General features: G+C 39.8%; 7 protein-coding genes and 1 long non-coding RNA gene across 10 annotated transcripts; 4 read left to right on the forward strand and 4 right to left on the reverse strand.

Moving 5' to 3' along the window:
* Positions 1-29,258: 29,258 nt before the first annotated feature.
* On the reverse strand, positions 29,259-30,299 carry rps29 (ribosomal protein S29). The gene is made up of 3 exons (XM_084954329.1): positions 30,179-30,299; positions 29,609-29,708; positions 29,259-29,365 (listed from the first exon to the last, which is right to left on the reverse strand). The coding sequence occupies exons 1-3, from the start codon at positions 30,238-30,240 to the stop codon at positions 29,357-29,359; spliced, it is 171 nt and encodes a 56-aa protein (XP_084810455.1). The 5' UTR covers positions 30,241-30,299; the 3' UTR covers positions 29,259-29,356.
* Positions 30,300-32,683: 2,384 nt separating this feature from the next.
* On the forward strand, positions 32,684-38,530 carry mgat2 (alpha-1,6-mannosyl-glycoprotein 2-beta-N-acetylglucosaminyltransferase). The gene is made up of 2 exons (XM_084953134.1): positions 32,684-32,840; positions 35,232-38,530. The coding sequence occupies exon 2, from the start codon at positions 35,484-35,486 to the stop codon at positions 36,891-36,893; it is 1,410 nt and encodes a 469-aa protein (XP_084809260.1). The 5' UTR covers positions 32,684-32,840; positions 35,232-35,483; the 3' UTR covers positions 36,894-38,530.
* Positions 38,531-41,418: 2,888 nt separating this feature from the next.
* On the reverse strand, positions 41,419-50,279 carry wdr20b (WD repeat domain 20b). The gene is made up of 4 exons (XM_084953133.1): positions 49,987-50,279; positions 47,234-47,416; positions 43,691-45,097; positions 41,419-43,247 (listed from the first exon to the last, which is right to left on the reverse strand). Exons 1-4 carry the CDS (start codon positions 50,233-50,235, stop codon positions 43,191-43,193), a joined length of 1,896 nt encoding a protein of 631 aa, XP_084809259.1. The 5' UTR covers positions 50,236-50,279; the 3' UTR covers positions 41,419-43,190.
* Positions 50,280-52,437: 2,158 nt separating this feature from the next.
* On the forward strand, positions 52,438-57,015 carry hsp90aa1.1 (heat shock protein 90, alpha (cytosolic), class A member 1, tandem duplicate 1). Its single transcript, XM_084953373.1, has 11 exons — positions 52,438-52,677; positions 53,627-53,776; positions 53,891-54,257; positions 54,345-54,478; positions 54,597-54,902; positions 54,999-55,164; positions 55,286-55,476; positions 55,593-55,740; positions 55,834-56,102; positions 56,218-56,551; positions 56,649-57,015. The coding sequence occupies exons 2-11, from the start codon at positions 53,627-53,629 to the stop codon at positions 56,756-56,758; spliced, it is 2,175 nt and encodes a 724-aa protein (XP_084809499.1). The 5' UTR covers positions 52,438-52,677; the 3' UTR covers positions 56,759-57,015.
* Positions 57,016-57,396: 381 nt separating this feature from the next.
* Positions 57,397-63,771, forward strand: LOC146371487 (heat shock protein HSP 90-alpha). Its single transcript, XM_084953369.1, has 11 exons — positions 57,397-57,577; positions 58,625-58,774; positions 58,937-59,303; positions 59,394-59,527; positions 61,136-61,453; positions 61,587-61,752; positions 61,866-62,056; positions 62,271-62,418; positions 62,529-62,797; positions 62,889-63,222; positions 63,322-63,771. The coding sequence occupies exons 2-11, from the start codon at positions 58,625-58,627 to the stop codon at positions 63,432-63,434; spliced, it is 2,190 nt and encodes a 729-aa protein (XP_084809495.1). The 5' UTR covers positions 57,397-57,577; the 3' UTR covers positions 63,435-63,771.
* A 2,463-nt stretch (positions 63,772-66,234) lies between these two features.
* On the forward strand, positions 66,235-95,770 carry ppp2r5cb (protein phosphatase 2, regulatory subunit B', gamma b). Of its 3 annotated transcripts, none has more exons than XM_084953370.1 (16): positions 66,235-66,345; positions 66,860-66,919; positions 70,657-70,822; positions 83,620-83,819; positions 86,650-86,760; positions 86,852-86,944; positions 87,530-87,660; positions 87,774-87,833; positions 88,815-88,923; positions 89,408-89,461; positions 89,837-90,007; positions 90,116-90,243; positions 90,358-90,459; positions 90,746-90,818; positions 91,196-91,312; positions 92,770-95,770. In XM_084953370.1, the coding sequence occupies exons 1-16, from the start codon at positions 66,319-66,321 to the stop codon at positions 92,902-92,904; spliced, it is 1,737 nt and encodes a 578-aa protein (XP_084809496.1). In that variant the 5' UTR covers positions 66,235-66,318; the 3' UTR covers positions 92,905-95,770. The 3 variants fall into 3 exon arrangements, with proteins under 3 accessions (XP_084809496.1, XP_084809497.1, XP_084809498.1); XM_084953371.1 differs by having other exon boundaries at positions 70,660-70,822; XM_084953372.1 differs by lacking the exons at positions 66,235-66,345; positions 66,860-66,919; positions 70,657-70,822 and adding an exon at positions 78,937-79,189.
* Positions 95,771-97,950: 2,180 nt separating this feature from the next.
* Positions 97,951-98,744, reverse strand: LOC146371489 (uncharacterized). Its single transcript, XR_014802810.1, has 2 exons — positions 98,390-98,744; positions 97,951-98,223 (listed from the first exon to the last, which is right to left on the reverse strand). It is a non-coding gene; the product is annotated as an uncharacterized LOC146371489 (long non-coding RNA).
* A 20,582-nt stretch (positions 98,745-119,326) lies between these two features.
* LOC146371490 (thyroxine 5-deiodinase-like) lies at positions 119,327-120,825 on the reverse strand. The gene has a single exon (XM_084953798.1). It carries the CDS (start codon positions 120,706-120,708, stop codon positions 119,902-119,904), a length of 807 nt encoding a protein of 268 aa, XP_084809924.1. The 5' UTR covers positions 120,709-120,825; the 3' UTR covers positions 119,327-119,901.
* Positions 120,826-144,179: the final 23,354 nt, after the last annotated feature.

The following is a 144,179-nucleotide window of genomic DNA, read 5'->3' on the forward strand; positions in this document are numbered from 1 at the left end:
TTCAGTCAAAGCATGCTAATGCTAAATCGTTATGTGATAGCATTTGGTATTGTAGCTCAAGTGTTTTAATATGTTTAGAAGCCGAGGGACGCTCTGAAAGGGAGGGAGAGAGAGGTTTCTACCCGGATGGACCCTGCTGTTTTCTCACCCCTGACTGTCTTCACTACTGGTGAACTAACTGCTAACTGCCCGTTTCTGATTGCCCCACTAACAAACTCATTGGACTCGTGAGTACTAACTGGAACTAAAGTGCACATATTTTGTTTATTGCTCAGTTTGAGTGAAGCGGCCAACAGTTTTAGGCCTCACCGCACCCGAACTTCGAATCAGGCCTGCAACAAGCACCGTGCGACAGGTGTAGTGTGGACAGGTTAAAGTGTGTGTGTGTGTGTGTGTGTGTGTGGGCCCACTGTTACAAATTTGGTTTAAATTGAGTAAGTGTGTAGTTTTAATCAAAGTTATTTTCAAAGGTCGAAATTCATCCCTTTGAAAGGTGTGAGCTGTTGTAACTGAAATAACAGTTGGCTCATAAGAAAGAGTTATTTTGTTTTGATAATCTTTTATTTATAATCCATGTAGTCACATTTACAGTATTTTTGTTTGTTTATTTCAATTCAATTCATTTTATAAAAGTAACTGTTTATTTTATTCATTTCTTTTTGTCTAAATAAATACCCGGTGAGGGATTTAATTTGTGTAAACTACAGTTGTGGTGGTCCTTATTAATTCAATTAGAGGGTATCAAGTATCATTATTAGTAGCACTACGAACCCAGGCCCAGTCTCATTGTACTATATACTCTAGCTTTACCATAGCTACGTGGGACCTGGGTTACACTGATATAATCTCCATAAAGTTTCCAACCTCAAGTTCTCTACAAAGTGCTTATCACCTAAAGCCAATCCTAACCCTAATGACCCAATTTATATATGTTCAGGTAAAATGTGAAAACAGACCTTATCCCCCCCCCCATCCCACTGCCTTCCATGGCCTTTCATTTCACAAACCCATGAACCTCTTTTATCACTTCACTCCTTTCTGCCGCTCTCCCTCTTTCTGTGTAAACTGGGAATGCTTGTCATGCTTCATTAAGGCTGGCAGTGAGTTTCCATTTAAATCCATTATTTTATAAGGCTCAGTGATACACAGTGGCGATGATGTTCTCATAACCCCATTTAAGATTTCATTGCTGCTAAAATGAGCTTTGGTGTAATTCATAAATAATAATGACATCTGAACCGCCATCGCTACAGCTTTGTGCCTCTTCTCATGTTCTCCTGTGTTTTGCCTGGCGATTTCCAGAAAGATGCTTCACCGATGCCTATTGAGAAGCACCGCTGTTAATTCAGGATGACATCGGCACTGTAAAACAATGCCCGTGCAACATTTTGCCCATCTGGTGCTGAGAAAAACGCTCATAAAAGCAGCACTAACTTCTAGAAATGAGCTGTATGTGATAATTCTCCGATCTTTCTCGGGCACAACTGATGTCGAGTCCATTTGGACGACTGAAGACCCTCACCCCTCCCCACCTCTTCTTCCCTTCTTCTAGAGCTTTCAGGGGAGGTAGCCATAGCATTTATTAACACTGATAAACCTCTTACCTGTACATTCCCATCCCCTTTACCTCTTAATAAGCTCAGTTCATCTGAATTTCATTTGGCCACAATCAGCCACAGTGATTTCTCTCCCTCTCTCAAGGCTAAATTACGCCTCGTACATCATCATTTCCTTGAGCCTAAGCAGATGCTCCGAGCAGAATGGGGTTGGGAAGGGTGTATCGAATTAATCTAAATAATTGGTCTTAGCCTGTTTGAGCGGGCTCCCACACTGGTTTCAGACGGCATAATGAAGTTGCGACCTCCCCTAGAATGAGGCTGGCCAGCAGGCCGCCGATCATGTTTAGCACGTGTCATACGCATAGTTAAGTCGTTACATCCAAAGTGAGGGGAGATTCAATGACACTGCCCCCCCACCCACCACCACCTGACCCCAGTGATCATAAATCATAAACTCCATGCCTTCACCCTATTTTAAATATATCACGGTTAGGTCCGCAGGTGCTGAATTATTCATATTTTGCTAATAGAGGCATTTAAAGATATTCTGTGTTGTCTTATATCTAAAATGTGAACATTTACCCGGCATGAATATCTCTTGGGACGTGCGCAGACAGGCATTAGCGAAAGCTAACAAAGTGCTTCTGTTTTAAAAGAGCAGGGAACAGCAAGGTCTGTTGTCAGGGGAAAAGAGCATGGTGCTCAGTGTTTAAGGTTTTTTTTTTTATTTTTTTTTTTTTACTTTTTACAATGTCTATGTATATATGTTTATTACCACCTGCTAAAGCTACATGTCTTTTATTTGTGTGGTGGTCAATTCTGTTTAATTATGTATGCAGAAACAATATCATTAGCAACTGAAAGAGTTCAACCTTACATTTACCACTAACACAATATTAAATTTATATTTTAAGAGGCAGCATGTACTCGCTGGCTGCTTCATTAGTCTGACCTTGCTAGTACTGGATCTCCTTTAACCTTCAGAACTGCCTTATTTCTTCATGCCATAGATTCAACAAGGTGCTAGAAACACTTCCTGAGAGATTTTTGTCCATATTGACATGATAGCTTCACACATTTGCTGCAGATTTGTCTGTTACACTTTCATCTCCTGCTCCACCACATCCCAAAGGTGCTCTATTGGACTGAGATCTGATGACTGTGTTGGCCATATTCAAGAAACCAGTTTGAGATGGTTTGAGGCATGTAACATGGTGTGTTGGAAGCAGCCATCCGAAGATGAGTACAGCGTGGTCATAAAAGAAATGGAACAGGTCAGCAACAATACTCAGATGGGCTTTGGTGTTTAAATAGTGCTCAATTGGTTCTAGGGGTCCAAAATGTGTGAAAGAAATTCTCCACATCATTATACCACCAGCAGCCTGAACTGTTGCTACAAAGCAGGATGGAGGCATGCTTTCATGTAGGGATGGGTACCGGTATCCGGTGCCATTATGGCACCGGTTCTGACATAAACGGTAGTAACCAGACCGAAAAGCAGCGCACATTTCGGTGCTTTATTTCGGTGCTTTTTTATCCTGAGATGTCATACACTTCAGATTCTAGCCAATCATTTTACCTTTCCAAGGATAGTAGACGGGCCCAGGTACGTACGTTCTTTTAGAGCAGAGCTACAGATTAAAAATGCCCAAGGCGAAGCGGTCAAAAGTCTGGCTGTACTTCACAGCAAAAGATGCAAACTCAGCAGCCTGCAACAAGTGCTTTAAGCTGATACTGTGCAAAGGAGGTAACGCCTCGAATCTGATGAAACACCTGGTGACACCTAGCGTTTTTTTTTTAAAGCCGAGAAATGCACCGTACCTACTACTGGTGTGGTGCCTGTTATCGGACCCGGAGTTAGCAACATCCCCCAAGAACCTGAAGACGAGAGTCCTGGCCCCTAGCCTTGCCAGTGTAGCAGAAATGATGACGGATGATGATGGCAGCAGCAGCCGTTCTTCTCTGCGTGAGTAGCTTAATATTGTCCGTGTGTAATTTACGTTGAGTACGCTAACCACATTATTACATTAATGCATGTAAGGTGAACTAGCAAACATCATCATAGCTACATGCGGCTGTCTTCTTGTTTGATGGCAGATACTCCCTTCACCCTGGCCAAAAAGGCTGAAATGACCAAAGAAAAATTGGAAAACAGTTAAATATGAGAGGTTTTTGGACAAAGTTTGTGTTTTTTCCATTGTTTAAGCACTGCTTCCAGCCAAGAGTGATACCATATATGCCCTATAGCTGCAGAAAAGGCTAACATTGTTATTTTTCACAAAAAAACAGCTAAACATAAGAGGTTTTTGGACAAAGTTTGTGTTCTCCATTCTTTAAGCAGCGGTTCGTGCACCGTTTAAGCACCGGCACCATTTCAAAAGTACCGGTTTGGCACCGGTATCAGATAAAACCTAAACGATACCCTTCCCTACTTTCGTGTTGTTTATGCCCAATTCTGGGCCTACCAGCTTAGGTCATGATTTCTGCTGGGACACTATCAGACCAGGCAACATTTTTGCGATCTTCTGTTGTCCAATTTTGTTGAACTTATGCAAACTGTAGCCATAGCTTCCTGTTTTTAGCTTCTTTTTTTTCTTTTTTCTTTTTTTTTACCTGTCCCGTTTGGTTCTTTTGCCATCAGAGTTATTGTCTAAAGGCCAAGAAAGATGCCCAAGGGATTTACCATCCCGGCCTTGCTGTCCCACATAGCAAAATTGGTATGGCCCCGATCTGGCCCACACAATGTGCTTACACATGGCCCACATACCGCAAAGAATGACGGCCCTTTGGTGGCCCAGATCAGGTTTGCCAGAGGTGGCCCACACATGGGCCAGCACAAGGACAGTTGCAGACACACTAGTGGTCCTGTGCTGGCCAATGTGTACTATGGCGGCAAATCTCCGTTAGCGAGTTAGCGTTAACACCATAATGCTGTTATGGTGTTAACGTCATTTTAACGGGATTAACACTGACAGCACTAGTTGTGCTGTGAGGTATCGTCCTAGTTCTAATGGCTGTGCTGTTTAGAGTTGGGCACTTTATAAACCGGGTTTGGTACAACCATTCACACCAGTCCAAAGACAGGTGTGAAGATATGTGTGGCACATCTGTTACGTGTGTACCTGACATACGTTGCTATTTGGCTGGAATTAGAAAAGTATAAGGCAGCTCTAACTAATTTGCTAATACATCAAAGCTTGAGGCTGGCAGGTCTCCACTTCATGTGATGGCATTTGGTCAGGGAGTGGAACAAAACTCCTTACCTCAACTAGAGCTCTCCATGGGAGTAGGATTAATGTAGATTGTTTCAAGCAGGAAAACAAGACGCCCCCGTTAGGTTTGGATCTATGTAAGAAATCAAACCCTAGCCTCTGCTGAGGTTTTGTGCTTTTTTTTTTTTTGCTTTTTTTTGCCCTGAAGCTGCTTTGATGAAGTGTATATAAAATAACGATTGATATGGAAAGGCTAAAGCAGGGAGAGAGAGAGGTGAGGACAAACTCAGATGATCAAAGAGACATGGAATGGAGAGGGAAAATGGGCCCTGCGTGGGATGTTTCCCTTCATAACAACTTTTTTTTTTTTTTTAACTATTTCAGCTCATAAATAACAGATTCACAAGTGTTTTAATGGTACACTGACTTGTAACAGGGACAATGTTGCCACTGTGCTCAAAAATTGCAAAAATGGCCATTTGTATCTTGGGTTGATTGAGACTTGTGAGAAAAAATTTGAAATCTTTAAGGATGAGGAAGACAGAGGAAGGTAGGTAGGGTTTGAATATATGACAGTGCTGTAAAAGTGAATTACCTTCCAGAACTGCACAGTGTTTTTAAAAAAAAAAAAAAAAAAAAAGATCTTGGGTTAATAGTATGAGTATGACATCAGTTCTGTCTCTTTGTTAGATTTTCAAGATTTCGGGTTTGGGTCAAATACACACAAACTGTGAAAATCAGTAAGAATGTTATATCTTACTTATATCACTTAGAGCTTATATCACCTCTGAGGGTAACTGGTGGTAAACGAGGGCAGATGAGCAGCAGGTGTGTCCTAAAGGAGAAGGCAGGGGCAGAGAGAGACAAGGGGAGGGGCAGGAAAGAAGGAGGAGGAGAGGGAGAAGACAACACCACGCCCACACACTCCCACAGCCTCACAGGATGTAACAAATACCTACAACTTTTTATAGATGATCTTCAAACTCCACAACAATATGCTAGGCCTTGGGGACATGAGTATCTAGGTTGGCTTAGCATTAGACCTTGACCTTTGTTATTAGCGTCCAAGGTCAAAGTTAACCTTGAAAAAAAAAAAACAGGCTAACGTCATATCATGAAAGTTTTAGTAAAGCCATTGCTTTCTGAGAAGTTGTGCTCTCTGAGTGCTCTTGTTTTAAATGGGCTTTAAACGGCTTTTGGATAGATGGATGGATGATAAAAAGATCTTTTTTTGTAATTTTTACATCTATTCTGACATACATGAATCAAGATAAAGACAGCAGAATATAAGCCTGTTGGAAGGGTTTTAAGATTTCCTCTAAATTATCACATACAGGAGCTGTTGGCATTACAGTTCCTGTAATACCAACAGTAAACAAAACCATAATCTATTTCAAGACCAAATAGTTGTGGTGTTTAGCCCAAAAATGAGTAAACATGAAATAAAATAGGAAGGGAAAAAGAACTAACAAGTGATTAATTACATAATGAAAATAAGTGCAAAGAACAAAGCTCCCACAGGGGACACAAACCCGGGCCTTCTGACAGTATTGGGTTTAATGCAACTGTCATGGGAATGAGTAAATTACCCAGGACTGCAGTTCATATCTTGTCTCGCTGTTTTATTTTGTTCTCTGTTTGGCTCAATTTAAAGCACCAGAAATAGTGTTTGGTGAGAATGAGGAAAAGATCAAGGTTTGTGATAAAAATCAACCCTGCATGTTGGAAATTATGCTAAATTGTACCCACAGCATTCAAAATTAACACTAAGTGGTTCTGAACAAGCGTCCCATGTGTGACGAGTTGGGAATGAGACCAAGCTCATAACGCATAAAAGTTCCATAATGTGAGCACATTCAAAGAGACAAACGCTCACATATGCACCCCTGATTTGCTGTTTTCCATTGGTATAAAGTATAGACAGTCACATGCACCATGATATAACATCAGCTGCTCTAAATGAGGCCACTAAATGCTGTGTACTAGATGCATAATAAAAAACATGCAACTGTGGATTCAATAAAAGTGTCCTATTTTCCTGTACTGTGGAGCTTGAGACAGTGTATGGATTAATGGGGGGAGCTCATGGTGTTCTTTTAACAGAAGCATAGAGGCATGCTGAGTGTTACTGTGATTTGCTATGACAGCCGTGCCCCAGTGCAACATTCATTTAAAGCACAAAGTAAGCTTTGTCCATTTGTTTCCTCTGGTTTGTGTGTGTCAGAGTGGGTGTGTACTGGGCAGGGCTTGGGGTAGATGAATGCAGAACAGTGTGTGCATTTCCCAGCCAGGTGGAATCAGACAGTCTCTTCTTCAAATGACAGATGAGCTGCAAGACCATCTATATACATCATGTTGTGCTAGACTGATCAGGAGAAAGACTGATGGCAAGGCAGAGAAATCCCTACAGGATTTTTTTTTTTTTTTTTGGACTTAATAATTTCATGACAGGCTGAACACTGTGAGAATTACACCAGACAGGCAAGAGAAGCTGCTTATTTTCAGCACCAGTTGGGTGATATTTTTGCTCAGGCTCCCTGACTGCTTTTTCTGTTAAAATGCATTGCTAGGTCAGACACACAAGCACCGCGCTGTTCCCTCCATTTTGTCCCATCTGTTTAACATGGAGCATTACTAACACAATCAGCAGATCCCAGTACAGTCTGTGCCAGTGTGCCATGGTAGTAGAACAACTACCATAGACAAAAAAAGAAATCGCACATTTTCTTTCATTTCACTGCTGTGTCAAAAAGTAACCTGCAAACTCATTTCTGGTATGTTTTTATGTTACAAATACACCTCTCAAGTTAAGGTTCTGAATTTCTCAAGCTATTTATACATCCAGGCTAAGTTATAAAGTAAGCCCTTATTAAATAGAGACTGGAGGTGTGTATCAGATCTCTGCCTTTTGGGGCCAGATTTGTTAAGCGTGTGTGCAAAGAGTGCTGACAGGTGTCAAAATAGCATGCCCATTCTGCCAAGAGACCCGCAATTTAGAGCAAGGCTGCAAACCAAGAGATGATATTCAGCTGCACGCAATTTACTAACAGGGCAAGCGCAGCTTGTTAATTGTAATCAGAAAAGCACATAAATAAAGGTCATACACATGTATGTTAAATGTAGCCCTATGGTAGCCAGTGTAGGACTGTAAGCCATGCAACAATATTTTCACATCGAGTTCTGTAGCAGTCTTGTATTAAGACAACGTGCATCACTTCAAGGGATAAAACAAACCAGAAGTGTCTGATTGCCTGTTAGTGTTAAAAATACAACTACAACTTTTTATGCTGGATTAAAAAAAAAAAAGATGTTGTATGTGTGCATTTATACAATATCTATATCTCACGTACTGTCAAACTGCATGCAGCTGAATTAATGCAGGTTCACCTCTAAAACAGATCATCTGCGCGCTGTCCATGGTGCTGACACGTTCAACTAGCACAGTGATTCCCAAAGTCTGGGCTGAGGCCCCCTAGTGGGACATGAGGATACTGCATGCAGGCTGCGATAATAACAGAAATTCAGTTTGAAATTACTCGTAAGTATGTAGAGTTACATATTCATATAAATTTGGTTAAAAGTGAATTTAAACTCATAATAGGAGGTGTTTAGTTAGTTATATTACTTATATTACTCTGACCTTAAATCACTGCTTTTGTATTGAAGTTTGTGTCCCAATGGCAGGTGGGTGCACACATTGACCTTAACACTTTGCATATGACTGGGTAGTGTTAGCAATTGATAGCCAACAGCCTGCTTTCTTTATGTTTTTTGAATACACTTTTTCAAGAAAATGCATCGCTTTCTTTATTAGGGTGAAGATTTCAGCTTGTCTTCAGCTTGAATGTAATTGAGATAAAAATGTGTTTTTAAAGTTTATTACAGTATAGGGATTGCAAAAATTGAGACATGCGTTTTTTTAAGTGTTGAATATCGGGGCAATTAGCAGTAAACTGCATGTGGCAAACATTAAACATTACTAAATCAGTTTACATGCTTGATTTAAATATTCCATTATTTTTCACTTTGAAAATGCAACTCCCACAAATGCATATACTAGGGTCAAAACTCTCTGAGTTCCCACCTATTACACACAATCTTCTCACTGTGCTGTCTTTCTAAAATATTGACAGTGTTATTTTTTATTTTTTAAAACATAGTTTGTTCTGGCACCACGCCTCAGTAAATCTGGCAGCTTGGAGGCTGCCTGGAGGAAGCAGGTGGAGGCTGTGTGGATAACTCTATGTGGTCATCAAAAATGGATGGAAGGCAACACATAGGCTCCCATGCACCTTCCCATGTTGAAATACATGTACAGGTACAGGGTACAGATTTTCCAAGGGGGGGAATAAAAGCCTAATGTGTCGTAACTTCCTGCAGAAAAAAATGGAGATGGAGAAAAATTAAGAAAGAGAGAACAAAATGAGAAACAGACCATTCTGGAAGATCATTAAAGGTTCTAACACTTGTTAAATCAGACAGTGGGTCTGGTGATGATGAGCTGCTGAAGTTCAAGTTGTCTCACAACAAAATGAATAATAACGTCTGTTATTAGAAGCCTTTGTGCGATTAGGTCACAGGTAACAAATGCAGACCGTGGATCTAGGATTTTTAATAATTCAGAACTATCTAATGTCATGAGCCGAGCACGCCTAAGTCCAGCTGAGGCAGCTGAAGCAGCAGAGTGGAGCGCTATGTCTGCTCTCATCCTATTGCACCCCAAATCAAAATGTATTCTTCTTAGCAAAAAAAAAAGCTATAACACAGCTACAACACGCTAACTGTTGGCTGTGTTGTCTTATGCATGTAGCTAGCAACTTCTCAATAATTAAAAAGAAAATGCAAATCTTGAAAAACAAAGGCTATACTCACAAATTGAAAAGCACTGGCTTTACTACGCTTATTGACTACTCAAAGCACTTAGCCCCATTAACCCATATATTGATACAACACTTTGTCCAATACACTTTCTCTCATTTTGAGATCAATTAAAATGACATGCATGTCTGTGGACTTTTGGAGGACGCTGAAGAAACCAGCACAGCTAGAAGGCGCATACTCCACACACAAGCCCAGTATTTTTAACTTAATCAAGCTAAAATTAGTGAATTGGCATCATACAAACATAATGTCAGAATTTTATTGTGGTTATTGATTGGTTAAAGACATGCTCCATTATATTCTCATTTTAAATCTCGAACAGATTTAAGCACATTAAATTTATACCAGAGATATAAAACCTTCTCTGCTCCAAACACCACTTTACATAAACTACCCTTTCCCTTTGTTATTGTTGTTATGTTGTTGTTTTTCAGATGAAGAGGGAGATATCAGTCTATCTAGATGCCTTCCTCTTACACCTCTATGAACCAGCCTGCTCTGGTGTAAATCAATTGCAAGAAAAAATCTATAGAGCCATCCAGTCTGAAGCAATCTGAATCAACAAAAGGTCAACGTAACATTACATGCTGTAGCATAATTTCCAAAAATAACCGTTTTAGTGGGCATAACAATGTGCAGTATTCTCTAGAGAGCCATCTGAAGTTCCCACTGCACAGTTACAGCTGCCCTGAGGCCATACATTCTCCTGGTCACAGAGGGCACCAAAAATATCACACTAGTGAAACTGACAGTGCTGTGGGAGGATCGCATGGAGGAAGTGCAAATAAAAAGAAAAAGGTCCTCGGATGAATAACTGGTCATCGTCTGCCAGTAGCAGGGTAAGTGTCAGGATGCATGCCCATTAAAGTTGGATGCAGAGGAGGATTTCTGGGGCATTCTCTTCAAGGCCCTGAGCTAACTCAGTTTCACGGAACTGTCAAGGAGCTGAACTATCAAGAATATCAGCGAGGCATCTGGGATTCAGAGAGGAGACCCAACCTGAAGTCAAGCTGTGGCCCAGTCAGCCACAGCTGAGTCACCGGTGAGAGGATGTGTGAAGACCTGAAACACGTGACCACCCCAGAATACTCCAATAATAATGTTTACAGTTGCATCCAAGGATGTGTTTTAAACTTAAAGCAGAAAGTGTTAATGCAAGTGGTGTCTAAGGAGAGATCCAATGAACACTGTGTTTTACTGAAAATGGTTTATTGACACAAAGAGGTTTTGATCAGAGACTGACTGCAACATATTCATGATTCAGGAAATTGTGTCAGCCAGGGGGCTTGAGAACCCTGGGAGAGAGGAAATGTGCATTAGTCCAGTAAGGCTACTGTGGAGCGATGGTACAGAATTGATTCTGAGGAGATTTTGGCTTGGAAGAGTTTGGCTTACTTAGAGAGGTGGGGCAGGCTATACTAAGGATCAAGGGACATGAGTTTGTTTCCTGAAGCCACTGGGGGACATTGGGGGCTATTTTCCACCAAAAAGGACGAACTCAACTGGAACAGGTGAGCAAATCTGGTTGGAAGATTGTCCATCACCCATAGAAGAACACAAACGTAAACACCGGGGAAAGCACTAGAATGCAGAGAAGCTCTCTCTGAGCCTGATTACCACTCTCTCAGGAGGTTTGGAAATCTATTAAGGAATGGAAACTCAAGCAGCTCAGGATATAAACTGGTCCTGATGAGGAAGTGGGAATCAGGCTGAAAGACAGGAAGACTAAATCTACCACCCAAGGGCGGAGACAGAACCTGCCCAACCCAATCGAGAACTCTAGAGACCATAGATAGAGGAGCACACCAGTGCAGGACTATGACAAGAAGCAGTCTATGCAAGTTTGTCACAATTTGGCTGCTTTATTTAAACAACAAGAAGCAAAATCATTAAGTCGGTAGAGTAGTGCTTAGGTAGGTGTGGGAAGACGTGCATGCATGTGGCAAAATAAAAAAAGAAAGCGATTCTATACTCTAGAATAGGGTGGGTAGTTAAGCTTCCATGAGGCCCTATGAGAATCAAGGACTGTTGTGGAGGGAGGCACCAATGAGCTTGTAAAGAGATCAAATTAATATTGAGCAGAACTGGTAATATTAATTGCTCACCCCTGCCTAGACCAGCCGTTTCTCAAGTAATTTCCACTTCCACTCGGATAAACCTGCAGGCTATGTGTCATATGTATTTCTATTTATGGTTAATAGATACTCTGCTGAAAAAGAAAAAAGACTTTTATTACTCTCACTCAATATTTTTTCTGTTTCTGTTTGATTTTTTAAATTTCACTTTATTATTCCCAAGCTGTTGTCTTTTTAAATGTTTTGTGACTGATGCAAATTATTTTGTGTTTAGTGGGGGGTTTTGGCGTGTGTGTGTGCGTGTGTGTGTGTGTGTGTGTGTGTGTGTGTGTGTGTGTGTGTGTGTGTGTGCGCCATGTGAATTCCTCAACCTTTCTATCTCTCACGGCACTGGCCATGTCCGTGGCACTGAGATCCATTTGTTATGCAGGTTCATGAGATCAAGTGGGTGTTTGTCATTCCAGAGCACACTCCTTCACAGTGGTTGGCCGCCTGCCTCTCTGTGATACCACAGTGAGGAGAAAACAGCATGACACAGGCCACGGTCGTCTGCCTCACAGAGGAGGAATGTACAGAGGCCACTTCTCATATGTTGCTCTGATTTGCTCCAATGTTACATTGATTTGCCAGCGAGATGGTCAGGCAGACGGTATTTGCTAGACTGGTTTGATTCTGCTGTCAGTCATGCAGCAGCTCTTCATGCTCTACCAGTGATAAGAAAGATGCACGCTTGGAAAATAGGACTCCCTCGCTCTCGCTCTCTCACATTCACACACACACACACACACGCTGACACATCAGCAGCCACAGCAGGCGTGAGTGTGACCCCGCAAACAGTGATGAGGTCATTACAGGCGACACAGCTAGGGCTGGAGACTGGAGCCTGGAGGCTATGCAGCAGTAAAACAGAAGAGAGTACAGCGTGTTCCTTAGCAAGGCGAGAGGTCAGGATGTGCTAGTCGCCAAGCTTGTCCTCAGTGCGGGATACAGAGGACGGGGGAGCCAGTGACATCACACAGGGCCACTCGTAGTGACTCACTGACACTAATTATGGTTTCAACCTCCTGCTCTCGCTCTGTTTGACTCCTCTTCACCTCACTGCTGACTTTTCTACCCGCGACATTTTGACAATCTCTCTCAAATCTCTCATTTCTCTCTCTCTCTCTCTCCCTCTCTTTCATTTTAACTTTGTCCTCTCACCTTTCTCTCATTCCCTTTTTCTCTTTCTTTCTGTGGCACACAGGCACAAACAAAATTTCAGAATTTAAATTCCCATATTTAGTGTATGCCACCCTTTTTCTGTGTCTTACACAATCACTTCCTCCCTCCTCCACGCAGGATCATTTTTAGCTTCTGTAAGAGCAGAGAAGAGGTTGCAGAGTGAAAAATGACTTCTCTGCTCTGTCACTTCACTTTAAGACACACACACACACACACACACACACACACACACACACACACACACACACACACACACACACTTGTGTTTTCATATCTTAGTGGGGACATCTTATTGACATACTGTTTTCCCTAAGCGCTTACTCTAACTCTAACCATCAAAAGTAAGTCACTAACCCTAACCCTTAGCCTTAACCTAGCCATAACTTAATTGTAACGCTGACCCTAAAACCACATTTTGAGCCTCAAAAATGCCTTCAAACTCGTGGACACTGGCATTTTGTCCCCATAAAGGCTGTTGGTCCCCACAAGTATAGTGAAATTCCAATTTCTGGCCCCCACAAAGATAGATAAACATGGTACAAACGTACAAACACACAGGCTGGTGTAGAGCTGTTTGGTCAAGTCTGTTGATATCCTGTTAAAGGATGATTCACTTCATATCCATTCCAAGACAGGTGAACAGAGAGTGGCGGAGTGGTTACAGACTAAAAGGCAAGCTGGGAAAGGATGAGGCAGGAAAAGTAGCTAAACTCTGAGAAAAAGAGATTTATATATAGGATGAGGTAATAGAGAGGGTTTTGGTTTGCAGCAGCAGTGGGTGGGTTTGTGTTTGTGCTCCCGGTTAGCTCTCAGCTGGCTGATATGAAGGAGCCTTGGCAGAACAGTCAGCCAGCAGCCAGCACACCTGAGGAGTAAACATGACAGATGCTGATAGACCCTGACGCAGACTGATAAGCTCTCTCCCACAATCCCCCAGTGCTGTCCACAGTGGTGCAGAAACCTTATCGTGTATTGCGCCACGCCAAGCCTTTCCCCTCCTCATCGCCACCATCGTAAGTCTGCGTGCGGCCACCCTCAATAGGCAGGCGTCACTGCACGATCCCTCCCAGTGTATGACAGAGGTTGCACGAAGCTCAACCTGGCGGGGCTCGAAATAATACTCGACTCCTGCAATTATTCATTTCATCTTGGCAGTAATTTATGAACATCCCAAGGCTTGATTGAGTACCACGTTAAATCTAAGTGTAATGATGTAGAGCAAGCTATCAAAGAAAGGGAAGATGAATGATGAGATGCCAACGTTACACTGGTAACATGCAAATTTTCAAAGGGATGCACCAAAAAAAATAACTAAAAAATGTTTAACAACCAAAATAACATCAGCAGTCTAAATAATTATTTCAACATTGAATCTGCGTCAGATTTTTTATTTCCTCTTTTTGTGCCAGAGGAACATGTGACACAACAATATACACCCACTACTTATATTATCTATCACTACTTATATTATCTGTTGATATATCATTGAAATGACTGGTATATGGGTGCATCCCTTAAGATGGGATAAAGCTGTTGTTCAATTCATCTCAATTCAATTTTATTCATACAGCGCCAAATCACAACAGCAGTGGCCTTAAGGCATTGTGTAGGCTATGATAAAATAATGAAACCAGATTCTGTTTTCACTTAAGTAGCAAAAGCCACAGTTATTTGTGAATAATCACTGATGATGAGAGCTGGGTCTTTGGGTATGACCAGAGAAAAAAAACACAATCTTCAGTGGCCAAGCATGGAAGACGGACATACACAGTCAGGAGTGTGCTTCTTCTTTTTTTTTTTTGCATGTCCATGGGTCTGTATGCCCTGAATTTGTCCTCTATGCTATGCCAACACTGTCAGTGCTGTGAAACTTAATATCCTGTGCATGCTCAGAGAGAAAATCTACAAAAAGTATCCTAAACTCTGGCAGATGCCATTGTTCACCACCTTAAAGCATACTTAAAAGGCTGGAATCTTTTGGCCATGCCTACACAAAATTATTTACCTCATGTCTGCTATCCAAATTGACATTATTAATAATATTTGACAGAGATAACCTGTGTAAATACATAATTTTTTAATTGATTATTTCACTTATTAAAGGAAAAAAGCTATCCAAACTACCTGGCCCAAAGCAAAAAGGTAACTGCCTCCTATAGCTAATCGATTGTGCCATCCTTGGTAGGAAGATCTGCACTCAAGTGTTTGTAATAACTGGCAAAGAGTCTTTCACATCTCTCTGAAGGAATTATAGCCCACTGTTCTTTTCAGAATTGTTTTCGTTCAGCCACACTGGGGAGTTTAAGGTCATGCAAAAGAAGCTCAATATAATTCATGTTCAGGCTTTGACTCGGCCTCTCTAAAACCTTCATTTTCTTTTCTTTTCTTTTTTCTTTTTTTTAAACATTCATTGGTGTGTTTTGAATCATTGTTCTGCAGCATACCCCAAATGTGCTTGAGCTTCAGGGCACAAACTGACTGGCCAGACATTCTCCTTCAGGATTTTCTGTTAGAGAGCAGAATTCATGGTCCCATCATTTATAGCAAGTCATCCATGTCATGAAGCAGCAAAGCAGTCCAAGACCATCACTCTACCACCACCATGTTTGACTGTTGGTATGATGATCTTTTTATCAAATGCTCTTAGTTTTATGCCAGATGTAACAAGACTCAAACCTTCCAGAAATATTACCTGTTGTCTCGTCCACAGAATATTTTTTATAGAATTTTACAGTCAGAACTGTAAGTTTATATCCAACTTTAGATTCATGAAGGACTCGGAGTTGAGTCACTGCTCATCCAAACGAGTTGGGAATAACAGCTAAGTTGAGGTGATTCGGGCACCTGATTAGGATGCCTCCTGGGCACCTCCTAGGTGAGATATTTCTGGCATCTCTCAGTGGGAGGAGTCCCTGAGGCTGGTACAGGACAGACTGGGGATGATCGTGTTCCTCTGCTCGCTTAGGAAGAGCTCCCAGAAGAATTAGAGGGGGGGTATCAGACTGCAGACCGCATGACTGAGACCTGGATAAGCAGCAGAAAATGAATGGATAGATGGATGGCACTGAAAAGGCAAATGCAAATGTGTAATTATTATTTGCGTTATTAACTGAAACATTGGTGACACTAGCTGTTTTTAACTGCTACTTACATAATGCTTAAGTAAGGCCACTGCATTAATCCAGTGCACCTCTTGACTCCTGGTACCGCTCACCGATGTTCATTCAGATACTTATGATTTCTACTGACCTGTCTTCATTGATTTCTCTACCTGTTTGTAAACACACCTAATCAGCTGCAACCTGGATCTGACTGATCACCATCATTTTCAATTACTCAAACCGGAGTTCAGGCCTGCAGTACTCTCTGGCCTCTGAATATGTGGACTCTGCATCATGTTAACTAGCATCGGATCCTCTGGTGGGTGGACAGGCTGGAATCAATAAATCCTGAGAGATCCCTGCACAGCAGTAGCAGAGAGCCAAGAGTGGGCAGGTCATGCTGCTGCAGGCAAACAGACAGCGAATCCACAGGGAGGGACATATCTTAGCGCCAAACAGCAATGCACTATGCTATCCTTTTCTGTGTGACTCCTTAATCCTACACTTGTCATTGCTATGGGCAAGAAAATATTTTGCTGTAACCGAGCCAGTTAACCTCTTGAGACTGCTGAAGTTACAGAGAATATGTGTACCACAGAGTGTTATGGTGTGGAATGATAATTCGAATTTACCTGGTTTATTATCTAAAGCATTTTCCTTTACAAGAACATGTCATTTCTACTGAATCCGCTCTGTTGGACAGACTATTGCAGAGGCATCCTCTCAGTGCAAGTATCCCTAACTTTAAGGAACATAATTAGTAGCAAGTTCTGACAGGTCAAAATGGTAGCGTGATATTGCAAATTTGGTATCGATCAGATGCCAAGTAAATACAGGGCCAGTATTGCCAATACCAATATCGATACCAATACTTTTACCCCACCAAGGCACCTTATGTACTGGAGAGCAGTGTGTCATGACTTATGAAATGAATCATCACCAATTTGCAAATTCTAAACACATTTTGATGACCACTACATCATTTTGACTCCCCAAAACCATTAGCTTTTGCAACAAACCTTTCAGTTTTTCATGGATTTTGAAACTTTTTTTGTAGACCTAGAAAGTAAAGACTTTTGGTTCATTGCATGTTAAATGTGCTGTAGGCTATAAATGAAATAGATGTAACAATCAACACAAAAATGCTCTGACATTTTTCACTGTGTATTTTTTATGTAAATTTTTCATTGCCAAAGAAACATTATAGATAGAAACATCAATCAACAACAGTATTCATCTGATGCCAAAAGAAGCGCTGGTGTCGGTATTTGGGTTGATCCACTCACTTCTACAGAATGGCCATTTGATGGCAGAGACAGTACAGGTTGGGCAACATCACCAAAACAAATGCTTGTTGATGTGCATTTCAAATGTAGCCTTGAGTGGCTACTGAGTCATTAAAAGAATGCTTAACCACACAAAACAACAGTGATCAGCCTGATGAAAGGCTTCATCCTGCTGCATGTATGCATGAGGAAAAGCAGCAGTTTGTTGTGGTTCTCGAATGCAAATGCAGGTGGGAGCCTGTGGAAGTTATATGACTCAAACACCGCATTAGGCCTGTTTGTCGTGAAAAAAGAAAAAGAAAAAAAATCCGCTCTGCACCATCCTCCATTTCACTCAAGAGGAAAATGGCCCTCTCTGCAATGATGGCATAAGGACCGTGTGTCATATTTAATGCCAGTCATTTTCTGGCATGTTGGTCGGTCTGGGGGGATCTTGTGCGTAATAGCCAGAGGGATAATGGTTATGGTAGGAGTGGGGTTAATAAAAAAATAAGTACGAATGGCTGGAAGTGGAGTGAGCGAGGAAAGTCTGCTCTATGTGCCTCCGTCTGAACTGCTGGGTTTTATGGCGCTTTCTCTGATTCTCCCTGGGCTGCATCATTTCTACATTCATCTTGAAAAATGGAGTTGCATCTGTCACATTTTCGCTCTGTGAATTTGGCCTCCATTTGAATTACCACTTTCAAATATTGAAAAAAAAGTCTTGCCTGCCCATTACTCCAAACCCAGCCGGTGGAGGTGTTGTCACGGAAACCAGCAGCCACTTTTAACAATCAAACATGTGTGACAGTTCATTTTCTCTCCTGGATTAGAAGTGCTAGCGTTGACGTGTGAGCAGAGAGACAGCGAGCCTGAGCCGTAGCACAGTGTGACAATTGGGTGGCAAAGATACAGACACTTCCCAACTAGAGACGCAGCACAAAGAATTAGCAGCTACTAATAAGATCAGTGGCTGGCAGCTGTTCATCATCTTGAACATCTGCTTATCATATCAAACAAGTTGGGGAATTCACAGTAACTCTGTAGGAACAATTCAGCAGCGACCCGTGACCAGTGCTTACTTGCTGCTACTGGAAAAGAGCAGAGGGATCAATATCAATGCGAGTACTGATATTGGATCGATACTAGCGCAATAGTTTGTTTCTATCATCTGAGTTTAGTATGTAGCCCACTGTTAAATAATTAGTATTAGGTTATATTATATTTTATATTATGTATATACCTAAAAACCTAATATTATATGTGGTTTATATTAGGTTAAAAGTATCAGTATCTGTGTTGGTATCAGTAATACAGGTTATATAAGTATCACACAGAACTATTGCAAAAATGGACGTCGCACATGAACTTGCCCCTTTGTTTTTCTTTGTTTTTATTCTTCTCTACCTGCACGGACTGCTCCTTTAATATGCACTGCAGTGTAATTTTATATGCAAATCTTCTAAACTATTCAATTCCACGCAGTCTCTGCTGGCGATTTATAAATGTGAGGAATGAAAAATGTTAGCATTGGTCATGTTCATGCCGGGCACTGAAAATTCAAAGGTTAACATCCAAACTGGTGTAAAAAAGAGATTGACAGACACGGTTATGAGTGGGTATTTCCATACTGCATAAAGGCTTGTGGTCATATCTCCTCATTTACAGGCAAAAGCTGTGAATATATTCACACCACTAGGTGGGTGAATATATATGGTGTATGTGCATGGCTGTAATAGGGGAATTATAGCAGTAAAATAAAGTATTTGGAGCCACTGACCTGCGTGAGAAATATTTCAATTCTGACAGAACATCACATCCTTCTAGCCTGAGGAGATATGACAGATGAGTCTCCTCTGTGACACCATTTCTCTGCAGACTTTCAAATGCCAATATGTGATCTTTTCCATTTATGAGTAATATTTTTTTTCCACTGCCCCTGAGCACTCCGGTCTATTGAGCTACCAATGGCAGGCCAGTCAAACACCGAAACAGCCGCTGACCTCCATCGCCGTATTATGTTTCCTGAGAGCAGAGTTTGATATCGTTTAACCTGCTTTAACACAGAGCTGTGACTAATACTTCCATCGCTATTTTCCATGCATTTTCAAATCAGGCCTGAAGTGATGAGCTTAGTGACAAAGTGGCGCAGTCTCCTTCACCTTTTACTTATTCCCCAAATTACATTTGTTGAGATTTACTGCCTCTCTGCCACTGCAGGTACTAACAGCACATACGTAAAGACAGTGCATGATGTTGGACACAGAGAAAAGATCTGGGCTGTCTGCTTGAACATTTCATGTGTTTACTCTTTGATTTGTCTTTTTTTGTTTGTTTGGTGAGTGCTTCTCTCCCGCTGTGCCTGCCCTACTCTGGCTTCTCTTTTCTGCTCAAGCCGTACTCTCCACTTCAAATGGCATGCTGTATTCAATTAGGTATAACCCAAGCTGACAGCCTGATCAAGGTTGCTTCTAAACATTCTGCATCGCTCTCTCTCTGGTTTTGTTAGTTTGTTTTTTTTCCTCTGCTGTGACTGGAGAGATCTTCCCAAGAGAGATGCACAGCACCTCCTGTCACCCCACCTTTCACTGCTCTGTGCCTGCTCTGACTGGCACTTCCAGTCTCAGCTGCGGGGCAGCACTGCCCCCACAGGCATATTTAAAATGTGCAGCATCTTTTCCCTGAACTGTGGGAAGCAGACAGTGTTTTGCACATTATGTTATATCTTATTGGTTTTTAGCACAGTTCTAGAAGATTTACTCTAGAATGTAATGGTTTAGCTAACAGGATTTGGGACATTACAACAAACCCATTCACATTTGAGCCATAGATTGTATACAACAGGTGACATCACTTACTGGCTTCAATTATAGCTGTCATGGATTTGTTATATTAGGAGCCAGAAGTGACCATACTTGGATGGGTGTGGAGTGCTCAAGTCATCAGCTAACAGTAGCAAGCCTGGTTAACGAGGAACTACCAAAAGACCTTAGAAACACATTGCACCAGTTAGCAGGTTTATGTTTCTGTGCAAAGTGACATAGAAATAAAATAAGTGAATCTCACTTACCAAAATTGAAGAACAGACCTACTGGATAGAAAACTTGACATTTCAAGTTTTTATCAAAATGTTCCTAAGTGCTTTTTGGATAGAGCAAGGGATTTTCAGTGTAACATTTCTAAACATACTAGTTTTCTTTAGAAACCACAAATATTTTTTTGTTTTTGCACACAATAACATAATAATTTCAGTAAAACAGCCAATATTAACAGGGTCAATGTTATTTTTGCCCTGAAAAACTGACCTTTTCATTCTATCTCACAATAAAGAAATTAGTGACAGATATGTCTAAAGATTCTAGAACAACTGCTAAGCCAAACAAGTTAGCCAAGTTGGAAATTATAGTCTCAAAGAAGACAATAACTATAACTAAGGGACGGACTGCTTTCACACTTCACACTTTCAGATCAGGAGCTAATAACTCTGTCCTTATATTAGAGGGGTTAAGCCATATACAGGGTGGGGGAGATGACCCTTTTAGGAGCAGGAAGTCACACAAACGCACCCCCATTCTCACACACACACACTCACGTGCACATGCATACACATACACACACATGCACATACACACACACACCTAGTGCCTTATCTTTTATAACCATAAGGGGGTTTTACAATGGGTGTTTGTGTAAACTGTGTGTCACAGAATAAAAGGCTGCAGGGGAAGTTGGTTCTTCGAAGTGGTCTGACACCGAGGGCAGAAGGGCTGCTCTGAGATCCTTCCCTTGCTAGCATGTGAAAACCGGTTGAGCTGTTCGTCTTGCTTTGTTAACGGGAATAAGTTTCTGAAGCAGCGGGGCCTGTGGAAGTGCAGACCCAACACCTAACATTTGTTATGTTTATTTATTTATTGAGTCATTTACACTCTGTCTGATTCTGCTAGGATCAGCTGGTTATGTGTCCGTGGTTTCCCAAACACGTGTGTTTATCAGTCATTATAAATACTGATACCAATAGCTAATATCGACCTACCGATAAATCAGTAGGGCTCTAACAACCATATCTGTTTGAAATTTGGCCAATCAGAGTCATCTTTTTTCATGCAGTACTAGATTTCATAGATGCTAATTTTTTACATCCCTCTTTAGGTCACAGATGTTAAACTTGCATGGAAAGAAATCTGAATTGACCCTGTTTCCACTGAAACATGCTGACGTGTCTGAGGGATGATATTCATGCATACTAGCTTCAAGTGAAATTCTTGTTGAATGGTCAGCACTGTGACACACTGCCAAAACACCAGTGCAAGTGGACAGAATGGGACTTCCACACTGAAATCTAAATTTAGCAGTCATCCTGAAAGAGCTTGAGAGCTGCACGAGAGGATGACCATTCAGATAAAATCACATTATGTTTTTTTATATTTATTGGTGGAAACCTAACAGTAAATTTTAAAGAATTAAAAGGAAAAAAAGGAAAAGGTTCCACATCCATATCTTCAAAAAGACAGATCCTCTTATGACCTTCACTGTGGACCGACTCTCCACAGATGTTTGATGAATCCCATGGGATGCATGTATAGTGTAATTCATTAAATGCAGCATTGTGCCAGCCAATACAGTACAGACTGAATACCGACAAACCTTTTCCAGACCGTCTTTTGTATTTGTCATATTTGGTAAGCAACACATTTTTCATGTCTGGCTCTGTATTTCAGCTCTGAAATTACAGAGTGAGTAAAAAAAGTTAGTGCTGATCATACACCTACCTTTGCAGAGAGGTGACATATATTCTTGACCCTGGTTATTAATATTCAGCCAACCTATTTTTATGTTGTTTCACATTTTCTGTAACTGGCATTACAACAACAGGCTTTAGGTGAATGTACCTATTTTCCCATGACTGAATTTTGGTCTTGTTTATTATGCTCGAGATTCTACAGTGTGTTTTTAACTGGACAACCCCCTTCATGTTTTCATTAGTGATTATAATTGATTACAACTGGTAGTTTCTCTTTGCTAGTCTTAAAGGATTTGTTTGATTGCACTCATTGGACTGACCGATACTTAGAACAAAGCAAAAGGCCATGGAACTCAGTGAAGATATAAAAAATGAGAATCATAGATTTATATGATTCTCATTTTTTATATTGGAGACATTTTTAAACAACTGCATATTTCAGGATCATTACTTCAAATAACTGTAGGTAAGTACAAGTTATTCAGATGTGTCACCACTTTGCCAATATCTGGAGAAGACCCAAACTGTCACTTAGAGGAAATTGGTTAGGATGTTCAGGAACAACCCAGGAACCATCAAACCTCAAGCCTTAGACTATTGAAAATTTGTGGACTGTCTTTAAAAGCCAAGTCTCTGCCAAGAAACTAACCAATTTAAATGAACTCTACCGATTCTGCCAAGTAGAGTGGTCCAGCTGGAATTATGCCAGAAGCTTGTTGACAGCTACCAAAAGTGTTGACATGCAACTTGCTAGGGGACATTTAACCAAATGTTCATAGGGTGTATGTATATATATCTGAGCCTGTTTGGTTAGAGCAAATCGGGTGCACCCAATTCCTCCTTCTCCAACTCTCCAACTCCTTCTTCCCCACTGTTATCAGACTCCTGAACAGCTGACCTACCTCAACTGCAATTTGCACACTAAGTTCATTTCGCACATTAAGCTCCTTTGTACATCCTTTTACATTGACCACTGCATACCTCATTTGTCTTCATTTACTTATTTTTGTACTTATTTATCTTTCATTATTTTTATCATTATTTTTTACCATATTTATCTTAACATCCTGTCTTATTTTTATCCTTATTTATCTTGTTCCTTCAACCCTACCTAACTTTGCATTTGTGTATGGACAGCAAAGGAAGAATTTCATTGCACAGAGAAATGCTATTTCTTCTGTACACATGACAATAAACACTTTGAATCTTGAATCTTTGAATCTTGAATTCCTTTTTAATAAAGTCATTAAAGATGTGTGCTGTATAATCATTTCACCCCGAAAAAGAAATAGTTCTAAAAAAAAAAAAAAAAAAATTAAAAGCTCAAGATTAACATAGGATTCATACCCATGAGTGTATATGAACTTCTGATCATTCAGCTTGGAAATATCAGTTTCCTGAAGATTTTGGATTTTCATTATCTTTATAGAAACGCTCATGTAATTGGATTAAGTTTGGCTAGTTTGAGCTGCGCTCCATCGGCAAACGCACCATTCGGTGCTCCCACTCTGACATGTCAGTGCATCTCTGCCTGCTGTTTGAACCCCTCCGCCAACTGAATATCCACCGCTATATCATGTTTGAAGTGAGCAGTGAGCTCAGAGGATAGTCACAAAACTTTGACATATCAGTCGTTTCAAATACGAATTGTCTTATTTTCTCAACGTATTTCATTACAGGCCAACTTGCTCTTCTTCTCTCCTCTCAACAGCACGTTTGAGTTGTCATTGGGAAAGCGCAGGTGTTACGATCGTTCCTTTCTATAACAGTGAGCTGTGCTGTGAACGGGCATGGCTGCAGTGTTCACTGACTTCTAATTAGGAATTTGTGTTGTCCAGCTTTTCATAGAAATACTGAAATTCAAAAGTGAAAATATATATATATTATTTTAAGCACCATCTTCTTTCATGATGTGTCGTGTGGATCTTGCCCACCTCCGGAGACGCAATGAAAACAAAGCGAATATCTATCAGCCTCCTCTGGCCTAGCAAAAACACCATAATTGATCTCTTTCACAGCGGCGCTCACGACGGCTTTGTTCATTTAAATGTCCCACTAAGCAACAGCTCTGAGCCAGACTGCAGCAGGATTCTGGCAATACAGCATTTAAATGGATGACGGCCATTAATAATTACACCTGCGCATTTCCTGTGGTGACTTGTCAGCCATGGGCATAGTATGCGATTTCCTTTTAGCCTTGGAGACTTTCACAGCCAGCTGATGTTACTTTTTGGTTTTATTTAATATCTGCCCGACGTTATAGGCTGCACATATCTCTGTAAGTCTAATATTGGCCACACAGCTGACTTTAGGTAAACAAAGTCTGCATTGCTGAGGCAATTCCCTTGAAATTTATGGAGAAATTAATGTTTGCTGAAGTCATCTAAGCCTAAATTGGGGCTTTGCAGCACGCTTATTCCATGGAGGCTGGAGAATTAGCTTCTGTTTGACTGGAGCGATTGAGTCAGCCAGGTGCTCCGTACTGGACTGTAATAAAGCTCAGTGAAGTGCGCAGCTCACGTCTCAAGGGAGTACACTGAAACAGAAAAATGTCTGAGATAATAATGTAGTCAGGTGATGTTTGTGGGTAAATATATTGCTGTTTTATAGCAACTGTGGAAAATAATAACAAATATGTTTTATCTTCAGTCCTCCAGCTTACTATAACATAAAGAAAATGAGAATATCAGGAACAAAACATCCTGTAATTATCAGCTATTATTCTTAGGGCGTCTTACACAATAGCCTGTTAATCATTGCATAATTTCACACGTTCTGCTTTTACTATTGCTTCTTTCTTCATTTAATCTATTTTTTTCTTTATGTCTCTGGCTGCTGCTCTTTTCTTCATATTTTTCATTTGCCATCCCTCAGTCAACATCTATCCCACTCTGTGGAAACTGGGAGAGGGGGAGCATGAATGAGTTGCATGTTTGCCCACAGCCGTTTGGAGGAACCTTGCAGAGAGAAGTGCCTCTTGGTCTAGCAATCAAAAGCAGGTAAACCCAGAGGAATGTTTCCATGCCAACAGTGTGCTGTAACGTTTTCCATTCACCTATTTTTCGCTATAATCTAGGAGATGGATGGCAGACCTCTGCAATGTATCTGGCAGTCAGTCACAGTAGCTCAGAGACTTTGGGTCCCAAGCCATCACACCAACAGCTCCCTTCTGGTTTGTTCAAACTAGTGTTCCATTCAGGTTTGCTTTCAGCGTTAAGATCTGGCTGTGACCACAAAGTGCACACAATAACATATTTATGTGTGTGTACAAGCATGGCACACATGAGCGATCACAGAGTCTTTTATAGCCACAAACAGTCGATTTTACCAGCACGTACATCACTTAGGGATAATAAAATTAACTGCTACTCCCAGTAAACCGTCGACCAGCCCCTCCATGTACAGATGCAATTATCTCATCAGGTCACTAAAATAAAAGAGACTTCACAAATTTATTTGCAACATTGCTTCTAATAAAACCCGTAACTCATTCAGTTTAGTTGTATTAACAATATATCAAAAGAAAACGTATCATTACCCCCTAAGTAAACAGTTAACTGACCTTATTGTCATATTTTAGTTATATTGGTTTTATAGTTGATAACTTTGCTGAGTAGATTTTTTTAAATAATTTATAATGGGGAACCCCTAGAAAGAAGAAAAGAAGTCAGTGATTATGAGCTACTAAAGATCCAGTTAAATATGTTATCCATCCATCCATTCAGTTTCAGTGGATTCAGATTTTCCATTATTATTTAAATCTATGTGAAAGATGATCATAGCTTTGATGTTGCCAACACCACTGATTTGAGAAGTCTAAGTTTGAGCATTGACAATAAATGGATTGGATTTATATAGCGCTTTTCAAGGCACCCAAAGCGCTTTACAATTCCATTATTCATTCACTCTCGCATTCACACACTGGTAGAGGCAAGCTACGGTTGTAGCCACAGCTGCCCTGGGGCAGACTGACAGAAGCGAGGCTGCCATATCGTGCCATCGGCCCCTCTGGCCAAATGTGTGAAACAGAGGGACACTGCATCCTCATACAGTAGCAAGGTGCAAGTCCCAAGGTAGGTATGTACCCTGCTTTACCATTTATTTTGTCCAAAATGGGAGCATAATAATAACCATTGTGCTTATTCAGGATTCTCTCCCTGCCAGCTACAGGAAATGAATGCAGCTTTAAGGCACGTCTGCATGGGCTTCCCTTTTCAGACCAGGAAACCAGGTCCATTTTTTAAACACTGTCTATGTTAAATATGCCTCTGTGGTTCTCCTCCCTTTACAAAATGCAAGACTAAAGTTGAAGCAGTAGCCCAAAAGGAAAAGTGAACTGCTGTATGTGCTAAACCATTACTGTCTGATAATAAATGCGTACATTTAGATATCTACCTAGTTACTGCTACTCACTGTGTCACCAAAACTGCATATTTCTCTGGGGAAACTCCAGCTCTTCACACATTTGGACAAAGAGTCGACCAACAATAGGTTTCCACTAAGTTGGTTTGTTACAAATTTTAACAACAAAGGACTGATAGTCAAAGTTAAAATGTGGATCGTCATGCCAAAACAGCATTTCTGGTAACAATATTTCAGATTTGATAAGATTTAAGGTTTACTTCCTGGATCATTAACTTTTATAACTAAAATAAAAATGTGAAAAATAAGTAAAAACTATAATTATTTAAGGACATGGAGGCAATTTCTTAACAACTCTATTTTCACTTAAGTCAATTGCCCAAATTCTTTTTTACCTCAGAAAACGATTGTCTGATTCACAAGCCACTGTGTACTGAGGACAAAGGACTTAAACAGAGCTATTTTCCAAACACATGTGAACCTAACTTTAAGTAGGCTACATATATAAAAATAGCACAGTGTAAGGCAGAAAGTGGAGCTGGAGCAAACTGTGTGACCACACAAAGCCAGTGAACAGTAACAACGATGGGAGACTTTTTGAAAAAGATTCAGGTTGGATGAAACTGATTTTTCACTCAGTCAGTTGTCGTGGAAGTTGTGTACTGAGGAGACAGCACAGCGAGAACATTGATGCGGTGCAAAGAAGAAAAAAAGGCAGTCGAACTGAACATCAAAGACAACACCTTCCACCCGCCAACATGGTGCAGTGATGCAACAAGGAGCGCTTGTGTGTTCAGCTCCAAACTGGCCTGCCCGTTCCTGCACACAGGCTCCTTTTATGCATAACTTATTGGCCTACTTTTAAAATACCTACAGATCTGAGGTAGACATCAATACACCCCATAAAATACGCCTTAGCCTTGCAGAATGTTTTGCACACGCTGTGCTTCCATTTCTAAAGTTCAGTCAGACAATTATGGCCACATTTGTTTAAAGTAGCTATATCGCATATATTTACTGCATTTGGCAGGAAGTACCTTTTATTTATTTCCTTCATTTAAAAAGTTTCACTTGTCCATTTTGTGCATGTACTGGACTTCCGAAGACTCATTATAATGAGGGCTGCTGCTCTAATTTTAAACATCTCTATCACTATTCATTCATCCTTTTATTTCTAAGCAGTTTGTTGTGTTGCTAGAATTATAGGTTTGAGTGTTTGTGTCAATTTCATTTTTATGTCATTTTGTTTCTTTTTTACAATTTCCCCAATGGGAGCATTAAAGTTTCATCTTATTCCTGCTGAACAAAAACAGATTTATTATTTGTGGTACGCTAGCATTTCCCAACCATATTTTAGTTATTGCCTTGGATTAAACAGATTAAAATCTGAACCTCGAGCATAAAGGAGTGGATTTACCATGCTTTTTAAAAAGTCTAAGTAGCTGCACAACTACAATGTATTTTTAGTTTTTTACCCTTTTCAATCTGCCACAAACATCACTTTTAACTGCCCACTTTAGACCCCATGAAGCTTCTCTAGTACCTGATGGCAAAAGGTATATAATTATGATGAATGAAAGTTGTTTTTTTTTTTTGTTTTTTCTGTTTTTTATTTTTTTTTTGGGGGGGGGGGGGGGCGCGCAGCATAAATAGCATTACCAGCAGTCAGTGGCATCATCAATGGCACTGAGCATGACGTGCTGCTGCCATCTAGTGCCTAACACTTCACACTATTTTTTTAAAGGTGAGAACAATAATGACAAATATTTTATAGTAAATCCTGGCAAAAAAAAAAAATAAATAAATAAATAAAAAAACAGAAAAACAACTCAATATCAGATTGCACAGAATCCCATCTACCTGGGAACAGCCTTAAACAAATAGCTTCACTTTGGTAGCTTCAGTCACGAGGCGCTAAGCAATTAGGCACACTACAGGGGACTTATCAAATTTCATTAACTTTGAGCAAGACTATTATCTCAGCATGTTAGCAGTCCTTGGATGAGCGCTGGGGGTATGTTGTTTTACGTGAAGGCACGCTGAATTAAAAATTAATCAGCTGCACTTTACGCCGCTGCCATGATGCACAACTGTGAGGATTAATTGCACTACTTGACTTCTTGCAAAATAGCTCAGCGGATGTCCCATTAAAGGTTATTAACAAAGAAATGTGACCACTCAACCACAATGCAACCTTAAAATTGAGTTTCCACCTGAAATATTTTACTTCCATGCAGCCTGGTTTGTTTTCAAACGACAGGCACGGCCGCCCTGTCTGAAAGTTTCCCCACCCCATATCAAGGCTATTCCATTCCTATTGTGTTTTCTTCCCATCAGTCTTTCCCCACGCACCAGTTTCTATGGATACAAACCATTTCTCTGCAGTTATCTACCTATTACAAGGATGTCTACATTTCACCTATGTTAAAAAAAAAAAAAAAAAAAAAAAAGAAAGAAAGAAAAGCTACAAGGCTTGCAACTCAATGTTCATGGTTTACTACACAATTATAATCTAATGACATGAAGTCACTAAATACTGCTGAGTAGCCATAACCCGTTAATATCGATCAAGTTTCAGTTTTACTCATATTTAAAACCTCTTGCTATATAAAACCTGTTCGCTTAACTCTTAATGAACAGCAACTCAAAGTAGGTGACCAACTAAGTTATTTTATTTAAAATGGAAACATCTTTAACTGCCTGACCAACATGACTTTGCTGCTGAGCAAAACCAAAGGTCATTAATAGTGTTTGGTCGCTCATCTAAAAGTCCTTTTTATCCATTGTGGGAAAAAAATATCAAATTCATGCCAATTAATAACCACGCAAAAATCAATCAAATTGGACAAAAAACAATTTATTTGCAATGATGAATTATGTCCCATCATGGCCAGACTTCTGACAACTTGACCCATCCGAGGACGTCAGCACAAGACATCTTAGTCCAGCTGTAAGAACACAAAACAGGTGTTAGTTATTGTAAAGAGACGGGCATATAGCATGCTTGTAAGGAGCAAAAAGCAAAACAGCATGAAACTCATGCAAGATTAAAACAACATTTAATTCATGGGCTTCATCCTCAAATCAGTAAAGCCAGTCCTAATGAAACTTTATACAGTGGGAAATTCAGTTGATGTTCTGTGATGTAAAGTTATGATCAATTTGAGAGGCAACAGAAAAATACAACTTACCTTAACGAAGCCGATGTCTTTAGCGTACTGCCTGAAGCACTGGCGGCACATGTTGATCCCGTATTTACGGATCAAGCCATGTCTGTTAGAGCACACTCGGCTGCAACAACATCAGAGTAGGATTAATCATATATACGCTTTTATGTACCAGTTATACAAAACCCTGGCGCCGATTGTCGTAAACTATGAGCCGGTGTGCATTCGGTGTGCTCTTCTGAACACCGGGGCTAACTTTTAACAGCCCTGTAATAATGCTACTCTCAATAACGTTAAACATTTGTTAAATTTCTTCCGATCAAGCGACGGAAGAAATTACACGCCTAACTCATATGCATTAAGGGCTTTCGGTAACTCTAGCCGTTATAAAACCAAATCCGGTCAAAAGACACACACGGCTGATGCTAATAGGGAAGGAGGGAGTATTCGCCTCCGCCATATTAGCTCAGGTTCAGGGCACATGCGGTGCACGTTTGGTAGCATTTTTTTTAAAGATGGGGAGCCAGAAACACCTTATATCACCTCAGCTTGATCACGTTAACCGACAAACAACGCAACAAAGTAGACACTGACCAGGAGCGGGATCCCTGTCCGAATTTTCTGGGGTGACTCCAATAGAGCTGCTGATGGCCCATCTTGTCTCTTTTCGCTCGAGTGTCGGAAAGGAAGAAGAACGGGCGCGCGTGCGCAAATAGGCTTTCTGGTGCTCTATTTCCGGCTTCGGGTTGTTGTGTACCGCCTCCTAGCGGCTGTTTGCATCAAATCTAAACTAAATTTGAAATACTATTTTTTTTGTACATCGCCAAAACGAATCACTTTGAATTAATAAATCTCACAGCCCAATGGGTAAGCGTGACATCATTTAACCTTCTTACAGCTCTAAGCCCTGCATTTAAATAAAACCATGTTATATTAAACTATTCAGTCTTCATCTCAGAAACAATTGTCTGTTGACCATAAGCACTTAAAACAGCAAAGTGCTTGCTCTTTCTGTTTAGCGTGAGCACCTGGTTGCACACATAATCCTTCAAATTAACTCGTGACATGTACAAATGTACTGCAATAAAAAATCATGCAAACCACAAATGCCTGAAATTGTTCATTGATTACCCACAAAATGCAGTCTAATCTTCATTTAAGATTATAACCAAACGCAGTCAGACTAAACAAATAATGTATTTAACTCCAGTTTCTCAAAAAGCTACTCACAACCAGATACATAGTTATTGTATATTCTAAAAAAGAAAAGAAAGAAAGAAAGAAATATACTGCAAATACAAACTTTAAATAATTCAATTATATATAAATCTTCCAAGTAATTTCGTGACATAGGTACAACGTCAACTTTAAATTAAAACATTGATTGGTACATTGAGCTTGCATGATTCATTCTTTGAATAATTCAGCCTTTGATTTTATATATTTCAGTTGCATTTTACTCAGAATTATTGTGTCATTTTTATCAGGTCAAATAAATTTTTTTTTCTTTTTTTTAATAGTATGTTTCAAATTTGCAGAAGATCCCCTGCTGTTTCATAACATCTTTGGCATCATCTTTTATTCTCAATAAAGGAGACAAATACTGAACTACTGAAGAAGAAGGAAACAACCAGGTCTATAAGGAAAATGCACTGCATCTTAGTACCAAAACCCCATGTCCTCACTGAGGGAACAATGCATAAGTCTGTCAGGAAAATTTAACAAGAGATTATTATGGCAGCTGTCCATGACCTATCTTGGGAGAGGTTAGGTGATGGGACAATAGCTACACAAAGGCCCAAAGTGCACAGGTAATTCTTCAGCAGAATAGCTGGGAAATAAGAAACTGTTTTTTGAATGGCAAAGTCAGGATATGTTCACCTTAAACCAATTGAGATGCTGTGGGATGACTCAAAGAGGGATGTTCAATCAAGATCTATTGTGGGAACAGTTTGTAGGGAGGATTGATCCAAAATTCCTCTTCTATGTTGTACACATCTTACATGGAGCTACATGTAACATCTGATGGAGGTTGGTATTGCTGAAATAGGTTCCACGAGTTAACAAAATTCAACACTTCCCTTTTTTGGGTCTGCACTGCGAGTGATCAGCAGAGAAGAAAAAAACAAAAACAAAAAAGTAGCAATTAAGGCAGTCTGTGTAGATTTGCAACACATTGTATAAATAATCAAGAAATCCCAGTGTTGTGCCAAAAAGTGATTTCTGGTATTTGCCAACAAATAATTGCCAGCATTTAAAATGTAGATGAGTTGTTGGCCTGCAATCCGTCAAACATAGCTATTATTAGTAGTGATTATTAAACTCGGACCCTCTTTCACAGTGCGCCTTTTGGTCTCCCTCCCCTCAACCCCAGGAGGTTGTGTCAGATGGCAGCCTCTCCCTGGTCCTACCAGAGGTTTCCTCCTGCTAAAAGGGAGTTTTTCCTTTCCACTGTTGCCAAGTGCTTGCTCATCATCTGACTGCTGGAATTCTCTCTCTATTATTGTAGGGACTTTACAATATAGAGTGCCCCGAGGACACTGTTGTTAAGACTTGGTACTAAATACACTGAATTTAATTCAACTGAACTTAATTGTAAATGATATCAAGTTATTTAGAGCTAGAAAGATCATTCTAGTCTGCAACTTAAAAACAACAACAACTTTGATATAGCCTTTCCAGGTAAAAAATGACACTGACATTAAAAATTTTTATAAAGTCTATAAAGCCAAAAATGACTGGTTTGAATATAATGTAGGTATAATAATGCAAGGTAATAAACAAAGAAACAAAAAACAAGTAATTTCTTTATTTTATATATAACCCCTTCGTAAATCTTGTTTACCACAGACTATTTACCCCCCAACAAGAACAGATTTTAGACATCAAAAAAAGCAAATCACACATAAAAACATGGGAAATTACTTTTGGGGGGGTCAATCACATTTTAGGATGACACCGGTAATTCAAACAGGCCCAATAACTTTTCCTAGCCACTCAAACCTCATCATAAGGTCAGTTTAGATAGCAGAGTATCTGCAGCAGCAGGAGCAGCAGCGGGGATTCAAGATATTTCGGGTATCTCTGGTGCCCCCCGCTGGCCCGTTGCATTGTGGGACAGCGACAGGCAGTGTTTTCACACAGCTAGTCGACAGTTGCGTTTGCCGTGCATTTTGCAGAACGGTATGGAGGAGAATGGGAAGCCACCGTACTGACTCTTCACAGTGAAAGCTCCGCACGGATTCTGCGGTTTTAGGTAAACTACTGTGAGCGTGGTTGTTGTGGTTCGACACGGTGTTGACGGTGGTTCGGTCCGGGCGGGTTACTTGCAAGTTGCTAGCTGACGCCGTTGCTAACTTGCTATTAGCATTTCCGTGATGCTGGCTGTCATAAAAGAGCGAAGCCGAGGCACCCGCCGTTGTTTTCGGCTGCTTTCTGTGGGTTTTGTGTCAGTCGGCGAAATGATAAAAACTGTATCTCGTGGTTTAAAAAAAATCGATTGAAGCCGCCGCTGGCTCGGTGTTGTCCAACGGCGGCCAATTTAGGACAGAAAAAACTGATGGGGTTTGTGCTGTAGGCTCCAAGACGAAACTGCACATTTACACGATAGGCGCTTGTACTGCTAGTATAAACCGGTTTAGGTCACGATAAAAGAAATTAAGTGGATTAAAATGGGAAATACTTTAAGCTGTAGACCAAATATTTGAGTTGATTTGGCAGGATGCGTGTGGAAAGCATTTAGCACGGAAAAGCCGAATGTAGGCATGCAAATTGCAATAATTTGAAGAATGTGGGTTAGAGAGCTGTATCGTTTTACTCCTGCATTTAGCTGCTTTCCTTAAAGTACACATCACATATTAATACATTTCTGTGCACATTTGCTAATAGCATTTGGGGCTTACTTTAATGTATATGTCTGTGTGGGGCAGCTACAGGGAATGTGTTTACTTCTGTTATCACAGACTCTAGTAGGTATCAGATACCTTTCTCAGGCAGTGTCGGTGACACACTGCAGTCTGGACTGGATGCTACCATTAAGTAGAGTTTTCAGGCAGCCAGAAAACAGAATAAATGGTCAGGTAGTCAGCCTGAGAGACTACTAATTTAATAACGAATAAAGTATGGAGGTTTGCTCAGCAGAAATGAGCGATCAATATTGATAATGCAGTTAAGGAGGAAAATAAATGGAGGGCAAATTAGAAGCATTGAGCTTTAACCAACATTAACGATATAAGCGAAGATGAAGTATGGGGTAAGGGTGAGGATTGGATGAAATCACAATTGTGGCGTTTGTGATACTCTTCGTAGGGGCTGGCTGGCAGCCAGTTGCATGTATATTTCTGATAAAGCTCGGTGATTATCATTTATTGAATGTCTGTGAAACCATAATATATACTTTTATATTGTCATCAGACAAAATGCATTTTATTGGATATGTTAACTGTACTCTGCAGATAAGGGAAGATAAGTAAACTGGAGGTGCTTTCAGGTATTAGCTCAATGCAAAGTACAGTAAATATACAGAAATCTGTATTTGATATGGTCAATGTTCTGCCTGTAAAAAGCAGCAGTTATGTTGACAGTTTTTAGTGGCACTTGGCAGGTAGCTTGTTTTAAGCACTTTGTAAAATCTTCTTCTTTTTCATTTGAATTTTGTCTTCCTTGATTGTAGCCCCTGTCTAATAATCTAATCTGATTAATTCTAACTAAACTGATCTCAAAGCTATATGATAAACAAGTGTCTCTGTACCAAGTACAACATTTTCAAGAAGGATAGGCTCTGTTGCATTTAACTTTCTCCTGAGTGATCATTTTACTTGTAATTATAAGAAAAAAAAATTCAGCTTGGTTGTTATGCGATGTGTATGTTAAATTTGTCCATTGTGATTATAGAATGAGACGCTCCTAGGGAATAGTTCCTAAACAGGAATTTTTTTCCTGGCATCTCCTACCCTGATAACATTATTTTGTGAGTATTGCTTTACATTTGGTTTGGAAGTCAGATGTCAGAGCTGAGAGTGAAATCACTCCATAGTTAGTGGGTTCTGGCAGTAAATTTGGAAAAACAAGAAAAAAAACCAAGATATTTTTGGTTCACAGCCAGGTAAAGCCATTCAAGTATCACTAACAATACAGCACAATGCTTTTCTTTTATGTGCACGTCAAAACTCAGCTGCAGCACTTTAACAGATAGACTGGTCAGTGTTCTGCATGAAGTACCTAAAACTTTCATAGTACTGCACTGTATGTTTGAATAGAATAAGTTCAAACCGATTGACATAGTAACTTAAACAGCAGGTCTGATTATTAGCCATTTACAGAGATTGATGCTGTTTCCTACAGTTATCACCATATTAGGTTTGCGCATTTGTCGTGTAGGTGGTTCAGTTGTTACCAAGTGACCTACCTTATGTGTGTGGGATGGCAAAAGCTAATGAGTGTTGATTACTGCACCGAGTTTGGTCTTGCGTAATGTGCAACAGTTGAGTATGCTTAAACATCAGTTGATCTCTTTTTCCACGTTGCAGCATGGCAATGTGCTTTATATACTGTGGAAACAAATTTCTGTCAAGATTTCCGCAACATTGCCAAACCCCCACGTGTCACAATGCACTTAATTTTATTTTCTGGTTTATTTTTCATTCAGGTGGTGCACGCACACTGCCACTCTGCTGCCTCTCAGAAACCGTCATGCCTTATGGAATATTCATTCAGCACCAGTGACATTCCAGTGGGATCCATGTTTACAACAACAGTTAATTTTGCCAACACTTAGCCTCATAGCACTTTCTTTTTAAATCGCTCCTGTTCTCAGTGCAAAGCGTAAGCCCCCCATACAGCTGCATCTTGAGTCCCGATTATCAACTTCTCTCCCTTTACAAGAGGATAACCCTCTATCATGAGATTCCGAATCTACAAGAGGAAGGTGGTGTTACTGACTCTGGTGGTTGTCATATGTGGCCTGGCTTTCTGGAGCAGTGGAAGGCAGAAGAAGAACGACAGTGGATCGTTACCCAGGGAAGTGGAGGCGGTGCGGAGGAGCAACATTATCAGCAGCAGCAGCAGTAATAGCGTCAACAGTCATAACCAGGAACAAGCAACGCCAGCGGTCAGTCGGGCACCTGTCCCAGCACCTGTTATACAAGCAAATGACACACACCAAGAAAAAGAAAAGGACAAACCCAAAATATCCAAGCCAGATGTGGATAATACCACTTTAGTCTACCGTGGCATTGTCTTCCAGCTAAACTTTGATCAGACGATAAGAAATGAAGAGAAATTTAAGACGACTCGAAAGAAGGACGATTTGGTTGTAGTAGTTCAGGTCCATAACCGACCAGACTATCTAAAGCTATTGGTAGACAGTTTACGAAAGGCCAGAGGTGTGGATAGCATACTGCTGATATTCAGCCATGACTACTGGTCCCCTGAGATTAACAAAGTGGTTGCCTCTGTTGACTTCTGCCAAGTCCTCCAGATTTTCTTCCCCTTCAGCATCCAGCTGTACCCACAGGAGTTCCCTGGAAATGACCCCAGGGACTGCCCCAGAGACATCCCCAAAAAAGACGCCTTAAAACTGGGTTGCATTAACGCAGAGTACCCTGACTCGTTTGGACACTACCGGGAGGCCAAGTTTTCCCAGACCAAGCACCACTGGTGGTGGAAGCTTCACTTTGTATGGGACAGAGTTCGAGTTCTCAAAGACCATAAGGGTCTTGTTCTCCTGATCGAAGAGGACCACTACTTGTCTCCGGACTTTATCCATCTCTTAAAGCAAATGACTGCTCTGAAAAGGGAGCAGTGCACAGACTGCGATATCCTCTCACTGGGGAGCTACAGCCACATCGGCTACTCCAGCAAAGCAAATAAAGTGGAGGTGAAAGCCTGGAAGTCCACCGAGCACAACATGGGGATGGCTCTGAGTAGAGAGACGTACCAGAAACTCATCCAATGCACCGACACCTTTTGCACTTATGATGACTACAACTGGGATTGGTCTTTACAACACTTGACTGTGTCATGCCTGCCCTCCTACTGGAAGGTAATGGTGAGCGAGGCACCACGGATTTTCCATGCCGGAGACTGCGGCATGCACCACAAGAAGGCTTCTTGCATGCCCATTAACCAGAAAACCAAGATAGAAAACATCCTACAGAGCAGTGGGAACCAGCTGTTCCCAAAAAACCTCCTGATCACAAAGAGATTGCCAGCCAACGGGGCAGGAGGAGTGGCCCCACATGTGAAAAATGGGGGCTGGGGAGACATCAGGGATCATGAACTCTGCAAGAGCTATGTTCGATTACAGTGACCTTAATTGCTACTATTATATATTATTGTCTCTTTTGCATCCTATATAAAGAAAAAGTAAATCTTTATGGACTATTCTTAATATTGCCTGTTTTATTGGCTTGTTCCAAATAAAGACGAATGTTGGATTTTTGGCTTCTTTAACACAAATATGTCTTTACATTGAATTATTTAAGTAATTCCTAACAAGTCTGCAATGTTTTGTATCATTGATATACTAAACAATATATATTGCTGTGTTTTCTATAAGAAGATTTTAAGATTATTATATGCATCATTTGATATTCAAAGTCTAAAAACATACTGATGGGAAACAAATTAAAGGTAATGTCAACAAAACTTAAGCCACTGGTTTCCACTGACCTGTTGCCATTGCTCAGTCTGCACACATACACTGGAAAAAAGGTCAGAACATTGCCTAAAGGTTGCCGTGAGTTTCTTATGACAGAAAGAACCACAAATTTTTCCTACGCAGCTTATAGGTCCGTTTACAAAATGCACCAAAGCGAAACTAGGACCAGCACTACCCTGTGCTCCTTTTCCACAGATCAATGGCCAGTTTCTAACTCATAAACGTCTGTTGCTAGTGCCAAAAACTGGTGTCAGTGGGTATGGAAGGAGCTATCACAAGAAATATACCAGTGATTGGACTGAAAGGCAGCCCACGGATTCTATCCGCCCTAATTTTCCATCCAAGGAAATGATCCCAACATCTTATAGTACACACTAAGAAATGATAACTTCAAACCTATGAAAATCTGGCCTACAAAAGGCGCCAAGGAAGAACTGGGTCCAAATTAACAGTAGCTTAAAAATGTCTGAAATCTGGCTTAGGAATTTGAGTTGAAGCCTGGTGACTGCCCACCGTTATCTCTCCGGTCAAAATTTTTTTTGTCAAACCCTAAATACTCTGAAGAAACCCTAACTTCTCACATCCTGTGCTTTTGACCACTCAATTTCTGCTCATTAGGGTGGAAATGTTTGTGGAATAAAGGTGACTGCTCAGAACAACGTTTTATTGATGAGTAGGGATCTCTTCCTCTTAAGTTGACCGGTGACCCTTGCAGCATAACTGAGCTACAGCATCCCCTCACTATAGCACTTATGCATTCAGGTGTTCCCGTAATTTGTCACCCATCTGTATCTCAGTAGGTGGTAAATTGGGAAGAGCAGGCAAGTGCTCACTGGTGCAGTCACGAGTTTGGCAAAACTATGGACTCAGAGGTCCCGCTGTGCTCACATAATTAGTTTGAAGGTATTTATATCTCACAAATTTGCTGAGATCAAAGTAGATCCGTTGAGACACCTCATTCTATTTAAATAATTTTCCATTTAGCTTCAACAGGTTATTAGAGAACACCAGAAGACTCGATATTAAAGTGACTGCAGCAGTTCGGAATTCAATTCCATCAGTGCTTTCAGTAACGGGGGCGCGCAGAGCTACAGTTTTCATCGTGTTATATTTGACAGAAGTGATGGTGATGCACTGCAGCTAAATAAAACTGCAGGCCATTGTTTTGTTGCAATGCATCACTGCCCCTACCCAATGTAGTATAACGTTGTGCTACTGTATCTGCAGAGATTCTCACAGAGAAATAAACGCGATGCACCTGGAGAGCTCCCAAGGCTCTGACACTACTTTCTGTTTTCTGTTGTTCCTATTGAAGATGCATTTACATTTTAAGTGCTTAGGCCACAGCTCAGTATTGATAGTTTCCGCTGAGGCCCGAGCTCACTGGCTTCTCTGGCTGCATTGATCCCCTACTCCCTTTCCATCACTCCATCCCTCAACCATCCTCCTGGCAGTGTTCAACAATCAGTTCTACATACTTTTCAAAATCTGGAATAAGTTATCAGTGACTGAACTCTTCAAACAGTTCACATTTAAGGCCTCCTCTGGTAGACTCTGCCGGTGGCCTTTCAGTGATACAACTCCCAGCATAAAGCACCACATGAATTAAAGATGAAATACTTTAATGTATGTAGAGGAAGTTGTTTCCTTAGTGTGAATTTTTCTATTTAGATTGACACAAAGCCTCTCAAATGTTCCTCTTTGGTACAAAAACAAAACAATGCTATCTCTGCAGGGTAAGCAGTTCCTGTTAATTTCTTATTAGTAAACTTCAATTCATAATGCAGTGTGAAGACATGCAGTCATACTACTGCTGCTGCTTCTCTGAGGTCATGCAACTGGCAAATTGTGCAGCTGTTCCCATGGTGCATACTCAATAATTGGGCCTGTACCACAAGGGAAGCATGGCTTAGAATAGAACTGAGAATAGAGGAAGTGGCACATTGTTCTTGATACGTGGTGACTAATGGTTAGCTGACATCGGAGCGTTAGAAACTGTTATGTGTTGGATTTAAGGTCTGTACAGCCCAAGACCATTATCCATACCTCTCCCCCTCCTAAAAATTCCTGATGCACAGTTATCTAAATTGCAGTTGAAAAGGCGCAGAGGAAAAAACTGCCTATCCACTCTAGAATCCAGGCCAATTGTCAATACAGCCATCCTAATGAAGCAACTTTGTATTCCATGTTGCATTTAATTTGTCACCCTCTTATCCCGACTTTGTAATATAACTCATTCTTTAATGTCTAAACTAACCACAGGTCTTAGCAGCGGGTTAAATAAACATCCCTGCGGAGCTTGAGAATGAAACTAGATTAATGTGATCCTTTCCCCAACTTGACTAGACGTGTACGTTCAAATCTATCACTGACATAAAGGCATGAATTAATTTTTTCCCCTCCCTCCCTTCTCACAGTATCTTAAGATGTCAAGTTTCTGCATCACATGAAATGTTGCTCAGTCTGGGCTTCTAGCCCCCGAGAGGCAATATTAATCATTCATAGACGTTGCACACATTGCAGGTAAACAAAACTCTGGGTCAATATATGGAGACATGCAGACGAGGGAATTGCATCAGTGCGAAAAGATGGTCAAAGAGGGATTGTGCAGTGGGATTCGTTTTCAAGATATTGAATACCTATCAAAGAGGGCCCATTTCCCTGAAGGTGTGAGATAGATGCAGCTCTTTTCAAGCCTGTGCTCGACGCTACTGTAGTTTGATTGCCATTCAAAGGTGATAGGGTTTGTAAACAGCACAGAAAGCACAATAATAGCACATATATTACAATCAGTGGGGTTTTTGTTTTTTAAATGTAAATATCTCACTAATTCTGATTGACACTTGCTCAAGATTGATGTTGCCAGCCCAGAAGAGATCAGTAATGCAGTCAGAGCTGTTTTAGTGACAGCCTGACAGGATGATTGTGCCAGTCTATCCTGCTGATCACACCTTTTTTTCCCCTCACATAACAGCGATGCCACAGGCTGCCGGTTTAATGGCTATGAGTGCTTGTGTTTCTCCTAAAAGTAGCTCATAAATTATGGAGAAGCAGTTTTATTCCGCTCTTTGAATATAAAATATATATGAAGTGGAAGCAATACATTTGTGATGGGAGACCAAGGGGGAGACAACAGGATATAGGCTACATATCACATAGACAGCAATTTCCCCGTTTGATCAAGTGATTGTTATGGAAAAACCATTCCAAAAGCTCTCATTTGCCTGAACAAGACTGCCACCTGCTGGTTAGCTGCAATACTAATACTTCAGTAGTCATGGAGGTAATTCTCAAAATGAAGTAAAAGTAAAGTTTAGAAATCTCCTAGATAAGGTGTGTCAAACTTAAGGCCCGGGGGCCAGAATTGACACGGTAAATTCGGTCCACTGGATGGTTTTGGAAAATGTGAAGGAGGGCATCAATATTTGACTTTTAACTGTGTTTTCATAAGTTTCACAGCTTCTGCTAATAAAAACCTCCTCCATGGCTGTTCATTCGTTCATGCTACACCAGAGTAATTCATAAACATTTAAATAACAGAAATCTTCCTATTTTCTCACAAATTATTTCAGAAATGTCTCTTTATTTGGTTTTGTTTTTTAGAATTGGTCCACAAAAAGGGACATTTGCTGTGAATAAACAAAAGCTTTGTTTTGCAATGACAGGACAGTCTGTGTGATGGGCAAGCATAAGTTTTCCTGCTTTCTTACACATTTATTTCTCACTATTTAAGCCAGATTTCATTCATTTACCGCAGCAGGATTTCTTTGTCATGTTGAAAAACTGAGATGTTGTTACAATTGCAAAGCTTATAAGATATCTCTGCAATTAAATCAAAAGAAAAGGGGATTTTACTCATCCAGGTTGCTTTAGATCAAAGTGGGCAGTATGTGGCTCACAATGTCAAATGAGTTTGCCCTAGCACCCTGCCCTGGAACCAAGCCATCATGGGAAATTATTAGTTGTGCTTGTCCTTCATTATGAAGTGAAAAAATGTAATACTTCTTTCCCCATGTGATAAAAGTAAAAGTTAACAATGTAAGAAATTCACATTGTATTGAGCCTGACTGCTTATCCAGGCAGAAGAAAGCATGCAGGTGCATGTCCAACTAATAAGTGTTGCATGAACACGTAGTTTCATGTGTAAATAAACAGTGAACACAAACAGAACAGGTAGTCTGTCAAAGCTGTTTTAATAGGCGTCACATGGAGGAAAAGGCTCCCACTGTTAAAATCCTTAGTTCTGTGTGGGTGCCTGAAAAAGCACCCCTCACCTCAAGCACCTACCCCCGCCACCGAGTGCTGACGCATGTCAGCTGGTAATTCAACACAGTGTCAAGTTTGTTCACAAGTTCAGCATCAGTTACTGGCAATATAACAGAAGTCACAGATTTCAGTCCTGTGTGCAGAACAAGGTTGTCAGTCTTATTTGTTAAAGTGAGTTTCACAAGTATTATGACGGATGGGACTGCTGCCTATGGGTGAGGGGAACTATGCCAGCGTTGGTCTTCCTGTGGTTTACCTGAGCTCGAAGTGATGGCTGAATTATAGACCACTGCCTCTGCGCCTACCTGTCTACGTAGTAAAAGGAATCTGCAGCGACAGGCTAGCTAGCATTCAGCACTACCTGTTAGACAAAAGGATAGACATTTCCTATACCAAACGTTTCATTAATAAAAATACACCTGAAATTTCTCTATGTACAACAGAAAAGAAACATTTTCACCTGCATATTCAAGATTTGTTTTAATATTAGGTATAGATTTTCTGTATTAGAAATATCACTATTTTCTGAAATGAGGATTTTCAATTAATGTAATATGATCATTTCACTCATAAATCACTGATGTACAATATTTACATATATTACAGAGCCCATTTCATCCGAAACAATATTAAAATAAATGCTCAATAGATACAAAGTTTTTGCTTTTTTAAATTCTATTTATATAACAACCTTGTCAAGGAGTCCTTACACACTCCAAAATGTAAAGCCATACTCCTCTAACTATTAAGTGCAAACAATTTTTTTTTCATATAAAAAACTATGATTGCAGCATCCAGCGTTGAGACAGAACGATAACAAGCCGTTTCCCCAAGTGCTTTCAAAGCGTTTTGAAAAACTTGTTCCACCCTCATGAGTTCAAAATATACAAGGGAAGGAAAAGAATGAAAGAAAAACAAAACTGTGCAAATAAACTCCTGAGTTTGACAACTCGGACTTAAAAACGTTTCAAAAGGAAGTAAAAGGCAGTCTCTCTTGGGCAGGTGTTTGACAACCGTGACTGCACAAGGAATCACCCAGGAGGTGAAAAATAAGAGACTTCGCTTTGGGGATATGCTGCTGTCGCTCCAAAACAGTCCCTCATCTTATTCCCTTTATCTGTGAATATATTACATTTATTTTTTCTCTTTCTTTTTTCTTTTTTTTTTTAAAAAGGGATTTAATTAAACCCACACAAAAAGGTCAGGTTGAGGCATCATCACAAATGCTTACACCGTATCTAGTCTTTGAAGATTTACAGGCACAAGAGATTGGGGGATTAGTTTGTTATTGTTAGACTAGACACGTTCTGATATGAGCATAGATGCAATAATGAAGCCAGTCAAACCTTCCCATAAGCCTCCTGGATGATTTAAAACTTGCCATCTAACTTCCAATAGCACCCTTTAAATCCACTCCACCTCCCCCACACAGGCGCGCGCGCACACACACACACACACAAAACAAAGGGGGTCAAGTTTCTAACTCTGGCCTTGGCCAAAATTCTTAACATGAACAGTAACACAAAGAGAGCATCTGGGTGTTTGTAGTGATGAGAATGAAAGGAAACACTCGAGGTCATGTGATGTGTGACTGTGTGTGAAGAAGCGCTGCAGGGCCTCGGTCGTGGTCGTCCCCACGTCTCTGTTGCGTGGAGCTGTTATTAGCAGCACCAGCATCGACTATACTACTGTTCCACTGGGGGAATTGGCTGGGTTGTTTTGAGATGATAGCAATCCCTGTGAAGAGACAGATAACACACATTGATAATAAAGGTTTTTACTCAAATGTAACACGAGAGGTAGAACAGTGAGGCCATGAGGTTTGCTCTTTCTTTTTTTTTTTTTAAACAAACTGTCCTATTTATAATCAAAACTGATGCAGGTTTATAATATATATATATATATATATATATATATATATATATATATATATATATATATATATATATATATATATATATATATATATATATATATATATATATATATATATATATATATAGATAGATAGATATAGATATATATAGATATATATGAGGTGTGAACTCAAACCCAAACAAACCCAAACCCAACTGCTTCTAAATGCAAGAATTACTCAAAAACAAAAAAACAACAACAACAGCAAAAAACATAACTTTAAAGTGTCACAAGAGAGTATTCTCATGAGGCCCGTCACTCACCACTTTCCCAGGCCTAGCCCAGGTGCAAACGAAACCCTCCTGACAGGCTGTTACCAGACAGTCCTCCAGGAAGATTAACACAGTGAGTCTTTCGTGAGCGATCTTTTTGCACACCAGCGGTTCCAGGAGCGGCACATCCTCCATGCGTGGGCACAGAGTAGTGCCTAAAGTCTTAGCAGCGTCAGCTTTCGCCATCTTTGACGAGCTGAGCTGGTTTAGCTTGTCGCTGCTCTTGCTGCTGATGTGACCCATGCTGTGGTTTCTCTTGTGGTCCTTCTCGTGGCGCTCCTTCCGCGAGTCGTGTAACGACAGTGTTGCAAACTTGCTGACGCTGGTGGCGATGAAAGCGCTGTCAATGATGCTGTTGGCCTTGGTTGTGGCGGTGGTGCTGCTGCTGCTGTTGCTGCTGCCTGTGTTACTGTTGGGGGTGCTGCCCCCCGCTGGATTTGAGGAGTGAGGCAAGCTATTGGACCGAGGCAAGGTGCCGGGGAGGGAGTTAGTTGGGTTGCCGCTAGTGCTACTATTGCTCAAATTGTCTTTACTGTTGGTGCCACCGGAACTGGTGGTCGTGGACAGAGTAGAAGGAGTTTGTCCTGTTGCTGGAGGGCTTGTGGCACTCATAACATTAGTGTGTGTTCGAGTGCGGGACAAAGGGAGGTGAGGAAAGAGAATGTCCTCTGTGAGGTCCCACAGGCACAGCTGGGTGTCCTGTCCCACTGAGCCAAATCTGTAGGTCACACTAACCGGCCTACTGTCCGTAGAGTTTCTCTTAGAAAGCCGAGAATGAGAACTGTTTGCTCTGTCTCTGCCTGCACTGAAGTGATTCTGCTCGTGAAAGTCCTCGTCGCTGCCACTAAACTCCGCAGGCAAGTCGCCATCCTCAACACTGGTGGTACAGTGGTCAAACGCCACCACGCTCACCCATGACTTGTGGCCATGCCCTCGTGCAATGACTCTACAGTCCAAAAATGACCAAACCGTCACCAGGTCGTCCTCCCCTCCTGCCACAATATACCGTCCATCGGGGCTCCAGCACACGCACAGTAAGCCACCGAAGTAGCTCTTCATAGTTCCGTGTAGTTCTGCGGCATCAAAGCCAAAAACCCGCAGGAAGCCATCCTGGCTCGCACAAGCTAGAAACTTTCCATCTGGGGAGAAAGCAAACTCATTGAGCGCCCCTTCACCCACTGTCCACCGCAGTAACGGGTTACGAGCCGATTTGCTCTTGCAGGTATGCACAGCATAATTTTCACCCTGCTTAAGGAGCTGGTAGTGAGGTGCTGTGGTGCCACAGGTGTTTTCCACATTGTACAAGTACATGCTGCCACTGGAGTGAGCCACAAGAAACAGGCTCTCTGAACCAGGAACCCATCGCACACACGTTACTCTCGACTTGTCGATAAGTCTCTGGAAAGAGAAGAATAGAAAAAAGGAAAAACAAAGCAAAAAACAAGGAGACAGGTCAGCTAGTGGACTAGATCAAACATAAACACAATTTCTTTAAGGATAATAATAAAGTATTAATAAAGTATTCTGATTCTGATAAACATATTATTGGGAGCCTGTACAAGGAAAGTTCATCATGTCCATGACACCTTTTTTCTATTTGTCACCACTTACCCCAAAATCAGCAGTCAAGCTAAGGGGTCACACAAAGGTGATTAACAACATGCTAAGTCAGGTTTCTCGATCTAGCTATGAGGATGTTCATATGAAAGAATATGACCAATCAGAAATGGGGTAAGACTAAGGGAAGCAGAGTGATATACACTATGGTATTATAAAAATAGATTTTAAAGACATAATAGAGGCTTAAAAATTAAACACGTGCATGAACACACACTCGCGCACGAGCACACACATGCGCATCAGGGCTAAAGCTATTGCACCAGAGAGTTTGTGTGTTTGAGACAAAAGTACAGTAAAAAAAGAGTCATCTAAATATGTCTATGTAGTTATCTCAGTCAGAGAATGTCCAGGTCATGGGAGTCTGGACTGCTTGAGAAGAAGGCGACTGGTATCTTTTGTGGTTTGTGAAAATGAGCCACCATATAATTCAAATATGAAGGTTGCTACAGACTAAATATGTGCCATGGCTTCCCCAGTGTAACCAATTTTTGCATAGAGGAAGTGGAAAGTAACACTGTCTGATCGCCTTCAGAGATCAGATGGGCAGATGACACCTGTGTCAAAATAGAAAACCTATAAAGCAGAAGCCTGCATAATGACTGAAACCAGCCCACTGAAGGAACAATGGGCTGGGAGGTCGGTTCAGTCATTATGCAAATGTACTGTTTATAAGATTGGGGAAACCTGTAGTCAGCTGAGACTGAAGAAGTCACTTTAATGAGTGATGAAACGTTTCTCCCACTGAAAACGCTACGTCCAGATGAACAGAATCAACTTTTGGAGACACCTTATTAATATGAGAATAAATGCACCAGAACAAACCTCAGACATCCACCAGGGAGAGAGAACAACAAAGGGAAATGCACTGTTGTCCAGTATGTGGCAAGTTTTTTAGATAAGTTCCAAAAAATGTTCTCCAACCATTAACACCCTAGTACACGTTTCACCATGGAAAACCATCAAGACAAAAACTGGCTCATCCCAAGGCTAAAGTACTCTAACATAAGCTAAACAACACAGTGTAATTCAATAAGCAGTGTTCAAATTTTTACATGGGAGGAACCAAACACCCACTCCACAAATGCATTACACAACATAACAGAGCCACCTCAACAGGAAAAGAACAGGACAACACCAAATACCTCATATTATGATAAAGTGAGGCAAAGACTGATAGAGGATTCACACCTTGGCCCTGATTACAATAATGACCAAAGCCTTGTTTCACACCTTGGCTCATGTGACGACTCACATAATTAACAGTGGCTCACAAGACCTCAGGACAACCCCCACTAGGGATTAAGTCATTGAGATTCTCCATGAGTTGTTTTAGAATTTTACGAAACCTCTTCGATGAGAGGGGAAACTCTTCATAAACCAAAAATAAAGTTCCTTTGTTTTGAAGCATTCATGATGCTGCTTGAATCTGTGTGAGCTTCATCTTCTTTGGCCAGCTAGACTGAAAAAGCAATATTAATAAAGTTTAGTCTATTCAAAGTACAATAAAAGTTTTAAAATGACTTACAGACAGCTTGGACAAAAGGAAGAATTTATATTTCTTACTAATGCTCATCAGAGAAAAACAAAGACTTTAGATTTTCTTTTTCTTTTTTTCTACAACCTTTAACTATCTACGCACTTGGATCACAAGGATCATCCAGGAATGGTGATGCTTCATTCCAGAAAACTGAACATACCTGTTTATCTCTTACGTCAAACATAACCTGTAGAGCAGATTAGGTCTACGGTACAAATTATGTTGGCGATGTACCCTGGTAAGTAGTGGACCACATTTGGAACACTGAAAATCCAGGGTTAAACCCAAAGTTACATTACTAAGCCTCAAATCCTTCTTCATAGTACAAGGCTCAAGAGAGGCAAGTTGTCTTCAAAACAATGATAACTGCTACCCACCTCCTCATTGAAGAGTTTGCTGGTTTCCTTCTTTATTGGGTCTATGAGCTGCACCTGGCCAGCTGAGAAGCCCACCAGCAGAGAGACACTCTCTGCTGTAGCTGTGAGGGGGTTGAAGTCATGGCACGTAGGCTGCGTTCCTTTGTATATCCTCTTGTCTATGGGCTTACTAAGATCAGCAGCCTGCAATTACAAACACATTGACATGACTAAAAATAAATTAAAGAAACTGTGATATGTTGTTGTTGTTACATGCAGAAAGTCATTATTCCGAAATAGAAAGAAAGAGCAACAAAGCCTGACTAATGCAAATCTAACATTTGTGACAGCTTCATGTCTATCACTTTCTTCAGGTCTATTTTGGGACATAAAACAAGTCAGAGAGAAAGGTTAAGAGTTGCAACGCTTCTAAAGGTATCAGTGTTGTCAAAGAGGCAGCTCAAAATAAAATAAGATAAAATAAGCATCTATGGCTGCCCGACAATACAAGTGCTACGATGACGCTGTGGCTAGACTGTCATAAATCATTTATACAAGGATACTTCATATTCCACCTGGGTTAGAGACAGAAGACATATTTCCAGGGATGTCCAGCTGCTAAGATAAAATTTAAACAGAAATAAATACCTCAAACAAAACTTGCTTGATCCCAACTGTTTGCAGTGGATCTGTCCTTGAACAATCCTTGAACAATCCTTGAACAATAAACCTTATGTACAACAACTCACTGTGACTTGTCATCCTGACATACCTTGGTTAGGGTTTCAGGTGACAAATGTTTTACTCACTTTTGTCAACAGACAAAATGGTGATTTTGATCTATCTGTCACTAATCTGAAACTGTGCAAAATGTGTTGCTGTGCTTCAATTTCTTTTACCCACTGTCCTGTATATGGCTGAAAAACTTTGAGATGTTAAGTGGCAATCCCATTGATTGTAAGATTAGTGGTTTGACCATTAGCTCCTTCTTTATGCACATCACTGGGTCTTTGAACAAGACATTTAACCCCCAAATAATCCAGATAGTCAGGCCTTCACCTTGTAATGTGTGTGTGTGTTATCCATCTATGTTAGCTACCTTTGTGAGGACCGAAATCTGCATTTTACTATACTTGTGAGAACCAACAGTCACTTATGAGGACACACACACCGGTCCTCACAAGTTTGAAGGCCTTTTTGAGGCTCAAAATGTGGTTTTAGTGTCAGGGTTACAATTAGGCTATGGTTAGGTTTAGGGTAAGGGTTAGAGTTAGGCATTCATTTTTAATGGTTAGGGTTAGGGTAAAGGGCTAGGGAAACCATTATGTCAATGAAGGTCCTCACTAAGATAGCTGAATGGGGTTTTGTGTGTGTGTGTGTGTGTGTGTGTGTGTGTGTGTGTGTGTGTGTGTGTGTGTGTGTGTGTGGCTGCACTAGTTCAGTCCGTGCTCTGGGATTCCAAAACTTGATGCAGAAGTTTTGAGAAAACCACCCGAGACGTCCCTACATCAGGAAAATGAACCTGAATACAAATACTGTCCCTAAAGCTAATGCAGCATTTACTCTGGTTCAATTTTGTTGCATCAACAGGTTAACATTGCTGTTTACTGGCAAACAGTTATAATGGCTCATATTTACTCCGTGTAGTTTTAATTAAGTAGTAAAAGTGTCAGCATTTTTGTCACTATTCTAAAATTTTCTCTAGGATCTCTTTTCCATAGACAGCAGTGTTGTTAAATGTTTCGACATTGCAGTTTTATGGTTGCTCAGTCAATCTGAGGATTTTTTTTTTATCATAAGGAAACGTCAAACACTAGCCTCAGGGTTCAAAAACTGTAAAATCGAAACACACAATTCTGTGGCTTAACTTGCTGTCAAATAACAGACTTCATAACTTTTCAAACCCAAAGATTGCCCTTTGCCAAGTAGTACACCATATTAACTTAGAATTATCCAAAATAAGTGTTCCTCTTTTGTTAAAGACGACGGAAGAACAGCTCTAACATTAACGTCAATATGCAATGTTAGAGCTTTCGTGGAAAACCAAAACACGAACAAAAGTGTGAGTCCTTATTAGGATGCTTGGCCGCTACAGCCAGCTTACGGGTCAAGCACATCACCAGCATGATCACCGCTGTCACAGTCACCATCTCTGCTTAAACGTGTCTTGCTGCAATGACATCACCACTGCACGCAACCTAAACAGTGGATCACATTGCATCACAACCCAGTCCTGACAGTAGCGTGCACACATCATTACACCACGAAAAACAACACTGTTCACTTCCATGCCAACAGCTTACAAGTCTAAAGCTTACATGCAGTCAGTGGCTTCTTTAACAGGGACAACAAAGTTGTTTCCTGTCTGTATTGCCACCGACAGTGTAGAGGTGCACTTTCCACGTAAAGAAACGAGGATAAACAAACACCACATGACATGACAGAACAGGAGAAGCCTTTTCTCGTATAGCACAGTTCACTGGGTAATTTCATGTTACAGCTTTTCGCCGAATTAACTAGCGAACCTTGGAGGGCTCGCAAATCTAATCGAAGCAACAACAACAACAAAAACAACTGTGGCGATGTTAGCTAAGAATGCTAATCAGTCTCTAACTTAGCTAGGTTTGCTACATGGCCTTCTCTTGATAATCTGCGCACTTAAATAACAGAAGCCGAGAGAGCTGACAGCTGGTTTGCAACGCATTTAAATATGTCAAATTAACGGACTGCTCCCGAACAGCGGTTACTTTGCCTCCTCGCTCAGTACTGTTTACCTTTCTCACGCCTTTGTAGATATAAAAGTAGAGTTCCCGGCCCACATTGAAACAGATCCTGTCGCCGTTGCCGGACTGGTCGTTTACATTGACGAAGGAGACCTTGACGGGATTGGAGCCCTGCGAGTTGAAAGGCACCCTGTTCGGGCGGCTGTATTCAGAGTGAGTGAGGAGTTTGTAGACACCTTCTCGTGTGGTGAACTGAGTTTTAATTTCGTTCATCTCCTTCCCTCCTCCCTCCGCCGCCATCTTGGAAATCGCCGTTCATCCTTGTCCTGGCCCCGGATGTCAGCGAGAGCGCATGCGTTGGACCGTTGCGGTCGCAGCCATGCGTACAGTGAATTATAGAGTCAAGCAGAAAAACAGAAGTGTATGCGCGTGTAAAACGCGATTAATGTAAATAATAAACACATCGACTTATAATAACTCGCCGTTATTTAATATTTTTTGTTGGTAAAATTGATGGTTTTTTTACAACTTTTATGGACCACCAAAGCAATAAATAAATATGATTTATTTTGAATGAATACAAATAAAAATTCTATGTAATAATAAGAAAACTTATGGTGAAAAAGCTTTCAATTGAGTATAAACAGAGTAAACAAAAATAAATATTATTAGTAAATAAAAAAAGGGGGAAAAATCTCTCTGTGCAATAAAATCTTCCATAGTCAAGGCAAAGACAGAAAGTTCTGAAACAGAAAACCAAGACTGAAACTCATGGTCACTTCTGTAATCAAAGCACCAAAGTAAGAACCATCCCGGGATGTAAAAACTACCTTCTGGCACTAAGTTCCAGAAACATTGCTATTATTATCATTCTTCCATTTCATTAAAAAAGGACTGACTCACTGTCTTACTCAAACAGAATAGTGGAACACCGAGAAATTTGGCTTCTCTCTTTCATCAGTTTACACTGAGGTGCATGAGTATTCAGCTTCTAGTAACGTCTGCTACCAGCTGGAAACATTTCGATTATGTAACTGATCCCTAGAAAGTGCGATACACTGCCCTCCTCTGGTAAGTAAAGCCATTACCGCTCAGATCGGACCAGAGTATTCTAGTCGTCTGTCTTACACAAGTCTGACTTTAATTATTTTTACATGTAAGTAGTATAGTGCAGCCTATTCCAAGTGTTATGGGATGAATGGGTTTTTACAACCTCTTGCTAAACCATCACAACCTCTCATCAACACACTGTGTCTTTGGCATACACATATTAATGTGTTATAGGGAAGCTTATGATTTCTGCGAGAATTTAAGTTTGGCCATTGGCTACAGAGCATAGTCAAAATTCAGTTTGCTTCACTATAAGTCTCTCTCTATCACCAAATACCTTGGATGGCATATTCTGTTTGCAATCCACAAATGAAAATCAGGAAATTAAATGGAAAGTTCTAGACATTCCTAGTAAGTTGGTCTGCAATATGCATTATGCAAATAAAGAAAAGGTAATCTAAACTCTGACAATATGCATATATAGATGTGTAAATAAGGCACCATATGGGTTTCCCTCCAGAATTTCTGTTTGGTCAATTTATTAATCAATAAATTTATTAATAGCCCAGAACAAATTCAGAAGTGTATGAAGGTATGAGCTAAACCAGGCCCAGCCCAGCAAAGACACCACTCTGATTGTGAAATGTGAATGAGTGCACAGATTTTGAACTTTTGACTGTATTTTCATTAGTTTTTACAACTTTTCCTATTGATAAAAATCTCCACCATAGCTATTCATACTATACCAAAGTAGTTAAGTAATAGATAAACAATTAAATTGCAGAAAACTTCTGTTTCTGTGATATACTATATAAATTTGTTTTGTTTTTGTTTGTTTTTTTAGCTTTTTCTTTTTTTAGTTTTCTTTTCTTTTCTTTTCTTTTTTTTTTTTTTACAAGAAGTCCATTTTAAATGTGTTTGTGATGTGGAAAAATTGAGACACACTTTTAAAATTGCATTAAAGACATCTCAGGGATTAAATGTTTAGGTAAATGTCTTTTTCTGGTCCGGCCCACTGAAGATCAAAGTGGGCTGTATGTGTCCCACAATGAAATGAATTTAACATGCCTAGTCTAAACTGTGAATGGACAGCAAGTTGCAAACAGCATCCCAAATGGCTTTAAATATGTAAAAGCTTAAGATTCACCCAAATTATAGATGCTAAAAAAAAAGCATGGGCTTGCTGTCCATTCCATAGGAAGCCCTAATGAGCATATGTGGGTGCAGTGGGGCACCATGGCAGCTGCTGATGGCAAAGGCAATGCACAGCTGTGGTGCTGGGTTATGCTGTCTAACAGCTATACAAGTTATCAGTGAAGCTCTCATTGTGACTGACAGGCACTCCTTGTGACTCTGCAACCCTATAAGGGCACACCAACTTTAGAGCTCCAATGTCCCAATCGCAACCCCCTTCCAGACCATTCCTCAGCACCCCCCTGACTGTAGTGAACATACAATCTGGAAGCTTCTGAATGGGAGCTTCGAGAAACCATCCCGTAAGTATAAAAAGACATTGTCATGTCGTGTGGTCTGCATAGAGTCAGAAGACGCTCACTAGAACGCAACCAAGAGAGACTTACTGCCCACAGGAGCAGCAGAGAAGCACACACTTGAAGTTCTCCAAGAAGAGAAGTCAAGCTCAGTGATACATTTGTCTACTAGAGGTGACAGAAGACAAAGATTAAATCCAAGGTAAGAATGGAATCAATGCAACAATCATTTCAATTTTAGAGTATACTGGGTGCTTGCACAGTTTTATGTAAAGTGAGTGATTCAATTCACAAGAGACACTTACTGCTCACAGGAGCAGCAGCCAAGCACACACTTGAAGCTCTTGAAGAAGAGAAATCAAGCTCAGTGATTGATTTAACTATACAAAGTAACAAAAAATAAAGATTATATTCAAGGTATGAATTAGAATTCAAGGGAAGAATTAGAAAATTTAAAACAACTTTTGCTTTTTACAGTATATTGGGTGCTTTTGTGATATAATGTAATTAACTTTAACCTTTACTATCAGTTAGAATCAGAATGGTATAGTGTATGTGCTTTTCTATCAGTGTCTAAGTAGGACTGTTACACGCATGAAGCACATGGCAAGCAAGGTGACCCAAGTGTGGGACCAATGGCTTCTCAGAATCTAATTTAACAGCTGATGCAGCACATTTGCATCTTAGCTTAGTAAACTGTAAAGGAATTATTGATTCTGGATTAAAACGTTTTCTTAATCTATGAAATGTTCTTAGAAGGCCTAAAAAAATATATGCAGTAGCCGTGGCAACAGACTACACCTTCCTATGCTGAAAAAACAAAGTTAGTTTTTCTTTCATCTTTGAATTTCAAGTTGCTATTTTTTTTAACAAAAAGACTGCACACATTGGAGCTATTAGGGTTTTCCAAAGCATCTGAAACCCCCCCCCCCCCAAAAAAAAAAAATGCCAGTTCTCTGATTGACAGAAGAAACATGTGCGCATCAGCAGGCCATGTGGCTGCCTGAGAAAAACTTAACCGTAGAAGTTCAGAGTAAATACATTTAAACTACAGGTGAAAATATAATTATTCGAAAACACAAAAAATATAGAGGTACAATTTCTTCTTTTTTTTTCTGAAAAATGTTACCCAATATGTTTTCCCCCTTTAGATGCCTGAGAGCTCTGCACACATTATGGAGGAGGAGGTGGAGACCTTTGCCTTCCAGGCTGAAATTGCTCAGCTGATGTCCCTTATTATCAACACTTTCTACTCAAATAAAGAGATCTTCCTTAGGGAGCTCATCTCCAACTCCTCAGATGTAAGGGAAATAAACACTTCAGCATCATGTTTTCCTTTTTTTTAAATGTAAAACAAGCCCTTATATTCTTTGCCAAAAAAAAAGTATTTTAATTGAGTTATCTATTCTCGGCAGGCCTTGGATAAAATCAGATATGAAAGCTTGACGGATCCCACCAAACTTGAGTCCTGCAAGGACCTGAAGATTGAAATCAGGCCTGATCTGCATGCTCGCACCCTGACCCTCCTTGACACAGGTATCGGCATGACCAAAGCTGACCTGATCAACAACCTGGGCACAATTGCAAAGTCCGGCACCAAGGCTTTCATGGAGGCTCTGCAAGCTGGAGCTGATATCTCCATGATCGGTCAGTTTGGTGTGGGTTTTTACTCTGCCTACCTGGTAGCCGAGAAGGTGACAGTCATTACCAAGCACAACGATGACGAGCAGTATGTGTGGGAGTCTGCAGCTGGAGGCTCATTCACAGTCAGGCCTGATACAGGTATGTCTTAGTCCCCTCATTTACAGAACAATTGAATCAGTCATTTGACACTGTCTGCCACGGTTCTAATTTTGTTGTTGATTTTAGGAGAGCCAATTGGCAGAGGCACAAAAGTGATCCTTCACCTCAAGGAAGACCAGACAGAGTACTGCGAGGAGAAGCGCGTCAAAGAAGTGGTGAAGAAGCACTCACAGTTCATTGGCTATCCCATCACACTTTTTGTAAGTTTTTAATTACACAGTAAAAACAATTGTTCAATCAATACTTGATAATAACCACACATTGACTGTGATAATGGCATGGCAAAGCAAAATTTAAATATGCCTTTGCATATTTAAGGTGGAGAAGACAAGAGAGAAGGAAGTAGACCTGGAGGAGGGAGAAAAGGAAGAGGAGGTTGAGAAGGAGGCTGCTGAGGACAAGGACAAACCTAAGATTGAGGACGTTGGCTCTGATGAGGATGAAGATACAAAGGATGGCAAGAACAAGAGGAAGAAGAAGGTCAAGGAGAAGTACATTGATGCCCAGGAGCTCAACAAGACCAAGCCTATCTGGACCCGTAACCCTGATGACATCACCAATGAAGAGTATGGCGAGTTCTACAAGAGTCTCACCAATGACTGGGAGGACCACCTGGCTGTGAAGGTAAGCTAAATCTTCTTGTGATGATCATTCTAAAACATATTTAGCAACACCAGTTGCAATAATGTTATGCTAATTAATACATATCTACCCCCGCAGCATTTCTCAGTGGAAGGCCAGCTGGAGTTCCGCGCCTTGCTCTTTGTACCCAGAAGAGCTGCATTTGACCTCTTTGAAAACAAGAGAAAGAGAAACAACATCAAGCTTTATGTGCGCAGGGTCTTCATCATGGACAACTGTGAAGAACTGATCCCAGAATACCTCAGTAAGTAACAATGAAGTAACACATAAATCTTGACGCATTCTCTCAAAATTCATAGTTATTAGTAATTGTTTTTGGAACTCACTGGCTTTGGGTAGCTGACCAGTTTATTTTCCCTACTCAGATTTCATCAAAGGTGTGGTGGACTCTGAGGACCTGCCACTGAACATCTCCAGAGAGATGCTGCAGCAGAGCAAGATCCTGAAGGTCATCCGCAAGAACCTGGTCAAGAAGTGCATGGAGCTTTTCTCAGAACTGGCTGAGGACAAGGACAACTACAAGAAGTTCTATGAGCAGTTCTCCAAGAACATCAAGGTAGGTTCATCCACCTGAATTTCTTAAACTCTAAAACTTCAGAAAAAATGTCTGATACCAATTATCTTGCATGGATTTTAATACCACAAAATGACACGCTGTTTTTTTATGTTTAGCTTGGAATCCATGAAGACTCCCAGAACAGGAAGAAACTGTCTGAGCTGCTCCGCTACTACACCTCAGCCTCTGGAGATGAAATGGTTTCCCTCAAGGACTATGTCTCTCGTATGAAGGATAACCAGAAGCACATCTACTACATCACTGGTAAGTTATTCAGTGTGGTTTATTTTCCTTTGTTTTCAAGTATTCCCCAGGAGTTTAAGTTCATTAAACACCATATTGAAATAACTTTAACAGGTGAGACCAAAGACCAGGTTGCCAACTCTGCCTTTGTGGAGCGCCTTCGCAAAGCTGGCCTGGAGGTCATCTACATGATTGAGCCCATCGATGAGTACTGTGTCCAGCAGCTGAAGGAGTACGATGGCAAGAACTTGGTTTCAGTAACCAAGGAAGGCCTGGAGCTGCCTGAGGATGAGGAGGAGAAGAAGAAGCAGGAAGAGCTCAAGACTAAGTTTGAGGACCTCTGCAAGATCATGAAGGACATCCTTGACAAGAAGATTGAAAAGGTATTTTTTCTCCTTCAGAAAATGATACAGTTATTATAGTTAACATTGTTAGGGATGAGAAGTTGGCTTGACTGTGTTCAAACATACTAAAAATACTGAATTTCTATCCTGACAGGTTGTAGTTTCGAACCGTTTGGTTGCTTCCCCTTGCTGCATTGTCACCAGCACCTATGGATGGACGGCAAACATGGAGAGGATCATGAAGTCTCAGGCACTGAGAGACAACTCCACCTTGGGCTACATGACTGCAAAGAAGCACCTTGAGATTAATCCCTTGCATCCAATCATTGAGACCTTGAGGGAGAAGGCAGAGGCTGACAAGAACGACAAAGCTGTGAAGGACCTGGTCATTCTCCTGTTCGAGACTGCTCTGCTCTCCTCAGGATTCACACTGGAAGACCCACAGACACATGCTAACCGCATCTACAGAATGATCAAACTTGGTCTTGGTATGTATATCTTTTCCTTTAAACATTCAGGTAGTAGTTAGGTTATTATACATTAATTGAGGAATTTGTTTTTTAATGGATGTATTTCTATACACAGGAATTGATGATGATGATTCTGCAGTTGAAGACATAATTCAGCCCACTGATGAAGATATGCCAGTCTTGGAAGGCGACGATGACACATCAAGAATGGAGGAAGTTGACTAAATTATTTACTAGACTTTTTCTGGCTTTCATTTTTATTTTTGTAATTTATGTTCCTAATTTAAATGTACATTATTTTTTAGCAGAATTTCTGTTAGTAAACAATGTGCTAGTCAGAAAAAGTTGATGGAATTAATACAGACCACAGTGGCTTTAGTTTATATTGTATCAGCCACTTATAAAACTTCTGACAATCACTAAGAGTATTATTAAGTCACTGGGGGTTTGACTTATATCTCTTTTGTAACATTTTTTATGAAAAGCAATCAAATTTGTAATAAAATATATTTCAAAAATGACACCTGTCACTTTTCATTGATCTACTGCACTTTATTTTATCACTTGTTCTTGCTTCCTACAAACAATAATACTGAAAGGTGAAAAGTTGTATTAGAGAAGCGCATTATACAGCTGGCTTACATTTATCAATTACATCGTTTGATTTATCATGTATTCTGGAGTTTTCAGTGAATACAGCATGGTTCATTTTAGTTTCTGCTCTCACATGCCTTACTCATTAGGCTCAGCGTCCCCTCCCTTAATCCCCTTAATCCCGCCTCCTTCTGCCAAGAAAGGCAGAGAGGCATGTACACGCACCATGATTGACAGGTCACCGGGCCAGTGAGTAGCCACCACCGAGCAGGAGGATTCCAGACGGTTCTGGAAGCTTGTGTCAGGAGGATTTCTCGAATGGTTATAGAGGGTATAAAAACCGCACCGTTACACCAGTTTCCATAGGAGCATTAGCAGTCAACGAACCTGCGAATAAGGAAGGATCTCTACACATCTTCCTCAGGAGTTTTGGGCACACTGCAAACCAAGGTAAATACATTAACAGCCTTACCACAGACATTTGGGATACGAAAATATTACACTCCCTGAAATTCAGATTTTATAGTACTAAATGTTAGTTTATTTGACATTAATTTATAAACGAAGCTGACATTTTTGTCATGTCTGGATAGAAAGTGAGGCTAAAGTGAAGAAAGGGTGAAATCTAGTTACAGCACTTGGTCTTTAAAAACTGATTAAAAAGTATTAATATCTGCTCTGAGAATATTAATGTCAGCTTCATAAACGGTAATAAGAATTTGATTCCTATTGTGCCTCATTTCAGACTTCAAACCTGCGGGACAGTAGCCACATGGCAGGATGCTTTAGTGATGCATTTGGGAGGAAGGTGTTATGTTAAGCAGGGGTTTAACTGTTTGAACCTTTATCAAATTCCCTGTGCTAAAATTTCTGCAAGATTTTTTGGGCCATCTTATCCTTGTACCAGGTTTTAATTCAGTGCAAAATCAGTAGGTACAGAGTGTGCATTCTTATAATCTCGTCAGCTGTATGAGAGGCGGAGCTTTTGATTCCTATGGAAACTGCTAGAGAGTTCTTCTTGCCTCCTCGTACCTTCTAGAAACTTGCACTTCACCTGGGAAACCAGCAGGTGGAGTCATTTCTGCTGATATGGATATGCAATTCAAGCCACGTGTTAATCTCTGATTAGCCAATAACCAAGCAGAGATTAAATTCACAGTCCAAGAAGGGAAAAAAAGGTCCTTGTACCTTTTTAATACAAAATTATGAAAGTAAGCAAGAAAGAAACCCAGGAAAGTCACTATATACTACACATCTACAGAGAATTTGCTTTCGTTTGAACTGCTGTTAATTCCTTAATGTAACATCGAGGCTACTTAATAAGGATAAGCTGTAACTGCAACATCTTACATAAGAAGGATTGGCAGTGTTTTTCCAAGTGTATGTTGCTGGGATGCAAACATTTAGTGTCATAAAAAGAGTATTTTATATTGTGTTCCAGTCACTTTAGTCAATGTGTTTTCTAAAAAACAATATTTGTTCTCCGTCTTCACTCAGATGCCTGAAATGCATGACCAACCAATGGAGGAGGAGGCAGAGACCTTCGCATTCCAGGCTGAGATTGCTCAGCTTATGTCCCTGATCATCAACACTTTCTATTCCAACAAAGAGATCTTCCTTAGGGAACTTATTTCCAACTCCTCAGATGTAGGTTTTCAATATTAGTCTGTGTTGCTGTGTTTATTATTTAAAAAAAAAAATTTAATTACATGCTTTTTTTTCCCTTAAGAAATTGAATTATATTATTATCAATACAGAATAAATTCTGGAATTTGTTTAAACAATTAACATTGTGTTTTGCTCCGTCAGGCACTGGACAAAATCCGCTATGAGAGTCTCACTGATCCTTCCAAGCTGGAAACTGGCAAAGACCTCAAAATTGAGATCATTCCCAACAAAGAGGAGCGTACTCTAACCCTAGTTGACACAGGTATTGGCATGACCAAAGCCGACCTGATCAACAACTTGGGCACAATTGCAAAGTCCGGCACCAAAGCGTTCATGGAGGCTCTGCAGGCTGGAGCTGACATTTCCATGATCGGTCAGTTCGGTGTGGGTTTCTACTCTGCCTACCTGGTAGCCGAGAAGGTGACAGTCATTACCAAGCACAACGATGACGAGCAGTACGCCTGGGAATCATCTGCTGGTGGCTCATTCACAGTTAAAGTAGACAACTGTAAGTGATATAACCCCGAATTTGAAGTGAATTATTAATCATTTAACCCGGTGGTTATAAAGTATACTGACCTGTGGTCTTCCTCTACAGCTGAGCCACTGGGACGTGGAACTAAAGTGATCCTGCACCTCAAAGAAGACCAGACAGAATACCTTGAAGAGCGAAGGGTCAAAGAGATTGTTAAGAAGCACTCACAGTTCATTGGCTACCCTATTACGCTATTTGTAAGTACTTAAGTCATATTTAATGATCCCATAGAAGAATTAAATTTGTAACTATTGCAGACAGCTTCTGCACTTTAGACTTCTGAGAAAGTTGCTCAATAAATCTCTGAAACACTGATATTATAAAATAGTGACTCCCTAAGGTCAGGGCTGGACTGGGACAAAAAATCGGCCTGGGCATTTTGACTACAGACCGGCCCACCAGGTATTATAGGAAAAACCATAAAGCCTTTGAATGAAAACAAACGTGGTTGTGACAGTGATGTACACTGTCTTGTTGGTATATGTATGATTTCTATACGTTGTACATCAGATAAAAACTTTGGTTGTAAGATTCAGATAATTATTTAATAAAAGCTAGATATTTTAAATGAGAATAAGAAAGAAAGGTATTTCTTTGTGCCCCCCTCTCCCTGTTAATGCCCCACCTGGCTCCCTGGCAAAGCTTTGCTAGACCCGCCCCTGCACAGTTACCAGCTGTCAGCTACTTAGAAAAGGATCCTGGTGTTATTTGTCTCTCAGAAACAGTTCATAACTTCCCTTCAACTCATTCATGTCACCTAAAAGGTAAACCTGTTTCTCCATCACCTGTTCAGCTCTGATGATTCAGTAAGGACATCTCCTGGTTTCATCTTCATGCTTCCCTCTCCCCAGATAACCAAACCGACATAATGACCAGCAGCTTTTACAGCTGTGGCTCCAGCAAACATCAGCTGATACTAGAAATTAATATGAAATAAATTCTAACAACAGCTGATCAAGCTTAAACGTGCTGCTGCTGTTTAGCACGACAACCGCTGGTTTCCTCTTTCTGGCGCAAAGTGGGCGATAAACAAGCAAGAGAGAAAAGCCGATCAACTGATCATTGATCACTTTCATGATTGAATGAGAGAAGAAGAGACAGCTGACAGCGTAAAGACAGAGAAAAACTCCAGCTTTGTGTCTTTTCCATTCTAGCTGAAGTACAGGACAAACTGTGTTCCTTTTCACCTCAATACGAAACGCGTGATATTTTCTCTGAATACGGGACAATTCCATTTTTCAGGGGACGGTTGGCAACTCTACTAACTAACCTTATGAATAAAATAAAGTTCACAATCAGTAACATCATAGCACCCACCCAGCTGTAGAAACTCTGTCATGCTAGCTAGTACGCCGTACAAGTTATTGTAACTGACGGTAAAAACTCAGCACAACGAAAATAAACTCCACCTAAACTTGGTTTATATCTGACCCAGATAGACTGCAGGTCATAACTTCTTACCTGAAGTTCAGTTCACCTGACACTCGGACGGGCGGCCGCCTCGGGTCTCTGCTCCTCCTGCCTCCCCTTTCCCTCATCCACCTGGCCTCTGGTGGCAGCTCCGCCATAGCCACCACCAAACAACTGAGTTATTTTTACACATCTGCCAGCATCTGGCCAATCCATCACCTTTCATTGTTTATACTGTTATAAAAAAAAAAAAAAAATCTTCGGCCCATAAAAACGAAAAATCACCATCGGCCCACCAGGCAAATGCCCGGTATGCCCGATGGCCAGTCCAGCTATGCCTAAGGCTAAGGTGTAGGGAAATTCTTTAGTGTGTGACCAAATGTATTTTCCTTCAGGTGGAGAAAGAGAGGGACAAGGAGGTGAGTGACGACGAGGCAGAGGAGGAGAAAGAGAAGGAGGAGAAGGAGAAAGATGAGGAGAAGGATGAGGACAAACCTGAGATTGAGGATGTTGGATCAGATGAAGAACATGACCATGACAAGTCAGACAAAAAGAAGAAGAAGAAGAAGATCAAGGAAAAGTACATTGACCAGGAAGAATTGAACAAGACCAAACCCCTGTGGACCCGAAACCCAGATGACATCACGAATGAGGAATATGGAGAGTTCTACAAGAGTCTCACCAATGACTGGGAGGACCACTTGGCTGTCAAGGTTGGGCTTTTGAGATGTTATTTTAAAAATACCTAAAAATGTAGCAGTACTTTATAGGAGGAAAATTGTGTCTGATATAATGTAATCCAATATATAATCACTTTAATTAATTTAATTTTTTTTTGCCCAACAGCACTTTTCAGTAGAGGGTCAGCTTGAATTCCGTGCCCTGCTCTTCGTGCCTCGGCGTGCTCCTTTCGACCTCTTTGAGAACAAGAAGAAGAAGAACAACATCAAGCTGTATGTGCGCAGAGTCTTCATCATGGACAACTGCGAGGAGCTCATCCCAGAGTATCTCAGTGAGTATTAAACTGTGGATTACAATTTCCCTAACAATAATAGAATTATCATAATGAAAATGACACAATGGAATCTTTAGAGTTTTAACAGTTTCATTTCTGCTTCCTATCAGATTTCATCAAGGGTGTGGTGGACTCTGAGGACCTGCCACTGAACATCTCCAGAGAGATGCTGCAGCAGAGCAAGATCCTGAAGGTCATCCGCAAGAACCTGGTCAAGAAGTGCCTGGAGCTTTTCACAGAACTGGCTGAGGACAAGGACAACTACAAGAAGTTCTACGAGCAGTTCTCCAAGAACATCAAGGTCAGTATCCACAGCCTTGACTGAGTGAGGTGCAAGGTTACCAGATCTTGTCTTTAATTCTTTTGCTTGAATAATTCAGCTCTAGCAGTATGGATATTATAAAGTAGCTTAACAACAATTGAATGCAGCCAGTGGTAGTGCCTGCAATTTTTTTGCACATTCAGCTGAATAAATCTGCACTGTTGATAACAGTTGACTGTTTTCCTTATTACAGCTTGGCATCCATGAGGACTCCCAGAACAGGAAGAAGCTTTCTGAGCTTCTGCGGTACTACACATCAGCCTCTGGAGATGAGATGGTGTCCCTGAAGGACTATGTCACACGTATGAAGGACAACCAGAAACACATCTACTACATCACTGGTGAGGACACTTTTAAAACTGCCAATCAAAAGCATGCGTTCGGCAAACAAAACTTGTCTCATGTGGGCAATATGGCATGAATGAACAACATTATCATGTCTGCATTTCAGGTGAGACCAAAGACCAGGTTGCCAACTCTGCCTTTGTGGAGCGTCTTCGCAAAGCTGGCCTGGAGGTCATCTACATGATTGAGCCCATCGATGAGTACTGTGTCCAGCAGCTGAAGGAGTTTGAGGGAAAGAACTTGGTTTCAGTAACCAAGGAAGGCCTGGAGCTGCCTGAGGATGAGGAGGAGAAGAAGAAGCAGGAGGAGAAGAAATCTCAGTTTGAGAACCTATGCAAAATCATGAAGGATATCTTGGAGAAGAAGGTTGAAAAGGTAAGCTGATGAAACCAAATGACAATATAACAACGGAATTTGTTTTATTGTTCAACTGATTGATACTGGTGGGTTTTGTTTTCCTCTGCAGGTCACAGTCTCCAACCGCCTAGTTTCTTCCCCTTGCTGCATTGTCACCAGCACATATGGATGGACGGCCAACATGGAGAGGATCATGAAGGCTCAGGCGCTGAGGGATAACTCCACCATGGGATACATGGCAGCAAAGAAGCACCTTGAGATCAATCCTGACCACCCAATCATGGAGACCTTGAGGCAGAAGGCAGAGGCCGATAAGAATGACAAGTCTGTGAAAGATCTGGTCATCCTTCTTTTCGAGACTGCCCTGCTCTCCTCAGGATTCACACTGGATGACCCACAGACCCACTCCAACCGCATCTACAGAATGATCAAACTAGGTCTTGGTGAGTATCTGTTAAATCTTGTATCTTTTTGGTGGTATGTTTGCCAGTAAACGAGTTAACCCTGCTTTGCTGACTGATCTGCTCCTATTTTCCTTCCAGGTATTGATGAAGATGATGTGACATCTGACGATAACACCTCTGCACCCACTGAGGACATGCCCCCTCTTGAAGGGGAAGATGATGACACATCTAGAATGGAAGAGGTGGACTAATCAGCTTCCATTTCCTGTTTAGATTTAAAAAAAACTAATGTTATAAAAAAAATTAATGTTAAATGTTGTAAATGAGCCTGGAATGTCTGTTCCTAAACACTTTTGATGACCAACGTAACTTTATTTCCACTTGCGTTGACCACATGCAGTTCAGTCATTCCTTTAGATCTTTAGAGTTTTCAGATTGTCATTTTTGTTTTTGTATTGAGTTGTATTGATGCATTTGTTCTTTTTGTATTTGACATTCCAAAGTTTGTTCTTTATTGTAAATATAACAAAACACAATACTGTTATTTGAAACGGTGCAAAAACCATTAATAAAGGTTTACCATGTTAAGCTATTTGGTCATTGTTACTGATGAGTGAACACAAGTCTCGTGTTTTATGTATAGTATGCTGCATTTTTAGATTGGACAGGTGGGTTAACCTGTCCACTCTATATATATTTAATTTTTTTCATGAGAAAATCAATGAAACTATTAGTGTTCACTTGTAGTCGAAGAACTGCTTTAGACTTTGTTCTCATCAAGTAGAAAGCTATGTCACAAGGGTTTCTTAATTCAGCTCAAATGAAGTACAAACATTATTTTAGAACTTTTTTTTTCTCACCAGGATTTTTTAAAGACATTCGTTATCCATCATTTGACAGAAATTTGTATCTTGATAAATATAAAGTGATGATGTGACGTAATTTCCATGTTTGAAGTATACTTTTTTCATTTACAACCATTGAAGTCGACACTGTTTATGAATCATAAGCTACCAAACCAATGCTTGCTTAAACATAGAGTGAAGGAACGGGAAGAACCACCCCTTTTTTCTTTGCTTCATATGAATGAAGCATTGCCCTTGGGCAGATTGTTTGCTCTCCAGTTGCCTTTTTAGTTTCTCCATGGAAAAAGCAAAAAAATCTTGTGTAATAAAAAGCAAAATGCTTGAGGGGAAGTCAAGAAATAGCAGATAAGTCTGATAATTATGCCTTTATTGGGAACAAATTGAAAGAAAGACAAACAGGGAAAAGCCAAAAGAACTCGAGGCTTCTTTTTTTGGCTATAATTTGGGAATTTGTTCATTTTTACGTAACCTCCCTGAAGTCTTTTCCACAGTATTGATATTTCTTGCCAGATTGAAGCTACAAGGATATAGATGTTTGTGTTGAAAAAGTAAAAGTGGACAGAGAAACTCCTAAAGAGGAAGGAAAGGCTTATATAATACATCATTGCTGTAGTCAGATTCATCCAAAAATAACTTCCTTTTTTTGTCTCCTCTTCTACTTTTCTCCTTCTTATCTATCTTTAAGCTTCTTCTAAGATACAAATGATCAAATTAAGGCTTACCCATTTTGTTATTTGTGGAAAGGCACATGTTTAACTCATAAGTCTGTGAAGGTTCTCAGTCATCCAGGTCATCATATTCTAAGGAGCTTGGGAAGAAAAGAGTCTGGACTCTCCACCATTTTACCCTATAACTGAAGAAGCTTCTCGGATGAGTAGTGAAACGTCTTCAAGCAACCTAAAGAGGTCCAGACGCTTTTCTTTCCAAGCTCCTTAAACTTTAACTCATAAGCTTAAACATCGATTTAGATATTTTCATGCATTCCGCACTGTTTTTATCCTATATGTCCAAGTCATTTTACACGTGTGGGTTCCTGTTAACCACCAGTAGATGGCAGTCGTTATGCATTCAAAGAAGGTTCTACCAAGCTGTTCAAATATTCTAGAAAGCTCCGGCCTAGGGGTCTCAACCAGCTGAAAGAAGAAGGTAGGTAAAAACGGAAAACTATGAGCACTAGGGCGATCGTGGCTCAAGAGTTGGCAGTTTGTCTTGTAATCGGAAGGTTGCCGGTTCGAGCCCCGGCTCCGACAGTCTCGGTCGTTGTGTCCTTGGGCAAGACACTTCACCCGTTCAGAGGGCCCGGTAGCGGAGCCTCACCTCTGTCAGTGCGCCCCAGGGCAGCTGTGTAGCTTGCCGCACACTCGTATGTGAACGACTGAATGTAGTGTAAAGCGCTATACAAATACAGGCCATTTACAGGTGCGTGAATATATTTAGCCAAAAATATAACTATAAAGGAAAATTATTTTGACACATAACGAAGATGGGTCAGCCTGGTATAAAATGTTATAATTTGTTTTCACCATCCGAGTCTACCCAAAATTCTGCAGTATATAATACTACTACTTCTACTGCTACTACTACTTTAATAATAATAACAACTTTATTTATATAGGATTTTTTAAACCTAGTAACAAATTGCTTCACAGTTTGGATAAAATCACTCATTAAAGAGAATTCTACATATTCAAACACATGGTTATGCATTCATTCCTGCACTACACTCACACACACGCATTAGAAGAACAAGAGCCAAAAACACTGGGAGAAACATTAAGGAAACGCAAACCTATGGAGACGAGTTTTTAGCAGATTCGCTCCTGAAACTATGGTATGTGCCAGGATTGTGATGCTCAAAGATTTTAGAGGAAAAATTGAATGAAAAGGAATAAGTAAAATAAAAACTGTACCTGAACATGTATCTGTAATGAAAAAAAAATACACTGCCAACTCATTATGAGGGGGTCATGTGGGAGGCACTGATTGATTTTCCGTGGTATGACCATAGGAAGTATGCTGTCGATGGCTGTAATCCAAAGTATCGGGAGCCTGTAATCCCATGTGTTGCTGTCCTGTCACCGGCAGGGTGCGCTCTCGGTGCCTTTACGCTGGCCATCGTTAGCGTGACGCGCCAGAGTCAGCTGACTGAAAACAGCCAATCACAGCGTAAGGGCAGACTGAACCGCCTTGCAGTGTGCTGTCCTGAGAGTTGTCAAGGTTTTGGTTGTGGAGTATCCGTGAGGGGAGCAAGGGCGGTTACGCTTGTACAATGCCGAATAAAACGAAAAAAGATAAGGTGAGTTAGACAAAAGCTAGCAGGCTGTGTCGATAGTGAATAAACTTTGCACGAGTTACATTTCATTGAATTTATTGATAATGTGCCGGGTGTATAATACGACATTTTGCTACCAGCGCAGTGTCCCATCACACAAACGTTAGCCAGCCTGCAATCATTACCTGCTAGCCCTATCCTGCCGTCATGTTAGCACTTGGCACGTTGTGCAGTGTTATGAAAATAGAGCACCCTTATCTTAAAGTGATACTTACATTGCACGTGTGTGTTATTTTGGTGTAAATTTAAGGACTTTTTGAAGCTGAAACCTCGGGTCGTGTAACGTGATCTAGCTAACAGCAGACTTTACAGTGTGGTTAAACTGGAGTGCGAGACTGGGTGGGCAGGCATGCTATATTTAGCTTGGATTTGTGCAAGACGGCATTCACCGATTGCATTCACCTGATGTTATCAACCAATATAAACTTCATTTAATTAAATCAAGTTTTTAATCTTTTGATTGAAAATGTTTTTGCAGGAGTCTCCCAAGTCTGGCAAAGTGGGGAAGAGTGGAGGACAGGAGAATTCAGAACATGAGGTATTCTAACAAGGAAAACCACTCTAAGAACACATAACTTTATTTTTATTTAAAACGTATTTAACCCTCAAATTGGGACTTTTGAGATGTCAGATCTCGTTTGTGATAGTCCCCTGCCCAAGAGAACAACTCAAACAGAATGAGCATATACATTACCAAAGACCCTAAACACAGAGCGATATATAACATTAGATTAGATAGAGAAAATAGAAACTTGTAAATGATATATTAAAAGCTAAACAAGCAGTTAAAAAGACCAACACACCCTAGACTCATCACAGATCAAACAGGGACCGCAAGGGTTGGGGATAACCTTTTCAACTTGATGTAATTACCTCCAAGTCATTTAAAATTAAATGGAATTTAGTGACACCAGCTTTGCAAGAGGAGTATTACATTATAATTGGATTATTACTGCATGATAGTGGTCTCCAGTATTAGTGATTGTGCTTGCAATAGAAATGAACGTACATGCTGAACTTATTTTTTCAATTTAAAAAAAAAATGAAGAGGGACACGATAAAGCTCATCAAGTTTTATTGTGTATATCTAGTTTATTGTCTTGTTATCAATTCAGTGTTTTGCAGATTACAATTTATAATGTTGCTCCTGAAGTGCCGATTCAGAATACTTAAATGCATCACAAAGGCCTCCACAAACTATGATGCCTATGTTATATACTTGTGCAGAAATTGTATATTTTTCACTTGACAGCAAGTACTCATGCAAAAGGACAGGAAGCCTCCTGTGGAGTGGAACAAGAAAAGCTTATTCTGTTTTAGGTCTCATGATTCTTTGAACTCATCAGGGGAAAATTCTTCTTTGTGACCAAATTTGCTGTAGCGAGCTAACTAATGATGGATGTGAGTCACATGAACACCATAATGAAATATGGGAGTATGGACTACTTGTGTTGGCCATCTCAATTTGAAAATCTCAGTCCATCACAACTGTGGACTTACTGTAATATTGGAAAAACATGAACTTTCTGTCATTTAATTGTTTATCTCTTACTTAATGGCTTTGTAGGAGTATGAATGGGAGTAGGGAGTGATTAATCAATAGGAATCTATGAACTCCTTCATATTTTCTAAAGCTGTCTGGCGTGCAGGATTGGAGTCTTTGCCATGCTCATTCTGGTCCCTGGGCCTTACATTTGACCTCCCTGTACTAATAAAACTAGTAAAATGGGATGATGATAATGATTGAACTTTAAAATCATAATCTCATAGCCGCATAGCCTTGGATCTTTAGTGGACCGGTGAGTGACTTCATGTGACTCAAGCTGCTCTCTTTTTGATGTTGATACCCTGTTGCTAAATGTGTCGTTAACACCAGTTTAGGGCATGGCTGAGTTCATCAATATTTCACCCATAATGACATGGTTGACCTGTCATACAGCGGCTTTAAGCAGAAAGCTTTACTTCAAAACACAAATTTTATTCAACATTCATGAAACTGCTGCCTCGGGATTTTTCTAAAGTAGGATAGCTATAGCTATTGCTATTCATAAACCACTTGCTGCTAATGCATTGATCTATGATGTTCAGTAATAAAATTCCTTTGAGGAGTGATGTGTTGCGACTTGCTATAAAACCTTTTGCTTACATCTGGATTAGGACGCATCTGGGAAAATTTATCTTTGGCCCTCATAACAAAATTGTTCAACATTGAGTTTGTCCGTCTGCATTACTGGCATCTCATGTGAATCATTGCTTTGTTGTGCTGCACAGCCATACACTGGTTGTAAAAAAAAAAGAATAAAATATGAGGAAATTCTGTGGCACCAGGAAGATAGCATAGTTTAAACAATGTTTAGTGTTTCCCTATATGTGCAAAAATTCACTTCAAGCTCAGTGTGAGAGTCATTACTTTGTTCAGTTGTAATTTATGATCCGACTACATTTTCTTTTCTGCTGTTTTACTGTGTGTTTGTGGGGAGGAGCTACCCACACTGAGCAGAGATAAGGAAGATCTGACTTCCTTCATTCCTCAAACAACTAGAGGCTTTTTAAAAAAAATTTTAAAGGAAGGCAAGCATTTGAATGCAGTTATGTCGCACGTGGAATGAGAGCCGGCAGCTGTTTGTGCTGCCTAGAAAGCAAAAGGTAGTCCTGCTCTTGCACAGATTACAATGTTATCAACCAGGCTGTGTTCCGGTGTCACCACAGATGGACTGAGCTTAGGTTACAAGGTCTTTTGAAGTCTGCCCAAGTACACTTGACTCATTTTAACATTTACATATTTTTCTTTTCATCCTTTCAAGAGACACCCCCCCCCCCCCCCCCCCCCCCCGTGTCCGATTTGCATATAAACCACAAAGGCACACAAGATTTTGTGCCAAGAGATCAGATTCATTTTTATGAGCTTCTGGACTTGGCCCCGAAGCTGACATCCAGCATGTCACACTGACAACAAAAGGTTTTGAAGCTTATCAAATGCAAATGCCTATGATTATGTTTTTACCATATTATAAAAACATGAAATGAAAACTTTAGGCCATGACTGTACGAGCTAAATCTGTGGGAAACACGCTATTTTATTGCCTTGTGTTATATACACAGTCCAGTTTATTGAGTTATAAAATCCACACTTGTCAGTTAGCAGATAATTTCATTAAGCTTTATATCTATTTCAGAGCTTTATGTAGTTACCAGTTTAATATAGTCCCTATTATTTTCCACATTTGCGTTGTACATTTACAATTACAATAAAGGCCTTATCTGTTCTATTTTAAAACCTGTCCTTTAATAACAGCTGGCTAACAATTACATATATTAGTCATCCTTGCCGACCTACCGAAATATAGATTTTTTTCAAGCTGAAAGTTTCAGCCTCTGCCAGCATTAGACTTGCGTGTCAGCAGCCATGTATTAGATCAGCTAGTGCACCAACCTGTGTCAAATTAAAATCGCTGGGCTGCAAGCTGTTGTCACCGCCCCCACCCTTCCTTTTTTCCCATATGCTCTGTCAACCAGAAATGCATAACTGTAAAGGCTGTTATGTAATATATATGTAGCTTTCATTTGGCTTGTTGTCAGCAACCATAACTGACAAATGAAAATTTGAAGCATTAAATGAGAAGAACCATAGATGACAGATGTTTCTACTTTGGCCTAATATACTTACACGAGTTAATTCAGATCTTTCCAGTACATTAATATCTAATCGAGTTCATAGCAGAGGTCAGCACAGCGGCATTTTCCACTTCACACAACAGCTTTCTAGTGGTACAGACTGATTGTCTGTCTTGTAGTGTGGCTCAGACTGTGGCCAACTTTGTCTGGGTCTTAAGCGAATTTGATAAATCTCTTGTGACTCAGACTGACACAGCTCCACAGCTGCATCAGGTGAATTAAGCTCTGTGTCATCAGGTCCACACTGATAAATGGATCCTAGTAGGAAGGCTGGATCAGTTGAACTTGCTGCTTTCAGGTGATCCCACATCAGGATGATGCACTATTGTAAAGAGTAATTGTACATTAGAGTAAGTGTAATTGTACATTTGGTAAACAATTTTGTTTTTTTAATGAGCATTTTGTCAAGTGGATGGTAACTCAGTGTATATAATTAAAAGTACCAGTTGTGCTCCTTGGCTGGTGGCTGCATGCACACATTTTTATTAGATTTCTACAGAGGTTCATTCGCCCATATTTTATACCTGCATCTTTTTTTTTTTTTTAGTGTGTCTTTGCTCTTATGTCCGTGTAACTAATGTGCGTTTTCTCTTGTTTCAGCAGAGCTCTAACAGGAAGGCTAGCAATAGTGTTCCTCCAACAACTCAGCTACTAAAGGGGAAGCAGCCAGGTTCCCAGACACCTGTCAAAAAGGACAAGAGGCAGAGCTCCTCTCGCTTCAGCTTGAGCAACAACAGGGAACTGCAGAAACTTCCTGCTTTTAAAGGTATTCACCTGTGCGACAGTCTGAAATCCATTTTATGTAATCATATAATGAACTACAGAGTGCACTCGATTTGGGAGAATTTGCATTTGTTATATATTCATAGAAAACGGAGTTGAGGTAATGTTTTCACGCTTCAGGGTTTTGCACAGAATTCAAGAATCAAATCAACCAAATTTGGCAGGTGGAGAAAAAACTACCTGGTCTGCCTGTGTATGTTTAATATGTAAGAAATGTCTCAAATGCAGATCTAGATAAGTGCACACCTCACAGAAATATGTACTAACAAGCACGTACTCAAATATTTAGTCACTCCTTCCCCACAGAAGTGCCCATGAGCATCCCTTGCTGCAATGGGGGTGCCATTTTAATACCAGGCTGAACATGACATTATGCAATATGTGGAAACAAACAGAGGACATGCATGGCATGGATTTTGCTCTGGATTTAACCCAAGCGTCTATATTTAGTGGTAATCCAGAGATAAAGCTTTAATTCCACGGCCCTTGTGTTTCCGAATGTTGCCAGTGAGCAGATAAGACATGTCTGCCAGCTACTACTATTCCTCCTCCTGTCTTTCCTCGTGAACTTTACTGATGTATATGGATATTTAGTGTCCAAGTTCAGTGCCAGATCCAAGAGCAATGAGCAAACACTGCTGCGACACAGTAAATGCATATTGTCAGCATTGTCCTGTGTATACATGGATGACTGCACGCATAATTTCTCAGTACTTTAATTATAGTTACCTAACATAGTGGTATGCTTTATAGACAGTTATATTGACATTGTTGGCTGTTAAATAATCATGTAATTAAACTTCAAAAACAATTTTATAACTGATAGTGGCAATGGCACAACAGGAATTGGTTATACTGTTTCAGTTTCTTTCTAAATGTTCAGACAGAGAAAAAATAAGAATCTCGTAGGAAAAGGGTATTTTAGTGGTCCCCAGATGACTATTAGTAAGTGAAACAAAGTTGGGACATTGGAAATGTGCCCGACACTTTCAGAGTGGGTAGGGAGAATTATCCATCTCCTTTCAAGGACAGATATTTCCTGGATTGTTAGATTATTTACAGGTGATGCAACAGTAGTGTAAACTTTATGGAACTGATGTAACCCCAAATGGTGGCGAATGCAGTCTCGTTGGGTTACTTGCTCAAAAGTTTTTGTATTTGGTAAAAGATATTTTTCTGTGCCGTGTCTGTCTAGCAAACATTGAAGACTCAATGTTGTGGACGTTCTGGCACTGATGCCGTGTGTGCAGAAAAGAGCGCTTTTGTTTTTGTTTTTCGTCATCGGTGGGAGGCTTGTAAGCTCACAGTAGAGCAAAGGCAGCGTTCTTCAGGGAGAATTTACGAATGTTATTTCTGTCTTTGGAAACTTTGGCAAGTAGAGCAAAGTTGGATTTCCTAAGGTGGCAACATGATAACAGGCCATTTATTGTTCATTGTGTCTTTTTGCTCTGCCATAAAAAAATGATTGTGTCTTTATCTTAGCTAGCCGTTACCTTTGTAACGTGTGAGGAAACCAATAGGCTTAACTTCATTTCTGATACAGCCTGCTCACTTCCCACACCCCAATGAGAGCTTTGATAACATTCTGCAAAACATTATCCCACAGTGGCTAAGTAGATGTTATCACTTAGTCCTGTCCAAACAGGCTCCTCGCTTGGCCTGTTTTCATTCCAGGCATGTTCACCACCTCCTGATGGAAACACATGTCCGTGAGCCTGTCCCGCAGAGCCGCAAAGTTGAGGCGAGACTTAAAAACCCTGACCAGAAGCAGGCCTTTCCCATGAACTTCCAGATTCGTGTGTGCTTTCTTTGACTGTATGGTTCAAATTTTTGCATTTGTTTGGACGATAGTTTGGTTTCTGTTGAAACTCGATGTGGTGAGCTGCCGTTTTTTTTTGTGTGTAGATTTTATAAGACAAAATACACAAATCCAAACTTGTGTTTTTGTGTTTGGCATAATGTTTAGCTGGAGATCTGTCTGACTGAGGCAAGTAAACAGGAGATTAATTCCTCTTTCTTTGTCTCATTGCAAGTGTTATATACATGTGCCAAAAAGCACAGAACAGCAACAGTTGCTCCCTCTGTATGGGTTCTCTTTTAAAGCAGGAGCTCTCCTTCATGGAGCCTTGGTCTCACAGGGTTTGGTGCCACCTTGTGGCTAGAGTGTCAAATATGAGAGGTGATGTTGAAGGACATAAGTATATCTACTTGTAACCAAGGTTTAAAAACAGATAATACTTTTTAATCTGATTTTTTTTTTTTATTGAGGGTACAGTTAACATAGTGTATGAAATTTACAGTACTTAGCTTTTTAATGAAACGATGCTTAATGGCAATGCAAAACTTTCCCATGTTCCTTTATAATGTGAAACTGTTTTAAGGGGCACTTTAATGGATATAACTAACAGTCGGCAGGCCGCAGATATGCAAACATTGTACACAATGTAAAAAAGAAAACATAAGGAAAATAAAACACTTCAACAGAAGGACACCAGGAAAAGCCTTACAAAAACAACATAATGAAATGTTTATTAGTCTGTGAACAGCAGTTCGTGCTAACTCTGAGATATGTTTTACTGAGTAAACAGTTGGATGAGAGAGAAATTGTGTAGAATAAAATGTTACAGATAGTGACGAGGCTAAATGCCTATGTCACGGCAGATTATTTTTATTGTCACAGGTTAAGTTGGGACATTTCTGCTCTTTTATAAACATGTAGCTACTAGTTTTCAAAGTAGTTTGGATTTAGTTTATGCTTCACAAATTGTTGTATGTTTCTCCTGTTGTTGTGTTTCTCCTGTTGAATGAGCGTAGTTCATTGTAAATTATTAATTGTCTGAAATGAATCTTATCAGTGAGAACGGTACACGGGCTTCAGCACTAGTCAAAGACACAATGGACACAAATGACGAAGCACGGAGCAGGGACAGCTGGAGACAGTGGGCTGTCCCAAGTCTAATAAGCTGCAGTGCTTCTGACAGTTCACAGAATATAAGAAATCTGCTGCTGACATGTTGGTGCGACATATCACAGGGGACTTTCAGAGGTTCATGCCTCAGAGGGTTGGAGCCTATTTTTTTTGGTGTCACACTGCGTGCCAACAGCTAGTTATGTTTGACTTCTTCAGTGTACAGTCATCTTCATTTTGAGGGATAAACAGTAAAGATGACAGAAGTTATATGGTCAGCAGTTATGTTTTTTTTTTAAGTATTTTTTCAGCCTAGCACTAGGGAGACAGGATAATGACAGCAAACATGCGAAGATGTTAAAACTAAATAAGTTGTGTGTTTAGTTCTGCTATTGCTACCTGTAATACAGTTGTTTAGTAGGTGTCACTGACTGTTAGCAGAAAACACAGGTCTAAGTCAAACTACTAAAGTGTACGTCGGTCAGTTTTTATTTTTATAAATCGAAATGTTGCTTTTACTGTGGTTGTCTTTTAATTACATTCTAAAGCTTCCAGGAAGTAATCTTAACGTTAAATCACTACTTGTCATGTCATGTCAGAGAAACATCTTTAACTTTGAATACATGTGGAAGCACAAAAAGGCCCCTACAACTCATGAGAGAAACTTCCCGGGTCAGACATTTCATATGAATAAAAATACAAAAAACGTCACTGGCAGTGATCATGGTGTTAAAACTGCTCAAGCTGTGCACTGGTTTTGCATGATTGGACTCTTCAACATTGCTTCTAGAAGGGTTTTGTAGCTAGAAGTCAGAGATTCAGACACATTGCTATATTTAAGCAGTGAATATTTCATTTATGCATCAGCAACATTCAGAAATGACAGGATCCTACTAAAAAACGTGATACTGTATCTGAATTGGTGGTCTTTTGTTTGGAAGAATAGTAAATATTGAAAATGGTATTTAATTAATTCACACACATGCCAGTTTACTATATCTGCAGGTCTAAAACTTGTTTTTGAACTTTGAAAAACGTTTTAAGCTTTTAAACTGTTGTACATATTATAATAACACATTCCTCAAGTTACCAGGTTTAAGCTGCAACATTAAATGCGATCTCCAAGCGTGTTTATCTTGCAGTCATCAGCCACAGGTGTTTTCCACTTGTGCAACATTTTTAGTGGCACAATGAACAAATCTGGACTTTGTTACTTAATATATCTGCTTCTAATGTGACTAATACAGATCAGCATGTATCATCGCTTTGTGATTCATCTTTGTGTTACAAGAAGAAGAAAAAATAGGTTGGATCTTGATAAAGATGTCTCTATCATTGGAAGCTGCCTAAGTTCAGCCACTGTTGAAAGGGCCTGTGTCCTCAGCTGCGTCGATCAGTCTGTTTCTCCAAATAGATCTGAGCCTCAAGCGTTTACAGAGGACCATGACATTGAAGATCAGCAGACCTGTGAATCAACCACTTCGTTGTGTATTTTAGGCAGTGCTGCTGATATCAATGATACGTTTAGAATAAGCTCTGCTATAACACAAGCATGGTTTCAATCTCACAAGTTTCTTCGCATTTAAAAAATAGCACAGACACAGCAGAAAGCTCGACTTTGGTGAATGCATGTGCCAAAGTAGCATTTGTAATGAGTAATCCAGTATTTTCTTCTCATGGTCAGAACAGCAGATCTACAGATGGGAGGATGCACTATGCCTAAGGTACAAAATGGCAAGAAAGAGCCCTTTATATGCCCAGATTAGTTCCTGCTGATGAAGTGCTCCATTATCGTATATATTAGGACCAACTAAACTAGATGTTAAGTATTACATCCATTAGGGGTGTAGTTGTTCCCATTTTGTACAGTTGACTTTAGTGTAAGACTTTTTACATCCTCTAACCTGCAGACAAACACGTATACAAGCTCAAGGTTGTGTAGCAGGAGCAACAGTGGCAATACAAGAAGCGTGCAAGAACAAACAGCAGCCCGACTCGAACCACACCACACCTCCTGCACCTCCAGCGGAGAAGTACAAACCCACAGGGAGGAACCGTGACACCATTATGTGCTTTATGAAATACCACACAAAATGCATTTTGCACAAACATTACATTAGCCTAAAAAAATTGTTTGTTTTTTTTTGAAAGTGTGAAACTTCCAAAACAGTTTTGCGTATTCTATTTTTCTTTTTTGAGCTTAAATGGTAAATGGCCTGTATTTGTATAGCGCTTTACTTACTAGTCCCTAAGGACCCCAAAGCGCTTTACACATCCAGTCATCCACCCATTCACACACTGGTGATGGCAAGCTACATGTAGCCACAGCCACCCTGGGGCGCACTGACAGAGGCGAGGCTGCGCCACCGGGCCCTCTGACCACCACCAGTAGGCAACGGGTGAAGTGTCTCGCCCAAGGACACAACGACCGAGACTGTCCAAGCTCGAACCGGCAACCTTCCGATTACAAGGCGAACTCCCAACTCTTGAGCCACGATTGCCCTGAGCTTAACCAAATCTCTGTATACAGTTACATCTGCTGGACAATATTATTCACAAATAATGATTCCCCTAATTACTTTTAAGCAGTCAAGAGTATATCAATGTCTTCCTTCTTTGCATATTATGCAGAAACTGCATAGAAAAAACAACCCTGTTGCCTTGCTGTAGTTGCTCGGCCAGTTTTCTGTAATCTTGGCTAACGCTGCCAATCACTGAAATGACAGCAATCATAGTGCAAAAAAATAATGTCGCTTTTTGTCCTTCACAAAAGAGAAGTAAATGCGAAGGCTAGTATTCCATACACACATTTTAATAGAAATGTTTGTGGGTTGTCACTAGGGCTGCCACGATTAGTCGACTAGTCACGATTACGTCGACTATCAAAATCGTCGACGACTGATTTAATAGTCGACGGGTCGTTTGAAGCTTTGTAAGATCACAAAAGACGCAGGAATAAGTAGTAGGACTTAAGAGTGTAATAACGGACTGAAACAGAAGATGGCAGCACTGCATGTACAAGGATGCCAGCTGCCGTTAAACCCCGAAGAAGAAGCTGTGTCCCAGAATTCATAGCTCAGCCCAGCTCAGTTTCCAACAATGGCGGCAGCTAGTTAGTTTTAATATTACTCTTATTATTCTTTCTAGGTCACAAAATAAACGTTTAACATATTTTTAGGCGCGAATGTAACTGTATAAATCTCAAATATCTGCTCAGTTTATCAAGACACCACATATTTTCAAAAGCACTCCGACGTTTTCGGAGACGTCTGTTACCCACTAGCTCGATAGCTAACCGGGGGCAAGGCTCACTAGAGCCCGTGAGAACACCGGACTCCCGGCAAATCGTTTTCAAACCCACCGCCGTCTTTCGCTACTCAGGTTAAACATATACAAGTCACTTAGATAACTTAAAAATGTTATTGTTTGGCTTTTTTTTAGTATTTTATTTGTTCCTGAGTAAATCGGTTTGGCTGAGATTAAAGTTATAGCTTTTACACAGCTGAATAAACTCAAGCAGACAGCTGATTATCAGAAGTGTGAGATGCTCGAGAATATACTCCGGTGTCCTGTTATATTTTAGATAGCAAGGAGTTTATTAAACTTCACCGAAACAATCTGCAAATTTCATTAAAATTTAATAAACTATCATCTTGTCTTTATTTTTAGTGAGCACATACCTTAAACACTTAAAGCTGTAAGCTAATGATAGTTATATAAGAGCAGATGCTGCTGGTGCAATAAGCTGTATGCTGTACATCCAATGGATGCATGATCTGATTAGTCGACTAATCGCAAAAATAATCGGTGACTAGTCGACTATCAAAATAATCGTTTGTGGCAGCCCTAGTTGTCACACAGCTACGGTTATGAAATGTTCATTCTAATGGGGTAAGCAAAGTCTTTTTGTACAGTCTTTTCTCCTCGGTGGCTTTCTTATTGGATTATATGTCACTGTAGTCCAAATCTGTTTAATTCATACCCATCTACACTGTATTTGCGTGGTTATTCTTCGTGCATAGGAATGCTTATGACTTTAGCTGAATCACTGTTTCGACACCTTGTCTGTATGTGCTTACTGTACTTTCAGTATGATGACACATACGGCATGCACAAAAAAAAAAAATGTCGGTGTATGTTCTGATTGTGTATGTCTGTGTGCAGAGTTTTACAGAGCCCTATTGTATTCTAAGGGTGCAGTGGTTACTATATTTGGGAGTGCTATGCCAGTGACTGGGAGTATGGATTTGTTGCTTTTAATTGTCTGTGTCACCGACGTGCCCGCAAAGGTTTACAGTGCAGGCTTTTGTTCCCCAGTGCTGCTGATTCAAAATGTGGCTTTCTGCATATGCACATCCTGTGTTGCTCACATTGAGACTTCCTGCCTTCCTGTTTCTCTTGTCACATACACCTGGGCTCAGGCTGTGCTGCCGAAGAGCCATCTGTCATGCAAACACAGACACACGCGCACAAAGTTGGCACGCATGCTGGAAATGGCAGCAGACATTAAAGAAAGGTCCACTAGTTGATGACCAGTGTAAGGTGACATTAAGCACTGAACACCTTGTTGTATTTTGTTGTTTTATTTAGGTTTGCCAATATGGAAAAGATATATATAAATCTTCTATAGTTTGTATCTGTCTTGTGTGAAACTTGTATGAAAAGCATACAAGAGTGAAAACAGATATAAGATCCCTTGAAAAATTATATAAATGAAACTTGTATGTTTTGGATACTTCCTAAAACAATATGTGAAAGTAATGAGAAAGTGGCCACTTTCATGAGTAAATCATATAAGCCTTACATGATTCACTATATGAAGCAAGCTAAAGCTGATGCAAGTCTTTTATAAGTTTTTCTTATTTCTTTTCCATATGGGTGTTGTTGGGAGTTAAAGACTAAAAGAGAAATAAATTGTTTCCTTTGTCCTCTGCTTCTTACAAGCAACCTACATGATGTACAGTTATTTGTATTCCACGGTATTATTATTCCATTTGTGGTTATTTCAGAACCGGTTAAATGGAATTCAGGCGAGTTGTTTGTGCTTTAAAAACTCCTTGACAGATGTAGGTTCTTTTGGCCCAATCACAGTAACTGGCCCACCCCTTTTCTCCCCACTCCAACAGCCAGTCTCTTTCCTCATGTTTATTTATTCTGACAGCCCGCCCATGTGATTGCAGCTAACCAACCAGGTTGCTTCTGTGTGGGATGACATCACTAACTAGCTGGTTCCCTCCAGCAGCAGGGGAGCTTCATTTTCTGCTCAGTGTTCGTGCTAAAATGGAGGCTGGCTCCTCGCCTTAGCCTGGGCTACCCTCTTCTCTCCTGTTTCCTGCCTCAGCTCACTGATGTTGGCATGTACTAGAGCTGCCGGCGGGATGGTTCTGGATGGACCGAGCGCCAATGGGCCTTTTCAGCCTGTGGCCCTCATGCATTTTAGAGGTGAGAATAGGAAATCTGCTGCTGTGTACTGGTCTGTTTAAAGAGGAGGTGGGCTTGAGTGTTAAGCAGCCACAGCTGGTGATTTTAAAAAAAAAAAAAAAGAAGAAAAAAAAAAGCTTGATATTATATGTATCATTACTTTTGTGGAGGCGAGTTTAAGAGAGTTTTTTTTTTAGTGTTGTTTGCATGAGGGTTTTTGAAAGAGAAAGGAGGTGGTTGTGTTTGTATGTCAGCAAGGAAGGGTTCTGCCAAGACATTGCAAAGCTTAGCTTTAGTTTAGAGAGGGGGGGGGGTACGATTGGTAGTTTTGAGTCTCCCCTCCCCCATCAACACTGTTGATGTCATAGGAAGTGAGGTTAAAGCTTGTTGTTAGTTTGTATATGTCTGTATTGTATTGGTGCAATGTGACTAACATAAGTGGAAAGGTTGTTTGATGTTGTTGTAGCTCCAGTGTTCTTTTTGAGTTGACGTTGATTCAGACAAACTTAAGGAAGCTGGAAGCTGTCTCTAGATGAAGTGGCAGTGTGTGTTTAACATGCAGCCAATTATTTCATATGCTTGCTGCTGTCACAGTGATGTCAGTATCATGGTGTTGCTTATGTGGCTGTTAACATGGTCTCGTGACATTTATATGCATAGTGATAATTACAGCAAGTTATGGCAGAAAGCCACCGGTCCCTCCTTCGGATATCCTGTGTCTGAAGGGACAGATGGTAAGCGCACCACATTTGCCATTAGGGACACTTTATTAATCAGTTATTTTCATATTCCGTAGTACAGAATGTCTGAGTCAAGAGTTGTGCTTAGAAGCAATTTGTGTTCGTGGCTGGTTTCCTGTATGCATGCTGGAGCTTTTAGATGAGTAAAGGTTATTCACTGATCCATGCAGAGACGCTTGTGTGTGAAGTCTGCAGTTGCACAGCAGGTCTCTTAATATTTTAGGTCTGTTCAGAAACCCTAGTGCTGTTGTGTAACAGGAGCTGGTAGACCTCTCAGCACTCAGAGGCTGATGAGTCGAGGTGCTCATGAGTCGGCCTGTAACAGTAATAGGAACAAAACTTGATGCAGGTGTACTAAGCCTCAAATAACTCAGCAACCGTTTTTCTGTATTCATCTTACTCTTTTCGCTATAAACACCACATTTGACCACCTCCCCTCTACCCTTAATGACAAGTTTTGACACCTCAGTGTTTATCAGTAAAGATGTTGTTTGATGACCATTATGATAGTTTCTGGGTTTTTCAAAGGGTAGCTGAATAAACAGAGACCACCCTCACAAATCTGCACACCCAGTCATTTTGTTCTATAAGCAGCTCAATTCAGAAAAGACCTTAAAGGGTTACTCCTTGTAGGATTTCAAGCGTTAAAGAGTTAAGGGTAAAATTTTGAGACTTCCTAGTAAAACAGATGCTACTATATTAACTTAACATTTATAAATATTTTTATTAACTTGCATGCATTTAGAGCGGATTGTTCATCATTTTGACAAGTATTTCTGCTCACTGTCCAAACAAGGCTTAATATTTTTTTTTAAACACACTGTACGCACTTAAGCAGAAGCAAGCTGAATTTTAGTCATGAACACAAAAAGTGGTCGTGAGTTTTACTTTCACAGTTAGTGCACCTCATTGGAAAGGAAGACACTCTTATGTAAACTTGTTCCAGAAATACAAAATGGATCACCTTTAGTGTTCTCCACTGATGTTGTGGCAAAAGCTCAAGAGCTTGGCTGATGTTTGACCTTTTACTGTGCTCAATTGGATCCTGTTTGCGGATATTAGTTTGAATATGGCAGTTAGTCTTCTAAATATAAATTCAAAAATCTTCCAGTTTTTTCAAAATATCTTATGGCATGTATAACTATTTGTATAAAAACAGACAAACGTAAAACAAGAGCCAACAAAGAGCCATTAGATAAGAAAGGAAGCAAAAGTAAAGTAAGGAAGCTTCACCACAAAGCTTTGACACTGTAACAGTGTTGGGGAATTATAAAGCAAATACATTATTGATTCAATAAACCAAAAGGGTAGTCTACCTAAAAGAACTTATAGGATTTACAGGTAGCCCTCAGACAGCTTTGTTTCATGCTGTTTTAAATGCTAACGTTTCCTCTGTGACTAATGTGGAGGTGTGCTGTCAGTCGCAATTTGAGGTTCTAGTCTGTGAGCATTGCCTCCATTACTGAATCTTTTAGAATTGACCTATTTTATTGGTGCCAGCTGTTAACATTTTGTCTGGTATCAACTTATGCAAAGCAGGGTCTGCACAGAAAATACTGTAGATATATAATTACAGATTACCGTGCTGTTTTAACTCTTTATTCCAAAGTGTTCAAGAAAGCCACTGGACGTTTATAAATGTATCTGTAAGATTACTGAGTGTAGCAGGGAGTGCTGACTGACTTACTTTACTCCATGATTCATGTTTTGCATGATGCCTTTGGCTGACACTTTCTTCAGCCATAGCTGATGTGATCAGCAATTCAGCGGTCTCTTGATTCCAGTGTAGAAGCAGCAGACATGCGTCTCTGATTAGCAGTGGTCACCCCCTGGTCCAAAGTCCTGTCTCTGCCTGCAGTCACCATGGTGATGTAGGGTACACATGCAGATTGTTAATGGGGAGAAGAGAAAGACTCAAGAATCACAGACTGTGATGAAGAGATTAATGCTGCCCCATAGGTAGGTTTTATAAGGTGACATTCTGTTTTAAGACACTAATCCCCGTGTTGGATGAAAATGAATGAGCACCAATCCACTTCTCTTGGTTTCATGGTATTTTCTGGAGCTTGGGAATCGGATCAGCTCAGGCTAATTCAGAGGAGAAGCTTCCTCTCTGTGACTCGTGTCATTTATTACAGGCTGCTACTGACAGTTTTGATCATTGTAAAGAAAAGGGAAATAGCTGTGTCCTAGTGAAGGCCCCATCACAGTAGAGTGCATAATGCTGTGGTTATTTGGTGCTATATAGGCTGCTTGTAGTAATGGCGTCCTTTCTACTTTTGTCAAAAAAAGGTGAAAGTAAGTTGCACTTTATTCAGAGCTCTTCTTCCTGAGTGCTGATAAAGGGAGAGAGCACACATTATAGCTATTTCTAAAATTGCTAAAATGGTTACCTGTAGATTTAGAGTAGGTCTTGTTTATAAAAACGTCCGTACTTTCATACCTTGCACTGTTGCACACCTTATGATGTATGGAGTGTGCAAACCCTTCAAGCTCTGTTCAAGTTCCCTCTGAGCAGTCCAGAAAGTTGATTGAAATTATGATCTATTTTAATATATAATAATTCTGTTTAGAAGCTTTGTTATTGTCACTTAATTACTTAATTGCAGACAAAAAATGTTTTCATACTTTTCTCTAATCGTTCATATCTTTGAGGAAGCTGTCAAGAGGTTATAAATCATTTAAACTGACACTGATTGGAGGTTAGCTCATTGTGCAAAATTCATTGGCTGCAAAAGCATGTAATGATTTTTTTTTAATTGCAAGCTAATAATGATACACAGGTAGGTGTGGCCCCACATTCCCAGAGGGTGATTTAGATCTTTTGCATCATTGATGTGGTGATAACATAGCAGTCATTACCTCACTAAGTTGAATTGGTCGCTTTTTGCTTTAATAACTAGAGGAACGTGTGTATGTGTGTGCAAAGTTGAGTTTGAAATCATTTGGATGAACAGTTTTCATTTTTTACCAAAAGGATTTCACAACAGTTGGCGCACGGATACGTCAGCTGCAGGGCTGCTCTACTCTGTGATTGGTTATTGCTTTAAGCAGCTGTGATTTGTTATTTGGCTGTCAGCAGGCTTTCATCACCGGGTACACTGGCAGCACAGAGAGAGCTGCTGTGCACAGTTGATGCATGGGGCACTGGTAACTTCATTATCTATCATGTGACGTGCCACCCGGATATATTCTGCTTTATCAACCAAAATGCTTATCTCCAAGCAAACAGCTGAGCTGCTGTGCACAAATTCACAGTTCCAGCGAAGTCTGTAGAAACAATGCAGTCGTGCCCAGAATAAAGCCAGAAAGTCGAAATGTCCTTTCCTCTGGAGAAGCACAAAATATGTGTATCTGGTGTTTTTATTAAAGAGTTTTCAGTAGGAAATCCAGCATTTCCTGAACTATCAAATAAATGAAAACGCACACACAAAAGCTGCAATCGTTCTGTCTCAAACAAACACAGCACTAGCTCAGTAAACCTAAAGTTATTCAGAGACATGCCTTGCAGTCTATAACATTATAAGTCCTTTGTGATGGCTTACAGCAAAATAAAATATGGTTGTAAAATGAAGAGATTGCTTAGCAAAACATCTAAAAGTAAGTCAGCCTGTCAGTATCATTGCTGCTCTGTCTAATGTTAAAAATCATTTTTCTTTGTGAAGAGAATTTGAATTTAATTCCAGCCTTTCTTCTCTCTGTGTTTCACAGATGTTCCCCCTGCAGAGCAGGAGAAGCTGTTTATCCAGAAGTTGCGTCAGTGCTGCGTTCTCTTCGATTTTGTCTCAGACCCACTGAGTGACCTGAAATGGAAGGAGGTGAAACGAGCCGCGCTGAGCGAGATGGTGGAGTACATCACCCACAACAGGAACGTCATCACCGAACCGATCTACCCAGAAGTGGTTCACATGGTCAGTATTGCAGAAAACAGTGGAAATGAGAAGCTTGGACCAGTTGTTTTTATTTTATTATTTTATTTTGACTTGGCAAATGTTTAATAAGTAGAGAGTATAAGTGAACATACTTAACTAAACTTAGTTAGCCATCTTTGTACTTTGTATCACTCAACTCCTGGAAAAAAGTAAAGCCTTGCATGAAAAGCGATTTGGTTACTCATATTGCAAAAGTATGTGTGGACTTTCTGTCTCGAAAGGCTACATCTTATGTCAACTTAACTTTCAAAATAAGAGTAAGGGAATTTTCCAGTTGTAAATAGGTCACATCATTGTCTGAGATGGAGGAATAAATAAAAGCTTTAAATGATTTAAAATGGAACATTAAAATCTGTAATGTCCTGTGATGTACTAGTGCTGTGGTTCTATAGCTGATGATATTTCTCATAAAGCTTTTTATCCCATAGAATATGCAATGTGTAATATGGTTTGGGGAATGTTTTAGTAGTTTAGGTCTAAAAATATTCACTTACACAAACTCTGCATTGTTCCTTTATGATTGCTTTATTTCGTGTTGGCGAGATGTCACGTGTCACTTCTCTTACTGTAAAATTGTGTAAGTTGTAATTGTGAAAAAAGGCTCAGTGGAAGCCACATGGCCTCGAAGAGCCATCTCACCCGGTAGATTCCCTTTTCTTTCTTTTTTTCCCATGTTTGTGATGAAGCTGATTTGGTTTTCTTCAGTTTCATTTTCGCATCATGGAACGAACATTTTGTGGTTTTCACTTGACCCATTTTAGTTTTTATTTTGGTAGTTTGCCACAAATCTTTTAAGATCATTTAAATAATTCGTATGCAACCAGGTGATCTGTTTGTTTTCTCCAGCATGTCTCTTGTTTGAATTTGTCTAAAGATTGTTCGTGTATTGCACACCCTAAATTGTTTGTACCCCTCAATGGTGTAGGTCTGAAAACTGCTCGTTTAATCAGGGTGTTGCCAGTGCAGCTGTGTTGGAGCTCCTGCTGTAGATTGGAGAGGTGTTCCTCTTAGGTCGTGGTCTCAATGTGTTCCTGGTGCCAGATTTGCTTTCCCAAGCCAAATTAAAAAGCCTTTGATGTTAATCAAAGGCCGGCCTCAATGCCACATGGTAAACTGCAGATGATCAAGGTGCAAATTTCCCCCCGTCCTCCTTTGCCTGGGCTTTATTTGATCAATGCGGCAGAAAATGCAACTGAGCTGTCAAATCAGCATAAAAATATACTCTTACTCCTGGCAGCGCCTGTCCCCGTACCCCCTTAAAGACAAGGGCTCTTTGAAGTCCACTGATGGCTTTTATGATCAAAGTAAGTAAAGAGTGACACGACATTTTCCTTTATGGTAATAAAGTGTATTCTGATGCTAAAACTTTGCACATTATTTACTTCCGTAAGGTTTCTGTATTTCAGAGCATTTTTGACATCTCAGTGTTCAAGCATCATTATTTAAGCAGGCATTATTTGCACTACATGGCACTGTAACAGTTGTTTCGTTGTCCTGATCTATTTGTTGAAAGTAAGGACTGATTTCTGCTTGGAATAATTACCTGATGGTGAATGAGAGTGTTTTGACCTCTGATCGACTGGAATCCCAAAGGAGTTCTGAATGCGCCGTCTCACAGGCAAAATAGATTCTTCACAGTCTGGGGTCTGTACAGTCACAGAAATAGGCCAGTATGGACAACTAGCGCAAGAGACTGTTGATATCCAGTCACCTACCACCTTTTTATTAATTCTTTAATACAAACAATACCTCAAAGTTGATATATTACACTGAACTTGTTAAAAAACAGTTTAAGTCTGATATGTTTGCACAATGTGTATTTAAAATGTAATCTCAAAATACTTCACAGGTCTTTCTTTCCATAACATTTCAACGTCTTTGCCCCTTACAGAGTCTGCTGTATTTTGCAGATATTAACTTATCCATACTGCACATTTTTGGTGATGAATCAGTTTCACAGCACTGCTCTTAATCTGAAGAAACGAATATACACCAATCCCCAAATCAACGCTCACTTGCCTGGTATACCTAATATGTGCTGTGGATGTAGCATGAAAAAATGGATTAATTTCACAGCACATTCAGTCCACAGATACAGATTCATCGTAGTCAAATGTATGAAATGTTAAAAAGAGGAAGATACGAACTCAGAGAACAGAGAGAAGCAAACAAATCTAAAGGCTGATTAAAAAGCAACATGAAACACAGTAACCTACACTCTGTTCTTGTTTATTGCTTTTCATAATATCTGCTTTTCATTACATTACAGCATTCCAATTTTGACATAACTGTGGCTCGTAGGAGTACACTCAAACCTAAAGCTAACATTAGCCACAGCAGCTGCTCATTCGGAATTTAATAAGGCGGGTCTCCTTCACAGCCGGGGGCGGTGCTTATCAGGTTTTGACGTCTCGGTTGGTTGTAACCTCGAAGGGCTCAAGAAGGAAAAGGAAGGAGGGGATGTAGTCGACTCATAATTTGTGGATCCAGACAATGTTAAAAAAATGGCAAAAAGTGGATTTTGCAACATTTAAACACGTCTATGCTGATAGAAATATTTTACTTGTCTTTTAAAGGCAGTTTGGACAGTACATGGTCCAATGGATTTGATCTATTTGTTACTACAGGTTACTGGCAGCCTACGTAAACAAAGAAATGGTGATGTTTTAAATATTGTGTTTTTATGCAAATAAAAAGGGCAGAGGCCACCGCTTCCTTGAGCGGTTTGGATTTCTGTTGGGGAAATGTCTTTTCAAGTTTATATTTATCTGGCATGTCCGACTGTCTGTCCTCTGTTTTTGTTTCCCAGTTTGCTGTGAATATGTTTAGGGCATTGCCGCCGTCATCCAACCCCACGGGTGCAGAGTTTGACCCAGAGGAAGATGAACCCACTCTAGAAGCTGCGTGGCCGCATCTACAGGTACATGCATCACACCCACATACATGGTTTAGTCAGAAAGAGCCTATTCACCTATTTCTGTTGTTTTAAAGTCTTTGCCCCTCTTCCACAGCTCGTCTACGAGTTCTTCCTGCGGTTCTTAGAGTCACCAGACTTTCAACCAAACATAGCCAAAAAGTATATTGACCAGAGGTTTGTATTGCAGGTGAGCATGTTGCTAGAGCACAGCTTCTTTCTCTGCAAAGAGGAGCTATGATGCTCATTTCCACCTTAATATTTTTATTCTTAACTAGACAAGCTTTGCATGATTGATAGTTCAAAATAATCCTTGTTTATCATATACCAGTGCTTGGTCCAGCCCCTCTGTTCGTGCACTGTCTAAAACAAGCTGTTTTAGCTCCTCTGCCTTTATGCATGTGGGTGAGGCATCTGCGTGTACAGCTTTGACTGTGCGCACAGATGCCTGGAAAGAACATATTGAGGATATCTGCTCTCCTACACGTCATTTGAGGCCAATGTTTGTCTGAAGTTTAGTGACTAAAGCAGCCTAAGGCCTGAAGTTTTGGCTTTTTCAGATTAGTTGCGCATACACTGAAATCATTGTTTAAAGCTTTAGCCATGTTTAGTATGAGCATGCATTTCTGCATTTCTGTAATAGTATCAATGTGACAAAAGAATAAAAACCGTAACATGCCCACTTAAGAGCATTGTATGTAGTACTCGGTTACGTTTAATTTTATTGTCCCAGTAACCTTCTTTTTTTTTTGTGTGTGTGTGTGTGTTTCTTCAGCTCTTAGAACTTTTTGACAGTGAAGACCCCAGAGAAAGAGATTTTTTAAAGACCACTCTCCATCGCATCTATGGGAAGTTCCTGGGCCTTCGAGCATACATTAGAAAACAGATTAATAACATATTTTATAGGTGAGTGTGTGTCTTCCATAGATACATTAATGGTGCTTGTTTTGTTTATGTTTTTTTTTGTTTTGTTTTTAAAGGAACATTATTGCTAACTTGTGTGTGTGTGCCCTTTTCAGGTTCATTTATGAGACTGAGCATCATAATGGAATTGCAGAACTACTGGAAATACTAGGCAGGTAAGATACTTTTAGATTTGTTAAAGCAGCTGATGTTCACAGTGTAGGGCTCAAAATATAGGTTTGTTTTTTGTGTGTGTGTGTGTATATGTATATATATATTCATACACATACACACACACACACACACACAGTATGTGCAAAAGTGTTGAGCTACCTATTTTTTCTTTGTAGTTTGCTAGGATAATGGCTAAAGGGTGCAGTGATTTATACCATTTGCAAATTTAAATGGAAATAGAGTATATGAGGCAAAAAGTGAGTTTGCACAGTTTTAGTAAGTTTGAGAGTCAATATTTAGTAACGCCACCTTTATCCTCCAACACAGCCTGCGCTTTCTTGTGATTTCTTTAAGTAGTCTTCAGAAATAGTTCTCCGGGCTTCTTGAAGGACATTCAAAGCACTTCTCTGGATGCAATTGAAAAATGAAGCTGTTGGCAATCAGATGCTTTCCAGATGGAGTTGTATTGTGGAGGATACAGATTTCGGCGCCATCACTCCATAAGACTTGTTGCCACTGATTTCAGTCCAGTCCTTGTGTGATTTGTCATTTTCATTAGAACATTTCTAATGAGGCTTCAGTAAACAGATAATGGGTCACCTGAAAGGCCACATGGTATTTGCAAAGTTGCTATGTATGGACATATTACTGGTTCATCCCATGAGTTGAGAGATTATTTTGTGTTCGTAGGTCTGTGCTGAAAAAATTTTTCTCTGATAATGTTCAAGTACAAGGACTGAAAATGAGTGAAAGAACAGCCAGTGTCCAAAAAAAGTATTTGAAAGAGCTTCAGAAATCCTGCAGGACTATTGTTCAAGACCATTTCAAAAATGACAGGCTGACTCCTTGGAAGAAATGTATAAGAGCATTAGTGGTGGATCAAGACTTTTACACAGTACTGTATTTTTTTAAAATTAATATTTAGATGCAGAATTATTGTAAACTGGAGTTTTCTTCTTCTCTAATAACGATCTTTCTCACAGCATAATCAATGGATTTGCATTACCTTTGAAAGAAGAGCACAAGATATTCCTGCTGAAAGTCCTCCTGCCTTTGCACAAAGTCAAGTCCCTTAGTGTGTATCACCCACAGGTAGGAATTTTCTTATGCTTTGCTCTGCCTTCCTCTGCTATAAACAAAACGCTGTAACAAAAGTATGTCTCGAGCAAAGTCTTTTCACTTGGCAGACATGCAGGTAATGCCTCAAAGCAGTTATTTTGTCAGTGAAGCATGTATCCAATGATTAAAAAATGTGGAGTTAGTCACAACTTTAACTCTCAATGTTCACCGGATAAAAATGCACATTTCAACTTAACAATCTGGTCCTTTTACCCCTAACTAATGTTTAAAAATAGCGTACACATGCAAAAACTGATATCTGTGCTCATGTGCCAATGCAGCAACATTTTTTGCCTGATTAGAACGTTTAGGACAGCCGCCATCTTTGATGTTACTTTATTATGTAGATTCTGTAGTTTGTTGAGTGCAATCTCTCTCCCAATAATATTTATGATACTTCTGATTTTGTCAAAATGAAAACAAATGCCGTTTCCTCTTTTTCCCTTTTATTTCCCAGCTGGCCTACTGTGTGGTACAGTTCTTAGAGAAGGATAGCACCCTTACAGAACCGGTAAGATTTATTTATTTTGATATTGATTTTTTGGCATTTTTTTTATTATCGATTGAGCTTCAAGCTCTTTTCAGACATATGTCATTCAAACTCCTCAAGACAGTATTCTCTGTTTGTTTTATGGTGGGTAAGGTCGGAGCAAACATAAACACGCTCACAAGTCCTCACAAACCTGCTGGAAGGTGTTTTGGATTTTGTGTGCTTGCACTTTATGAATATGTTGACTACTGTTTCTGCTTCTACTGATAGTTTTTGTAATGTAAGCTCATGTAATCCACCATCAGCAGATTAATAGCTGACCAAAATCGGCTGTCCAAACATTCCTGCTTCCTCTCTAATAAGCCTGGTATCCTGCCTGTGTGTCTGTGTGCGTAGACGGTAATGGCATTGTTAAAGTATTGGCCAAAGACCCACAGTCCAAAAGAAGTTATGTTCCTCAACGAACTGGAGGAGATACTGGATGTCATTGAGCCTTCGGAGTTCGTCAAAGTCATGGAACCCCTCTTCAGACAGCTGGCCAAATGTGTGTCAAGCCCGCACTTTCAGGTCTGAACCACATCCCTGTTTATTTTGATGCGTGTTTTAGTTAATCGTACAGTGTGCATTCTGTTTGTCTGTGTACGCATGTAACCCTGTGAAAAACTGTGTTGTCAGGTAGCAGAGCGAGCGCTGTACTACTGGAATAATGAGTATATCATGAGCCTGATCAGCGACAACGCTGCCAAGATCCTCCCCATCATGTTCCCGGCCCTTTACCGCAATTCCAAAACCCACTGGAACAAGTGAGGCTCCCCCCACCCACCCCCTCCATTTATCTGTTTATCTTTATGATGAAGTGTATGAGGATAGTACGTAAGCAAAGCAAGTGACCTGTGGTAACCTTTTTGTGTCTGTAGGACGATTCATGGGTTGATTTACAATGCTCTGAAGCTCTTTATGGAGATGAACCAGAAACTGTTTGATGACTGCACCCAGCAGTTCAGGGCAGAAAAAAGCAAGTAAGTAATGCAGGGAGACATCGCACCCATTTATACAGCGCAAGCTACAGTTTCCTTGTTCTCATTACAGTGTTAGAAACGTCATGGAAAACATTGTTTAAACATCATTAGAAGTGGAAAAGATGACTAAGTAGATACAAACTAAAACCACAATCTCTTAACTTGAAAGAGTTTGGGTACATAACTTTTTCTTCTTCTTTTTGTAACATGAGTTTATCTTTCAGCAAATCTTCTCTGTTTTGAAGAAGTCTCTTATGATGACTCTGTGTGTGTTTGTGTGTGTCAGAGAGAAAGCCAAATGGAAAGAGAGAGAAGAAGCATGGGTGAAGATTGAGAATCTAGCAAAGGCAAACCCACAGGTGAGCAAATAAATAGTAACCTAGCAATTCTCACAGTACTGCAAACCTCTCAGTGGTTTGCAGGTTATCTCAGTGCGAATCAAGCAGGGTTTGATGTTTTGGTGATGAACATCAGTTGGTGTTTTGACAAACACTCCAACTGAGAAAAAAGGAAAAAGAGTTTCTAGTTTTTCTTCTCTTCCTTTTTTTTCTTTTGTGTATGTGTGGAAGCAACAGATGGAAAGTTACAGGATGGATTGTGGAGAAATGTATTTCCAAAAGCTGAGGATTAAAGTCATTGAGAAAAGTTCTCCTTAAAGCTAGCACCTCTCACAAACCTGTATATTGGATAATGCAATTCTTTGTGGTTAACTTTTCTTTCTCTTCCTGTGCTGCAGTTTGTCGTGTATGTGGACTCAATAGGATCAGGGAGTCCGATGGACATGGAGACAGATGGGCCACTGCTAGACGATGTCAACATGCTAAAGAAAGCAGTAGTTGAGGAAGCCACACAGGTCAGTGTGTGTAACATTTAATATGCATGCCTGTATCTGAGGGGTACCACACGTTCTCACTGAAATGTGCACAAACTTTGATGAATATCGCTTTAATATGAGACCTGTTTACATTTCAGATGTTAGAGCAGTTGAGTAAGTCTTAATGAAATCATATACGTGGTCATAAAAAGCAGAAATTTGGACACTTTAATTTATTTATTGATACTGACTGCCAAGAATGGAGGTTTATTTTTATTTGAAAACAAATAAATATGGCTATGTTAAGTGGAACCACACAGCCACAGTCCAGCAGTCCAGTTTTTTTTCTTTCATTTTGCTTCAAAGCAGCAGAAAACTACAAGAAATGTTAATGATGAAGAAAATGTGTGAAGTGAAAAAAGCTAATAATAATACCGCAAATGAATTCCACTAATCACAGCTCATTTTGCAGGATGCTGTGGAGCCTCTCTCATTAGGTGACATAAATACAAAAGCAATTTTAGGACATTTAAAATTGTGAACTGTGCAGCTCAGGCTTAGCGACATTTTTCTCATGCCGTGTGCCAGTCACTTTGCCTAAATCGTCCAGTTTGGTGTGTCTGTACTGTTTTAGCGATAGCTGTGCTGTAAATAAAAACCACGTTCAGGCCCATAAATATCTGTGTGGCGTGTGTGAAAACAGCAGCACTATCAGGGGACTTTGTAGTGGTTACTGTGCAACTGTCGCTGCCACCAGCAGCTTTTCAGAAGCACAAAGACGAATGCGGATGTTCCAATTCTGCACGATCGATGCAGCTCCTAATGCGTCCTGTCATCACTTTGTTTTTTTGTTAATATCTGTCAAATGCTAAAATGAAGAATGCTCTCGACCGAGCAGCACAGAACCTCTAAGCTGTCTGCACACTCCTGTTTGTGTAAAGTATGTGGGTGTAGGACTGTTGCAGACAGCATCTTCACATTTGCATTGTTTTGAAACAGTAGTCATAAAATACACACATACAGTGAATTTGCAGGTTGTTGGTTAAAAAAATATTTCTTCAGAATCACAAATGAACTGGGTTTATGACTCAGCTGTTTGGCCCCACAAGTAATTCCTGAGCAAAGATGGTTATTCCAGCTGCTGAAACGGAGACAGATTACATAAATCACTTCAGCATCCTGTCTGCCTTCCAAACCCAAACAACAGAGACGGGATGAACAAAGACTGTTAAAGGACAATATTGCCAGAGACTTGTCCATGCTGCACTATCACATTTTTCTTTATGATACAGTTTTGAATTGTATCGCTTATCAGCTAAAAACTTTTAGTTTTGTCATGTAAGTGAGAAAAGGGTTTGAAAGGAAAGTAAATTGCAGGAATTAATATCTTGTTCGGCCTGTAAAACGGGCCTCTGTGCAGAAGCTTAGGTTCATGAAGTGGGGCTGTAAATGCATTAGTTCAGATTTTACTGATCCCTCTTTGTGTCTGTGTCTAGATCCAAAAAGACCAGCGCAGAGAACGCCCGTTGATGCGGAGGAAATCTGAGCTCCCCAAAGACATCTCCACAGTCACAGCTTTGGAGTTGCACCGAAGAGCAGAGGAAATGTTGACACCACACGATGGCCATTAAGAGACCATCCCAGACCTACCATAAACCAGCAGCATCCACAGTGGAATCACAAACCCACGGAGGGCCAGCACAAAAACCCCCAAAACAAAACAGAACTGTGGTATCTCAGTCCAGCCCAGTGCAACACAGAAATGAACGATCCCAGCTCCACCTGACACAGAAAATGTCTAAAGCCACACACCTAAGCCAGGTCCGGCTTTGCGAGACAAGCGGTGCTCGGTCCTTACTGATCCCCACCCCTTCACCTGGTTCTTGCTTGCGGTGCTGGGATGTCCTGCATGACCACGGCAACCCGCCGTATACTGAACTTCAAACAAGAAATATTGTCATAATCTCCTTTTCTTCTGTTTTTTTTTCCCTCCTCCTGTCCGCTCAACTTGTGTTTTGGGGTGCTGTGCTGCCCCCTTCTGGTCATTTTTCTCAGGTGTTCTGTTCTGGTGTGTGTGTGTGTGTGTGTGTGTGTGTGAGCCGTCTTCTTCTCGTCTCTTCTTTATCGACGTCAGGTGCTTGTACAAATAATAAGAGCCCCCAACTGTAACCTCAATGGAGGACATCTACAGTGGGGTGAGACGGTGTCAGTTCTTTCTGTATATTTAATATTGGCTGTTTTTTCTCATAAAATTTAAACTAGATAGCTGTTTATATTTTTCCCTTCATGCTATATTAGGAGCTCTTCTAAGATTTTAAAAAATCACGTCCTATCTGAAGAACTGTTCTGTTGCTTGCTATTATTTTAGGATTCATTAATTCACTCCATTCATCAGGACCGGGCCAGGCCTGAATTCAGCAGGGGGTGTGTCAAGGATTGGAAAAAAAACAACCTTTTAACTCAGTGCTGTTCATCAAACAGGGCCAACCTGACTGAGGTTCCAGGTTTTTCTTCTGCACATCATTATTCCTGTGTTGAAACCTAGTTCGGTGCCAACTTTTTCATTTAGTTCCTGTTTTTAAGAAAAAAAGATCTTTTAATTTTGAAGGCAGTCAGTTAGCACGACTCCCCAAGCGTCTATGGCTTAAAGTTTACCACATGTTCAGAGCATTTTTTTATCGGTCACAGCGATGAGTCCACGGCCCAAGCATGTTTGGCTGCCCGGTTACATGAGAGCGGATTGTGTCGATTTATTTTTAGTTTCCTATTTACGTCCAGCCATTGTGTTTAACATGGTTATTAGCATTCAGTACAAGTCACTATCATTCATTTAAGGCTTATGAGAGGTTAAAGAGATGTACCAGGTTGTTTGGGATTAACACGATGTTACTGTGTGTTGAGAGAAGTTAAACAGGGGCAGAAACCGTGCCGATAATGAACTTTGTCTTTTTTGTTTTTCAAATCTTTTCAAGCAAGATCCTTTTATTTGTACAACAATTGGTAGAGAATAGATTGCTCCGTAGAGGAGGTATGTTTGGTTTGAAGAGGTCAAACATAAGCCTTTCTTTTCACAGTGCCTTTTGTAGTCGGAGAGGGTATTTACTCAACTGAGAACAGAGTAGCAGCATGACATAAAATGTCAGATGATTTCAAAGGTTATAACAGTAGTTTCCATAAAAAACGTATTCAGGTCCGTTGTTGGACTTCTGCCTTGTTGAAGCTACGTAGTTGGATCCGTTTTGTTTTTTTGAGTTCAAGGCTAAAGAGCAGAGATGGCGTGGTTGCCCCAAACCACTTCAGCAAAGAAGCACTTCCTGATAACACTTGAAAGACTCTCACAACACAACTGAAACTAAAACAAACTAGTAAACATTTGAAATCCGTGATGCTGTCTGTCTTGGTGTGTGTGTGTGTGTGTGTGTGTGTGTGTGTGTGTGTGTGTGTGCGCGTGCTTGTTTGAGTGTTTGAGTCCCCTCCCCATAGTGCCTGTTGTTAAGAGCTAGCCTATACAGGAGAGGAAAATCACCTCCCATCCCAACTTTTCTTCTTCCATCCTGTGGCCCCTCTATTCCCGTTCCACTTTTTCTGATTTGTCCCATAGTCTGACCCTCTCTCGTCCCGCCCTCCACCTGCATGCCCACACGGTGCACGCCCTCTTCAGTTTAAAAACACAACACGAAACAAAACCTGTAGGGCTCGTTATTCGAGCACGTGTTTGCTTCTGGATGCTTGCAAGTTCTTTTTAAAAATGTGTTTTGTTTTGTTGTGGTTTTATTCTTCCTTTGCTCGCAGAACCTCTCTGTCAGTGTTTTCAACTGAATGTGCAAATTTGTAAATAGTACTGCAACCACACTGTTCAGTTCTCTCCATGTTTGTCTTGAAGAACAACAGTCATTCAAGGCTTTCACCGAAATCCGACAAAAAGGAAAGCGATTCCATCCCGGCTGAAGCGCAGTGCTGGCTCCCATTGGTGACTGCTGTTCTTCTTCAGATGGCTTTAATATTGGCTTCTTTGGAGCTCTCTTCATTTGACATAAGCTTTGTTTTTGTTTCTTTGAAAAGAGTTATATTTGCAAGTGTCCTTTAGTATGCGTCTGATACTAAATGGCTTTGTCTAATATTGTACATACAATGTACTTTTGTGTTATAACTATTATTAAATGGTAGATTTCATATTTTGTACAAAATATCCCGTGTACAGATTACAGAGGTTATTAGCAACTGCAGACAGTTGGTATGTGGGACAGAGTTCAACACATGTAACTATTTACAGTTAGAAACCATATAGAATTTGGATAGTTTTTTATCTTTGTAATTTTGACATCTTTTCCATTTTTTTTTTTTCACCTCCAGATGTGTTGACCCTACATACATGAGCTTTTCGTGTGTGCTTTTATCCAAATCTCCAGTGGTGTACATCTATCTATATACAGCAAATAAAGAGAACATGTGAGTTTTATATTTTCATCCTAAGAAAAAAACAGTGTGTCATCTTTTTTCCTTGCAGTGCTCCTGATGGTCACAAGTTCATGCTTGGACTAAATAGTGTTGACATTTTGTAACTTTTTGATCCAGATGATCATCTGCTCCGTTCATCTGCTTCATCTTTTGATTGCTCTGTAAATATCTAACACTCCACAAGCTAAAATAACATAGATTCTGTCTGAGTGGTGTCCAAAAAACGACGTGGGCTTTATAGATCATTAGGAAACCTTACGGGGGAACCCAGAAGCATCACCCTATAGCAGAAAACTTGTAAGCTGGAGAGCAAATGGCATCTCAGTGATTTAGAAGATCATAATTTAGCCTGAAGTTTATTTAACACAATTCAGTGGGCTACATACTGAACTTAAAAGATAGCATTGATTCTTTGGATCTATCAGCAGTTGTATCAATACTATTGATATTTAGATCAATCTTCCAAAGTCTAGCTGCCAGTAATTTCTTTTAAATGTACAGCCAATCTTTGGTTTGAGTCAGGGTTAATTGTGGAACTTAATTTGATGCAGTGTGTTTAGTGTTTATAGTAAAACTAAGACAACCAGCTCGAGTGTGTTCGAATTGATGTATTTCAGTTTAGTAAAGTTTAGTAATTTTTTTAAGTTGGACAAGAACAAATTAGCTTTGAATTTGAAGTCAGAAAACCAAATAAGCCAAACTGTGGGAGCTTAGATTACATGGCCTAAAAAGTCTCCAAAGACTGCCTATCCAGTATATTTACACATTAGCAATGACAGGTTCTAACACACACATTTTTAACACGTCTTAATGTAACTCATCTTCTTTATTAATGACTGATTAAAAATAATGAAAAACACTAAAAGAGGAACCCCAGATCCAATCCTGAAAAAATACCCTGATGCATCCACAAGTTACTAAAGAAATAAAGCCTTTTGCTGCCACCTGCTGGAGAAAAAAAGTATTCACTATTTGAACCTCCTCAACACGCAGATTAATTGTCTTGTCAAGAAGCTTAATCGTGAATTGATGTGGTGCTTCACTTGCCTTCAGTGCACTCATTTCTCACACTTTTAAGATGCAGACTTTTTCTACCTCCAAATTAAAAGATGATTTGGCATTTCAGAAATAAGAAATAAGAGGGGTGCGCAAAGTATCACAGAAATGAAATGCACATCAGCTTGCCACCTTTGATGTTTTCAGCCCTTTATTTTTAACATTAAAAGCTCATTCTCAAAATAGAATCTCATTTGTTGTTATTTCTCTTTCTGAAAAAGTATATAATCCAGTCAGTTTGGTTTCATAATTTTACACTGGATTACAATAAGAGTAATCTGTTGCATTTTCTCTGAATGTTTGACTGTTTTCATCCTTTTTTTAAATGGTACTTTTACCAACCAGTTCCAGCCTAAAATGTGATCATATCCTCTTTTCAAATCAGAAGCAGTGATATTCATTCGGGTAGCATCTGAAGGACAGGGCTTTCTTTTTCTCCTCTTGTCTTCGAGAGTTGCTAGGTGCTTCCATCAGCCATTCACAATTGCCCGAACGCTCTCTAAATTGGCTTGTCTGAGGTCACTCAAGTTTCACCTATGAGATCGCGCATTGCATTGTGGGTACATGTAGCAACAACATCAAGACACTGCATCAAACACTAGCATTTCCAGACACATTTTCATTAATTCTGCGGTTTTAATCCCTACTTTCATTTTATTTGCCCCAAAAACAGTTATGTACAAAACGAGAACACGGCAGGTCCGTACAAAGACAGACTTGACGAAAAGGCAAAAAAAAAAAAAAGTAGGAGGAAAAAAAATCTAAGGAGTGAAAGGGTCAGACCGATACGAGCATACAGAGTGGAGTAAGGACGTTAGCGTGCTGCCCAACTTTCATCACGCACATATTTATAATTATATGGTCCTAAGTGTGAGTGCACACACTCACAAAATGTTTAGTAACTTCAGATCCCTGCAACAAGCCCAGGTCCAGTTTACTTTGGTGTTTTGGACTATTCCATTTCACCGCTGTTGTTACATTTTTGTTCTTTTTCTCCTGTACAGGCCAACGCAATCTATTTGTTGTTTCAGGTTGTAGTATTACACAACATTTTCAGATCTAATAGAAAAAAAGAGTGTTTTGTAATTAATTCAATTTTTCTTTATTTATAAGTGGCATTATTGTTTCACTCTATTATAGAATCTTACAAGAAAGAGGCAAAATTGTGTTCCATCATGCTTTATTAGCTGCTTCGGTGAAAAACAAATCAACAATGAAAAAAAACAAAACATACTGGAAAACAGTTATCCATCACTTGCTGGCTTCAATACAACACTTGGGCACATATATGCGGACTTTTCGTGGCTGTTTTGATCTCGCTCTCTCTCTTAACCGATCAAATCTCGCTGTGGTAGCAGCTTTAAACTCGGTCTGACCCAGGTTGATAGAGGGGCTCCAGTCTGGATCGCATTCCAGCATTTTGTAGGCTGGTTTTTCTATAAAACACATCAAAAAAATTGGCAAACATTAGTCCGCAAAGCCACGGTGAACAAAGCAGCATAGCGCAACGAATTAAATTCAAATCAATATAAGACTTAATTGTAACCTACATCAACAATTATGTTATGATAAATTACGTAATAACTACAACAGAAGACTTACCTTTGTGGAAATGCTTGGAGCAGACTAACATGTGAGCTGCAGTGTTCTGAAACGTTATATTTGGTCTTCAAATTGCTGCAATCCAGGCCATCCGTCGGCTCTTTGTTACTTCGGAAACGTGGTTTAAACAATTTCTCTTCCACGACGTAATCCGATAACAACCGATCTCTTTACCCGTCGGCTTCCCGTGGCTGTCATGCGACCGGCTATTGCAGTTAATAATACAACAGCTTCTTGCCATTTTTTGTTTCTTTTTATCGCTATGTGACTTTTCATGTGAAAGCCTGCGTGCGCTAGTACCGCTTGCCACTCGTTCCCAGAATCCTTTGCGGTTTTGCCCCTGAATGACGTCACATTTTCAATCTCTAATCATTTGAAGACAACAGTGAGGTTTGGCACCCACCCTCTTGTGTCTAGCACCCCTGCTGGGATTCATCTGCTGAACCCAAATGAACCAGCTGGGATTTGGAAAACAAATAGACTTGCATATTTTTCGCTCCAAAAACACACAACTGTTGGGCTGCTGGCATGAAAGCAGATGGGAAAGTGTGTCAATTATTTAATTTATTTATTTCTCGCTTTGTTGGCGTTTGATCTTGCGCCCTTGTTGCATTCAGCAAACTTATTATTCACAGATTTCTATATTTACTCTGAATGGGCATAATAACCCTTGTTCCTAAAAGCTTGCCCTAATGAGGATGGAAAAACAAAAACTAGAAAAAAATCCCAATTGGGCTCATTGTCAACACGTTGTCCTCCAATTATCTAAGGAAATATTCCTCAGGGCTGCGTGCGTCATTGAAAATCAAAATACATCAGTGGGTTTTGTGGGTGGCTAAAAGGCTCTGTGTATCTCTCTCTCCCTCATCTCAGATGAGGTCATATGGGTTCATTGTTTTTGCCTGCAGTCACACTCTTGTACCACACGTCTCGACTTCAAATATGGTGTGTTGCCCCCCCCCCCCCCCCCCCCCCCCCTTTTTTTATTTCACTCTTTTTTTATTAGGATGTTCTGACAGCGTTCCTTGACTGTCAGTGCTCAAATCTTGTTGTGCGAACCCCCCCTCACCCACCCAGTCCTTGCAACCAAAAAGCATCTCGTCACGACAGGAGATGTCAGAACCTATTGCCATGGAAACAGTGCTCCAAAGTTTTAAGCGTCGACCCCCATTTTGACTATATCCAATCAGATTTTAGGAAAAGCTTTCGGCTGTGCATTACTTTAATCGGAAGTCTGTTGTGGGCACATCTGTGTGGACCAGATATTACGTCTGAGTGATGCTTGCGTGTGTCTTTGTACATGTGCATATGTGTGTGTGCGTGTGATGTTTGCAAGCCAAGAAGTGACTCATCATATCACACAGGGGGTCTGGGATTTAGCTCTGTGGTCTTATATCCACTTCATCTTTTCCTCTCATGCTGGTGCTGTGCAACACCTGAAGTCTTTTTCCGGAAAGCGACGAGTCACACCTCGCACTCCAGCCGCTCTCCCCCTGAGGATGGAGAGCTGGGGTGCAGCCCAGGCCCGCTTTCTTTGATGCTCGACACTCCGGCTTCAAAGTCCTCAGCATCAAAGCCGAGGACTTGGGATCAGGCCCAGGAGCAGCCCAGCATCCTTACGTTCGCGCACACACACAGGCAGAGACAACTTCACTTCAGGTTCGTCCGGCTTGAACAAAGCAAACTTCCTTATAGAGACACCACAAAGTTTGGTAAAACAGCACTTTGCTTAAGTGTTTGAAGATATAACCCTGCCAGTGAAACTAGAAACAGCCCTCATGTTCTGTAAAGACTTTTATTTATGAAGTTAGACCTCATCAGTATGACTCACAGCTCATTCTTTGGGAGAAATCCATTCATTATTTGACAGAAATGATTTCAAACTTGAACAAGAAACCTTGGAAACACAACTCTAAACTCTTACCTATGATTCTTTGACCATTTTCAGTAGCGGCACACAGGAACTTCTGCTGCTTTTACTCACTGAAATGATGAGTTTGTCCAGACCTGTAAGGGCCAAAAAAAGGGATTTGTAATTTGGCCTGAAACAAATTATTTGCTCTTTTTACTTTAAACCATACTTCACCATGTAAACCCAGAAAATTTTAATTGTTTCAACAATTAAAAATGAACACATTAAATATCGATTTGCATATATATGTTTTCATTTGTATAATTTCTCCAAAAAATCCCACATTTTTCTGCAGTTTAGGGCTCACAGTAGCACCGCATGTATCTGATTGCCTACATCAGGTTTCGTTAAGGGGGAAGAAAATCACACTGATGATGTAGAAGTCTCAAAAAATCATGCATAAATGTTATACACTTGGAATCAAAGCGTTCAATTTGAAAACGCAGGCTGCTGGCTTTCTTGGCTGTCAGTAATAAAAAAAGATGAAAACTTCATTTTACTGATATTATTTTCTTTATTTTTTTAAGCACAAAAATCAAACAATGTTTAGTTGATTAATGAATAAAAACACAGAGGCTCGGTTCAGCTGTGGTCAAATTTAAACATATATTGATGTTATTAGTTCTGAAAAGAGGAAAAATGTCATGTTTCTATTATCTTGATTACTGACTGTGTACTCTCAGTGCTGCTTTTAAATTAGGTTTGAGAAAATGAGTCCAAAAATTGAATTCATCTTCAAAGTATTTTTAAAGGGACATTTAAAAAAATAAAATAAACAATACCAGACTAAGAGCTATGGCCTGAGGACAGCATTCACGTGTGTGTCTTTAAAAACAGTGTGAGGTTTAATTAATGAGCCTGGAAAAAAACTGATGTGGAAAAAAAAAAGCAAAGGTATGAAAGTCTGAATTCAGATCAATAAAACCAGAGTCGAAATCCGACCCCACATCTGCCTGATCAGAAGACTGCGGAGTCTTGACATTATTAGCCTGTTCTCTCTCCACAACTAGTTTCCTGCCTGCTCCACGTGCACGTGGATGCACGTGTATGTGCGTTTTGGAGACAAAACTGTGTTAACCTCTCCAGCAGTAATCCTGCAGCCTGCCACTCTGGGCACAACAGAGTCGTACCAGGACAGCCTTCCATGTCTGTCTGAGACACACAGAACCTTTATTATCTTGCAGTGATTCAGGGGCATCTAGGGACGACCTGATTGTCTGCTGAATCCACGCAGACGCATAAAGGGCTCGGTGGTGTACGACGAACCCACCGGTAACTGTGTGACGATGTACTGGGGAGATGAACCAGAACGGTGTTTGGAGACAGCAGCCTCACCTGACTGTCTGGAGCCTCACTGCTCTCAGCACACAACGTCAGAGCACACTTGAGGGACTTGAAGGGCAGAAAAGACTGTGCAGAGCACAGAGTTGTATACTTTTATTTGGAAATATGTCAAAAAGGACGAAGGAAATTGGAGGAAGGAAGAAAAAAAGCCCGAGCCAGGCAGACACACACATACACACACACACACGCAAAGCTTTTTCACACTCTTTGCTCTTTTTCCACTTGGCTGAGCAATAGACGGATATGCTGAAAATGATGCAGGCAAACTTCTGCAGAAGAGGATGTTCAGATGAGAAGCTTTATCTAAACAGCACTGGAGAATGATTTTTTCTCAGCATGTGCATGGCTGCATTCACGTGCTGTGCATTTGTTTTTTCAGGGTTTTTTTTTGCAAGAAATTCAATTCTAGGCACATCTTTCACAAACTATAACACACTATGAGCACCTGCGTGCCATTACCATTAGCGCAGGTATAGCATGTCTGCAGATGTAAATGCATGAACTATGACTTAATTGTGGAAAAGCATATTCTGCAACTTATACATGATTCTTTGCTTGAAAGTCACACAGGCTCTTCCAACTTGCAGTGCATTAACAGGGTAACAGAAGGTAAATGAAAACAAGCTTCTTCTGATGGTTAACAAAAAAAAGACGTGGGAGTGTCTGCATGTTGGCATTGGGGTCAAGCTGATTTTGGGCGGCTTGGTCTCCAGAGTTTCTTATAGAAACACAAAAAGCTCTGACTTCATTGATTTTTGCTGCATGTGGCCGGGGATGGATAGCCTGCTGGAGGTCGACCCTCGGGAAGAAGGGTACATATTCATTCTAATGTTAAACCAGCTTTTTAACCTCTGAAGTTAGTCCATGGCACATGGTTGTTTGCACATGCTGTGTAGACCTGAGATAGATTTTCCTTTAGAGCAACCGTAGGGCTCCTGTGAGAAGAAATATGCAGGGCTGTCAGCTAACTGCCCATTAACATCTATAAGCAATAATAAAAAAATAAATCAAATAAAAATCATGCACGCATGCATCATGAAGAACCAACAACCAAACATCCTCATTGTGCATATGCGGTTTTAGCAATACCATTGCATGTGCAAGCTGCTGTGACACAAGTAGCCTTGCACACATATTGCTGTTGCTGTTTTTGCACATCTAAAGCTCAGCCATCACCTGAACATACTTTATCAACAACTGTGGATTTTGCAGAGAAAACAGAAATGACAAAACTAAAGAAGGCTGTTACTATTTATGGGTAACATTAAGATGGTGGCAGAAGAAAAGAAATCCTAGAAACAGTCTCAGTGATCTTTCTCTCTACAGTTGGTATTATTTATTCAGAGTCTTCTGCCAAATTTCTTATTTTCTTTGGGCATTTTGTCTTTATTGGAGACAGAAAAGCGGAGAGAGCAGGGGGAAGATACACAGCATGGGGCTTCAGGTCAGAGTCACCTGCTCAACCCACAAATTAACCGATACTAGAGGTTGGCAGCTCAATTAAAATATCATTAGTACTGATACCAATGCTGGTATTGGTATCAGATGGATACTAGTGCAATAAAACCAATACTTTGTTTCTGTTCCCTAAGTTCAGTATGCAGCCCACTACACTTTAGAGACAGTCACATTTAGATTCAGGGTCTCCAAAATCAAACAAACAGAAAATCACAAAAAGTAAAAATCACAATGATTTAGTGGTCATTAAAGTTTGTTCAGAATTTGCAAATTGATGATTAAGCTCACTATATAAGTTAAAAGTATCTGTATTAGTGTTGGCCCTATATTTAGCTGACATCACTTTAATACCAAAATGTGCAGTAATGCACAGCATTTACACAAATCAGAATTTCTTATTTTCTACCTGCATTATGCACATACTTACAGAGCTGGGGCCATTTCTGATAGCATGCTTTCACTATGAGCAGGACAGCTGTTTGCACGTGTCGGAATTCCCCTTGAAGAATAATCTATGCACATTAGAAACTCAGTTATCTTAATAACATCACTAACCAGATTTTCAAAGAGCTCTAGGAGGGAAAAAAAAAGACTGAAAATCTAATTCAGCAAAATAAGAACTTAAAAAGATTCGCATTTGACTCTCTTCCTCTGCTTTACGTTAAATATTACGTTTTTGGAAGCTTCGATTAATCCTATTAGAAGTCTGAAATCACACTAAGTGCTGAACTGTCAGTTGAGTGGAAATAAATGATTGGTATGTAGTAAACAAACAGTCAAAACAATCTTAATTCAGCTCTGTCTGTTTCATAAGAAGTTAGGACACGGTAAAATTGGAATGATTAGGAAATCATTTCAAGGTGAAAATTAGAAATGATTTATTTTATATACATTTTTATATTATATTTTAAAATGTAAGCCAACAGCCTGTTCATAAAAAAGTGGAAAGAGGGTAAACAGAAGACGAGAAAAGCTGTTGGACATCTCAAAACTAATTTGGTTAATTTGCAACAGCACAGTAACTTGATTTGGTACATAAAAAAGAGCACCACAGAGAGGCCGTTTGACCACGGTGAACTCATTGTCATGTTCAAGAATGAACAGGTCATTTGAAATTTTGGACCTGCTGTAAGCAGCCAACCACATCGTGGGTACGCTTCGGTCATTAAGGGATGGACATGGTCGGGAACAATACTGACACAATAGGCTGTGGTGTTTGGTAAATGGTAAATGGCCTGTATTTGTATATCGCTTTACTAGTCCCTAAGGACCCCAAAGCGCTTTACACATCCAGTCATCCATCCATTCACACACACAGGTGATGGCAAGCTACATTGTAGCCACAGCCACCCTGGGGCGCACGGACACTGGTGCCACCGGGCCCTCTGACCACCACCAGTAGGCAACGGGTGAAGTGTCTTGCCCAAGGACACAACAACTGAGACTGTCCAAGCTGGGGCTCGAGTTTGCAGTTTGTCTTGTAACCGGAAGGTTGCCGGTTCGAGCCCTGGCTCTGGAGATGTCCAACACCTACCGCCTACTGGTGATGGCCAGAGGGGCCGATGGCGTGATATGGCAGCCTCGCTTCTGTCAGTCTGCCCCAGGGCAGCTGTGGCTACAACTGTAGCTGCCTCCACCAGTGTGTGAGAGTGAATGAATAGTGGAATTGTACAGCGCTTTGAGTGCCCCGAAAAGCGCTATATAAATGCAATCCATTATTATTATTATTATTAATCACTGACCCAGAAACCTGTAACCAGTTCAATAACAGTAAAACAATATACCTCATTATTGTACTGGAATCTTGCTCAAGAGTACTTTAATCTGGCAGCTTAACACCATTCAATTTAATTAACTGTAGGCAGTCAACAAAACTGAGTTTCTTTGTTATATTTATTAAACAACCACCAATCCTGAACAAAATAAAAGACTCAGACATTCTTTGATGCATTTAGTTACTAATTCCTAACAGCTGATTATATATAGTCATTAGCTGTTTATCAAACTACTTAATGTTATTCGCTGTTAGATAAGATTAGAGTAGCTATGGTTTACCAGGCCACTTCTTAAATAGCTGTAGTTCATTGATTATTTACAGTGACACCAGGCTGTTAAATTTATAGCAAATATATGATACCAGGCAGTTAAACAGCTCCATAAGCCCAGGGGGTGGTAAACAGAAGGTCTGGGGACCAGAATCAGCCTGGCAAAGACTCCGGCCCTCTGGATAAAAATAGCAAGGCATTTGTAGATGAACTCTAAAAGATTTACAACTTTGGCTGATGATAAAAATCTCCCCACAGCCATTCACATTACATCAGAGTAGTAAAGTAATAGATAAACAATTCAATGACAGAAGTTCCTATTATAGACGGGACAGTCCGGGCAGTGAGCTACCAGAACATTTTATGTAATTTTACAATTTTACACATTTATGTACAAAACATGAGATGTGCTGTTGAAATTGCATTTCTTTATATTATATTATGATATTTCAGGGATTAAATGTGCAGTCAAATGTCTTTGAACTGGTCCGGCTCACTTAAGATCAAAGTGAACTGTATGCAGCCCTTGATATAAAATGAATTTGACATCCCTGCCATAGAACTAAGCCCATAGTCCCAAACCCAATTCAGACATCACACAACAATATAGCTACATTTTCAAGCTAAAAGCATCGGAGTGAGAGGGTGATCTCTATTGCTTTGCTCCCAAAAAAAAAAAAGAAAAAAAAAAAAAGCCTAGAATCTTCCAAAATGATATCTTCCCCTCTGAAAACAGAGATTTCAAAGCCACACTGACCACAGCGCCACAGTAACAGGCTTCCCTAAATCTGTTCACAAGATACACAATGCTTAATGATCATCCTGCTGTGGATTGCAAGGAAAGGTGTGTGTGTGTGTGTGTGTGTGTGTGTGTGTGTGTGTGTGTGTGTGTGTGTGTGTGTGTGTGTGTGAGAACGGGGGGCTCCCTATTCAACGAGAACATTGATTCAAAGAGATTGAAAGACATTTTAAATCAGAACAGAAAAATGACCAGAAACGAAACACACAGGGATTTTCATTTTCTTCTCTCCTTTCTCTCCCTAACACACTGGAGGGTCTGAGCTTGCCAGAAAAGGAGCTGGAAATTTGCAATTTTACCCCTAGAGGGGCTTCACACCTCATCTCGCTTAGTTAAAAACATGTCAGGAAGCTGAGGCGAATTAAGTGCAAAACTCGCCTTAAATCCAAACAGCATTGCTTACCAAGAAAAACTGTGTGCCTCTCATTTCTCCAGTAAATGATCTGGATAAGAAAAATACATTTCTCTTTTAAGAAGACTGGCTGAAAGCCTGTCATGTGAAGAAAATGGCAATCAATTAATGAAACATTACTATTATTTATCCTTACCAGGACCTTTTATTTTTTATGTTTTCTGGTGTTTTTAACCTCCTAGGACCTGGCGTCCACATATGTGGACATCACATTTTGCGTTATTTAGACAAAAATACTAAATTTTGCTCTACAAGGGCCTGATATCCACTTACAAGGACATTATACTGCTACTGTTCTATCAAAATTTAAACGAATATCTTCATATGTGGCTCTGATTTTTCATAAAAACAAAAATAAGGTAAAAAAAAAATCTGGTAATTCTTTATTTTTACATTCATTGAGCCCCAATATGCCCAAATATCAAAGAGAAATTAAAAATGCATGCCGTGGAAGAGTTCGGGTCTTAGGAGGTTAAGCCATAGATCCTGGAACACCCTAACGCATCATATCAGAGATAAAGTCTTTGCCAGCACATGAATGAAATTAGTGTTAATTAAATTTCTCCCTATTCAATAAAGTTTGTAAAATCTAAAAGACATTAAAAAGAACATCATGCACAGTGCACAGTTTAATGTTATGCTTGTCATGTGTCAGCACTGCTGTTCAGTGACCGTGAATAGTCTGGTAGTTAGGTAGTACAAAATATGCTCTGTGAGAAAACAGTGAGTAAACATTTGTATCATATTCTTTATCAAATCACAACTTATTGTTTTCAAGTGTGTAAAATGAAAAAACTGCTGTTTTACAAGAAAATCAAGCAGTTTATGTAGTTTAACAGGCAGGTGGCAAATTTAAGCCCACGAGCTAAGACATGCATTTTACAGAAAATGAAGCATTTAAGGTGAAGAACGTTTAAATTAAGTGAATCAATCTTTTATGTTGTGATCACAGTGTGTTTTTGAGGCCACAGCACCATTTAATTGCTCGAGTGCTAGACAGTCATTCAATCAAGAAAGCTACCCAGGAGCAGAGATATTACATTCTGTACTTAAGCACAGATGTTCAAACCCACAGCAAGCTGACATGTTTATACTGGACAAAACTACCCAGTATTTCCGTGCAACATCTAATAACATAAAGTTAGAATACTGATTCATCAAAACATATTACATACAAATCCAGTATTTGATTAAAATGATGACATTACATGTCAGCTTTAAATTTTCAGTCTGTAAAGTACCACTGAACAGTCCTTAACTTTAAATCTGACCTCTTCTTCCTCTCTGTCCTGTCTTTGATGGCCTTCTTATATCTTTCTCCATCTGTGGGTGAAGTGAGCTCTCATTATTTTCTCTCCCTGAGAAGCAGCTGATCCTGGCAGATAGGAGAAGAAATAACAGATTTGTGTAAAAACGTAGGGAGTAAAAGTAAAAAGTAAATAAAGTACAGATAACTGAAATTCTACTTAAGTACAGTATACAAGTATTTGTACTTCATTACTTCACATCTCTGCCCAGGAGACACAACTCAATTATCCCTTGTCCCAGAGTCGGCAGCATATAGTAAATATTTGTACACCTTTGCTTGATTCATGGTAATTAAATCTAGAAATGACATTTACAGGCAGGTTTCTCTGGCAGCTTGTTTTAAATTTGACGTTTTTTTCACAACTCTTCATGTTCTCTCGTGGTTCCTTTTTCGAGTCATTGCCTGCTTGGATTTTTTTAAAATCACAAATCACAAGCAGTGGCTCTGACGCAGCCACTGAGAACATTTTATGACTTGTCAGATCAGTCACACCCAATAGCCCACCCTGATGTATCATCTATTTTGCTCTAAATGGGACACAAAGAAGATACTGTGGCATTCATTAAGACTTAAGCCAGACTGAAACTCATCAGGAAAGTGCTCATGGGGTCCCCTGCTGGCCATTAGAAGAATTCATGGCCCCTCTGCACTGGTTTCACTTTACGGCTACCTGACGTTTTAGTGCAGCTCACCTCACTTTCAGCCTGCTTTGATACTAATGTACCTTCAGGCTGTAGCCCATTACTGCTTCTCTCTGCTTCTAACACTGTAATGAGGCTCAGCTACTGTTCACAAACAGCAGGCGATTTGCTCTTGCCTTTAACCGCTTCACCTTTACATTGTTGACGAACTGTGTGTGTGTGTGTGTGTTTTCAGAACTTTATATTAAGTTAAGCACGCAATTAAGTAAGCAAAGGCCGCACATTGGAAAACTACGTTCCCACTTGTGCCACATACCCCACAGAGTACATACACTGACAGAGCACATATGAAATTAAGTAAAATAATTCAGGCTCACTTAAGTAATTTGCCTCAAAATTCGTTAGCAGGAATCTATTTTGTTGTTGGTGGGTTTTTTTTTCCCAGGACATTGCTGGTGAGATTGAGATGGTCTGCAGCCTCCCGGGCCTAAACTTGCCCAAATGTGTCCTGTAGCTGACATCCTTGTGAGGACATTGTATAGTCTTACAGTCACTCCCTCTTATCACTTGTGATAAATACAGGCTGACATAAATGAAGACATGTGAGCAATAAAGCAATTTTCATATGACACTTATGGATAATAATTGCTGAATGAAACTAGAGTAGGTTTGGCATCTGTGGCATTCATCTGATATATTGAACACTTGAGAGTGTGCATTCGGGTCACAGTTTTACGCAGTTACCGGAGGAGAGTGAAGTACCCAAAATGTCAGTCTTTGTTAAACTCTTTTCTGTCAAAGTAAGTATCGACTGTAAACCTTAAATGTATGTAATTTGACCAGGGCATTGTTATTGAGAGCAGCACCCAGTGACATCTGCAACCACCAGATCTCCAGATAAATTGATCTCATAGCAACCATATTCCTATGGCAACCAGGATACAGATGCCACGCTGAGGTGATATGCAGAGTAACTGGCTGCCACAATGACATTTTTTTCCATAAGAGAAAAAAAAAACTTGGCTGAATGATTCATCTAGTTTCCATCCCCAAATTATTGCCTGCATCATTGGCCTCTACGATTTCCTGCCTATTCTTCTTAGTTTAATTACTTTTTACCATTTCTCCAAAGCAGCCTCCTCTCACTGTGATTGATGTACCCCCTGAATTATGGATCAGAGACATTTGAAAAAATTGATAGCTTTTGCTATAAGTTACCCTTGGAAAAACTTTTAAAAATAATTGTAGATCCCTACTAAATCCCTACTAAACTAAGCGAGATGTATGAATATATTACGTTTTTTGTGCACACTAAAAACACAAACAAAACCAAGCAAGTGGCCTAAAATGTCAGGAGTAAAAGTTCATTTCTCCCTCTTTACATGCTCTGAAATATAAAGGATAATAATCATTAAAATTTAGGTTTGGTTATAGGTTCTGTTTGTGACGAGTTGTACTTGATGCTTTAGAAATTTAAATGCAAGACTTTTTTGAAGCTTTTGAATCCATCACAGTGACCATTCAGTAACTATATTCAACACCCTATTGTTCATCCTTATATACATGCAAAGATAGGCACGAATGAGCATTGGCCCCCAAAAAATAAATAAATAAATAAATAAATATATATAGTATCAAGTGACATACAGTATACAGTATACTTGATATACAGTATCAAGTGACATACAGTTACTAATTACTATACTAATTATAATTAGTGTCTGTGACTTTGTGATGCACCTACATTTACAATGCTATGCTGCGTTAATATGCGATTTGTTTCATGAGTTGATAAAATAATTTGCCAGCATGATCATCACAGGGATTTTGGATGAATCAGCTGACATTATAAACTCCAGGCAATAATCTTCTAAGTTGAAAGCTTGAACCTCTCTGTTAGTGTTAATTTGATGAAACCAAATGACGTGAATCAAATGCCATGCTGATTACTAGTTTCACCTCTAACATCAGTGACTATGGGAATGTCTCTGAAAACTAGAACATGACATATGTAGTGATGTAGTAGCTTGTCTTACTCATGATCCATCACTATTATAAAAAGGCTCCCCAACATAGTAGCTAGCTGCTAACAAAGCTTTCTTACTAAAGTTCTCTTACTCAAAACACTTTCTTGAGATGAATAAATTGTTTTTTTTGTTATTATCATTTGTTTTTTAGTCTGTGTTATTTTGGGAGGCCGTCATTTATTGGTGTTAGAGGATTACATTTTTAAGCTCACATTAGCTAGCTGAAGACACTTTTGCCGCTGTCGTGGAAAACAGGCAGCTATGCACACAAGTGACTGTAGTGCCACCATCGATGTCAACTCCTTTGGTTTTTAAGTTACACCACAATCTATCTGGACCACAGACAACATAAAAGATGGATGCGTGAAAAGTGAAGCTAACATGGAAGTGCTTTAAACCTGCATTGTTTTTAATGACCACTAGGGGCTAATTCCTCAAGTTGCAAATATCCGGTCGTTAAGTGATGACGTGACGAATCCTACTTCCGGGCCTAAAGTAGTCTGCGTTTAATATGGCTTTTGTGTTGTTAACATGTTTAATGTTATGTATTTTCTTCTATTTAATCTCAAAAAGCTCCTAAAACAGTCAGTGATCACTGTTGACCTCCCTCGGCTTTTATTACCGCTAATCATTTATTTAAGCTCAGTTTTTAAAACCTTAGGATGTAACTACAGCCCAGCCCATGCAGCAGTATATGAATGACTAACCTCGTATTGTGGATGGATTATCTCAGTTGTTCTCCTGGCTGAAGTTTGGTCCTTTTACAGCATTCTGCCATGCGATTACATTTGTTCCTGACCACCGAGAACACTCACGTTAACTTTTATCGAGTGGAAAAAAGTTAGCTTGTTTATATTATGCTAACATAGCTGTGTCGCTAGCAGTCACGTAGCACATCATTATATACCAGCTAGCCAAACTTCAGTAACCCTACAAACGTCACTGCTGTTTAGCTTTCTGTCTTCATTTATGTTGGAAGTGATAACAGAGCTGTACGTTTTAATTTGTTTCCAAAACCCCGCAGTCAGGACATGCTATATTGTATTTAGATAGAAGCTAGCGAGCTAACTTCCTGCTAACTTCTAACTCCGTTAAATGTCATAAATTCCGTTTTCATGGATGCCTGGATGTTAAACTCAATTGTTACACCTGGTAGAGCAGAACGCAGATCATTTTATTAAAGATGAAAGACTTTAGACAGTTTTTCAACTCTCAGTAATGCCATAGTGATTGTTTGATATATGGACCTGTAGCGGAGTTTAGGCCCAGACACGGCTAGTGACCACATTTTTTTTAGGAAGGCAATGAAGGCTTGTCCCAAGTGTGGCTCACAAATATGTTCTTCTTTCCCTGGGATTTGAAGGATCCATCTGGTATATTCTTCATAACCCTCCCTATATATTGTAATATATAAATATTGCTTTTGAGCTGTCTCACTATGTAATTGTATTTCATCCAACTGTTGAATGCTCAATTTCAGCCTGTGTGCTAAGTTGTGGTTTTCCATTGTTTGAAGTCTGGGAAGCATTTCCCATCTTGATAAGGTATTTCTATCAGTAAGCTAGTCATTTATGTGCCATGTGTTAGGTGTAAACTATGTGATGACACAAGCTTATATAAAAGTCTGATACCAGCATACAGCCATCTGTGGTCACCTCCTCACTGAAAATGAGTCCTCACTGCTTCTGTGATTCTTTTAATCTTATTATTGCCTCTGATGTTTGCATAGTTCATGAAACTGAGTCAAATCTCCCTAGTGTTATTGTCTAGCCATTTTTTTATTATGATGTGTTGTTTCCACAGTTTGTATTGTCTGCACAATTCTATACACTATATGAGTGTGTTACAAGGCTCAGACCTAATTATGTAAAATTATGGCTTGCTCATTGCAGGTATGTTTCCCAGCTTGAGTCTCACAGCACTAAAAAGAAAAAACGTTTGGATTCTGTCTTTAATGGCAGCAAAATTTCTGATTCTAGTCTTGTACCAAATCAAAAGCTTGATAAAAGTGATAAACATGATAAAAGTTATCCAGTGGGGTCACTAAGGTCAGGTAAAAATTTGTCATAGACTATCATTTCACATGGCTACACTGTCCCATGGTCACAAACCTTGTTTTGTACATCATATGACTTCAAGGGCTTGCAGCTAAATGGAAAGTCATGAGATTGGCAAGATGAAAAATGATCATTTCACCAACAGATTTGATGTCTTCCTAGACGTTACCTCATTTCAGATAACATAATGATTCATCACATATCAGGAACTTTACATATTGTAGGTATGTAAAGCGCTATACAAATACAGGCCATTTACCATTTACCATGTATCGGTATGTTCTGGGATTTCTTCTGTTCTTTTAATGCCAAGTCAGTGCTTCATGCAGAAGAGGTGGCCCTACGCCAAAAGATGGGTTCCTGTGGTTTCTAAGTAATACAGCATGGAACTCACTGGAACATTAACTTAACAAAATGCTCACGGATTATATGGATATCTATTATAAAATCTTTTTAAAAAAGGCTTTTGCCTCTGCTGGAAGGGATAAAATGAATACGATGATATAAAGCTTGATGAAATACTGCTTATAAAATATGAAATACTGTGACAAGCATAAAAAAGTACTAAATCAACTTTTAAACTTAGTTAAAAGTTCTTAACTAATGGATGCAACCAACAGATGCTGATCCACTATAGCAAAACATTACAGCTCACCTTAAACATAATTTCTATCAACTGGCAAGTTTACCAGTTAGTGGCTAACTTCATATTTGGTCAGTCTTAACTGCCGACCTGGGCATTCCGCTAAGGGTTTGAGTTTTTGGCATGTCTGGCTAAGGGCATGTCTGTGGTGCCACAGCAAATTTTGATCATTCGCCGTGATATTTTAATTTGCTGTCATTCACAAAGGCATAATCCAAAGTTTGATAAGGGTATACCCTTGAATATATTTCAATTGTAATATTTAACAATGGTTATAGCACCACCTAGTGGGAACAGGAAATGGCATGTTTTACACTTTGAGATACAGCTTCAAGGTGACTGACCTGAGCCACCCAAAATAACTCAAGAAGTTGGTCTTAGGTTCTGTGAATTTTTTGCCAAAGGTGGCACTGCGAATTTTAATGTTTCACCATGAAGCATGAAATTGCTATAACTCAAAGACACGTGGTCCAGTCTCTCCCAAAGTTCACAGGCAAGATGAGAGTCCAGCCCTGAATAGACTGATATGATACTTGTCAACAATAGTTAGAGCTCCACCTAGTGAAAACAGGAAATGTAATGTTTTAATTTTATGTTCTACTCCTCCTAGATTGACCACATGAATAAATATCAGACTTTGATGATGCTTCAGTGTGAAAATTGTGAGATTTCATTTAACAACAAACCCTGGTGCCATGGTGATTCGTCTTGAAACAGAAGGTAATTGTTGAGGTCTTGAAAAGCCTAAAAAATCATGAAATTTGGCAGACATGCTCAAGATGTACAAAGTCTCTTGAAGCCATGGACTAAACTCCAATGGTAGTGAGCCATTTAGAATTTAATGTATAATTTTGTCAGCATTTTTGAGTTCATAGGCATCTGTGTGCCAATATTATGTCACACTTATAGCACCACCTGGTGGCAACAGGAAATACCCTGCAGGTTATAATCATCAAACAATTTACATGGAATTTTAATTGGTTGTTCCAGCCATAATATACAGCAGTTGACATGTGGGTAGTCGATGTATTTAGAGGTAGTCCTCCTTATTCATTTGTCAATTTACTCTCTACATTGTACCTCTACCACTGGGAACAAAAAAAGTTTCAGAGCATGATGATACCACCGCCATGCGTGACAGTGGTACTGTGTTCTTAGGTTTGAAAGCTTCACCTTTGCGCCTCCAAACATACCTTTTGTCATTGTGGACAGATAGCTCAATCTTTTTCTCATCTGACCGTAAAACCTGTTTCCCGAAGGCATTTGGTTTCTCTAAAAAGGTCTTTTGCAACTGCAAATTTCAGTTGAGCTTCAACATTTTGGAGCAGAGGCGTCTTTCTTGGATGACCCCCTTTTAGTTCCTTGGGTTGCTCCTGAACATCCTAACCAAATCATCTAAGGATGACAGTTTGGGTAATCTTTCAGACCTTTGGAAAGTAGGGATGCATCAGAATAACATGTAGTAAAATACAGTTGTTTAAATTGATGAATCTGCAGCTGTTTGGAAAGGGCCCATTAAGCTTCTGGAATAAACTTTCCAAAGCCCCAACTGACACCCTACTGAAAATTTGTGGACTACACTTAAAAGCTTGTTCTGTTCCAACAAATCAATGAACTCTACCAGTTCTGTCAAGAAGAGTGGTCATATATCAGGTCAAAATTATGCGAGAAGCTTGTTGATGTCTGAAAAAAAGGATCTAATCAAGGTGCGACTTGCCAAAGAACATTAACCATATATTAGCTAGGGCGTATTTTATACTTTTGACCCTGTGTGGATTAAACAAAATCCAAGTTCTTGTGTTTTCTAAAGTCAATAAAGCTGTACAATCATTCCACCCTGGAAAAAATAACAGCACAGAGGAATCATTAAAAGCCATTCATGCCCATGATGATTATATGTAAACTTTGAAACACAACTGTATCTAAAACACATGAACAGTCTCAGAAAGTCATTTGAAGAAATAAGAAAAAAACCCAGCAAAGACCTGCCACAGGACGATGAATCCAAATTTGACGTTTTTGGTTCAAATTGTCCTCCATATGTAGAGAGGAGGACGGGAGAAAGTACAACCATGACAACTATCTGTAAAACATGGTGTAGGCTCTGTCATTGTTTTAGGCTACATTTCAGCCAGTAGTGCCGGGGATCTTATCAACATTGATGGAATTATGAAAGCAGAAATATACTGTTAGGTTTTAATTGATCATGCCATCTGGAAAGCATCTGATGTGCAACAGATTCATTTATCAGCATGACAATGATCCCACAGACACAGCTAATGGAACACTATCAGCCATGTCCTGGCCTCCCCACAGTCCAGACCTCAACATTATCAAGGCAATGTGGGATCATCTTGGCAGAAAACTAAAACTAAACGCAACCCACATCCATAGAAGAGCTTTTGATGTCCTTAAAGAAGCCTGAAGACTTTGTAAAGAAATTACAAGAAAGCTTGGCTAATAGACTTCAGGTTGTGTTAAAGAATAAAGGCAGTCATACCAAATGTTAACTTTCAAGCTTTTTTTTTAATTTTACAAACTGCATTTTTTTTTTTTTGCCTTAGATGCTATAATAATACTGCAATGATGCAAAATGACTGTTGTCTTAAAATCTTTGCACAGCACTATACTAGTCTGCATCAACGCTGGGATGGGTGATGGGTGAACTTGGATTTTGTTTAATCAACACAGGGTCAAAAGGTTCACTAGCATATGAAATTATACCAGTGAACCTTCTTGCTATAAAAAAAACACATAATTTGTTTGGGCAAATTATAATGTATATATTTAAAGCTGTGCAACATGGTGAAATCCACATCGATGTCATTACCTTTAAACTGGTAGAACTAAACACTGATACCACCTCTTATTACTCATGACCTCTTTCACAACATGATTGGGGATAAAATTTATTTATTGTCTAATTAATGTTTTTGAATATTATTGAGACTTTGAGTGATAGGTGGATCTCAACATAGGCAGTTGGCTAAATGATGTAACCTCAACAAATATGAGTCACCTGTCTTTGTGGTCTTGGTGGCTCTGGGAACTTTTAAATGCAGCTGTCAGACAAATAATATTCCTTTCTCTGTGATCAACTGAACATGTCATTTACAAGTCAATGAAATTAATAACAGTAGCAGGAAACAAGTATCTGTCTCTGTGAAATGCACTCATACAGTCTATTGATCCACCTTGCTAACTAAACTGGCAATCTGCTGACAACAAAACTTAAAAGTGGTCGGACCTGAACTTTCGTGTCCTGTCTAAAAGATGGGTGTGTACCTCCCTCTGCAGACTTCACTGTCACTTCCTTTTAAGTTGAAATGCCTTATTTTATTTTAAATGTCAAGAAGAAACAAAGGAAACATTTGTTTAGCTGACAGACTTACAGAAAAGTACTAATCACTGCGGCTTTGGGTAAAGAGAGTTGGGGTGGAGGATGCAATAAGAGTTTAGATGAAAAGATACTGCACTCTCAGAGCTTAACAAATGAACACCTACGTGACCAGAAGATCTTATCTCTGGCTTTTTGTTATAATTGGTAGTTCCACATTGCCCCTCCTTGGAATTTCCCAACATTATACAGGAGGGATTATGAGTTTAGACTGTTTTGTGTGTTATTTGATTGTTATTGTTAATAGCTTTATTTAACCAGGATACGTAGTGCCGAGATTAAAAACCTTTTGTGCGTTGGCCAAGACGGAAAAGAAATTGACAACTTGAAACAAAATCACATTTAATAATAATCGCAAATGTCTAAACAAGGATATTCTCGCAACCTTGATTTGGTGCCCGTTCGTCTGGGAGATAGACGCAGAAATGAAGCCACACAATTAGCCACATCTAACAAAAGAAAAGGAAAGAGAAGGCAACTACTTCTATAGATCATGTACATGTACTTATGCTAACCTAACCGTCGCCATTTTTTTTTTGCCAACTTCAACTGATCTGTTTAGATTTGTTTCCCTGAATTTGACTCAACAGCAAAACCCAAGACTTTGCACAGAGTTTTAGACAATTGTTGCCGACACGTACTGTAATTCAAACCTTCACGCTATCTCGAGTAAAATGTCAACATTTAAGAAGTTTCATACTGGTAAAGGTTTTTGGCCTATAGGAATATAAATATTTACAGTCTTTGCTACATCACCTTTACATTCCCAATTTTGTAATTTATAGTTGTTTAAAATATCAGATTAGTTAAAGAAGAAAATGGGCAGTCAAAGAAAGGGAAAGTAAACGAGGAAATTATGAATTAATGCTTATGGTGAAAATGAATTATTCGTGGTTCATTTTTTCCAAAAGCAGGATGAGCTTTCTGAAAGGCAAAGTGCCACAAACCACAGTCTGAAGGAAGCAAACACATGTCAGTCACACTGTGTGACTCACGTGTTACTGTTAAAATACAGTCAGTGCACTACTGCTTACAAGGAGAATAACTATTTCTCAAGCTTCCTGCTAAACACACATTCTGTTGTCTTCTAGTCATTGAATATTTAGTACAACTATGAACCAGTTTCATTTTTCACCACTGTGATTAAAAATTAGCTAAAAAAAAAGAAGCCTCCTATCAGCAAGGAGGGGCATCAGCTTAGACCATGTTGGTCACACACAGACTCTGTAAGCCTGTTATACTAACAGGGATTGAAATGGTCTGCATCCATTATGCACTTAATACCTCAGTGTTATGCACACGGATCTCTGTATGTTTCGAGAGGCCACTTAAACCGAGATCATCCTCTGACTGTCACTGAGCATCACTTGGTCCCATAGAAATAAGATTCCCTGGAAGACTGAGTCGTCTGACGCAAACAGTGGTGTGATCTGATAAAACTGAAAGATGTGTCATCGGTGTTTGAACCCTCGGTCTGATGGGCCCTTAAGCAGTCTGCTTGCCTCTCTATTCATTAGTCAGTTTGCCAGATAAGATGAAACTAATATCTGTATGACACGGTAGCCAAGCAAGTAATTCAACAAGACATCAGTGTTTTTTTTTGTTGTTGTTGTTTTTTAAGTCTTGTCTGATCATGTTGTTTGCATTATATTCAGAACCCAAAAGAAAAAAAGAGGACTGGGACACTAATGAAAATGTCATTTAAAAAAACAAACAAACTGAATGCTAGAGTCAGTGCTCGACAGTGATGGCCCGTTTGGTAGTTTTGAATCGTGAATCTCTCTCAGGTGACCGGTGACGTTTTTAAAAAGCTCTGTGGTCAGACATTTCTAATTGACCGACCTTCTTTTTTTTCCTCTGTTTTTCCTGAAAGACCTGAATCAGAAAGGGGAAATTTAAACGAACACTGACTTTGTTCCCCACATTTAACACTGAAGCGAAAGCAAGGATGCATCAGTTCCCCTGCTGCTGTACACTACATTAATGCCTAAGGACATACAACATTGTATAGCACATACATGAGAATCAACCTGAATACATTAAAACTACAGAGAAGTAACATTGGCCACAACTGACCTACAGTATTACACAGCACTCCCTAATCCTGATTATGTGGCAGTGTGTAAATGTATATGGGGGAGACTTAAGAACTAAAGATGCAGCTTAGCTATCTCAGTTTCTTTAGAATAACTAATATTCCATTTTTTTTTTTTTTAATATGCAGCTTCCATATTGAGAGTATAAAGTTTGCTTTTCTGTGAATCAGTTTATCTGGTGAAGTCAAGACAATCTCTGATGATCGATTTTTCTGCCAAAATGCAGATTACATGAATTCGACAAAGAGAATAATTTATGTTCATGTCTTCCATTAATGTGTAATATTAGACAAATTCTGTTAAATTCAGATTTGTTTGGGGTTTTTTGTTTGCTTTTTTTTTTGTCTTTTCCTCATTGCTTGATCATCATATCAGTTTCTCTTCACTGTCATTTCTCATTAACTGTCTTACACAACATGAAACAGGCCTCTTCTTTTGAACTGTCTAAATGAAACTGAGTAGCCTTTTGTTTCCTCCTTTTCCCTCTCACTGACACACAAAAAGTTCCTTTCTTGAACTGGTGAATGGTTTACAGATTAGCCACAAGGACAGATTATGTACCAAATTAAAAGAGAGTAAACAACGTCATAACAGAGAGATAAGCAATCATATGAAGCTCAGTTCTAAATCTGTTCTTTAAAACTACACAGGAAGCAAATATGACGACTTGCTTTTTCCTTTCTTTCCTTTCTCTCTGTCTCTCTTTTTAGAAGTAAACAGAAGCAGTAAAATAAAAATGGATGCACCAGGATGACCAAAGGAAGAGCTTTAAGGCGTTTTCAACACTCAAAAGTGCGTCATCAGTGTGTAATCTGACATTTATTAAAAACATTTGTTCAGTTACAATTGCTTCAACGTTACACCGTTAGGCAGTCGGTCACCGAGTGAGGCGTCCCGCTAATATGGACCCGCTACCAGTGTCGGAAACATCAGTGTCGGTTTTCTGGATGAGCCTTTTAAAAACCGAACTTCACAGAGACACCAGAAGGCGATATTAGCACGCACGCGCACACGCACGCACGCACACACACACACACACACACACACACACACAGGTATTGTAGAAAAATAGAGTGATTACCAATTGAATCCAATTGAGACTTTTTCATACAAAAAGAAGAAATAAAGAGAATCGCTATGCGCAATCAATGAAAGTCGAGACAAGCACAAAATTACAGCCTACGGTCTATGCTTCAACATGACTTTAGGCTATTTTGACAAAGAGTCCTGAAAAAAAAAATTTCTTCATGTTTTTTGCAAGAAAAAGAACAATGTGCCATGGGTGAACATCTGATAGCAGCATCTGGATATTTTGCACTGTGGGTTGGATACTTATTAAGCAGAGTGGGCAGAGCAGCGGGCAGTTCAGCATCTACACATGGAGTATCGCTGTTTGGGAATTCAGCAGATCGTTCCTGTATTGTTCCAGCCAGTTTCTAAGCTCGGAAATCCGGTATCCCTCTGGACCCCTGCCCCCCTGGTACACCACTTTTTCATCCCTCACGATGTAAAGTCTCTCAAAGTAGGCTCCGTACGCGGCGTTGCAGGAGTTGTCCATATTATCCACCACCACGTTGGTCTCCGGCACCTCAGTGAGCATCAGCTGAGCGGCTCTCAGTCTGTCCTCCAAACAGCGATGCTTGGGGATCTGATACGGCGCGTCTGAGCTCACCCAGCCGTCCGAGGGATGCGCCTCCTCGATATATACAACTAAAAAGTCCGCAATGTCTGCGTACTGACTCACGACGCGCTGAAACGCCGTCAGACGCGTCATGAATGGCGGTCAGGAGCAGCTGCCAAAGTTAAGAATGAGCGGTCTCTTCCCTTTCACGCAGTCCAGGATTCGCACCTGCTTCCGCTCCTGGACGAGCACCACCTCGGTGTTGGGCGCAGGGCGCCCAAGGTGCGCAGATTTGAGAAAGTCCAATTTCTGACCATGCCACACGGCCCTCAGGGACTCCAAGGTGAACATCTTGTTAGAGTCAGAGACGCACACCGGCGGGTCGTCAGGGCTCTCCTGCCTCTCTCCCATTTTCAGCAGCACTTTTTTCCTAATGCACAAGAAATCCAGGAGCCACAGCATAACTGCGGCCAGAAGGAACCGGGGCAGCAGCATCAGGCAGAGGGCTGCATGCTTCAGCGCCTTCGCCATTTGGACACCGCCGGAGTCGTCCATCATCTCTCCCCCAGCTGATAGGATGAGACTGTGCCGGCAAACGAGACAACTGGTATTTAGTCACCTTTACCCATTGGAGAAAACTATCTGACGCACGCAGGCACTCTTTTTATAGGTACAGCAGCGTTTGAATAATGAGGAGGGGGGGGGGGGGACACGCCTCCGGTACCCGCACCGCCCACTCACATGGTGGGGATTACCTCCCGTCAACTCTGGGCTTCAAAGATCCACAAAGACATGGGAAGCGCGAGAGGAAGATATATTGAGAGGTTGAATGTTGATAACACATGACAGTTCTCTATCTTTTGGGGTTTGTTTTGTTTATTTATTTATTTTTTCTTTTTTGTACTTTATTGGGCATGTAGACTTCGTACGGTTGGTTCAGAAAGTAGGCAAAACATTTGACTCACTTCATGCTTCAGCGGCCTCTACGGCCACTAGACGGCGCTGGATTCATACAGACCATCTAGGCTGGATGAGTCATTCGCTTCGTCTAGGGCCCCTCAACATATTGTGAGGAAAAGGAGGCAGCATAAACCTGCCATCACCAGTTTCAAAATTGAAGTGCGTGTGTCTGTGCCCGTGATCATGGCAAAACATGATCCCAAAGACACAAACTGAAGGAGGAAATGATCACTGTGCTGTTTTGAGCAACATTTGGGCAGTACTGTGTATGTGAGATTAAAATGAAGGTTCGTCTATGGGAGCTATGAACAGTGAGTAGGCCATGCTGAGCTGGGCTTTGGGGTTATTGTAAGTTAAAATTCTGTTATTTTGTCAGCAACTTTTTGTTCCTGACTGTCTGGTCTAGTAAAAGATGATTAAACTAGAAAATGAAACGTGGAATTTACTGTATTGTCATTCTTAAGTTCCTCCTATTTATGATGATTACACAGAAAAAAGAAATGTGGAATTACTGTATTCTCATGCTTAAGTTCCTCCTATTCCGTATGATACAAAAAGGCCGAAGCAAATCATGTTGCCTCACCATGAAATTTCCTCCTCATCTCGGGCGTTGATGACATGGCATCCATGTGACTGCTTGGATCTGTTTCTCTGATGCCATAACACTCCCAGCATGTGTCCAACCTTCTTTCCCACCCCTGAGTCTGTCCCCTTTCCTCTATTTTTAAAAAAATTATTTCTTTCCTCCTCCTACCTTTTTCACTCTACCCCATGGCTTGTTTCACTGTGTTGGCTGTGTCATACACCGGCTGTAAAAACAAATAGGAATATACAGTTTCTTGTCACCTACAGAAATTCTACTATGCTGTTCACTATTTATCATCACCCATATACAGTTACAATGTTGGATGATCATTTTAAACATAATATGACCATTCCCCCCTCCCCAACATTGGCTTCTTTTTACTGGCTCCCTGTTAAATCCAGAATAGAAATCAAAATCATTCTCTTCAAATATGGGTATCAAATAACCAGGCTGCATCTTATCTTAAAGATCTAATAGTATCGTGACACCCTGTGAGGTAGCTTGACCAAAGTGGCTGAAGAAGGGCAGGAGACAGATGCTGTCCAGTGCAGCAAGTGATTTATTCACTATCATCCATTCAGTAGGTAAGACAAACATTGCCATACTCATAAACTTATGATACTACTCTTTACTAACAATAAAAAACACTCTAAGGTGTAACCAATAGATATTACATCAATGCATCCATTTGTCAACAAACAACATAAACTTGACTTTATTAAATTACACCAATTCTCCCCCTTCTTCACCTGGTCCCTTCCTGTGACCTCAGACTAAACAGGAAGCTATAAATACAGGAAGTGAAGCAGCACTTCCTCCTTCTGCTCCTGGAACATAGGTAAGTAAGGTGAGTTCGACAAAGTAGACAAGCTGGAATAAATAATATGTTAACTTAACAAACATGTCAGAGTTGATTTAAACCAAGATGTTACATTACATAATCTGTGAAACAACAACAACAACAAACTTTATTTACATAGCACATTTAAAAACCAGTGGTGTACCAAAGTGCTTAACATGCAAGAGAGTAGGATGAAGTAACAGGGAAGGATGAGGTCTATGGCAAGGCACCAAAACATGCTAGCAGGTTGAATGGCATTAAAACACAAAAGCAAAAGAATTTCATATAAAAGCATAAAAGAAAACTAAGTGTAAAGGATGAAACAGTCAAAAAATTGAAAATGATTAAAAGTAATTAAGAATAAGCCGAAGATAAGAATAAGCATTAAGCTAACTAACAAGCAAGCGTTAACTGGTAGAAAAGGCAAGGCTAAATAAGTGGGGGGGGGGGGTTTTAACCGCGATTTGAAGGAATGGAGGAATGGTGAAAGTGCAAAACAAAAACAAACCTGGTATAGTAAATGTTTGCCCACAACAGAATAAAAAAAAATATGTATGGCTAAATCAAACCAAGAATGCTAACTAAGAATAACAAGCTTCAAATATGGACAAATGGTATTCTCACCCACTTTGTCACACACCCCAATAGAGTACTTTGCTCACAGACTGCAGGGTTACTTGTGTTTCCTAAGCTATATAAAAGGGAGGCAAAGCCTTCAGCTTTCTGACCTCTCTTCTTTGGAACCAGCTGCTACTTTTGACATGGGAGACAGACACAATCTCTGATTTTAGCATTAGTTTTAAAACTTCACTTTTTAATAATAGTTAGGGTTGGATCAGGTGTATATTTTGCATTGTCTCTCTCTTCACCGGTTGATTATGGCAGGTGGCTGCACTGCCCTGAACTTGGTTCTGCTGGAGGTTTCTTCCTGTTGAAACAGAGGAGTTCTGTCCCATTGTCGCCAAGTGCTTGCTCATAGGGGATTGTCTGATTGTTGGTGTTTTCTCTGTATTATTGTAGTTAGGGTCTTTACCTTACAATATAAAGTACATTGACGTGACTATTGTTGTGATTAAGTGTTGTATGTACAAATAATCCCTGTGCATCAAATGGTCTCCACACTGCTGTAAGCGTTCCATTTCACACTCTCCTCTCAGAGCTACATGATGTCAACAAGAGAGGATATATTTAATATGGTCATCTGTACCATACAGCCCTTACTGTGAGCAGAAAAGACCCAATGACCTGCTGTTCAAACTAGGGACAGGATCGATCCAATATATAGTATCGGTCCGATCCTGACCTAGGACATAAAAAAGGACACCGGATTAAATATCACAAAGGCACCTCACAAAACTTGTGACATGGCGTAATCCAGGTATTGCCCTTAGCATATTGGAGCCGTATGCGTCACGTGATAGAGCTTTACTTACAGGTTTTTTACTTTGAAAAAACCTGTGTTGCAGGTTAAACAGTTCTGTGCTTTCAAGAAAAAAAAAAAAAACTATGAAAACCACTTATTTTCATACTTGTCTTAAGTTTTGTATAGAAATTACACAAAATTCAGTCTCAGGTTAAACATCACAGAAACACCTTACACTGACCTCAATCTTGATAAAAGATGAGTGTCATAAAGCCATGTCTGATTTATTTGCACTGCTTTCCACTCTGGATGTCTATTTATGTTAAACTTTAAGAAAAAAGGGTCCATTCTACAACTATTTTTTTTTTCTTTTTAGTTACTGAATATCAACGTTATTTTGTGCGGATTGCACTTTTTTCAGAACCAAAGCTTTTGAAATCTGCATAAAACTGCATTTTAAATTTTTTAAATATTACTTTAAATAAGATTTAAAGCTCTGCTAAATGGTTAAATAAAAAGATTAGTTTTGCTGAACTGCGAAATATTTTGGGTGCAGCGTATTTTTTTGTAATAGAATAGCTTTAGTGTTTTGTCTTTTCAAATTTGAGTATGAACTTATACCAACGGCAGCAAGATATAAAAGAAAACAGTTTTATTGACTATAAAATAGACTATCGGATTCACATTGGTATCGGCATATCCAAATTTATGATATCAGTATCGGACAAAAAAAAGTGGTATCTCTAGTTCAAACTTGTTCTACAGTAGAGTAACCATAGCCCACCTTTATATCAATAGATTCATTTATTAAAGATTTGGTGTATTTTTTCAATAGGCTTTATATTTTATTTTTTGTTACCAGATGGCCACAGAATGTCCCTATCAAATACACTACCAGTAAAAAGTTTGGACACCTTCTCATTTAATGGCTTTTCTTTATTTTCATGACTATTTACATTGTAGATTTTCAATGAAGGCATCAAAACTATGAATGAACTTAGCTTCTTAAGCTCCTTAAGTATCTTTAAGATTCTTCAAAATAGCCACCCTTTGCTTTGACACTGAGCACTTGTTGGCTTTTTTGCCTTCACTCTGCGGTCCACCTCATTCCAAACCATCTCAATTGGGTGTAGGTCAGGTGACTCTGGAGGCCAGGCCATCTGATGCAGCACTCTATCACTGTCCTTCTTGGTCAAATAGCCCTTACACAGCCTGGAGGTGTGTTTGGGGTCATTGTCCTGTTAAAAAAATAAATGATCCAACTAAACACAAACCAGATGGGATGCCGTATCGCTGCAGGATGCTGTGGTAGCCATGCTGGTTCAGTGTGACTTCAATTCTGAATAAATTCCCGACAGTTTCACCAGCAAAACACCCCATACCATCAAACCTCTTCCTTGCTTCACAGTTGGAACCATGCATGCAGAGATCATCCGTTTCTGCATCACACAAAGACATAGCAAGTGGAACCAAAGATCTCAAATTTGGACCAAAGCACAGATTTCCACTGGTCTAATGTCCATTCCTGGTGTTTCTTGGCACAAACAAATCTTTCCTGCTTGTTGCTTTTCCTTAGTAGTCGTTTCTTGTTTGACCATAAAGACTTGATTCGCACAGTCTCCCCTGAACAGTTGCTGCTGGAACTTTGTGTGGCATTTATCTGGGCTCTAATCTGAGGTGCTGTTAACTTGTGATTTCTGAGGCCGGTGACTTCTCAGCAGGAGAGGTGACTCTTGGTCTTCATTTCTTGAGGTGGTCCTCATGTGAAATGTTCAAATAATTATAGAAAGTTAATGGTGAACTGGACTTTACGCCGAAGCAGAGCGTAAAGTGTTTTATGAGCCAGCTGCTGCGCTTCCTGGTTTTTGCAACTGCACCTGGGGACACATTCAAAGTTTTAGCAATTTTCCAGACTGACAGAACTTCAGTCCTTAAACTAATGATGGGCTGTTGTTTCTCTTTACTTAGCTGATTTTGGTTCTTTCCATAATATGAATTCTAACAGTTATCAAAAAAGACTGTCAGTTGCGTACCAGCCTGACTTCTGCACAACCCAGCTGATGTACCAACCCTATTAAGAAGGTAAGAAATTCCACAAATGAATGCTGACAAGACACACCTGTGTAGTGAAAACCATTTCAGGTGACTACATCACGAAGCTTATTGAGAGAAGGCCAAGGGTTTGCAGCGCTGTCAACAAAGCAAAGGGTGGTTAATTTCAGGAACCTAAAATATAAGACATATTTAGAGTTATTTATCATTTTGTTCTTCCTACAAAAATCCATATATATTGCTTCATATATTTCATGTCTTCAGTATGTATCTGCAATGTAGAAAGTAGTAAAAATAAAGAAAACCATTTAAAGAGAAGGTGTATCCATACTTTTGACTGGTAGTGTACAAAGGCCCATTTTAAATTAACAAATGCATGTTCATGGCACTGTATGTGCATATGTAAGCTATGCGTCTGTTTCAGGATGTGCACCATATCAAGCTTATAATGGGTTATCATACTGCCTAATGACTGCACCCCATTAGACTACTGGGGCTCCTTAGCACAATAGGTTTAGCGTGGGATTTATTAGGTCATGAGTGTGTGCAAATCTAATTATACAAATTTAACGTGAATTTATTTATTTATTAAAATATGGGCATTCAAATAATATCTAGTATGAATTGGACATTCAACAGACTCTGTTTTAAGCCAGTTTTGCCTGATTTTAGTTTGGACAGCTCCAAACTATTTAAATCTATTCAATAAGAAGCTGCTCAGTGAGTTTATACATCTTTTGCTACACAATCTTTCAAGACCCAAAACCTTTCACCTTTCATGTTTTGTTAGTAGTTAAGAGACGTGGAAAAGTTGACTTCTTAACATCTTTTTGGTGTGTAATTTTACAATTTGCTGCTTCTGCTATCCAGTCCAGTCCAGTTTTCAGTGAATATTATAAGAATAGATCTCAGCAGGTTGTGGACCGGCCTCCCCAGAGCTTTGAATGTCCTCTAAAAAGCCTGGAGAACTCTTCCTGAATGTAATGTATTATTACTGGACATGACACACTACATGTATTAAAGGTTATTTACACCATGGAGCCTTACGCTATAAGCAGTCTCAGATTTAACACTATTGGTGAAGCTGGATTCTTAGAATCAGTGTTACGATAGCTGGGATAGAATACAGTCCCCCCCCCACGACTCTGATAAGGACAAGTGGAAGAGAATGGCTGGATGGACTGATGGCAGCATCTTGTCCGATTGAATAACGGGATGTCAATGGGAAGGTTGATTGGTTTGTTGCTGACAAAGCAAGGTAACAAGAAAGGTTGACTAAAAGAGTTCAGGTTGTGTCGATATGCTGTATTTCCACAATGCTTGCTCTTGTTTCAGTAAATCATTGCATGTATTTCCCACTGTCCTAGGAAAATAGAGCTGGCGTTCACATATGCGGTCATCACATTTTGGGTTGGCTAGAGCAAAATACTAAATTTTGCTCTACAAGGGCCTGATATCCACTTACAAGGACATTATACTGCCACTGTGCTATCGAAATTTAAAGCGAATGTCCTCATATGTGGATCTCATTTTTCTCAGAAACAAAAATCAGGTGAAAAAAACCCCAAACAAAACACGTAATCACGTAATTCTTTGGGACCTGATGAATGTAAAAACAATCAGCCCAAATAGCAAAGAGAACTTAAAAATGCATGCCATGACAGAGTTCGGGTTTTAGGAGGTTAAAGCCCGAACCATGAAAAAATTGCTAGAGAATTTGACCTTTACGATTTATGTTTATTGAACCTTTTCGTGTTTAAAGTGCAACTCAAAATCATAAAATACATTTTACTCACGTCTGACGTCAGTTTGCTTCCTTCATTAAATCAAGTTATTTATAAACAACATCAGCACATTCCCCCCCACCAATGGCCTTCACCCAGGAGACTGGGTTTCGTGCCACTGTGGAACCATTATTTTTACACTCAATTTCATATCATTATCTATCTTTTGTTATAAGTCATTGCTTAGTTTAATTCTCAGCCACTACCTGTTCACAGCCCGTTGAATCTGTCATCAGACGTTATTAGTCCGAGACACATTTCCAGTAGGTAGTCTTCTCAGCTTTAGTTAGCAAATCGTCATTTAGTGGTTCCTCTACCCTCCTGAAGGGAAGCAATGGGTCATCTCTTTTTAACTGCTGTGTGCTGCCAAATTATTTTTGTGGTTTAGTTTGTACTCACAGCTTTTTTTAAAACCCTCTTCCTCTGTAAGGATTGGAAAAAGAAAGGAAATGATTCAATTTAATTTAATTTAATAAAATTAAAAATCTTTCCTGCTTGTACTTGTTATTTCTAAGTTTCATTGCTTGAAATATAAGGCAGCACCTGCTTGAAATTAACTGCCAATTTTTCTAATGTATTTTTAATTTTTTATGCAACATATAGCAACATTCAGTACAGTGCAAAAAGATGCAACAGTCAAAGCTGATCCAGGAAGCTAGCTTGCTAACTTTGCAAAACTGTTTCTTTATTCATTTTCTCTTTGGGTGTGTTCATACGTAATTTAAACTTTTGCAGAATTATAATCACCTTATGATGCTGTTGTTTTGTTGTTGTCCTGTCAATCTCACTTGCTCTAATTTTCTTTAGCACAGAAAGATAGATACAAAATCTAGACAGTCATAATTGCTTTCCTATTTATTTTCCTATAAATGGACTATTTTGTATATGAATTGTTTTTTTTTTGTTTGTTTTGTTATCAGTGTGCTTTTTGTTAGTTTTGCCAGTTCAGATTTTTGACTGCCACCTACATCAAACGGAGCTCTGTATGTGTGCTACAACAGAACTGGAAATGGTTTTAGTTTTGCATCAGTGCATTATCCTCCTTGAAGCAGCTGTCAGAAAATTTGTTCACTGTGGTCGTAAAGGGACGGACATTGTCAACAATAATACTGAGGTAGGCTATTGCGTTTAAATGATGCTCAGGTAAGAGGCTCAAAGTGTGCCAGGTGTATTCACCCTACACGTTACATCACCAATAGCAGTCCGAATTGTTGATACAAGGCAGGATACATCCACGCGTTCATGTTGTTTGTGCCAAATTCTGACCATACCCTCCAAGTGATTTAACATGGGGGTTTTCTGCTGCTATGGTCCACTCTTTGAAGGTTTCACATTGAGATGTGCATTCAGAGATACTCTACTCTATATCTTCGTTGTAATGAGCAGAAATTTGAATGAACTGTTTCCATTCTCCTCTGACCAATACTAGATACTAGAAAGCTTGTTTGTTAGCAAGCTCTTGCCAGCTGACACGGATGTACAGTTGGTGAATTGTAGTGTAGTGCCTCAGGGATGAGTGAGCACTCACAAAAAACAAAAAACAGGAAAACCTTGTGACCACCCTTTGATAATGGTATTTATGTCACTAGGATCCCATGCCAGTGAATACAGAAACCACAACACTGATTAAACATCATATTTGCTTTCTTTCTACATTTGTTGCATGTTGAACAACTAGAACTCCAGCAATTCTTCGTTCTGGAGTTGCACCTATCCAATAACAAGCATAAAGATTTGTCTACTATGGCCATAATTTCTGTTGTGAATATAAGAGAAAAACACAATCCAGTATTCCAGCAGTATATAACTGCTTCTGTTTATGAGGGCCAATCAATCAAAAGGAATTTATCTTAAACCAAAGATAATTTTAAAGCAAGTGGAGCTCAAACAGCTTGTTTCAGAGAGTGGATGACCTGAGAAGAAGGCCAAATATAAGAAAGTAAAGCTTATTTTTAACTGAAAAACCACATTCAGACTCCAAGAATAAAAATGTGCAGCTGGAAAGTTGCTGTTAGCAGCTGAGTATACACCTGCAAATACAGCCCAGACACCCTGGCTGTCTGAGAGCACCTGTAACTGTTTAGCAGCTGTTGCACTAGAGGCCTCTGATGATGTTTTGCAAAATCTCTAAAACGAACAGAAGACAACCTGCTGAGAAATGGCTGTAATAAACCAGATGTTCCCAAAGCCAGATGTGTGTTTGTTTAGAAAAAAGAGGGGTGGAAAGAGATGCCAGGTGCCACACACTGCGGAAGACCATAAACCTGCAGTGTTTACTCAAACAGACATGTTATCAATAAGTTAGGCACATGCTTTCCATCCAGTAACTCACATTTAAAACAGTGTTTATTCTAATTGCAAGTATATTAAATATTATAATTAAACATGAAAGCTAACCTTCTTTGTTTTAAATAGCAATTTGGGAAAATGAATAAGAATGAACACAATAAGCACGATATTAAAAGTAGTTTATAGCATTATTAAAAAAAAAATTAGAGTAGACTTCAGTAAATTGATGTAATTGATTGAATGTTATGCTGGTGAATTCAAATACATTCAACTTTCAAAATCACCATAAAAAATACTTCTGGGAATAACATTTGTGCTTGAACTTGCAAAACGCATTTTCCTGCAAGTCCAATTTCACCATTTGTATTTCAAAGAAGGCTGACTGGAAGTGGAAAAAAAAAAAGACACAGTTAAAGGGAAGTGTCTCAGATGCTGCTACTAACATGATAGCTGCTGACATGTTGACACTGTTGTGTCTTTATTCTTTACCGACACTTGATTAGTTTAAACACTTACATAATCGGCTAACTGATCTAACTGCCATTCAACTCATGTCAGTCTAGTAATGAGCTTTGGCCAGTGAATCGCTTGAAAAGGGCACGATGTAAAAATATACTTTTTAAGAAATTATGCAATGTGCACATGTGGACTTTTAACAAGAAGTTGCAAAACATTAAAAAACAATACCTGAGATTATCAAATGTTATATCATACGATATTGTTTAAATGCTTCTAAAAAGGTGTTCGCCATTAATAAAGGAAACGGCACCAAGCAGAAGGATTTCTTAACTTCTTCTGTAAGAGAGAAGCAATTGAAACACCGAGAAGATCAGGAGTTACTGTGAATTTGGCTTCTCCACATCACTCTGGTAAACTGCCGCCTGATCTGGATTACTCGATTGGACTAAGTCTTTTGCTTGTTTACATCAAGGCTAAAGAAGGAAAAGAGCATGTGTGCTGACTTGCAAGGAGCCCTCGGCCAGTGTCTTTGGCTGAATCAGATTTTCATGGAATAATTAGGACTTCTAAGACAGGGTTTAGCCTTGTGTGACTCCACAGCCCAGGAGGTCATCAGAAATACTGTTGCATTTAAGCTTATTAACTCTAGCGATGATTGTCAACTTAAAACCACTCAGACATGGGTCCCTCAAATCACGGGCCTTACACATGCACACATACTGTGACCGCTGAAAACCCTAAGCACCTGATTACAAATGCAATAGGATGAGCAGGACAAGAGCTTACCTTCACTTTCACTTCCTAGATTACACTAGCTCTTCTGGATGGTTCTCTCTCCCGATGTTTTGCTGGTCTGTGTTTAGAAAGTCCACATTTGATTTTGGTGCAATGATTCTGTAGTAAGGGTAGAAAAACCCTATATAAATACCAGTCCATGTTATTGCAGCTTAACAAACAAGAAGAATAATCTAATAAATTATACCCAAAAAAAATGGAGGTAAAATTGTAACTTTTCCTTTATGTCTTTAGGGTTTTTCTGATTCACTTCACAATTCAGTTTCCTTTTTTTCTTCATTTTCTTTAGATTGCACCAATTTACAACCTACTCTAAGAAATCTGAAGCCACTTTACATTTCACTGCAAAAACTTTACAATATTCAATGCTAACCAGAAAATATTTGCTGCTTCGCTTAATAATAATAATGGTTCCCCTTACATTGCGAAAATATTTCTTTTCCTTTAAACCTTCCAGTCTGTTATCACATTCCCACATCTACTTTTCAAATTCTCAACTACTGGCTTGACAAGTATTCCTAATGAAACACTGTCGGCCTGAGCTTTGATTTTTTTTTTTCTTCCCTTTTTTTTCTGAAACAAACTGCTGGAACCCTACTTTCATTAGACACCGCCTGGATCTTGGCATGGGAGTATGGGTCATACAAGGACATCCCAGAATAGGAAAAACAGCCTGGACAGAGCCTGGACAGAGCCTGAAGCAAAGCACTAAAGGTGGCAGAGATCCAGCTGAAACCACTATAGTACACCGGCCACTGGAAAGTTATTGAATACACATGCCGCAGGTACGTATGTACACCGATTATTGCAACAGAAGTTTCAGAGCTGTGAGGTGATTCTGTTGGCACATATGTTTACATCATGCTGTGTGGAGTTCAAGGTGAGGTAAGGCTGGAATATAAAGCACTTTTGACTATTCATTATTCATGGTCAAAATGCAGCCCTGCCCATAATGTTCGCCAAGCATTTGAGTAGGTTTGTAGTTACTAAGCAACCATCATGTAGTCCCTCTCAGGCTAATCCGTCTAGGCCACTTTGGCTGCATGGAGTCTTCGATGCACAATGGTACATCACCTTGGATCACCGGCATCCTTTGTCCGCAGCATCCTTTGATACACCTGCTGAGGTCTTTAGAGAGGGTGACTTCTTTTCTTTATCGCAACACATATCTGGTCATTTGGTCCTGAAGAATAACTAATCTGTTGTATTGATAAAAAGTCAGCAGCGAGAAGATAGGTCTGTTTTACAGTGTGCCGCCATTTATCAGCGTGCTCTGAAATGAGTCGTGCTGCCTCTTTTGACTTTTCAGCTTGAAGCTACACCAAAAGTTAAAAGAGATAAAGCCAGAACAAAGTGCGTCAGCGACACTGGTGTGAAAATGAAAGACTTATTTTGAAATGTCAAAGGACAGATTTATTATCCAGAAGAGATTTCCAGCTGGCCTACTAATGTGATTTTGATTTAGACAGGAATGTCACTCATATTTTGTTCATTTCACCCGGTTCACCCAAGACAGTCTTTAGTGTGTTTCAGAGATTCCGGCGATTAAGGCATGAGCAGAGAGGACTTCTTGGGATAAGTCTTACTGGAATTGAACATTTATTTAACCAACATGGAACATAAAATGCCATTAACAGAATTCCCACATTGCCTGCACGTTTCACCAGAAACAAACAGCGTTGGCTTGTGAAGCTCACATCTTTAGAGAGTATATAGGACAGCTATAGGTCGCTGCATGCCTATACAGGCTCCCTCTCCATAAAGTGCACATAAAGCGAGACTATACCATTTGGAAAGAATGCAGCAGCATTAATCTGATCTACGGTTTGTTTTTGATTTTTTGTTATGACTTCTGATAAAGGCCATGCAGGCAGCACCTCTAAAGCTCATTTACTAATTCACTAATTCAATTTATAGCATGTGAACACAGACGTGCAGACTGTGAGTATTTCACAGAGTTTGTATTCTTGTGAACATTATTCGTGTACAGATTACAGTGCAGATAATCTGAGCACATTTCTGCCCAGTAGGTGTGTTGTGATACCGCCCCCTTGTTTTCAGTCTTTGTGCTAATCTCAGTCTGCTGGTTGTAACTGTATAGGGGCATGAGTGGTATTATTTAACTCTTGGAAAGAATGAATGTTTCCACAAATGTTTCCTGTGTATACTTACCTGTGCATTAAAGGTCACTTCACTTATAGGTAGTGCTGGGAAGTAATGAAATACAGGGAGTGCAGAATTATTAAGCAAATGAGTATTTTGTCCACATCATCCTCTTCATGCATGTTGTCTTACTCCAAGCTGTATAGTCTCGAAAGCCTACTACCAATTAAGCATATTAGGTGATGTGCATCTCTGTAATGAGAAGGGGTGTGGTCTAATGACATCAACACCCTATATCAGGTGTGCATAATTATTAGGCAACTTCCTTTCCTTTGGCAAAATGGGTCAAAAGAAGGACTTGACAGGCTCAGAAAAGTCAAAAATAGTGAGATATCTTGCAGAGGGATGCAGCAGTCTCAAAATTGCAAAGCTTCTGAAGCGTGATCATCGAACAATCAAGCGTTCCATTCAAAATAGTCAACAGGGTCGCAAGAAGCGTGTGGAAAAACCAAGGCGCAAAATAACTGCCCATGAACTGAGAAAAGTCAAGCGTGCAGCTGCCAAGATGCCACTTGCCACCAGTTTGGCCATATTTCAGAGCTGCAACATCACTGGAGTGCCCAAAAGCACAAGGTGTGCAATACTCAGAGACATAGCCAAGGTAAGAAAGGCTGAAAGACGACCACCACTGAACAAGACACACAAGCTGAAACGTCAAGACTGGGCCAAGAAATATCTCAAGACTGATTTTTCTAAGGTTTTATGGACTGATGAAATGAGAGTGAGTCTTGATGGGCCAGATGGATGGGCCCGTGGCTGGATTGGTAAAGGGCAGAGAGCTCCAGTCCGACTCAGACGCCAGCAAGGTGGAGGTGGAGTACTGGTTTGGGCTGGTATCATCAAAGATGAGCTTGTGGGGCCTTTTCGGGTTGAGGATGGAGTCAAGCTCAACTCCCAGTCCTACTGCCAGTTTCTGGAAGACACCTTCTTCAAGCAGTGGTACAGGAAGAAGTCTGCATACTTCAAGAAAAACATGATTTTCATGCAGGACAATGCTCCATCACACGTGTCCAAGTACTCCACAGCGTGGCTGGCAAGAAAGGGTATAAAAGAAGAAAAACTAATGACATGGCCTCCTTGTTCACCTGATCTGAACCCCATTGAGAACCTGTGGTCCATCATCAAATGTGAGATTTACAAGGAGGGAAAACAGTACACCTCTCTGAACAGTGTCTGGGAGGCTGTGGTTGCTGCTACACGCAATGTTGATGGTGAACAGATCAAAACACTGACAGAATCCATGGATGGCAGGCTTTTGAGTGTCCTTGCAAAGAAAGGTGGCTATATTGGTCGCTGATTTGTTTTTGTTTTGTTTTTGAATGTCAGAAATGTATATTTGTGAATGTGGAGATGTTATATTGGTTTCACTGGTAAAAATAAATGATTGAAATGGGTATATATTTGTTTTTTGTTAAGTTGCCTAATAATTATGCACAGTAATAGTCACCTGCACACACAGATATCCCCTAAAATAGCTAAAACAAACTAAAAACTACTTCCAAAAACATTCAGCTTTGATATTAATGAGTTTTTTGGGTTCATTGAGAACATGGTTGTTGTTCAATAATAAAATTATTCCTCAAAAATACAACTTGCCTAATAATTCTGCACTCCCTGTACTGTACCGGCATTACGTTTTTAAAATACAATTATATGAGTAACTGTATTCCGTTACAGTTACCGTTTAAAAAGGTGGTATTCAGAATACAGTTACTTATTTGAAATAAAGGCGTCTGTCTTTTCCTGTTTCATATGTTGTCTCCTCTCTATTTCTGGTAATTCCACAGTGGTGGAAACCCAAACAAAACACGCATTAAGAGGCTCTAATGCCCGTGTCTCAATCTCGCGGCCCATGTCGCCTCTACTTGCAGCCCGCATAATGACGTAAAGAAATATTTTTAAAAATTATTGTTCAAAACATGATTTAATATGAAGGCAATAGGCAGAGTGTTACAGGCAAAGCCCTAAAGAATGTAGCCTCATGGGCAGTGTAGCCCAGTTAAAAGTAAGCTATCTCTCTCTGTCTCTCGCTAGTAAAGTTGACCCAGACAACAAAGTAAAGCTAGTTTTCGGCTATGAGCCAGACATGGAACCCGACATATTAGCCAGAGGTCCCTTTACTGCTGTTTGGAGCCGCGGACCTGTTTTATATACGCGCGGAATAGTTTTCTATACGTGATTGCTGGAAAAAGTGCAGCTTTATCTAATGTCCACACTACTGTTACTCATTTTATATTAAGATTTAAATATCTAGTTGGTATTGGTATGGCGAGTAGCCTTCAGTAAAAGTAAGAAATCACATAGCAATAGTACATTCATGTAGTTGTAAAAAACTTGATAATATATTAAGTAATCCAAAGTATTTGAAATACGTTACTCTCATTCAGTAACGTAACGGAATACGTTACAAAAATACATTTTGGGGCATGTATTCTGTAATCTGTAGTGGAATACATTTTAAAAGTAACCTTCCCAACACTGCTTACAGGTTCTTTTGATAAAGTAAATGCCACTGTGTGATTTAAGATAATGGTTGGAATTTTTTTTAGAAATGTTAAAAGTAGTTAACAAAATGGAATACTTTAAAGTGAGCATTTATTGTGCTAAAATAAAGAGGAAGTGTTACTGTGCTCCACTGTTTTTGCATTTTCAGAATTATTTTATTTTAAATGAGTGACTTTGTGACTTTATTGTAATACTTAATCTATTTTTTATTCAATGCTATTAGTAACAAAGTTTCAACTGTCACTTATTTGGCTTTAAATTTTTTGTTTGAATGATTACATATACATATAGTTCTTTTAATGTTGAATAGATTATATTATTACTTCATATCATGTGTCATAGATTTACTTTGACTCAGTCTTCAACCTGATACAGTTACACACTTAATGTATCTGACTCTGCTGAGTGTTTCTGTGTATTTGCGATAAAACAAAATGTTGAAAAATGGTTTCTCCTTACACTTTTCCCCCCTTTTTTGGATTCATGCTTTAAGTTTAAGCCATTGCCTCAGAATGCCTGAGCAAATATTTGCCAATGTATGTCCAACCCCCTCACCAGTATCAGCTCAACCTATGCACTGCTATCTGTCTGAAAAGTTACAAGAACCGTAATGGAGCATGTTGGAACGCTAACCTGTCAATAAACAACAAGATACGTATACGGCTCCCAGAAACCTTTGCACTTTAAATGCTGATATGATGTGGAAAGAGTTGAGCTGACCAAAGTTTTGCATTATTCAGAGTGCACTTTCCTGTTCCCCTATGAACAGTTTTCACCTCATATGACCTGCAAACCGGTTTATTTGGCTGGTAGATCACAGACTCAGAGTCGAGTTGTTAAACTGTCCCGCCTACAGAGAATTCCTTTCCGTGCTTGCAAGTTCTCAGAAGCAGTTTATGTTTCGGTTCTATATTTATAAGGCCCAGCTGGTTAAGTGTTAAATATTAATAGTAAAATGGTAGTATTTTATATACTGTATGCTTTTCTCTCCTAAGCATGACTTTATTTAATCAAGAGATCAATAAAGATCCTTATGAGAATGCACACACACCTCTATACGAAAGCACATTGAATGAACACACATGAATGAACCTTAATCATATCTTATATATCTTCTGGTCTAAATATAAAGTATTTATTTAACACATAAAAGGAAGGCAGTATTGTGCTTTCACTAAAAGTGTAACTTAATTGGATATCTTCTGGTTTTCACAGACTATTTATGTCTTTTTTTTCTCTCTTTTTAACAAAAGTGGTATCAAGCCATGACTAGGTGTTGTTTAAGACCAAATAAAACCACTATGGGACTTTCCCTCAGTTAATACGGACTTAATACCAAGCCACCAAAACGTGGGGGTTTCCAGTGACTCAGACAAGACTGCAAGGAGATTATTACTTTTTTAAAATAGAATTAAAATATCACAATGTTTTGTTGTAGTTGACTGCAAAGAATATACTAAAAGGGTGGCAAGCTGATTATTGACAAAGCCATGTCTGTGCTACCTGTTCTCAAGTGTCTAGAGCATAAATTGTATATAAAAGGTAGACATAGCGACATGAGAGCCTTGGTTTTTAAAGCTCAGTTTCAAAATTTCAACATTAGGCTGTGGCCATGCGTTTTTTTTTCTGGATCCAGAAGAGAAGTGACCATATTTTGAAGAGAGGAAACAATTAAGTGCTAAACCTTGAGCTAACACTATTAACAGGACACCACAGAGTCACATATACTTGCTTATTATTGCTAAGTAACAAATTAATAAAATATTTGAATTTAATTCAACATAACTGGAGAAAATAAACTTAAATAGGCTGCACCACCCTTGTGATTAAAGGAGCAGCTGTAAAAAGCTTCTTCTACATTAAATATATACTCTATATATACTGCATCCTGTACGTTATTATTTATTCATAATGTAAAGTTGGGAATTTCAATATGGGACTTTGGGAATGCTTTTTGGAGAAAGAAAAAAAATAATTGAAAAATTTTTAAAGGTACAGTGGGTAAAATCTCATCATTAGAGGTCAGTAGATTAGATAGCAGTCAACTGATTTCTGTGTTCTTACCCCTCTCAGTTCAAGTGCACAATCCTAGCTACAGTGGCTCCCATTCATCTGTGCTGACTGCAGGCTGCCAGTCTGTAATATGTGTCGTCATCTGGAAAGGCGGTAACATTTTGTCTGATACAAGTCAATAAGTAAATGAAGCAAATTTCTGTCCCATGACTTTGATACTGAGGTGATTTGTTGAGGGTATTCTGGACTTCTGCTGGTAAGGACTGCTGTTTTTGCAGCTATTAGCTAGCTGCTGTTAGCTTGGCTTATCTGCTGTGAGCCTTTGTTAGCTAACGTTAACCACCATTAGTGAAACTATCCTTAAAGTAGAAAATAAAATTGTTTAACTCAGACATTTAGCAAATAAACTCTCAAACAATGTATGAATGTAATATTTTTTTTATTAGAAAGTGTAATTTTGTTGGACAATTGAGCCCAACATTAGCCGGCATAGTTTTAGCCAAAAAACAGCTATTATTGTTTGACTGGCTTGTGGTCAGCTATCAAGAGATGGGAGTGTTAGTAATTGTTACCATATTGGGAATAAATAAGCATGTTTATACGTAGTTTCATTTGTTATAACCTTAATTTCAGTGAAGGAGATGAGGCTAGAGGTGAAGAAAACAAAGACAACATTTTATCCAGATGCTGATTCTGTTCTCTCTTTCCTTCATGTTTCCCTTCTTTGATAAAAGGGGCCCCTTTTCAGATAATAAAACTGCAACAAATTTATCCATCTAAATTAAAACAACTAAACACTAAATAAAAAAAAATAAATAAAAAAAATCAAATTTGACTGACTGCATCTTTAAGAACATTTGTGCTTCTGGACAGAAACATGCACAAACATTGAGAAATTCAGTGATGGGTTTGAGTTTGATTACATGGAAAATATAGGAAATGAACTGTCTTACTCATTAAGACAACACTACAGCAAATGGGTACAATGTGGAACAAGTACTGACATGTGGACTTGTTCGTCTTAAGAAGAATGCAGCAGGAGACCAGCACATGGGAAGTGAAGTGATAAAGTCTCGGTGACAGGTTATTATTTGTGCATGCACACAGCTCCTTGTATGAATGATTGACATACTTCACATACAGAAGCAAAAAAGAAAGTTAGCACTTCCTGGTCTACCAGTTACTCTTCACTGTGGTTTTGCAATAAAAAAGTAAGTAAATAATTAAAAAAAATAGATTACTGCTTTTTAATTTATGATCTGCTGCATAGGGTTTTGTATAACAGTGTTGTCTTTGTTTATTTGTTACCTGACAACTGCTAACAGCAATTGGAAGCCTTTGGCATCTTTGACAAGCCCATTTTTTTCTTACATCAGTGGTCAGTGTCAGCAAGAAAAACATGGACTTAACCTCCTAAGACCCGAACTCTTCCACGGCATGCATTTTTAATTATTCTTTGATATTTGGGCTGATTGGGACCTGATGAATGTAAAAACAAACAATTACCAGATTTTTTTTTAACCTAATTTTTGTTTCTAAGAAAAATGAGAGCCACAAATGAGGATATTCGTTTAAAATTTCAATAGAACAGTAGCAGTATAATGATGCTCTTGGCAACATCTGGATATAGCCAGCAGCTGCACCTCCTGGAGCGCCATTGTTCCACTGAAGGGAAAAGCATCCCAGACCAGACGCGCCCACTCCAATGTGGTGCGTAGAAAACATCTCAGGTGGGATCTGCTTGTCATAGCAGTAATGTTGGAAACCATCAGGACCATCAAGGTTAAATTTTTTCTCATCAGAGAACAAAACTTTATTCCACCTTTCTACCTTGTCCCATGTTTGATGCTCTCTTGCAAAGTCCAAACGGTTAATTCGGTGACGTGTAATGAGTCAAGGAATTTTTTGTTTTTGAAGCCCTTCAGTCTCAGGTGCTATCTGATGGTTATGGGGCTGCAGTCGGCACCAGTAACATAACATTAATTTGGGTTGAGGATCGTCCAGTGCCTTGATGGACAGCCAATTGGATCCTCTGGCTCAGTGCTAGTTAAAATTTTTGGGGTCTTCCACTTGACCTTTTTGTTCCATAACCCTCAGGATTATTAAAAAAATTCCAAATGACTGTCTTACTGCGTCCCACCTCCGGAGCAATGTTGCACTGCGAGAAACTCTGCTTATGTAGTTCATAGGGGTGCAACGATACTCGTATCGATATTGAACCGTTCGATACAGTGCTTTCGGTTCGGTATGCATATGTATCGAACAATACAAAATTTTTAATTTATTTTATCAACTTTTCTTCTGACGATGCTGTCTGTGTTGAGAGCTCAGTGGATCTGCGTTCGACTACTCCGCCTAGGCTGCACTGTCGAGCGCAGATCCACTGAGCGCAGCGCAAGCTAGCAAGACAGAAGCTAAGCTCGTTGCAACATGGCAAATTGATCCTCCCCCACCCTCATTCAGATCTGGCCTTTGGAACTATTTTGGTCTTCATGTGAAGTATGACCCTGAAGGTAAGCGCGTCATGGACAAAAGTAAAACAGTATGTCGGATGTGCCACGCAATGCTCAATTACATGGGTGGGAACTAGTGCTTTAGCGCAGTTTGCTCGTTAACGTGTTGACGCCGTCCAGCCCCACGCTCGTTAACGGAGATTTGCCGTGTTGTGGCGTTAACGTCATTTCAGATTAATGCTGACAGCACTAGTGGGAACACAATGAATATGACTGCACATTTACACCGACATCACCCTAGTGCAAAGACAAGTGGAAGCAGACAAAAACAACAAGCACGCATGCTACAAACTTTAGACAGCCGTTAGCACATGATTCTCCTGATGGGGACCTGATATGTTTAATATGCTGCTGAGAGTATACCCCAGAAGAAGCGTATAGTATAGCTTTTATTTTGGAAAGAGCCATTTTTCTGTAATAAACTCTCTTTTCCAAAGATGAGTGATTTCTCAATCAGATAGAATTATTATTTTATCCCTTTGTTGTTTCAGCAACATTAAATTTAAAAACTGTACGTTTGAGTTAAAATATATATTTATAATTTTAATAAATGACAAATTAAAAAAGCATGAACATTTTTTTGTATCGAAAAAAATATTGAACCGTGACACCAAAGTATCGAACCGAACCGAACCGTGAGTTTTGTGTATCGTTGCACCCCTAGTAGTTCAACAACCCGACCACTTTCAAAAAGGGAACTTTTTGGCCTTTTAAAGGCATGTGGTCCTAAACTTTTGATCAGCTGTAAAACAGCCTGTTTTTATTTTAAGCATTGTTTTCAATAAATTGCATGCTCCAAAAAATGCTTTGTCTCACTCCCAGTTCTTGTTGCATGTTGAAGCTCTACTTAAAAACTTGTTCAGATCCAACCATGAAAAAACAGGATTTTTTTTTTTTTTTTTACCATTTTTCAAGGTGCCTTAAACTTTTGATGGGGGTATATACTGTGTCAGATGTTGAGGAACCAAGGCACCATGATTAGAAGTGGGCTACTAGAACAAAATGGTATCAGTGGGCAAGAGATGAAAATAGGGCGCTGTTGGAATGCTACTATGCAAATAACCCCAGTGGAAGGGGTTACATAAATAGGATAAGGGACCTATGCAATCTTAGATACCCAGCATCCAGATTGACGTGAAACAACTAGTAGCTCAGTGTTCCAACATTTGGAAGAAGGAACTGCTCTCATGGCTAGATTGATGAGGTACAACACAATTGCTATGATAAAGAGGAGCCAGGATGGCAGGTCAAAGGACAGATATCATTACTCCCACCTGGGATTGGGTACCAAGCTCCAAATGTGATGTAAGAAGGATCGTTGAGTGCGAGAGGAACTGACATGTGAGATAGGATCATGGTGAAGCTTGAAACCTGGATCATCCATAGCCGGTTACCAAGACTACGTGAAGTACCTTCAGAAGATCTATTAGATGATGTGAATGCAGCATTACAGACAATACATTCTGCGACCATTACCGAGTCTAACCAGCTGATCTACACTATGGCAGCAGTGACAGATGAGATGCTTAGCCACAAATTAAACAGCCACAAGGAGCATAGCTGCAGAAAGGTCTGATAAAGAAGGTGCCTAAGAAGTACAAGAAGCTGTCCATCCTAAGAAGTACAGGAAGCTGTCCATACCGGAGGCCTTGGAAATTGCCAAGCAAAGACTCACAGCCTTGGCCAACCGCTTGAAAAATCAGAGAGACAGAAGGCAGGAGAATAAACCAGATGTTCTCCAAAGAACCAGCCAAGGTTTACTCTCAGTGGCAGGGGAACAATATGAGAACAGCACCACCAAGTCTGGAAATGGAGCAACACTGGAAGAGCATATGGGAGAAGGACGCAGCACATAACGGCAATGCTTGGTGGCTAATGGATCTAAGAGCAGACCACAGCAACCTCCCTGAATAGAGTCCAGTAACCATCACAATGGCAGATATATAAGAAAAGGTCTCAAGTATGAAGAGTTGGACAGCACCAGGCCCCGAGATGATTCCCACCTACTGGCTGAAGAAGCTGACTGTAGCTACTGTATATATCCAGCCCTTCTGGTCCAGCATTTCTGCAAAGTCCCATATTTGAGCACACATTGATAAAAGAATGCAAATTTCAAAAAACAATTAGTGACAGTTTCTGAATGGCATATAGTTGGTATAACAACTGGTATGCAGTTCAACAACAGTTGAAAATGGGGGTTTGAAAATCAAGGGGTGGCAAACATGGTGGCATGTTTTGCATGAAGTCGGCAGAGCCAAATCAGGTTTTAATGTTGGGGCTCATTGGTGTATATTTCAATATGTTAATTCAGTAATATATTTATGCCCTGTAAAGAAGTCTGCAGTGATATTTGATGAATAGGTAAGATTTATAAATGTAAGAACAATATGTGTCCCAGCCGAAATAAAAGGACAGTTGATGTCCACCACTATATCTCATCAGCCAAGTCTTCAAAACCATGGTGGACGTTGGATGACAATCTCAGGTCGAACCATAATAACATACATGATTTACAACATCTTGCAGAAAACCTGACATAAAGTGCACATAATTCTTCAGATAATTTTAATTGCAATATATAACATTTAAAACTGCTAAAAATCATCATCATCACTTGTGATAGAGCCTTCTATTTTATCTGAGGAAAAGCAGTGATGGTTGATGTGTCATTTTGTTTTGGGTGCAATAGTTGAATAAAATTAGAGGCTAAAAAAAATTAAAGCTGTGATCTATATAATAATCTATTTGTGTATGTGGATCTTCTATTTTGTTACTTTAGTTTCATTACCTTTGTTGTATTTGTGTTTTTGTCTGAAAACAAGTTGGACTTCTCTATGGTCTATTTTTAAGGGCATGCCTTTGAAGATGTCCTGGGGTTTCTCTCCCTTTGAAGTTGCAAAAATATGTATTACATTTCTTCAGACAATCCACTTTGCTTTTTTTTTTATTCAGGAGCTTGTTAAATTGTGCTTCTAGACCCATACTGTACTTATACTGGCACATATTGTGGTAAATCTGAGAGAGAGTTGCTTAAGGTTCTTAGTCAGTCTGCCCCAGGGCAGCTGTGGCTACAACTGTAGCTTGCCTCCACCAGTGTGTGAATGTGAGAGTGAATGAATAGTGGAATTGTAAAACGCTTTGAGGGCCCTGAAATAAATATAAATAAAATAAAATATATAAATGCAATTCATTATTAAGGTTCTTAGTGACGTACAGCAGTGTCATCTTCTCTGTTTGATTTCAATTCCTTTCATCAGAAAACCTCTGACAAAACTTTAACTTGCATTTCTTACGATCACCCTTTGTTTCAAACCCTCATGGGGCACCCCTGACAGGCTTCTGCATCTTTAGATGTTCAGTGCCTCTATGAAATCAGAGGGGGGTGGCTGAATGCAAACAGCTTCAGTTATCACAACACCAAGCTACAGGGTGTTTAAACAGCTATTACTATGGAGATATGCCTTTCCACTCTCTGTTATATAATAAAGTTTAAAATTCATCTTTCTGAGGATAAAAGAGAAGTGTGCTTTAACCACCTAGAGCGTGTCGGTGTGTGTTGTCTTGTAGCCTTTGATGTTCTGAATAATCCTGTGGAGTTTATCTGGATATATAGTTTCAGGTTTATTCAAGATTATGTAATGATCGGCACATACTATACACTATTTTGGTCCAGAGTAATAATATTAATAAAATAACTGCTATGCTG

The sequence above is a fragment of the Perissodus microlepis genome, chromosome 15, assembly GCF_051167445.1.
Source record: "Perissodus microlepis isolate ML-2025 ecotype Zambia chromosome 15, ASM5116744v1, whole genome shotgun sequence".
Taxonomy (NCBI): Eukaryota; Metazoa; Chordata; class Actinopteri; order Cichliformes; family Cichlidae; genus Perissodus; species Perissodus microlepis.

Excerpts from the sequence above, each read along its gene's own strand:
- LOC146371487 (XM_084953369.1), top strand. The coding sequence starts at position 58,625 with ATGCCTGAAATGCATGACCAACCAATGGAGGAGGAGGCAGAGACCTTC. Across the intron at positions 59,528-61,135 it reads GCTACCCTATTACGCTATTT|GTGGAGAAAGAGAGGGACAA; the intron begins GTAAGTACTTAA and ends ATTTTCCTTCAG. Across the intron at positions 62,419-62,528 it reads ACACATCTACTACATCACTG|GTGAGACCAAAGACCAGGTT; the intron begins GTGAGGACACTT and ends TCTGCATTTCAG.
- wdr20b (XM_084953133.1), bottom strand. The coding sequence starts at position 50,235 with ATGGCGGCGGAGGGAGGAGGGAAGGAGATGAACGAAATTAAAACTCAG. Across the intron at positions 45,098-47,233 it reads GCAAACTCTTCAATGAGGAG|AGACTTATCGACAAGTCGAG; the intron begins GTGGGTAGCAGT and ends TTCTCTTTCCAG. Across the intron at positions 43,248-43,690 it reads GGGCTAGGCCTGGGAAAGTG|GGATTGCTATCATCTCAAAA; the intron begins GTGAGTGACGGG and ends GTCTCTTCACAG.
- ppp2r5cb (XM_084953370.1), top strand. The coding sequence starts at position 66,319 with ATGCCGAATAAAACGAAAAAAGATAAG. Across the intron at positions 70,823-83,619 it reads GAAACTTCCTGCTTTTAAAG|ATGTTCCCCCTGCAGAGCAG; the intron begins GTATTCACCTGT and ends TGTGTTTCACAG. Across the intron at positions 90,460-90,745 it reads TTCAGGGCAGAAAAAAGCAA|AGAGAAAGCCAAATGGAAAG; the intron begins GTAAGTAATGCA and ends TGTGTGTGTCAG.
- mgat2 (XM_084953134.1), top strand. The coding sequence starts at position 35,484 with ATGAGATTCCGAATCTACAAGAGGAAGGTGGTGTTACTGACTCTGGTG.
- rps29 (XM_084954329.1), bottom strand. The coding sequence starts at position 30,240 with ATGGGCCATCAGCAGCTCTATTGGAGTCACCCCAGAAAATTCGGACAG. Across the intron at positions 29,709-30,178 it reads GGACAGGGATCCCGCTCCTG|CCGAGTGTGCTCTAACAGAC; the intron begins GTCAGTGTCTAC and ends ATGTTGTTGCAG.
- hsp90aa1.1 (XM_084953373.1), top strand. The coding sequence starts at position 53,627 with ATGCCTGAGAGCTCTGCACACATTATGGAGGAGGAGGTGGAGACCTTT. Across the intron at positions 53,777-53,890 it reads TCATCTCCAACTCCTCAGAT|GCCTTGGATAAAATCAGATA; the intron begins GTAAGGGAAATA and ends TATTCTCGGCAG. Across the intron at positions 55,741-55,833 it reads GCACATCTACTACATCACTG|GTGAGACCAAAGACCAGGTT; the intron begins GTAAGTTATTCA and ends TAACTTTAACAG.